Source organism: Castor canadensis, chromosome 15 (assembly GCF_047511655.1).
Source record: "Castor canadensis chromosome 15, mCasCan1.hap1v2, whole genome shotgun sequence".
Lineage (NCBI taxonomy): Eukaryota > Metazoa > Chordata > Mammalia > Rodentia > Castoridae > Castor > Castor canadensis.
The window spans coordinates 54,742,630-54,858,049 of record NC_133400.1 but is presented as its reverse complement, the minus strand read 5'-3'; the positions used below and the strand labels follow the sequence as shown (position 1 = coordinate 54,858,049).

The 115,420-nt window shown below is 36.5% G+C and overlaps 1 protein-coding gene and 1 non-coding gene across 5 annotated transcripts; both read left to right on the top strand.

The window, feature by feature from the left end:
* The first annotated feature begins 22,836 nt into the window (after positions 1–22,836).
* Positions 22,837–22,963, top strand: LOC141417763 (small nucleolar RNA SNORA40). The gene has a single exon (XR_012442395.1). It is a non-coding gene; the product is annotated as a small nucleolar RNA SNORA40 (small nucleolar RNA).
* A 3,155-nt stretch (positions 22,964–26,118) lies between these two features.
* Epc1 (enhancer of polycomb homolog 1) lies at positions 26,119–112,996 on the top strand. Of its 4 annotated transcripts, none has more exons than XM_020157314.2 (15): positions 26,119–26,403; positions 80,030–80,189; positions 92,416–92,561; positions 92,860–93,066; positions 93,704–93,852; positions 95,492–95,651; positions 97,958–98,134; positions 98,220–98,309; positions 98,396–98,544; positions 100,525–100,877; positions 107,896–108,014; positions 108,095–108,163; positions 108,942–109,083; positions 109,250–109,613; positions 111,620–112,996. In XM_020157314.2, the coding sequence occupies exons 1-15, from the start codon at positions 26,401–26,403 to the stop codon at positions 111,690–111,692; spliced, it is 2,361 nt and encodes a 786-aa protein (XP_020012903.1). In that variant the 5' UTR covers positions 26,119–26,400; the 3' UTR covers positions 111,693–112,996. The 4 variants fall into 4 exon arrangements, with proteins under 4 accessions (XP_020012903.1, XP_020012906.1, XP_020012901.1 ...); XM_020157312.2 differs by lacking the exon at positions 26,119–26,403 and adding an exon at positions 52,191–52,638; XM_020157313.2 differs by lacking the exons at positions 26,119–26,403; positions 108,095–108,163 and adding an exon at positions 52,192–52,638.
* The last annotated feature ends 2,424 nt before the right edge of the window (positions 112,997–115,420 follow it).

Genomic DNA, 115,420 nt, shown 5'->3' with positions numbered 1-115,420 from the left:
GGATGCAGTGAAACAGGAACTCTTATAAATTGCTGGTAGGAATGTAAATCAGTGTAACCATTATGGAAAGCAGATGGAGATCCCTTATACAACTGAAAATAGAACTTCCACATAATCCACTGATACCACTGCTGGGCACATAACCAAAGGAATGTAAGTCGGGATACAATAGAGGCATGTGCACACTGAAGTTTATTGCATCACTGTTCACAGTAACCAAGCTATGGAAACAACCCAGATGCTCTAAAACTGATGAATGGATTAAGAATACAAGATAGATAGATAGATATAGATATAAATATATATATATATATACAATGCAGTTTTATTCAGTCATAAGGAAGAATGAAACCACGTGGTTTAAAGGTAAATGGGTCCACAGACATCACCTTAAATGAAATAAGCCAGGCTCAGAAAGACAACATCCACATTTTCTCACATATTTGGAAGGTAAATCCAAAAGATAAACATATACAAAACCAAATATAATCATATACAAATTTATATGTAAAACATGTTTGTAATAGTGGAACTACTCTATGGAACTCAGGGGAGGAGGAAAAGGAAAAGAAAGATAGTCAACAATATCAAAATACATTACATCTGTGCAGGTAGAGGATATACCAATATGTATTGAAAGGTGTTGAATAATGGGGAGTGGAGGAAAAGGGATAAGGGAGAGTAATGGAAGGGGTTGAACTGACCAAAGTAAACTCCATTCACAGTGGGGATACTTGGTGAAACCCCCTTTGAACACTGACTTTGGAATTAACAATGAAAGACAGGACTGTAAAATAGGTACAGTATATGTGAGGGGGTACTTGTTACAAGGAGGAGGATGAGTGGAGGAGATGAAGGTGAGAGAATATGGTTAGTGGACTTCATATGCATATATGAAATAGAATGATGAAATCTCTTGCAATTGTTAAGTGGGGTGGGAAGAGGTTGGTTGGGGGGGAGATGTTGGAGGCAATGCTCTAACCAATGTACAATATAAGGCTATTCAAAATTATCGCAATGAATCCTACTGTACAATGAACATATCCTAATAAAAATGAGGGGGAAAGGAGGTAAATTTGTGGCAGTATAATTGAAGAAATTATTAGGAATAAAATTATTTTTTGTTTCCCCCCAAAAAAAAACTTTTGAACAAAAGTTCAAAAATTTTTCCAATAAAATAAAATTTCCTTAGTAGTTTTATATTTTAATGAAGAACCAGGAAGAAAACAGTTTTAAACTGTTTTCCTCTACAAAAATGATTTACAGAAAGCATAATGTAAAAGTATTAAATCCAAATTATATATGTGGCAGAATAAAACACGCTAAGACCTTTTGTTTAAATAACTAAACTTTAAGGTCCTATTTACAAGCCACCATTAAGGCAGATAAAACAGCCACTTGTGCTTTAAAAAGGTCAACTCTTCTTTTTCAGTACAAGCCAAAAAGTTAATTCCTGAATGCATGAATTTTAGTTAGATCTGATTGAAATAAGAACTTTAGATAACATTTTTGCAGAGACAACAGCTTTTACATATAAACATTATAATAGCAGTTTAAGAATCATCCTAAAGATGTTTATGTATACACCTACACATACACACACATAAAAAATGTTTTAAATTAAGTATGTCAAAAGTATTATTTAAGTGTGCAGAAAACAAAACAAAACAAAATCCTGAAAATTTGTCACAGTAATTAGTTGTTTTCTGGAATTCCAGGGGTAGAAGAAGTTTTGCCCAATGCTTGACACACTGATGTATAAAAATAACACATGTAAACAATTATATTAATTTACAATACTCTCAGACCTTTTGGCCATAGGTTAATTGTAATTTTTCTTAGAGGTAATAAGATGAACTTGTTTTTTTTATTATTCTTATGTACATTACAGTAGATTTCCTTAAATTTTATTCTATCCGTCTCTGACTTCACAATCTGGAGGGTTTTGCATTCAGACACTTGGCCTTTATTTTTTTTTTCTCTGTGGGCAAAAATGATATAAAGTGATAGCAGTCTGGTAGCCCTACCCAGCTAAAATGCAGACTCCTGCCTGCTTCCAGGCAAATGTGACACCTGAGTAACTGGGCCAATGTAGGGGGACACTGGGCATCCAGTGGGAGTCACTTCCCTTCTCTGTGCTTTGGCTTTCATTGCCCTAGGAGGAGTAGAAGCTGAGGCTTGAGAAGAAAGGTGGCACAATGGACACAGGTACCCTGCACTATGCCTGGAGGACCAGAGCCAAGGGGCCCCATCTGGGGTATATTCTAGGTGGCCTGGACCTCCATCCTGTACTCCTCCACTTCCTCCATCCCTCACTCTCCCATCCTCCCTGGCTCTTCTCCTTTTCCCCTTACATCCCACCACAACCCACAAAACCCGCAGTCCTGGAAAACTTTTTGCTTGTGATCTTTCCCTGTGGGACCTATAAGGTTTTCCAAAAGGCTTTCAGATGAAATAGAAAGACATGTTACACAAGATAAACATAAAACAAAGACAAAAGGAACAAATGGGAATTTTCTCTTCTCTCTCTTTGGGCCTCCTAGAGGCTGTTCTAACAGCCTGGAGAATTTCATCTAATTGGTTGTGAGATAAGTTAAATACGAGACTTGTGAATTGGCCCAGACTGTAACCAGCAGCACAAAAATGTCTGAGGAGAACAACAGGCTTTTCCTCTGGACAAACAGCTGAATGGCAAAGTCTAGAGCAATAGAGGCAAAGAATTACAGTAGAAAAGATCAAGTAAGTGTTTAGTTAGAGTGTTGCTCGAAATGACACTAAAAGGGAAAAAAGTGGATAGAATTTGAGAAGGAAAGATGCCAAAGAATTATCACTATGTCCCAAGAAATACCTGGCCCCTCAAATGGCCTGAAATCAGAATGAAAGTGAACTTTCCAAACCAATGAGAAGTAGGTCCCAGAGAATAGGATAGATAGAAGTACCTTTGTGGAGGGAGAGTCCCATGAGGAATATCCCCTCCCTAAACGGCCACCAAAGCTGTTAGGTCCCAGTGCTGTGGACACTGTGTCAGGTGTGACAGATTCCATAAAGGCCAGAGTAAAAAGCAGAAAAAAATCTTACTTTCCAAGGAAGAAAGCATCCTGATGCCACAGACAGCATCAACAGCATGAGGTGATTGGTGTGCATTTTTAAAAGCTTTTGTGAGGCAGGGGTTGTAGGAACATGGGTGGGGAATGGAACAGGTGCTCACTGATCTCTTTGACAGATGGTGGGTGGGTTTCCTGATTAGACCCACACATTGATTAGGGAGCAGTCTGACCTGGACATATGTTGTCAACGTCTCTGGGTACTGTGGTTTCTTAGAAAAGAACAAAGAAGTTACTAGCCAACACTGGACCAAAAAATATAAGCAAGGTTAGTCGCGAGCCTACACAAAATGAAATTCAGAAACAAAATGGAGTTACTTAGGTCCATTTGTTACCTTTACAGTAAGTACACAAAGTTTGTTATTCGCTGGGATCTAGACAGTAAACTTGTATTAGTGGAGCCTAAGACTGCATTAGTTAATGACTATTTAATAACTGCTTACACTGTTTGTGCCTGTTAGTTTTGAAATTTTCTAAAACTTCCTAGGCATCCTTCATATCAACTTCTACCACCAGTTCTTCCAAAACTTTCCATGCCGGTGAAATTGACTGCTGACTAAAGCATACAAGCCAACATTCACTACCTTTTATTCAACTTACTTTGGTCTACTAATGGTAGAGCATCGCTTCTTTCTTTTGGCAGCAGTGGGGTTTGAGCTCAGGTCTCATGCTTGCTTGTTCAGTGGTCTACCACCTGAGCCACGCCCCCAGTCATGAGTACCTCTTTTCTTTTGTAAATTTTTGGCAATCAGATAACAGATATTGCCCACTTATGAGCATTGATTTATTTTAGGTGAATCCCAGCACTCCCAGACTCCTAAATGAAGACACTCATTTGAGTCTTTTTCCAAAACTAGTCAATACATCAGGCTGGTAAATGAAACCTGGTGAAAGTAAAGCTCTATTTTGGTTGTTTTTGTTTTGTTTTGTACTGAATCTGAAGAAGTTTCACTTAAAAATTGTGTGTTTGTTTTTTGCAGTACTGAGATTTGAACTCAGGGCCTACACCTTGAGCCACTCCAGCAGCCCTTTTTTGTGATGGGTTTTTAAAGATACGGTCTCATGAACTGTTTGCCAGGCTAGCTTTGAACCACAATCATCCTGATCTCTGCCTCCTGAGTAGCTAAGATTACAGGCGTGACCCACTGGCACCAGGTTCACTTAAAAATTGTAAGACACATTCTGACATAAGTAGCAGGGACATCAATTATCCCTCAAAACCAATTTCCTTTGTTTTGATAACATTATTTACAGGGCCCATTATTTATATTTCCCTCATTTGTTCTGTAGATTCTCTTCAGCAGCATGGAATAATAGTTGTGCTTTGTTTTGTTTGCTTATCAAGGGCAGAATATATTAAATTAGTCAGTACTGAACAGGTTGCCAGGCAGAATAATTAAATGAGAAAAGTAAATTTCATAGAAATGTCTATAGTCTCATTTATGTTAGATAAAACAAAAGTATGAAATTTACTTTTCTAACTTATAGACTGGAATTTTGCTCAAGTAGTTGAATAGGTGCTCAAAATATCTTTCATATTCAAAATATTATTTTGAATATGAAAAATGAGACCTTATTTTGTAGCTGCAGACTTGTCAGGTCTTGGGGACATTAGTGTTGTAAAATGAATTTTTGATTTAAAAACCTGTATGAAAACTAGAATAAAGGTGACAGTAAAATCCTTTGTGGCAAAAGCAAGTGCAGAATCTCCAGTATTCCAGTGTTTCCATTAATGGATTTTTGGGGGAGTAGGGAGGGTTACTGGGGTTTGAACTCAGGACATTGCATTACTAGGCAAGTGCTCTACCACTTGAGCCATACCTCCAGCTCTTTTCAGATTAGTTTATTTTTCAGATAGGGTCTTGCACTTTTTGCCTGGTGTCAGCATCAGACTAAGATCCTGTTACCTCCTCTTTCCATCTAGCTGGGATTACTAGTGTGCACCACCACAACCAGCTTTTTGTTGAGACGGTTTCACTAACTTGTGCCAGGTCTTGCCTTGAACCTCCATCCTCCCATTTCCACTCCTTTGTAGTTAGGACCACAAGTGTAAGTCGCAAATGCCCAGCCTCTGTCAATAGATATTATTAATCGCCGTTTGCAAGAGTACCATAACTGTATCTCACCCTAAGAACAAGGAAAATAAATGCTAAGCAAAGTATTTTATTACAGACATTAGAATAAAGTAGGTGACCTATAAAACAACTCTGGATTCTAACTAAAGACTTCTCCACCATAGCTATTACAGCTATCGAACACAAGATGAGTCTGAACATGTTGCTTATCTATTTTACAGATGATGAAGCTGGGCCTTGGAAAACATCAGCAGCTTTTCTAAGCTCACCTCACCCTGATTTGGGTTTGTAATGCAGTTCCAAAGCCTATGTCCTTCTTGCTGTGTGTGATACATCTATGCTAGATTTGAAATCTGCTTGGGAAATGTGACATCCATATCTGCATTTGTCTGGGCAGTCTGCATTATGTTCAATAGGACCACCACTCACTTTCTCCTTTTGTCTTAATTCAATGGGTCTCTGTGCTCCTACCTCCTTAATTAAATCTTCTTAGGCTCTACAAACTATACAACCTACATGCAATCCATCTCTCCTGACCTTTTTTCCTTGTTCATTCCATTCCAGCTACTCTGACTTCCTTGTTCCTCAAACACAACAAATACACACTTGCCCCAGGGCCTTTGTACTTGCTTTTTCATCTGTCTGAAATATTCTTCCATTCACTTGCCTTCGCTCTCCTCCTTCATAGTGAACCCTTTCCAGATCAACTTACTAAAACTTGCAGTCTCTGCACCCAATCTCATTCTTTACCCTCTGTACTGTTTTGTTTTCTTCTATCTCATTCATTACCCAGTTAAGTTTTATGTTTACTTATTTAGTCTGATTCTCCCCAAAGGAGAGTAAACTTTATACGGTAAGGATTTTTCTCCTTGTTTATTAATGTGTCCCAAGTACCTAAAATAGCACATGAGTGCAGTAAGTACTCCTGTATGTTTCTGGAATAAATGAATAAATACATTGTTCTTCTCCTTCCTACTCTTCTAGATCAGATGCCATATTTGTTCATAAGGTATATTTTAGTTACCAAATTCTAGCTGTACATCTCATCCTACCATTTCTATAATTTCTGGAGATAAAAATGGAGGAGAAGGATTACAGTGCTTCAATAAGATTGCTGAAAAAATTGTAATTGTGTAATTTGAAAATAAAATTTGATTTATGCTCCCACTTTCCACAAAAATCAATGGTTTACCTATGTAACATGTAATGATGCAAATTCACAGGAAATAAGAGCTTTTTCTTGTCACTAGAGGGGCAGTACACTATGTCTATGTTGTAAAAACCAAATTTAAAAGAAAAAAGTTAGAAATTTAGTATACAAATGAGAAAGGTGTAAATAGCCAATTTACATAATTGACACACAATTTATAAGCAAGTATGGATAAATCTTCAACAAGTTAATGATGTAACTGAAAACAAGAGTACAGTATCATTGTCATGACAACTACATTGCAATATAGTAAAATGGTTATGACACTGTTAAACACAAAAGGCAGAATTGAACATCATATTTGTCATGTTTATAGGTTGGCATACAGATATGGACAGGAAAGAAACTCGAAAGTAGAGTATAACTTGTTGTGCTGAGTTCATTTGCATGTTAAAATTTAAAGCTCTGTTTTTTATTTATATATTTTTATTTATCTCTATCTTCTATTTTGGCATTTTGACATCCAAAGTCAATCCTCATCTGACCAGGTTTGTTTTTGTTGTTGTTATTGTTATTGCTTTAAACTGAGAAATGTTCATTTTCCTGTCTCTGTCACACAGTAATTTTTTCCCAGAGCATTAGGCTTTGCAGCTTTGAAACACAGGATAGCCCAGACTACCCCTTTTGAATCCCAGCTCAGCACTTTACTACCTGGGTGACCTTAGACAAGTTATTCAAATGGTTCAGATTCTTCCTTTCTTAGGTGGTCATGGTAATAATAATCCCCAGCTCAAGGGTTTAGTGCAAGGATTAACTTAATGTATGTAAACCACATACTATAGTACCTGGCACTGGGTAATAGTAGCTATTTCTAATTTATTTTCTGCCTCTCCTTCAATATTTACTTTAAAAGTCTCTTGATGAGATTAAGTGTCTTGCAAAAAATCCTTTTCTACCTTAACAAGAATCATAGTTTTGGACTGGAGGCATGGCTCAAGTGGTAGAGTTCCTGCCTAGCAAGCATGAGGCCCTGAGTTCAATCCCCAGTACCACCATTACTGACAGTTTAGGTGATCAAAACGCTGATCTTTGGGGCTGTCCAACCACAGAATACAATCAGCCAAATTGCATTTTCTCCAGGTAGCAGAGCAAAGAAGAGGATGGGGCCTGGGACGCACTATAGAAGGACAGTCCCCATCAGGTACCAGGAAATTTAGGCCAAGCATTTACTGAATACCTGTCCTGTTCCAGGTATCGTGCTAAATCTAAAAACAGAGTAGTAAATAAAACAGTCATTGCTTTCACAGGCTTAAAGGCAAAGAAAATCATCAAAAAATTCAGGTCCTGCTAAAAAGGAGCTCATAGTGTAGTGAACAGGAATTCTGATTGTGACCAGTCAGAAGATCACAGGTTTGTCCTACATAGGCTGTCTAGAGACATAGTCACACTTAGCAATAAGAAATATAGAGCAGCATTAATTAGTCTAGTAAACTCTCAGGTATGCAAGGACTCTCATTTGGAAAGTCCCTGCCACCAGGCAAGAGAATTTCAAAGGGGGTGAAAGAGATGTGACATACTCTAGAACCTCAGGTAATTCAACATGGCTAGGATCTAGAGTGGAGAAATGAAATTGGGAGTTAAACAGGAATGAGAACTTCAAAACACTAGCATACCATGTGCCAGGTAATGGACATGGACTATTACTGGATTTGGATCTTCTCTTGCCCGTTTCTGCCTATTTGTTTTTGCCAAACTTGAACTTCTGCTGGTGGGAAGAGAAGAGTTTTCTAGCTAACAGTTACTCCAAGAAGCCCAAACCTTACTCAAAAGGACCTATAATCAAAATTACCTGTGTCTTTGTACCTCAGGGTACAAAGAAGAAATAAAGTTTTTCTTCTCTCTTCTCTCCCCTTCCCTTCCCTCCCCTTCCCTTCTCTTCCCTCCCTTCCCTTCCTTTCTCATTTGCTCTCTTCCCCCACTGACTTTTATACATACTCCAAATCCTATAATAACTAAATAGCCCAGCATTTATTTACTTTTACGCCCCACGTCCAAAGAGAATGATAATATTGGAAGAAGAGACAGAAGGAGGAAGGGAAGGGGGAGAAAAGGTGAGAGGGAGGGAGGGAAGGAAAAGTGTCAATAATTCCATCAAAGGCAAGCATTCACTCCTGCTTCCATATGCCAAATAGGAAAAGAAATGGAGTATCTGACCAGTATTCAACTGCCTGTGCTTCTTGCAGGAAGTAACTCAAAGTGTCTGTCCAGTAGCAGTCTCACAGACTGCCAGGTACTGCTGTAAATGCTTTATGTACATTAAGTTACTTCATCCTTGCACTAAACACTTGAGCTGGGTTTTTTATTACCATGAGGGACTTTTCCATACACTCTCACCTTTTTTCCATAGACTCTGTGGATGGTTGAGGATACTGCAGCCAGTGCACCAGTGTTTCCCCAATTGGCCTGCACAGATGGATTTCTCCCAGGTTTTGATCACATGCTTATCTATGATCAACCACTATGCCACAACAGCTGTGTAAAAAGAAGGCTCTACAATGTTGCTAAACTAGTTCCCCATGGCAGCTTTCATAGTCAAATCTCAGGATCTTTGGGCCTAAGTAAAAAAGGCATGAGTATACTATAGTCCAACACCCAGTAACACCAAAAAAAAAAAAAAAAAAAATATATATATATATATATATATATATATATATATATATATATACTCCAAGGAATTATTAGGCTCTACTAAACATCTTGGTGTTCTTTTTAGAGAAAAATAGTGATAACATCTGACCTTTTCAGGGTAATGACTATTTACAAATTCTAGGATACATGTAATCCCATTATAAAGAATTACCTTGCAATATGTGTAGTGTAGAATTTCAATATATGAATGATACTCTTTGGTGTCTCTTAGAGAAGTCTTAGCAAGCTCTAAGGATAACGGGAATCCCTCAATAACAACTTATCCTTTATATAAGTCTTTTGTCTAAGTGGTGTTAGACCTCCTCAACATCACAATCAATATTGGCTTTTAGAAATGTTCTCTTAAGTCTAAAAGCCAGTTTTCTGTGCCAAGTCTCTCCAGCAAGGGATCAAAATGATGCCCAACTATCTGCTAATGGTAAAATAGATTTTTGGAAAGTTGTAGTGCATTCAAACAGTAGAATATTATACAGCAGAGAGTAGACTACAATTATGCAACAACATGAATGAATCTCACAAACAGAATATTGAATAAAAGAAGCCAAACAAGAAAATATAATTTTGTTTATATGAGATCCAAATGTGAACAAAACCAATGTATATAGTTAGAAAAGTCAAAAGAGTAGCTACTTACGGAAGAGTAGATGAATGAGTGCACAAATGGAGTTTCTAGGATTCTAACACTATTGTGTTTCTTGATTTGAGTCTTACTCATTTTGAAAAATTCCATCAGGCTGTACTGTGATAGGTTTTTGTTTTTGTTTTTTAAGACAGGTTCTCACGATGTTACCTAGGCTGACCTAAAATTCATACTCTTCCTGCCTCGCCCTCCTGAGTAGCTGCAATGAACAAGCATGTGCTGATATGCCAAGCTTGATTTGTTTTAAGTATGTATTTTCTATGTTAGTCAACTTGTCATAAAAAATACCTGGTATCACCAGGTGCCTAGTGGCTCATGGCTGTAATTCTAGCTATTGGGGAAGATTATAGTTCAAGGCCAGCCCAGGCAAATAGTTCACAAGACCCCATCTCCAAAATAAACAGAACAAAATGGACTGACGGTGTGGTTCAAATGGTAGAGCGCCTGTTTTGCAAGTGCAAAACCTTGAGTTCAAACCCAGTTCCACCAAAATAATTAAAAAGAAATCAATTTTAAAAGATGAAAAGTCTATTGATGCTCAGTTTCTCAGGTTTTAATTCATGGTCATTTGATCTCAATATTTCTGGGCTTGTAGGGAGATGGTACATCACAGCAGGAACTTACAGTGAAGGAAGTCCTTTCGCTTCATGGCCTGAATGAGAAAGAGGAAGGAGTGGGGTCCCAATATCCTCTTCAAGAGCACACTTCCAATAACTGGAAGGCCTCCCACTGGCTTTGTGTTGCTTTGGAGAAGGGAAAGAAGAAAAATAACATTTATTTATCTCTTCCTTTTTCACAGGATTTGAAGAAAGCTAAATCACATAAAAGTTCTGACTTATTAGGAAGCAATTTCAGCTAAAGTAATAAATACCTAACTATTCTCTAGATATACACTTAACAGAGGTATGCTGCTACTGAAAATATCCTTGGCAGCATTCCTCCATAATTAAGAGTTTCAGAGTTGGTGGTTTATTCCACTTATTTTCACCACATTATACCATTACCACTATTCACACCCAGCTCTTGCTCAACTGATTTAAAGAAACTTTCTTTTTTCCATTGCTAATGTCATCTTGGCAGCCTTTTCCCATTATAATTATTTGTAAACACTCCTTATTCTCAGCCCAATTAATAGAAATACTACAATATTCAACCATTCATTTTCATTTTTGATCCATATATTTCTTCCAAAATAAATCACAATTTGCCTCATCCCTAAAGCAAGTGATGTTCTCTCATTCTTGGGAGTTAAATAACTGAAAGAATGTGTCTAATAATCCTTATCAGAATTTTAGTCAAGGCTCTCATAAAACAATTCTTATGTTTACGCAATAAATGATATATCTGAATTTTCTTGAATAATTAACTTTACAATGGTTCATCACCTGTTCTTTTCCTAAGAGATTTCTGGGTCTTTCTTTGCTCATCCATTAATAATATCCGCAAGGAGTGTTTACAAATAATTATTATATAAGTAAAAAAGGCCAAAAAGATGACATGTTAGTAATGAGGGGGAAAGTAAGCTTCTTTAAGCTAGTTGACAAGAGCCTGGGTAGGAAGAGTTGTAAGGGTTAGTGGGATAAACTGTCAACCTTGAGCATGTCATTCCTCGTTCCAGAGGAATGCAGCTACAGAACATATTCACAGCTGCATTCCTCTGTATAGCCACACCCTAAGCACTCCACACACCATTTCACAAGCATTTTATTAAGGGAAGGGAACCCTTCGTGGTATGTGGCATGTATGTTTCCAAAGTCAATGGATTAATCTAGAATGGTCGTCAGAAGGAGAATTTTGCTTAAGAATCAGGACTTGTAATTCTTACCACTGGGAACACTTACTGTCTTTTTTCTTCCACGTTGTGATTCCTCCACCTCACTTAACAGTTTTCTAAAGTCCTTTACTCTAGGATCTTACTATGCTTTTTGCTTTCCTTCACCCACCTCAATTCCCCAAATCTGCAACTAGGAATTGCCAAACTTTCCAGCTAAAACCAAGGGGGGAAATCATGTCAAACTTGATACTTCTGTCATCAGTCATCATCTCCTTATCGTACTCATTTTTTCTAACTTCTAAACACTCCTTCATGGCATAATCCAGTGCCTTATAGTCTTCCTTCAGTTACTTCCTGCAATTGGCGCAGGAAATCTTTATTTTTTCCTTATAATGAGCTATAATGAATGTGGTAAATAGTTTTAAAACTGTCCAAATGGGAAACTTATGCTACAGAAAGTCATGTTGCTTACATGCTGTTCTGTGTTTATGCAATAGTTTATGTACTCATTGGAAATAACCTACAGACCTTCTTTTTTAAAATTTATTTAATTTTTGGCTGTACTGGGATTTGAACTCAGGGCTTTGAGCTTGCAAGGCAGGCACTTGAGCTACTCCTCAAGCCCTAACCTATAGGCCTTCTAATTCCCAATCTTGTGTCTGGAAAGAATCTAACAGATTTGTCTTATTATTATATTTGGTTTTAATATTGTCTTTAATTAGTAGTAAGTGATACTGTCCTTACATAAATAATAGAGCTTTAAAATAATATTTAAGGAAAATGTCACTAATTTAAAGACAATTTCAGTAAATAGCCATAAAGATGATATTAGGGTATGACAAAAAATTCTGATAACCAAATGACAAAATTTGGAAAGTATCACAGTTTGGGAAATACTATAAAGACTGGTATAAAGTGAAATTTCAGAGTGATTTCTTCTGTTCTCTGAATGGTACTGAATGAAACTTCCCTTGTCTCCTCATGACATAGGTCATAATGGCAAGAGCCAAACCCAGACATTCTGCTGCACCTTAATCCAGACCATAGCTGACGTCCCCTCCCCTTCCACTGGCTAGCAATTAGTTTTGAATGACCAGGGAATATGTGGACAGAGGCAAATCTGAGTAACAGTCTTTTAAGTCCTATAAAAACCATAAAACCTGCCCAGATAAAGAAACAGACTAGCTGGCCATGAAGAGAAAGAATAATAACCTTTGCTCTTGACATAGGTCATAAAAGAAAAAGCTTATTTGGTGGACAGAGAGGGAAGGCATGGGGGATGAAGACTACAAAGATCTATCCCTAAAGCCTTAACAACAGGGCATGATTTAGAAGAGGAAGCTCTTCCTTATGCTTAAGAACAATTTATGCTGGGCACCAGTGACTCACACCTGTGATCCTAATTACTTGGGAGACTAAGGATCACAGTTCAAGGCCAACCCTGGGCAAATAGTTTAAGAGACTCAATCTCCAAAATAAACAGAGCAGAATGGACAGGGGCTGTGGTTTAAGCAGTAGACTATCTGCTTTGCAAGAATGAAGCCCTGAGTTCAAATCACCATGCCACCAAAAAAATAAAATAAAAACCAACTTATAGCACTAGGAATTGGAGGGGAAAATATATTGACCTTAGGAAAATCTTTTGGGGATGAGGCAATACTGGGGTTTGAAGTGAGGAATTTGCTTATTAGGCAAGGGCTCTACAACTTGAGCCAAGCCTCCAGCTTTTTTTGCTCTGATTATTTTTGAGATAGGTTCTCATTTTTTGCCTGGTCTGGCCCAGACCTCAATCTTCCTATTTATGCTTCCCACAGTACATGGAATGACAGCCATGCACCACAGGGTCTCAAGTTTTTGCCCAGGTTGTCCTTGAACTGCAATCCTCTGGCTCTCTGCCTTCCAAATAGCTAGGATTATAGGAGTCAGTAACCAGTGCATGGCAGGAAAACCTTATAACTTACTTTTGTAATGTTGGGGCTCAAACCCAGTTCCTCACACATGCAGTCACTCCACTATCAAGCTATATCTCTAGACTCTTACAATATTTATAAGCTTCAATTTCTTCATCTTAAAATTAGAACAGCAAAAACTAACCTAACTCACACTGATCAATTGTAGATTGCATGTCATAATGAGTATAAAACACCAGGTCATACTGGGTGTTTAATAAATGTGACGTTACAACAAAGCCAAAGAACTCAGGTCAGTAAGCACATCTTACTATGTGGGTGAACATAGGTCAGTCTATTTATTTATGGCTCAAAACTTCCAAAATGTACATGAGCAAAATTATAAGAATTCACAACAATAAAATCTCAGAATTAGGAAAAATATAAATTAGAATAGAAAAATTAAGACCAAATGATAAAATACAATCTAGATATCCAGACCAATAAGTCCTATACAAGTACTAATGTGCTAAAGTACAAAATTAGCTTTGGGATTCCTGGCAACGAAAAAATGTGGAAAATATTCAGCAACAAGATATTCATTCATCTCCATGAAGGAAAAATACCAACTGCACACCGCAAACATATGTTTTTGAGGGTTGGACTTCAACTGTCCAACCTTTAGTCACCTCATCTTTAAAACAGGAAAAATACTGCCTAACTTTCAGGATAGCTATTGGGGATTAAATGGACTAATGAATAGGAAAAAAGTACTTTGTAACATTGATATGCTATGCAAATGTTACTTACTGTTTTATATAACTTAATTTACCCAACAGAGAGACTTTTTCATATTTTTGGGCCCTCATTTGAATTACTGAGCTAAGTTACTTTTACTATTGAAATATTGTCCATTCCAAAGCTACTATTTTTAAAATCTTGAATGTCCCCCCAAAGCCCATATGATAAAGACATAGGCCCCAAGGTGGTGGTATTGGGAGGTACTGGAACCTTTAACAAATGGGGCTAAGTGAGAGCTGTCTTTGTGTTACAGGAGGCATGCTCTCAAGGAGGCTGTAGGACCCTGGCACCTTCTGCTGCTGCTGTTTTTCACTTCCAGGCCATGAAGTGAGTGGCTGTGCTTTACCATCTGTTATGATGGGCCTGCCATAGTCCCAAAAGCAACAGGCCTACCAATCATGGACTGAAACCTCTTAAACTGTGAGCAAAAATGAACCTTTTCTCTTTATAAGTGCCCATTATCTCACACATCTGTTACAGTGACAGAAGGTCACTAACACACAGGCACTTACTGTAATAATTTGCATGTACTCAACTACAACTATTTCTTCATTCTGATAAAGACACTGGAGAACAAAGAGGTTAAGTAACCCTTCCAAGGCTGCTCAGCTGGTTGGTGGGAGTGCAAAGACTGACACGAAGGAAAATTGCTCCCTAAGTCCTCACTCTTTAACCATGCCTGTTTCCACATTCAACTAGTAATAAATTCCTTATGCTTATAGCACTATGCAAATATTTTAAAAATACTAATCTATAAATTCAATTTAAGCCAAACAATAAAACCAATAAGCTACTTGGGAGGCAGAGATCAGCCAACAAGCCAGGCATGGTGGCATGCACCTGTGATCCCTATGAAAGAGGCATAGGTAGGAGGATCATGGTACAAATCTGGCTGCAGGCAAAAATCTGAGACCCTGTCTAAAAAATAGCTAAAGTAAAAGGGACTGTGGGTGTGGCACAAGTGGTAGAGTGCCTGTTGTGCAAGCACAGAACCCTGAGTTCAAATCCCAGTACTGCCAGAAGAAAAAAAAATATTAAAGACATGTGACATTCAATACTGTTTCCTCATCACCAACTGTAGCATTAATTTAATACAATTAAGGTCAGGTTACTATCAGATACTATGAGATGACAATTCCCTACCACTTTTTTTTGCAGTACTGAGATTTGAACTCAGGGCCTACACATTGAGTCACTCCACCAGCCCTCTTTTATCAAGATAGTGTCTTGCGAACTACTTGCCCAGGCTGACTGTGAACCTCAAGCCTCCTGATCTCTGCCTCCTGAGAAGCTAGGATTACCAGCACGAGGCACTTAGCGCCAGGCCAACCTTCTTTTTTTTTTTTTTTTTTTTTTTGATTCAGGTATTGTAAAACCATTTGTTCATATAGTTGTTGAGATACTATGTGACCTTCACTTACTATAAAGGCATTATTTACATATTAAGTCTGCTTTGGTTCTTTTCTCATTAGCCTCCTGATTAAAGTAGAATTTCTCTGTCCTAACTCAATTATAAACACAAGCCTGAAATCTCAGGGAAGAACTTGGCTATAGGAGAGGTTATCCACATGATTCAGGATATGTTTATGCTATTTTTAAAGTTATTATTAAAATGAGAATGTAAAGATTTTAAATTCTCACAGACAGCTCACAGACACCAGTATTTCTAATTCAAGAAATCCACCACAGACTACTAAAAAATGAGGTACCTGGACATGTCTCTGAAAAAAAATTTTTTTCTTGTGGTTTTGGGGATCAAACCCAGGGCCTCAAACATGGTAGGCATGCACTGGGCTACATCCTCAGCCCTCTCTCAGAAATCTGATGGGCAACCTTATTCCCTTACATTGCCAAAGAGGAAATCAGGGAGCACTGCCCCCTGTTGGTAAGAGCAGAGTTTCCAAGTTCCTTCCTTTCCTATCATGTAACCCAGGGCTCTTTGGGGCTTCTTGAGGTAGCCAACCGGTCTCTGTCTTCTTTTGATACTGACCACTGGGAAAAAAAGAATGGAGTGGGAACTTGGTTATAGTAAATCTGATCTGATGGTACTGAGTGATCCATGTTGGCCCAAAAGACCTCAGAATGGTAGAGGGCTCTTCTGTGCTCTTTATTTTGTCTTGTCAAGAGCAAATTCCCAGCATCAGATACTGTGAGATGGCTATTTAAAGGTCCCAAGCATAAAAGAGTTGCAGCTCTAAATAAAACAGCTGGCTTAGCCCCATACATCAACTTCCCAGAGTGAAAGTTAGCCTAGAGACATTGCTGCAGTATTACTTCAAACAGAAAAGAATTCAGTCTGTTTCCTTGTAACTATACCTCAAATTATGATTTGCAAATTGAGGTTTGATGTACTGGTTTTTTAAATATATCTGACAGACTTAGCAACCTGACGTGAAAATACAGCTTAAGATATCTGTTAGTAAAAATAACATCTTAAGACTTCTGTGATGACACCGAATATGTTGCAGCAGAGAGACCAAGACGGAGTCCAGTGTGTAAGCTTCTGGCTTAAAATAAAGCACCATTGACACAGATCTTCACCAGTAATCCTGAGAGTGAAGTCTGGGCCCTAAAATAGAGTAAGGCTAACTCACTCTCAGGGTGACCGAAACCTGATCATATCCTCATCAACAGTGTACACTCACTCCTGGATAGGCAGTCTCCTTAAAGAATACTCAGTGATGACAAATTGTGCCCACTGACTTTTTCTTTTACTAGTGGAAAGCAATAAAAGTAGATGACAGCAAGCCAAAAATTAAGGTTGATAATAGCAAAACTTGTATCACATAATATGGAAAGATAGCAAATAGAGAATTACCACCAGGACTATAGGTTTGCTTTTTAAAAGTTTATCTGAGGGACCAGATGCCCTGATTTTCTCTACCACATGACCACATGTGTGTAAAGTGACTCATTTCCCTGATGCATCGAACATGTTGTCCACTTATTGAAATGTCGTGAAGGTTTTTGTTCGGTATGCTCATTTTAGATTTTTTGTGGTACTGGGGATCTATCCTGGGGCTTCACATGTGCTAAGCAAGTGCTCTACCACTGTGCTATAAGTTACTAGAAAATTACTACAAATTACTACAAAATATTGTAAATTATCTGGTCACACTACTTGTGTGACTATCTCATGTGATTTCATGCTCTGCCTCTTCTCCTCTGATACCTTGTCTCCCTCGTTCCCTAGGAATACCATATCTTCATTTTTGTCATTGGTTATCTATCCCTGTGTTCCAAGTGTTTCATGTTCCAGAGTTACTCAGTATCTACTCCTTAGTCATCAAATTAATTAATCCCAGGTGATCATCATAAACGAATAGGAAATAAGCAAGAAATTGTACTAATTTCATAGAAATTTGCCTGTACATATGCTATGATTTCACAAATAATCTGAATCTATAAAGTGGGACAGTTTTCTAATGCCCCTTGCAAAATTTCTGCCCTTAATCAAAGTACAGTACAATTGTCCCAATTATGTAAACACTCCTGTCTGAGTTATTTTTGAGGCTGCTATTACATATACTTGTTCAGTTACATAATGGGGAGCGCTGGGAGAGCTGACTTGGCACCCTTTATTCTGAAAGTTTGCCAACAGAAGAAGAAGTAGAGGGAAAGACTTTACAAAGAGATCCACTGAAACAAGGCTACAAGTAATTAGTATACTCTTTGTTACACGTTTCCCAATTTTCTACATGGTTGATAATAACTTTATATCACTTTTACCATTTGGAAGAAAATGAATACAACAGAAGAGAATAATTTGCAAAAAACCTGATTCACTTAAAATAAAATTATTTTATCAAAAAGGAAATCTGAAAGCTAGATTTGATATCAGATAATAATCTGATGATCATGAAGGTTGTTTGTATTACAGATGCATCAATAAAGTTTCTTCAATGATTGAAGATTAAACTGTGTGATGGTACATATCTGTAATCCCAGCTATACAGGAGGCAGAGGTAGGAGGGTAGTGATTTGAGGCCAACCTAAGCAAAAACACAAGACCCTATCTGAAAAATAAAGTAAAACAGAGCTGGGGGGCTGGCTCAAGTGGTATAGTGCTTGCAAGCACAAGGCCCTGAGTTCAAATTCCAGTACTACAAAAAATAAAAATCAAAGTTGAATTAAATCATCACTGGCAATCTAGTCTTTCAGAAATCGCTTCTCTTTCACTACTCATCCTTCAGGCAATATAAAGGCCTGTGCTCCCTAGGATGTGGCCCAGGAAGGTGTCCCAGCCAAGCAGGAAAGCCTTGTAAAAGCACATTTCTCTAAGGGATGCTGCTTCTCTGTACCACCTACTCTGAGCACCAGAATTTTGATCATAATTATCAGGGCTATTCAGTCTCAAACTCTACATTAAAATAATGCCAAAAGTATTCTTTTAGTACAATATAGAAAAAGGACAATAGGATTTGTTAAGAACAACTGACCAAATAAATATTAAGACTACAACAAACCACCTGTATAGATTCTGTCATTAACATCACTGCATCATCTTTCTCCCACTAAGGAATTATAAAAAGCCTTACCTGAATAAAGATAGGGAAATTATTTATGATTTAATCCTATTAAACTTCTTTTCCTTTGTCATCCTAGTCCGGAATTACTTGCTGACTCTCTTTCTGTTCCAATGATGATTCATATTCCATAACAATAAATGGTCTTTCTTATATGGAAGCTTTGATGATCTCTTGCAGAAATTCCTCAGACTTGATATTATTGTTCAATGCTCATACTTTAAGCAAGAGCCTTTACTGACTTTCTATTGCTGTAGCTGTTCTAATTCATCTTTTACTTCATAAATCCATGCAATGCTGAAATTTAAAGTAGTCAAGTCTGTCCATATGTGAGTCTTCTCATGACTACCTTCCTCTGGGTAGTAGTGTATGATAAGAATAGCATGGGGAGAAAAGTTTTGCATTTTATTTGTTAAACAACAAAAAGAACAAATTTTCTGTTGAGTACGAGGTGAAAACTCCCCCTTGTCATGTGATACTTCCTGTATCACGCTACAAGAAAGCCACCACCTTGAGTTTTGCTGGTTTAACCACTTCACGTACGTAAGTTCATAACAGATCAGCTACCACCCAGCCTAGAATTCTGATGAGCAATATAGGTATGAGAAATGTGAGTTACAGCTGACGTCATCCAAGATTTAGGGCTCATTTAGTGAAGTAAGATGGCTGCTGCTAAGGAAAGTATGTGTGTAACTGTAAAATAAAAATATTAAAAAAAATATTGAGGGAGTAAATTGTAATGTAAAATGAAATTCTAGACCACCAGGTGTCAGCAACATGATTACAGGGAAACATATAAATATATGAGCACGTTTTTTTTTTCATTTTTCTTTTATTATTCATATGTGCATACAAGGCTTGGGTCATTTCTCCCCCCTGCCCCCACCCCCTCCCTTACCACCCACTCTGCCCCCTCCCTCTCCCCGCCCAATACCCAGCAGAAACTATTTTGCCCTTATTTCTAATTTTGTTGTAGAGAGAGTATAAGCAATAATAGGAAGGACCAAGGGTTTTTGCTGGTTGAGATAAGGATAGCTATACAGGGCATTGACTCACATTGATTTCCTGTGCTTGGGTGTTACCTTCTAGGTTAATTCTTTTTGATCTAACCTTTTCTCTAGTACCTGTTCCCCTTTTCCTATTGGCCTCAGTTGCTTTAAGGTACCTGCTTTAGTTTCTCTGCGTTAAGGGCAACAAATGCTAGCTAGTTTTTTAGGTGTCTTACCTATCCTCACCCCTTACTTTATGAGCACATTTTTTGTAGGAGAAATTGGCAGTTGTCTTAATTACTTTACCCAATAGAGCACTTTAAAGAATTCTATCTGTCCAGCTCTTATACAATGTCTCTGTTCAGATCCCAACATTATCTGAAGTATTCTAAATTACTTTATTTTTTAAAATAAATTCCTTACATTTTCTTACTTAATATAAACAGAATTTTTTTTAAAAAATTGAGACAGGGTCTCCCTAAGTAGCCCAGACTGGCCTCAAACTCATGATCCTTCTGCCTTAACCTCTTAAGTGCTGGGATTAGAGGTATGTAACACTACACTTAGCCTAAATAGTGTTCTTTAACTAAGGATAACAAACATAAAATAAAATGCATTCATTGCAGTAATCTCAATGTATGATTCAACATTCTACATGAATGTGTATATTTACACATGTATTATGTGTATGCATGTAGACACATAACTACATACATATAAGTTACATGCATATATACATGTGTATATGAGATAAATACATATCTCATTTGCATTTGCAACCATATGTAACCACAACCCAGACTTACATCCAGAAGATTTCTTGTTTCCCATAAGGTCCCCTTGTTCCTTTTCTCAATCCAATGCTACACGGCAATTAGAAGGTAGCTGGGTAGCCTGAGCTGGATGTAGCTCAGCAGCAGAGTATTTGCCTAGCACCTAGAAGGCTCTGGCCTCAACCTCCCAGCACAGTGAAGAAAAAGAAAATTTTAAAGTAGCTGAGTTTTGCAGGGAAAATACTTTGGAGATTACTCACATTAATTTTACTAGGAATTGCATTTGGCTGTGATTAGATGCCACAAAAGAATGGTTTTTAACAAATGAGTTGTTTACGTTTTCTCTCATGTAAGAAAAAGTCTAGGGCTGGTGTGAGACTCCACAAAATATGGTTTGATTCTGTCTGTTCAGCTACCCTTAGCCATGACCTCTCCCCATCACCCCACTTGACTCCACCCAGGTGTGGTGACCAACCACTCTTCAAGCAGGAAGAAGGACAAAGGTAAGGAGCAAAAGGCAGGGCCTGCTGAGTCAACCCTCTTTAAATGCTTTCTTGGAAGTCCTACCAAATGACATTGTCTACATCTCATTTGTTAAAACTGTCATGCAACATAATTTTGGGTGGGGAACCCAAGTTAAAATTGACTTTTATTTAGAAGAAAGGAAAGAGGATGTTGGTTAGTCAGAGACCAGTCATGGCTATATCAATGGTCGCAAACGGCTCCATGAGTGATTTTTCTTGTTTGTAATGAGTAAATCTTGCAATGAATTGATGTACCCTAAAACTGTCCCACAATAGGTAATTAGTTCGGAAATTAATACTCGTGATCTCTGCTAAAGACATTTGGAAAAGAAAATAGTGAAGTATTACTTTAATATAAATTTTCAAACAAGTATTACTTCACTATTTTTAAGGAGGAAAATATGGAGAAAATAAAAAATTGGTAGGATTTTCCCAAGACCATACAAAACTTAATATTGTGTACATTAATTCATTAGGGCCCACAAATGGAAACCTTGCCATTTCTAATTATAATTGTCCATAATAACTGGGATTTGATTTAAGCTAAGAATTGTGTTTTCTAAACTATCTGAATGGAATAAAAGTCTACAGATCCAGAGTCCTTTATCCAAAATTACGAAAACCAAAACTGAACACTTTTTTGCCACTGTTTAATGGAAAAAGCTTACCTGAACTGATAAGAGGCTTCTTGTTATATTTACCCCACTTAATGTAATTGGTCATATATATTTTACTAAAAACAAAAATAGATTATTTAGGGCTACATCACATTGGTTTTTAAATTAACAATTACTCTGAACTCCAAAACATATCTCCCTTGACTTCACAGTTCTGTGGAGTAAAGATCTTATATACTAATTAGTTGATGTGTTTGCAAATTCTGGTTACTATCAGAGGTTATTCAAGGGATTATATATCATCAATTTGACCTAACTGCTTTTTAAATTTTTCTAAGTCTTAGGTCCAAGTAATTTAACATGTTATTTCTGCCTATGTACACATAGGATTTTAATTTGCAAAAAAAAAAATACCAAGTTGAAAAAACAGCTGTTTTTAATCTAATTAATTATATTAAATTCTAGATTCAACAATGCTTTGCATCATTTGTAAGAGTAAAAAATGTTGAGCTGTGAGCCAGGTGCCAGTGGCTCATGCCTAAAATCCTAGCTACTTGGGAGCCTGAGATGGGGAGGATCTCAGTTTGAGTCCAACCAAGGCAAAAACTTCAAGAGACCTCATCTCAATGGGGAAAAAAAGCTGGGTGGGGTCTTGCAGTTGTTATCTCATCAACAGTGGAAAGTACAAATAGGAGGATCTATTTCAGGCCAGCCTGAGAAAAAAGCAAGACCTTATCTCTAAAATATCCTGAGCAAAAAGGACTAGAGATGTGGCTTAAAGCAGTAGACCACTTGCAAACCACTAGCAAGTACAAAGTCTTGAGTTCAAATCCAGTACCACCAATTATAATAATTTCATTATAACTGGTGGTACTGGATTTGATATAATAAATTTATATTATTTATAAATAATTGAGCTGCATTTAAGTATTTATAAAATTGAGCTGCATCCAGTAATATAAAGTGTAAGCTTTTTAAATCAAAAACATCAAAGTCATCCTGTCTAGGGGTTGGTATCAGTGGAAGGGGGGAGACTATATGAAAAGGGACTACAAGGGCAAACATGGTGGAAATGTTGAGTGCTCATGTATGAAAATGGCAAAATGAGACCTGTTGAAACTATTCTAAGAATGGGGCAGGGGCATAAAGGAGAATGATGGAGAGGATGAATTTAACTAAGCTATATCATAAGCACTTTTGCAAATGTCACAACGTACACTCATATAACAATAATATGATAATAAAAAAAAAACACCAAAGTCAATAGCATTTGGGTGTGTTCTTTTGTTTAACTTGTGACCAAAGATGTATAGACAGGTACAAAACTAAATCCTCTTTCACAAGCTAGACTCATTGTTAATATGAGTTTTGATACATATAAGGAGGAATACTATGATACCTAAGACAATCTAAGGTAATGGTGGTGTTGATAACTATTATAAGTTTCGTTCTGATAATAAAGACTTGATAAGTGATCATGAGAGAAATACCAGCTATATCGAATCGATACAATTTTTGTGTTGTGATACAACACAAATAAGCTGGGTAAAATGCCATGGTACGCACCTATAATCCCAGCACTCAGAAAGCTGAGTCAGGAGGCCAGCCTGGGCCATATAGTAAGAGTGTGTCGCAAAAATCAAACAAACAAACAAAAAAAATGAAGTCAACAGTGCTGTTTAAAAGCAGTATTTTTTTTTTTTTTTTGGTACTAGGGTTTGAATTCAGGGCCTTGTGCTTGCAAGGCAAGTGCTCTACCACTTGAACCACATACCCAGAAAGTAGTAGTAAATTGAGATAAATAATTGCCTGGATTCCTCCTTTTCAAAATTTTACTAGCTATATATGTAGTCTGCAATATTTATTTCTTGTTTATATTAATTTATGACCAGAGTCATTGTTGTGGCTATAACTATGTGGATGAAATGTGGATTTTAGAAATACCGAACTCTGTGATGTAGAAACTGTGTAAATTCAAAATTAGCACTGACTTTTTTTCTCCATTGCACCACAGTTTCCTTGAGATTACCATCATCAGAAACTCCAAAATCTCAAATTACAAGACCCTGGTCTAGGTATGGAGCTCCTTGCTGTGGCTTGCAATCTTCCTCCCAATATCAGTCCTACCTGCATTTCTGACCTTATCGGGAACCATTTTCCCAATACACTGGCTACATTGGCCTTGTTTCCCTCCCTGGGATATGCAAACCTCCATTCTGCCTCAGGGCCTTAGGTTGTGTTGAGACTTCTCAGTCTGCTATTTCTCAGGTATTTTTCAAATTTGTCTCCTTCTCATCCTTCAAGTCTAGCATAAATGTCACTTGCTTAGAAACAACGTCCTTATCACCTTATTTATGTCTTTTCGCCCTGCTATTCTCTAGCACTGCACTCTGTTTTCTTTGATAGTGCTTACCATAATTTTCAATTACATATTTGCTTGTTATTTTTCTGTCTTCCTCTAGATTATAAACTACATGAAAAAAGAGACAAACTATCTGCTTGCTAGTTTATATATGTAGCACCAAGCGCTGTATATGGCATGTACTAAGTTCTCAAGAACTATTTGAATAAACAATTCCAGAATTATTTTTCCTATGTCTTTTTGTGATAATTTTTCTAAAACATTTCACTCTACATTTTACTTTCACCAAAAAAAAAGAAAAACCTAATCATGTGTATCATAAATATGGTGTCAAAAATGCAAAGAAAATTATCCCATAGTAAAAGTATGTAACTAGAAATATGCATATTGGGCAAAGTACACAGGATATTCTAATCTGTATATAATAAAAGTGTTTATATACATATATGAATGCTCATACCTAGATTTTTTTTCTTATTGTGGCCGTTCCTTATATGTAGCTGTATCTGTCATGAAGATTATCTACTTCAGTTGCAGCTAATGTAATACATGGAGCGCAGAGAAGGGGTCTAGACCAAATTCTATCTACATTGGCTTGGGTTCCATGTCTTTGGGTAACCTAGCTAGAGGTCTCTCTAAACACATTCTGATTTGCCATAGACAGGCCTTATCTATTCTAGTTGTCCTATAATTAGTAATATGCCCCTTTACACTCTCAAAGTGTCCTATTGTAGACAATAAATTATACAGCTATAATTTTTTAAGAATGTTACCTATTAAATGCCCTGCAGGAATACCAGACCAACTGTGTGTGTGTATGTGTGTGTGCGTGTGTGTGTGTGTGTGTTCGTGTGTGTAAGAGGTCTTCAAGAATGTGAGCAATTTTCTACCCCTTTCTTCATCCAATTTCTTTAATCCCTCTTTTATCCTTGGCTCCTTAGAAATTTAGCTGGCAAAGAATTTTATACCCAATGTGCTCAATTAACACAATCATAGTGTTGCATTCATCCACACTAACTTTTTGTTGTTTTTTTTTTAGGGGTACTGGGGTTTGAACCCAGGGAGGGCCTCCTGCAAGCAAGGCAAGCACTTCACTACTTGAGCCACACCTCAGCCTTTTCTTTTTTTTTTTTTTAAGTTTTAGACTGTCTTTATTTAAAAGCAAGGTTGAAACCACCCAATATTTGAGTCAGCCCACAACTAGAGAAAAAGCATCAAATTTCCCAGCCCAATTAATTTGAAAGCCTGCCAAGATAGGTGAAAGACCTTATAAATATGTAAAGAAGGAAGTTCAAATTACAGTCAAGTAAATCTCTGGTGATTGATGTTATTTTCAAACAATTAAAAAGACAAAACTAATTTTAAAAAGCAACACATTTCTAAGAACCCCCTTACCAAATGTTTGCCCCAAGTTCAGACTCAACAATGTACTTTTAGTACTGCATTTATTTTGGATTTTTACCACTTCCTGGAGGCCGGGGAGGAGACTCAGTGGGAGGATCCAAAAAAACTCAGTACCACAGCCATTTTGTTTGTAAGGCAGAGTGGTAGAATTCTGTCACCCAGTAAAGGCTTTTGAAACACAATTTTTAGGGGAGTGGAGAAGGGGCGGGAACTATGCCTGTTGTTTTTTTTAACGTAATCACTAAAATCATTATCTTGTTTTTTTTACTTTTTGTACAAATAGTCGTTATTATGGCTAACACAGCGTATTATTTTTCAAAGAATGAAAGCTAAAGCAGGCATGAATTTTGCAGGATGACTGGCTTCTTTGATGTCAAATTAAACATATTTTGATGTGGATAGTTTCTGAATTAGCCATATTTGTACCCAGATTCTATCCCGACCTTTTTTTTTGAAATGAGAAGATAATTTGCTTAAAGAAAAAACCTTCCATTCCGCCAAAATCCACACAATACAGACAGGAGTTGTTCCTTAAGATGTTCCAAGGGCCTTTTCCTGCGCTAACAGGCAGTGATGGGTGCCATTGTTTTGCAGTGTCACTTCGTGGCGAGCCTGGACTTTTGTCATCTGGGTGGCTGTGCTTTTAAAAGCCCGGTGTAAAATGGCACACACACTGCATTTTTTCCGAGCCGCGGGGGGCGGGGGGCGGGGGGCGGGGGATAGTGCAGACTGTAGGGACACTGGCCGCGCAGCCAATCAGCGCGCGCCTGCTGCCATCGCAAAGTTGTTAACCCCGGAGTCTGCTGGCTGCCGCTGCCTCCCCTGCTTTGAATCTTCTGAGGATATTTCTCCGATTTCCCCCAAACGCCCACGGATCCTGGGAGAAGCCACCCCATGCAGCCACCGACCATGGAAGAAAGTATTACTTTTTATTTACCAAATATTTTAAAGATGTTTGAAGATCCATATGCTGCCCGGAGGCTGTTTTTTCTAGACACACAAGTATCCAGCCTATATTGTTACAATTTTTTTTCAAGACCTGGCTGCTTCTTTGCCTACGCTAATGGTAAGTTTGTAATTTTAAATATTTATGCCATTAAATCTTTGAAGGGGCCACCGGAGGAAAAGGATTCTCATTGTGTTTCTTCTAACAAGACCAATCTTTATATTTTTCTTTAGCTTTGATCTCTCTGCACGTTCCATCTAATCTTATCTGGTTAATTTTTACCAAAAGAAAAAGAAATAGGTTTTTTGTTATCTCTCATTGTTAAAGCTAAATATGTTAATATAAATTATACTTTAATTGCTGTGAAGTGTAGGGGAACTCAGATATTTCAAGATGGACTTGTTTTGTGTCAGCAATGCCTCTTTATAAAAATTATGTATTGCCTAATTTGTCCAAGACTACATTATCACCAGGCAAACTATGGGTGTAGTTGTGTTTTGGTTTTTTTTTAATAGGCCTTTTGTGGTCTTCTTGATGGATTCTTTGAGTACAAACTACAGAAAGCTGCCCTTGGTATAATGAAGGTGGAGATTGACATAACCCGGTTTATATTAAGTTATGGCTGTTACTAAATAGTGGTTCTTTTATTTGCTGACCAGATCTAAACTTGTGGTCTATGGTATTATTTCTCTGAAGTTCTTCGTTAGTTAATCTTTGTAGATCTATCTTATTTTTCTACAAAAAGGTACATTTGGGAGACATTTTGTAATTTTTGGCATTTTTCTAATTTTTTTTTTCTTTTTGCACACGGTGGGAGATCTTTTTTGTTTTGCATTGATCTGTGTTGGTGGCGCTGTAGTGCTCCTCAACAATTTATGTCAGTTTCACTAAAAGAAAAAGGGAAGAAAAAAAAGAGGTGGGGCAAGATTTTATCTATTTCCTTATTCCTTTAATTTTCTGAAAAAAGATTCAATTTGGTCGGTAGAAATATTAGGTTGCATTATTTAAATGATTTCTGTGAACTGTGAACTATGGTGAGAGCAGACATGTCGTCACATCCAGTCCAGGGATCGTCAGGGACACAAGCATGCAGTTTGCAGTTGTGTTTTATCTGATCTTATTTATTATCTCAATGTCAGATTCTTCAGTAATATGCTGTTGGTTTACCCTTTCTCCTCTCCTCACTAGCGTTTTGTATTTTCCTCATATTACAGAATCGTATGTGTTGGTGCCACCTTTTCAATGTACCAAAACGTTTCAGTTTTAGTTCCCTCAACATTGTAAAAGTTGAATTTAATTTTGAACTGAGGGATTTCTTAAATAACTGATCTGAGTCTCTCCCGAAGGATTTTCCAGTACTTTACCATGTAGTAATACCTACATTTTGTTTATTTATTTTATATTGAAATGTTACCTCAATTGAATTTATGTGTATCCTTATTTTTTAAAAAGTAAATATTTTGGGATAAGATATTCTTTAAGAATATGTGCACAGCTTCTTTTAACCTTAAAAATATTGATGTCCATATATCTAAATGCAGGATTATATGTTTTTCCATCTTTGTTCTTATTGAGAGTTATCTGATTAGAGGATATGGGATTTAGGCCCAAAGCCTCCCAAGAACAAAAATGTGGTACGGTATGACACAGATCTTACTAGTCTCTGCAAACATTTTAGTTGTTTGTGATATGTCCTTAGTTCAAAAAGAAAGTGGGGGAAATCAGTAATTATGCCTTGAAACATATTTTTCCAAATAAAATAAAAACAACTGAAATAGTATCATAGACCACCTTCTCCATATGATTAAATAGGTGATTTCTTGAGCGTGAAAATTTTAGGAGTTATTCAGTATCTTTATTCACTTTGAGATATGTAGATATTCTTTTCCCTGTTTAATCATTTGACAGTTTGAAGTAAAAGAATGTGTGAAAATGACAAGAAGTACTCTTTATTTTCCTATTATCTTTTCCCTTGAACTTCAAAAATAACCATCCATTATTTTGTTTACACTATGCTGTAAAGATTTGAAAATGTTCACTGTAACATTATATCTTTGTAAAATTTAAATGCACTTCAAGATTGGTTTTTGACATTATAGATCATTTATAGAATGAAATACTGCAGGTGTAAATTACATTATCTAACCTGGTTATACTGGAGAGTTTAGTTCTCTGAAGTTGGTCTACTGAATAAAATACACTTTCCAACATGCATAAATTGCTAAAATATCCTATTACTTAGAATGGTGGTATTTTTCATTTTATTTAATCTTTGAAACTAAAAATATTTGTATAATATAGCCCCCTTTTATAAACAAACTGACACTATGAAGTCCATATGTAGCTATGCAATGCTCTTTGTTCTCCTACACCATTGACTATTACATCATTGATTATGAAGTAACCATTATTGTTGAATCTTCACTTTTTAAAATCACCCAAAGATACTGATATTAAAGAGAGTCTTCTGTCTGTGGCTCTTACATCACTGTATAAGTAAGACGGTTTAAAACCGAGGCAGAGACAATTCACTTTTTATGTTATTCTCCATTTTAAAATCCACCTTGTTCTTCATGTTAGCTCTTCACTCTTTGCACATTAATTCTGTTTTAATTGCTAATGTCTTATAGACATTTACTTCATAAGTTTGTTGTGATTTTGATTAGAAATGTAACAATGTGTGTTTTTAATCATTAAAAAAATCTTTATTAAATTTAATAGCTAGAGAAGTAACTCAAATTTTCATACTACATGGACAATAAAAGATTATTTTTTTTAACAATCCTGAATCAGTTCAGTCAACAATTACACATTCATCTCTATCTTGCACACTATTTTATCAGATAGTAGCAAGTAGAAAAATTATCTAGATTAAAACATCATATCTTTTTTTTATCCTGTCCATCCCTGTGATAGAGGGAGGGGTTAATAAGTAGTGAAATGGACAAAAAAAAAAAAAACAGGTTGCAGAAAGAAGAAAGAAATGATGCAAAAAACATGGAGAATCTTCAAATTAAATTCTAAACAATAAACCTCAGAAAAATGGACTTCAAATAATGGAGCTTAGTCAATAATATAAATAAACTGAAAATTATATTAAGACTTAATGTCATAAACCAATACAAATTCCTAATTGATAATTTTGTATTCATTAGTCCTGCCAGAGGAAATTTCAGGCTAGCCAAACCCAGTAGTTAATAGATAATGGTAAAATGAGGTAACAAAGGGAAGAAACATTTAGAGACATTAAGATGACCTAAGATGAAATGCTGAGAATATTAGGACCAGGATCAATCTTACCTTAGCTTGGAACAAACTTTTTCAGAAGAAGGAAATATATTTATCCTTGGAAACCGTGCTCAATACATATCTGAATTGTGTGTATTTCTAATTTTATCTACTTCTTGCACATATTTCCCACTGCTATTTCCTGGACATATTGCTGTTTTCCATAAGACTATGTAGATACACTACTGTCCCCAGCATGGTTTTACAAAAGAAGAGAAGAGGAAAATAAGCAAAATGGGAGTTAGTATTGTGTCTTTGTTTTTGTTATTTCCAAAATGATTCTTGAATGGAGAATCTAAAGGGAAAGTAAAACAAATACAATAATTTCATTCTGAAAAAGATAAGAACATACTTCACTATTGATTTGTTTGCCATTTGTTTTATTTGGGGGATTTTGTTCTAGATTCATGCCCACCTGCCATGTAGTATGATAAGATGCTGGGACACAATATTAAGAAGAAAAAGATGGGGACCCCTGGTATCCTGCAGTTCCTAACTTACAGTCCAATATAGTTCAAAGTTCTAAAGCTATATGAAATCTAAGGTTTTAGATGTGTGGGGTTTGACTGAGGGAGTCATTCTGGTAGTAGGAGTTTGGGCTTGCCTCTGTGACGTCCATTTGATGAAACCTTTTCTAAAATTTATTTTGTAGTTGTTGAAGATCAAACTCAGAACTTTGTGACCCTCACCCAAACTTTTTTTTAGAAAAAATGGCAGAGAAGCCTTATTTTGTACATTTTCCTCACATGGCTATGAAATAAAAACAAATATTTTATGAAGTTCATCTATTAGACACTTAGCTAAGGGTTAACTAGTTAGGTGTATCAGTTATAGAGCAGGAAAGTCAAATTAATGTCACTCCTATCTAGGATTGGAGAAGAAAGAACTATTTATGAAGCTCTGATATATGTGGTTTGAGCTTTGATATATGTGGTTTGAGATGACCTCAGGAACAAAGTCCCCCAATTATTTTGTTAGTCAAACCAACTAATTCCTACTAGCCAGATGTGTTGTATCATTTAGTTTGCCTTCAGACTAATCTAGAACTCTACTAATAGTGACATAAAAATATGGACATTTATTATTTCATCTGAACTAGTAATTAGGAGGAAAACCAGCTAACAATATTAGGAAGTTTCTAGGTAGATTCTGCTCTTTTATATTATGTAAGTGGTGTCTTTTCCTCACATTCACAAGACGGCTGCTGCAGATCCAAGTATCATATCCTGGTACCACAAATTTCAAAATTGGAAGCATTTCTCTTATTCATCTTTTTATAAAGGAAGAAACCCTTTCCTTGAAGCTTAGAGCTCATTGGTCAGGTTCATAAGGACACGCTCAATACCTAAACCAGTCACTGACAAGGAGATAGAAATGATCATGGTTGGCTTGACTAGGAAGAGTACTTAGAAGGGTGAACACCCACTGTGTACCTAGTGTTCAGTGTGGTTAGTTCTTAGTTGCTCTGTGTAAATACTCGAGCGATAAAACATTAACATCTATTTTCATAGTGATCTCACTAGTAACAGGTGAATTAATTTAAAAAAATAACAACAATTACAGTTTACTCTGTTCCAATCTCTATCCTATATACTATCTCTCCTAGCTCCCTAAATCCTCACACAAAGTTAGGGGATAGGACAGTTATACCTATTTTACAGACAAGGAAACAAAGAGAGATTGACACACCAGAAACATGGTCCACATTGTATAGGAAGTGAAAAAGCTAGAGTTTGACCTGGGAAGTCTGAAATCAGAGCTTGGATACCTGCCTCTTCTTCTCTATGTCACATTAGATATTTATAAATTTTTATTCTGTAAATTGGCATTCTTTTTTACATTAATACTTTTATTTTTGGAAACACTGGGATTTGAACTCAGGGCCTCACACTTGAAAGGCAGGCACTCTTACCGCTTGAGCCACTCCACCAGCTCACACGTATGTTAAATGCACTGTATGATGTTACTGTTGGATTCTCTAGTGAAATTACTCATTATTTTATAACTAGCATTCTTTTCACAGAATAAGTAATGGTCATCCTAATCTACATCTGAATTTTTTATGTTGAATTTGCATAAGGTATACTTGTATCACATCTCATTTCTTCAGGAACATCTGATGGCATTCTTTCAGAAGTTAATTTTTACAAATTGCGAACTAATGAAACCAACTTTTAAAATATTAAAGATTACCAATTCAATGAAGATTACAAATTCAATGAAGCCTTATTGAAGTAGGCTTACTTATTGAAGTAGTCATGATTCATAATGTTAGGTGCAAACAATATTTCTGGCTTCTGTTTCACAGTTTGCAAGTCCAATTTTATGTACTTAAGTATCTATCAACTTCAGGATATATGGGAGCTCTTCCCTCTGGGATTTTTTTTGGGGGATTCACAATACTCTAGATCAGGAAATCTCAAATTTTAGTGTGGGTTAGAGTCATCAGGAGGCTTATTAAACACAGATTGCCAGGTCCTACCCATAGAGTTTTTGGTTCCAAAGGTGTCTTTGTATCTCTAAGAAGTTCCCAAATGGCTTTCAAGCTGCTGCTCCTCTGGTACACAACCTTTGAGAACACTTCCCTAGACAGTCAGGTGATATCTGCCATGATAAATATTATGGGTATCACTTAATAAGTAGCAAACATAACAAATAAATACACACTGCAATATTAAATAGTTTGGGCAGGGAGCCTCATTGAAAGGGTGAGAGTTGAGCAAAAACTTGGAGGATTCTTCTTAAATTTCCACATGAATATCACAGTTAAGATCTATTTTCCAACAATTCATACATGTTTGTGTTTTCAACTTTAAAAAAAAGTCAAGGGGAGTATTCTGAACCATCTTTGGTCTGGCATGCCTCCAGGTTCTACAATCTTTTTCTTGCTCTAGTAAATTTTGTTAAATTGAAAAAAATTTTAAAAATTAAATTTCAAAAACAATCCATAATTTACAAGCTATTTTTAAAAATAAGTAAACATATAATTTAGGTTTGCTCAATAGTAAGTTCCATCTGAAAAGGACTTCTATCTGTACCATTTCAATGGTTTTCTTAAGATTTTTATCCCACCAACCATGAATGCCCCACATTCATGAATAGGACACCATTTCTGAGACTGAGAAAAGGAGGCTGTCATGCCAGTGACCTATATTTAGCTCTGAAACCCAGTCCACTGCCACAATCCACTGGAAACTCTCCATCCACCAAGCGAGAGGTCACAACCCTCAGTTGAAAAAACACTCTAATTTGCCAAAAAGTTAAGAGGATCTTTTCCAAGAGTTTAATTACTTCACTGCTCATTATCAAGCTGTGAGACTTAAGAAATTTTTAGTTATGAAGGCTTTGCTCATTTTCCAAGAAACAAATTGCCAATATGAATGATGAAAAAAACGAAATGCAGAAAATTCAGTGTCCTTACTTTCCTCGCAATCTGTCAGAAGCTTCAAGCTATCCTTCCATACCACTGGAGTTTTTGTCAGAAACTGATGAAGGACCCTCAAAAAGGCACAGGTAATGAGCTTGTTCTAGTGTGGTCTAAAATCAAAAAGAATTATTCAGTACCTTTTTATTAATAACTCAGATAATTTTAAATGGCCTAAAACTACAAAACTGTGTTGTCCAACACAGCAGTCACTTGCCACACTTGTACTTAAAGTTGAATTAACTTAAAATTCAAAGTTCAGTTTCTCAGTCACACTACCCACATTTCAAGTGGTCTGTAGCTACACCTGGTTAGTGGCTTCCATATTGGACAGCATGGATCTATGGAATATTTCATGATGCCAGAAAGTTCTATTGGACTGTCCTGGTCTAGAATGTTCCTGATAGATTCACACTCTTGTCCCAGTAGTTCTCAGTTTAGCTTGTATGTAAGCTTGTATGTATCTTTTTTTTTTTTTTTTGTGATCCTGGAGCTCAAATCCAGGGTTTCATGTGTGCTGGGCAAGAGCTCCACCTCTGAACTTCATCCCTAGCCCTCTGCCTGCATGTAGAATCATTCAGAAACTTAAAAATAAAATGCCTTTTTCCCAGTTTGATTGGTCTTAATAGAATCTAGGCATAAGTGTTTTCCAAAAGCTGTCCATGAGATTCTAATCTGCAGCTAACCTTGAGAATTGCCAAACTGTGGAAGCAGATTAATGGCTATTGAAGCATTAAGTAAAAAAATTGGGGAAAGGGGTTGGGTAGACTAGTGCTGCTACTTCTCATCTCCATCATTCAAGAGCTGCAGTGCATCTCCTAGAAGTGAGGAGGTCCAAAACTAAATAAAGGATAACCAATCAAACTAGTTCCGTGGAGTGAAGTAGTAAGTTGTTTGCCTAAGTAACACAAACTTTAGCTGGAAGCAAAACAATTCTAAAAATTTCTTTTGTTATAAGGTATTTAATTCCCTTGAGAGTGAATCTTGTATATTGAACAACTATTTTGAAGTTAATTTGAATTTTAAAGAGTGTTAAATTTAAATATTCAAAAGTAATTCCTTATTTTTTAAAATGTAGCTTTCAGATTTAATCATATTTATATCTTGCAAATTTTAGAAATCATGGCCCTTTAGATAATATAGCACACTTAAAACACCTCTCAATTTTTGTGGTACTAGGATTTGAATGCAGGGCTTACTCACTTTAGCCACACCCCCAGTCCTTTTGCTTTTAGTTTGTTTTTTGAGATGGGGGTCTTGCTAACATTGCCTGGACTGGCCCTGACCCACCATCCTCCTACCGCCTCCTCTCAAGCAGATGGGACCACACCCAACTTTATATTCTGAATTTATAAATTGACTATGTACAATTGCCTTCTTTGGCACTTAGGAAACATTTTCAAGAAGTTAAGAAAATCCTTCATACCCAAGAAATTTAATTTCTAAGTATGATGACTCTTTAGTTATCGTTACTGTTTCAGTATTACAAATAAACTTAATAGGAATAGGCTGACCTCTTACTCCATTGGGTCACACGTCCCTAAACAGTACAATTAACTTACGTGAAAAAGTACTTACTGTACTTTCTATTGTACATTCTATTTTTTTAGCATTTCAAGTATTTTATTTATTATCACATTATTGTTGGATTAGGGGTACATTGTGACAATATATCATAGTTAAATTTATGCCCTCTATCACTATCCTTTTTCCTCCCCTCCAATCATTACTGCATTCACCCTCCTCCCCTTGCAACTTACTCCCAGACAGGACCTGTTTTAGCTTCCTGTTCTCTGTTTTTGAGAAAAGGCATTTTGTTTGTTTAAGGTAGCTGTACAGGGAGTTTTCATGTATTGGAAACCTATGTCACAATGTATTATAGCTCAAATTGGTTCATCTTCTCTATTTTTCTCCTTTCAACTTTAGTAATCCTATGGTGATTTCAACAGGCTTAAAAATTCTATATTCATTATTGTATAGAAAGTACCTCAGCCATATTCACCTTCTTAACTTCCTTCTTATAAGTCTTCCTCGAGTTATAATACGCTTGTCTGTTGAGAGAGTAGTTATGGCCTCCCAAAGAATTTTAGGTGTTGCCTACCCCAATGCCTTCCCAGCCTGTTGAGGTTTCTGAATGAACAGAGGTTTCAAATGGAAACACACTGTATCCTTGTCTGAGATGTTGCTGGGATGAGCTGAGTCTGATTTATTTTCACTGGACTTTTGTTATTTAAAAGGTATTCTCAAAGCCTACTTAAGTTAGCTATTGAATCTACCTTTACCTATTTTCAAGTCAGATTAAAATTTATGATCCTCATACAAGTGACTATATCAACTGGCAGATTTGGATTTTGCACTTTTTAATCTTTTAGAATATAGAATTGTCTCTTCTTTTGGTGATATAGGGATTTGAACTCAGGGCATTGCACTTGCCCTACAAGCACTGTACTATGCCCCCAGTACTTTTTGCTTTAATTTTTCAGATAGGGTCTTGCAAACCCTATCAAACGTGGTCCTCCTGTCTCCACCTCCTGAGTGACTGGGATTACATGCCTGCACCACCGTGGCTTACCCCTATAACTCTCTTTTATTTCTAAACCTTTGAAGTTGGCAAAAGGCCACATTCCTTCACATCATGTCTTGTATGACCATCAGCCTTTGCAGATATTACACACACTCTGGATCTCTCACATGACTTTGACTGTGTGGTCACATTTTCAGAATGCTAGGAGAGTAAGTCAGCTGTGGCTGGTGTGTTTTGAGTTCCCAACTGCACCCTTTACTATTTGTGTAACATTGGGCCAATTAATTGTCCAGACCCTTAATTTCCTGAAACAAGGTAGTATTACTTACTTAAGTGCTATTGTGAGAATACAATTAGTTAATGCATCTACAGTGCCTACAGTAGTACTTGACTTGCCATAAGTACTGTATGCTCTAAATTTGTTTTTTCTTAGACACACCTGATTATTTCAAAAATAGACCTTACACAGTGTGGTGGTATGTTAGTCAGTTTTCCACCACAATGACAAATACCTAAGATAATTGACTTATAAAGAGAAGGGGTTTATTTTGTCTCACAGTTTTAGAGGCTGTAGTTCATGATCTGGAAGACCTGTTGCTTTAAGACTCTGACAGTATGCTGCATTATGACCAGGAAACAAAAAAGAATGAGGAGAGGATTAGGGGTCCCAGAATCCCCTTCAAATGACTTAAAGACCTCCACCACCAAAAGACTCTATCATCTCCTGATAGCACCACCCTGGGGACTAAATCTTTAACACATGGACTTTTGGGAAACACTTAAGATCCAAACTATAGCAGATGGGAATTAGAAAGATCACCTTAGGTCAGTGGCTCAGTGGCAGAGCACTTGCCTAGCATGTGTGAGGCCCAGGGTTCCGCCACAGCCCCACCCATCCCACCTCCCAAAAATCACACCATTCAGGTGTATGGATTTTGCAGTATTAAAGAGGCTCCCAACTCTATTAAAAGTCAATGAGTCAGACAGCCTTTCCAAGAGTTAACCTGTCTTTGTTTCTCTCATTAAATAAATCTTTATAGAACTTCTACCACATTAAAAAAAAATGTGCTGAGCTTTAAAGGATTAAAAAGAGAAGAGAAAAAGAGAACCCTCTGGGAGTAGGCACTGACTGCATAGAGAAGGCAGCTTTTTACTGGATCCTTGAAGAATGGGTAGATTCTCCACCTACAGAAACTGAAAGAACACATCATGGGTTAGAAAGAAAGAAAAGAAAAAGGCAGCATGAGCAAGGAGAGAAAAAACACAGGGCATTTGGAAATACAGTTAGAACTCCAAGGTATCAACTGTGATGTCCTAGCAGCACAGGGAGAGGGTGGAATGAGAAACCAAGCCAGGGAATCTGGAAATAAGTCACTGTCTGCAGAAAACCAGTTCGAATGCAAGTCAGGAAATGGTGTAGAGAGAGACAGGTGGGAGCCACATCTTTCTCATATGGACCTGTTAAAACTTTTGGCCTTATAGAGAAAAATTCCAGTGGTCTGGATTTCCAGCCAGGCTAGTTTTAATGGGAAGAATAAAGAGAGATAGAATGTTTTAAAATATGGGTCAATTTTGTAGACACTGGGCAGCAGGGGGCAGCATAAAAGCACTGAAGAGTTGAAAGAATGAATACAGGAGATTTGTTTCTGTAACATTTCTTGACAATTATTAGTTTATATTTGTTAGATGGATTACACTGATAACTTAGTATTCTTTTCCCAAAAACAAGTAGAAATTAACAGAGAAAAGAAGGAAAATAACAGCTGCACTCTGCTAGGCTGGCTAATGCAGAATGGCTGTGCTGTTTATTTGAAAGGAGAGAAATAGACAGTTGGCTGTGTTATTATTTCCTTTCAAATAAACAGGAACTCATAGTTTGATACAAATGTGTAAATTTCAGTTGGAAAACACACCCTTATATGATTATAAGACTTTGCATTTTAAAAGTACACTCATTCAGCTACAATGTGTTAAAGGAAGTAGTGAATGAGCATGGAAATTCTTAAAATAAAATTGTAGTTACATAATGGCTGAAATTTTAATATACATTTATTTTACATACTAAATATATGGAATTTTAAATTTGAGTGTTTGTGGTTATAAAATTTTGTGGACTTTAAATAAAATCTTTAATATCTAAATTCAAACTACACTAAATTTAATCAGATTTTTCTGGTGAAATTTGAATAATACTAACCTTTTTTAATGTTTTGAATCCTTAGTGATGTTAAAAGTAAAAATGGAAGCTTCCACACATCTTTTTTCTAAGCTCTGGAATTTACTATTGCAAACGCTGCATTAAACACATTTGAAGTCTCTTTCTCCTCTCTTGTCTTTTTTTTCCCTCTCTCTCTTTGACTTTCTTTGTGTGTCTTTCTGTCTCTCTGTGCCTCTCTCTGTCTCTCTGTGCCTCTGTGTGTGTGTGTGTCTGTCTCTGTCTGTCCCCACTCCTCTTTGTCTTTCTCTGTCTCTCTCTGCCTCTCTCTGCCTCTCTCTGTCTCTCTCTGCCTTTCTCTCTCTCTGTCTCTCTCTCTCTCTCTCTCTCTCTGGTATTAGATTCTACTTCATACACTGTTGCACACTTGGGAAAAACTTCTCTTTTTCTTTCTTGAGCCTCTCAGTATCCATCCTTTATCTTAGAAGCTGTGGTTACTGTGTGGATTGTACATTGTGTGCTACTTTTTGTTCCTATGTTTTAACTTACTATATAGACTCCTTTCCATGTGTATTGATACACCTCATCCTTGTCACTTTAAATGGCCAAATAAGTTGATGATTATTCCCAGATAACTGAATATTGATTTCCAATTTTATTAAGAAAACCTGAAATGATGAATAAACTTTTGACCTGAGCTAGTTGGCATGAAAATTAGTTTCCTATTGATATTTCATGAAAATAAATTACTTTGTAAACTTATGAAATATTACCTATATATTTTATTTCAATAAATAAATTTGTCATTCTGGGAATATGAAGATATGAAATTGTGCTTTTCAAACCAGAGTATAAAACAAAGTGTGTCCAATTTGTGTTTTTAGGAACTAACTTCATTTTCTTTTGTATCTCCTACGATTCACAATACAATTCTTGCATGGAGGTGGGGCTCAAACAAAACAAGCTTAGAAAAACTTATTAAAGTATTGTTAAACATAGTCGAGTTTTTTATGTAGATTTAAATGGACTCCATATGGCCATCATAATTCAAATTGTTAAATGGGCTATTATTGTTGTTTGGTTTCTAAACAATACTATTGTGCTAATTATTTTCTAAATGTATTACATGGAAATTCCCTGCACTTTTCCAGGGAGTGTATCAATCAGCCCTTCTAGATGATTTTTTTTTTAATCATTTTGGCCTTAGCCATTATTTTGAAGTTTGCATTTCTCCATATTAATTCTAAATCCTTATTTTCCAATTTTAATTACATATTTACAAGCCGTATGAATTCTTCAAATCATGTTTGACCACAGAGCTACTTACTAGTTATGCCTTTGTTGTGGGTTGGAGTATTTATTGTGTAATAGGCCTCAGTTTGATCCCCAGCACCTTACAAACAAAAACAAACAAAAAAAATTTTTGTTTAAGGGTCAGAGTTACTGACTAGTAATTAATATACCATAATCTCCTTGACTCAGTGGTTGAAATTATTCTTCCTGTATCTTCCAGAACTTTATTTTCTCTTAAGACTCCTCATAAGTACTACATAGTCAGGAAATCTAACTACATAAATCTATAGTCAGGAAATATTAAAGACGTAGTTTCCTTAGAAATCAATCTCAAAATAAATGATCTTTTCTTAGCTTTTAACATTTAAAACTTTTTATGTATATGATTTTTTTCATCTAACTATAGGAAAGTAGAGATAATCACAAAATTGAAAGTTAAAAGAGTTGGGAAGACTCATCAATAATTAGTTCATCTTTAAAGTGTGTGTGGTGGTGTACACTTGTAATCCCAGCTACTTGGGAGGCAGAGGAGGATCTCGGTCTGAGTACAGCTCAGACAAAGTAAGCTGGAGACCCTATCTGAAGCAAACTAAATGCAAAAAGAATGGGGATGTGGCTCAAATAGTTAAGGCCCTGAGTTCAATCCCCAGTACTGAGGGGAAAAAATCATATTGCTGGTTGGTGGCAGAGCCAGGATAGGAGCCTATGTCTTTTAAAATAAAATGCTATGAATAACTATTTCACATAGATAAGTTAGCCCAGTATTGTTGATGACTCAATTATTAAAACCTTTTTTTCTTTTTAAAAATTGTCTTTAAAACCAACATGAAGAGGCAGTACTATTATAAAATTAGACTCTGTTTCTAATAAAAATTGTTTTGGTTTTTATCTCCACTGAGAATTAAGAGAGAATTTTAAGAAAGACCACTGTACAGAGTCTAGTTCAAAATCAATGCTGAAGTCAAGTAGACTGTGAACTTTTAAATCATTTGAAGAAGCACAGATACTGGAACAACTCAGGACAACAAAGGCAGGCTGGTGGAGTGGCTCAAGTGGTAGGGCACCTGCCTAGCAAGCCTGAGGCCCTGAGTTTAAACCCCAGTACCACAAGGGGGAAACTAAACATGGGAAAGACCTATAACCATATCCTCCAAAGTGTGACATAAATATATGTGTGGCTATGTGTATGTGCATTAGTGTTTTTGTAAATGGAAGGAGAGAAGATAAGGTTTAAAAAATTATTCAAGAAGGGACACTTTTGCTGGGGCTGTAGCTCAGTGGTAGAGCAGTTGCCTAGCATGTGCAAGACCCTGGGTTCTAGGTTCTACACCTACCATGAGCGAGAGGAAGAGAGAGAGAGAGAAAGAGGGAGAGAGAGAGAAAGAGAACAATTCTTTATTCAGAATATTTTTTCTTTGTGTTTAAGGTCTGAGTTTTGAGAATTTTTGTTCAAGGGAAAGAAGGACTGAACAACTACTGTAAACCCAGTTTGGCATTTATGTTAAAATGAAGGTAATAAGGACCTGGTTTAGCCTACTCAGAGGCAACTGACTTTTCACCCTACACTTGGAACTATTCCTTCATCTTTCTTTGAGAAAAATGCTCACTTTTTTGTGAAGTATTAATGACAGGCATGGAAGATATCCTAAAAGATTTTATAGAGATTAAATGGGATAACACGTATGAAGCACCCAGCCCAAAATAAGATCTCAGTAAATGTAGCTATGTGGGTTGTTTATTCCTTATTCCAAATAAGCTTGGAGGTATGCATTATCTCCATTTTTCAGAAGAGGAAGCTGAAGTTCACAGAAGTTAAGAATTTTTTTCAAATTCACAGTGCTAGAAAAGAGTTGAGATTCATGCTCAAATATTTGCTCTTGGAGTCAGAACTTTCAACCATTATACTGCAGTATGTCTCTTAGCAATTTGTTGTTTTAAGGCTCCTGCATGTCATCTGCTAGCAACCTTCATTGCTACTTTAAAAATGAGAGAAATTGCTGGGCATGGTGACACAACTTTATTTCCAGCACTTGGGAGGCAAAGGCAGGAGGATCATGAGTTTGAGGTCATGATCCAAAGTGTGACATAGTGAGATCCTGTCTCAAAACAGAACAAGCAACAAAAAGTGACAGGTGGAGGAGGGAATGAGCCAAAAAAAAAGTTCAGGAAGCAAGTGCTTTTACTGGTTTTCTGTTTGAAACTGGGTGATGATAAGGAAGAAGATTCATGTTGAAAAAATTTTTATTAGCAAAAATTACAATACTGGACCAGGTGCCAGTGGTTTACACCTGTAATCCTTACTACTTAAGATGCAGAGATCAGAGGATTGTGGTTTGAGGTCAACATGGGCAAAAAGCAAGACCCCTGTCTCAGAAATACTTAACACACGGAAAAAAAGGGCTCAAGTGATAGAGCACCTGCCTAGCAAGCATGAGACCCTGAGTTCAAACCCCAGCACCTCTAAAAAATAATAATAATACTGGTAAGTTTATCACAAAATAAGACAAATTGGGCACAGATTTCCAGAACTTTACACTCTACTAGGCATTAAGACTGTTTAAAATCTGAGTAAAATGGGTGAGTTTGGGTCTTGTCTTAAAGATTTCCTTTGTAAAGAAATGTTCAGAGAACCATATTATAGTGGTTAAGTTTTCTTGATTAACTGCTTGTGTTGAATAGGTTATAAATTTTACGTTACAATAGGTTATTTGGGTGGAAAGGGATCTGTGCTGTTTCTGACCACTATGGTGAAATTTTTATTTTATTTTGTGGTATGGGATTGAACCTCAGACCTTGAACTACATCTCCAGCCCCATTATGGTAAAGTTGAATTAACTAATGTATTCTTCCTTATATTGTATGGTACTTTGGAATTTTCAGAGATTTTTTACCACACTATCTCATTTGTTCTTCATCATGGCCCAACAGGGAAGAGAACAAATATTCTTCAAACTGCATGTGAGATACATGCACAGAAATTAAATAATTTCTATAGTGTCATTGTGTTAGTCAGCTTTGCACCACTGTGACAAAATGCTTGAGAAAATCAATTCAAAGAAAGAAAGATTTGTTTCAGCTCACAGTTTCAGAGGTTTCAGTCCATGGTCACTTGGCTCCATTGCTTCTGTGTGGTCATGGCAGAGAACGTGTAGTGCAGGAAAGCTGCACACATCATGGCAACTGGGAACACAGAGAGGAAAGAGAGAGAGAGAGAGAGAGAGAGAGAGACTGCTTACTTTTAAAAAATAAAAAAGCCTTCTGCCACCCCCCACCCCAAAACCCATTAAGCTGTGAATCCACAAATCGATTCATCCATGTATGAGGTCAGAGCCCTCATGATCTAATCACCTCCCAAAGTTCCCACCTCTGAACACTGCTGCATCAGAGACCAAGACTTCAACACATGAGCTTTTGGGAGGACATTTAAGGTTCAAACCATAACAGTTACACTGCTTGTAAGTGGTTGATATTAGGTTAGGATCAACATCCTCAAACATGAAGCCTATCTTCCTTTCAGTACATTGGACTGTGTCTCACTACACTGAGTGACTGCTTTGAATTCAAGCTGTTACTTACCATTTGGCTGCTTTGTTCAAAGCACTCACCCTGAGGCAAACAATAGAAACCTGTGCAGAGAGGTCCTCACCCCCTGTGGAGCTTGCTTAACCCAATTTCAAGATTGAACAATCACTGGACAGCCATTTAGTTAATGATGAATCACCTGGCAGTGAATCAAAAAAAGCAACTCCTTGTAGACTTACACACATGAAAGATGCAAAACTACTAAGTGGAAACAAACAAAAAACTCTCTAGACCATGAAGGTAACATGAAATATTTTGTAGGTTTTTGTTTTCAGTTGAAGACATCTTTGTTTCCTTAGCTAAGAGTTGTGAAGCCTTTACAAACAATAACATGTTTTGCACCATACATACAAAAAGTAAAGCTCAGGGTTAGTGTGACACAGTGGCAGAACACTTGCCAAGTATGTATGATGCCTGGGTTCTGTCCCCCATGCTATAAGAAAATAAATAAATAAAGCACAGAAAAGTAAATAGAGGAATACAGCACAAATATCCTTTAAAAGTTACTTATGTTTTTTGAGCATGACTTTTGATTATTTCATTGAATCTTTGCAACAACCAAAGATTCTGTTATGATTCTTACTTTATGGGTGAGGAAACTACAGCTCCAAGAGCTTAATTTAGAGTAAAATATTTTGGAATCTAGGTTCTTTGTATTCTTTTTGGTAAAGAAATTTAGGAGATGACACACCACTAAACATTTCTAGATAACTGGGTTTTAAATACAATATTGCCAAAGTGTAGCAATGTGTTCAGTTCTAGTACCTGTCAGGATTCTGCAGTTTTATGTTTAAATGTCATTTCACAGTGTTTTTTAAGTAGGACAAAAATCTTAATCAATAGTAATAAACATAACATTTTACATTTATAAGATCTTTAAGCTTTTTCAAAGTTTACCTGTCAGATTTCAACATGATTAGACAGTTTTCTATTTCCTTGACTTATCTTGACTAGAATTTCCCAAAGTTGGTCCTATAGAACTAAGGGTGATAATTGATTGTACATAAAAAAGGTTTCATGCTCAGATAAATTTGAAAAATACTGTGCCAAGCATCAGTAAATGGGTTTCCTTTCTGCAGGACATCTCTGAGCCCATACATGGTGAGGCTATACGTATCTTATAGGGGAGATAAAATATGCAGTATTTCTCTAATTTACTAGTTTTATGTACAGATTTGTTTTTGCAGTGTTGAGCATGGAACCCAGGACCTTGTATATAGTAGGCAAGTGCCCTACCTCTGATCCACACTCCTTTCTTTTTAATTTTATATATAACCCCTTACATCACTCATCTCAGAGAATCAGGGTTAGCATTTTATGAAGCACACTATTGGAAAATGTTAAGTGAATGCCTGGGAAGAAATAGTCATTACTGAAGGCCAGGTTTTTGCCAGCTCCTCAGAGGGGCCATAGCAATTGCCAACCCTCACTGACACACACAGTACTCATCGCCAAAGAACAGCAGGTACTTATTACGTTGCTTACCCCGTGACGTTTTAAGGCCTTCTTCTCTTAATGTTATATTAAGATTACATGTGTTTTTTATAACAACAAAGTCAGTATGTACTAAAAGTTCCTTAAGAGGATACTGCTTAAATAAACTATGGTAATTTCTGTCAGAATGTACTCTTAGCCTGGACACGTTAGTGCACACCTGTAAACCTAGCACTCAAGAAGCTGTGACAGGAGGATCATGAGTTTGAGGCCAGCCTGGGCTACATAGCAAGACTGTTTCAGAAAAAAAAAAAAACCTCTTAGAAGAATGTTTAATGCAACCTTCTCAAATGATATTGAGAAATAAAGGCAAGAATTAAATATAAAGTATTGTCATAGTATTGTAAACAAGGAAACAAAAAAGTAAAAACTAACAAAGCAAGCCAGAAAAGATTGTTAGAACTGAAAACATCAAAATGTAACCTTATTTGGAATAAATAAATTAGAACCAAAATATATTATCACATCCAAGCACTCACAGTATTTATTGCTTATCTTGGTTTCTGGCTTATGAGTCTCATGTTTAGGAAACAATTCTTAAGAAATCTTAAACTCTGGATAAAGTTTATACCTTTGTCAGTAATTCATGTAGGCAAGACAGGTAGGTCTTTGGTGTATTAGCTTCACCAGCCTTTAAGTATGGAAGCTATGTTTTACCTGATGTTGTGAAGACATGAATCATTGGGTTGTATTCTCTTTTGATATGAGAGGTGCAGATGAGGAAGCTCCTCTGTGCTGGCTAGATCCTGAAACAGCCCTGATCCTTGGCCTTGAGGTGGTCTTACTCCTCTGAGCAAGCAGCTACATTATCCTAGAAGGGTACTGGGAAATTGCTCCAAATTCTTGTTGGCTTTGGCCTGTGGGTAAGTGATTAATTAACATGCCTCAGGCACCGCACAGACCAAGGGGTCTGCGCACAGCATCCTGTAGAAATCGTGCTTGCTGTGGTGTCTGATGACCTTCTCCTTTCCTCTTGTTCTCTTTGTTGATCTTCTTGAATGAAGACCTCACTTGACTGTCTCCAGGCTTCCTCCAGCCTGGCCCTCATCTAGTCTTTTCCTGGCTCTTCTTCCTCTGCCGTCTCTTGGATGTTGGTGCTCCCTGGGGCTCCATTCTCCATGCCCTTTTCCTCTCACTCTGTGAGTCATTTTTCACACCTGTAATCTTACTCTATGGTTCTGGGATCATCACTTTCTCCTCTCTCCTCTGGCCAGGAGGAGAGACTTGAATCAGAGTTCTTATCTAAGTAATTGGCACAGTGATACTCAAAGGATTAGTGAAAATAAATATTGTGAAAGGAAACATTTTATTTCATTAAAGTTAACTTGTGTGTTGATCGGAGAGATGATCCTGTCCCCAAATTTCAGAAAGAAACTAGAAATAATAAGTTTTTACTTTATTATCAGCTTTTTCTCTTGTTCTTTTAAATTTTCTTCCTTTACTCCTCATGTGTCATTTATATCATATTGATTTGAATATGTGTTGCTTACTAAAACTAATGCATAAATTGATTAAGTTGTATCTACTGTAAGGCACCTATAGGTTGTTCTCTGAATCAAGAGCTCTCTCTGTCTCTCTCTGTTTCTCTCTCTCTCTCTCTCTCTCTCTCTCGTTCTCTCCTCTCTCTTGCTCTCTCTCTCTTCCTTCCTCCTTTTGCGCCTCAGAACCTTGTACTAGTACCTGAGCTACATGCAATAGTCAGAAAGTGCCAGTTGGTGAGTTTAATAGGTTAAGAACAATTTAACAAAACTCAATTTAGATAAGTACTACCAAATATTTTTTAATGTACTTTTTGTTGACACGGGGGGGTTGAACTCAGGGCCTCGTGCTTGCTAGGCAGGCACTTTACCACTTGAGCCACTCTGCCAACCCTTTTTTGTGGTGGGTATTTTTGAGATAGAGCCTTGTGAATTATTTCCCTGGGCTGGCTTGGAACCATGATCCACCTTATCTCTACTTCCATTCAGCTAAGATTAAAGGTATAAGCCACCAGCATCTGGCTTAAATGTACTTCTTAATTCTTAAAATGTTACTTTTTATAAGATGGGCTTTTATTCTCCTGGCAAGTTATGGTTAGGATGTATGACTTACTTAGAAGTAAGAGACTACTAGTTTGTCCATTAAGTACAAATTGTTACTGTTCAGTTCCAAATGGTTTCCTATCTGTGCTTCTTCAACTGCATCTGTTGGTATCCTCATTAAAACACTGTCACAGTGGTCTCAATTCCCTGCCTTTGTGATGGGGAAAGATCAGAGGATTTATAGGAATAAAAGGAAGTAAGTCTTAAAAATGGTCAAACTTAATCACCTTTTGGAGGGCTAGAGGTTGTTCTAAATTTTGGCAAAATCCTTGCTGTGCTCAGAGTAGATTTCCTACAACTTTAGGATTTTCATTACACAATAAGTTACACTGTGCATTCTTATTTTAAAAGAAAAATCCCAATGTCACTGAAGCCATTTTGTGGATTTTTAAGAATTCTAGTTCATTCTCAGACAGTTCCATTTGTTTGAGTCATATCTTTTCCTTCGTTCCTTCTACCCTTCCTTCCTTCCTTATGTCCTTCCTTCCTTCCTTCCTCACTTTTTCTTTTCTTTCATTTATGTGTGTTTGGTTAAAGTTCATATTGGAGATACAATTAAATTAAAATAGCATTGATTCTATACTGCTACAATTTGCTAGGATTGATAACTTGCTAATTATTATTTTAAATAAGAAATAGGTTGTTTCTATATCTGTCCTCAATGATTGTATTGTGTATCAAATGCACTTCCCAAACATTATGTACAGATTCTATGCATAAATCATTCTCTAGAGAAATCAGTTGTGCAAACTTTGTGTCTGTGACAGCCTATTAAATATATTATAAATGCAATTGCAATAATTTCCCTCCCAACATTTTCTATGTGAACAAAATCAACATTTCATCAAGGACTTCAAGTCTATGTTTTGTTATGTTATGTTAAAAGAATTGTTTGTTGTCATTTCTTTTTCTGGTAATATTGCAGTTTGAACATAGGGGACTCGCACTTACTAGGCAGGCTCTCTATCACTTGAGCCAAACCCCCAACCTATTTTTGCTCTAGTTATTTTAGAGATAGGGTCTCAAGCTCCTTGCCTGGTCAGCTTCAGACCATGATCCTACCTATGCCTTTTGCATAACTGGGATTGCAGGTGTGTGCCACCAGACCCCGCTTGTTGGTTGAGATGAGGTCTTGCAAATTTCTGCCTGGGCTGATCACAGACTAAGGTTCTCCCAGTCTCCACCTCTGGAGTAGCTCAGATTATAAGCATGAACCACTGTGCCTGGCCTTGCTGTCATTTCTTTTCTTTCTTTTTTGGCAGCACTGGGGTTTAAACTTAGGACTTCACACTTGCTAGGCAGGTGCTCTTACCACTTGAGCCACTCTGCCAGCCCTTTTATTATGATGGGTTTTTTTCAAGAAAGGATCTCAAGAAATATTTGCCAGGACTGGCTTCAAACTGCAATCCTCCTGATCTCTGCCTCCTGAGCAGCTAGGATTATAGGTGTGAGCCTCCAACCACTGTCGTTTCTTTACATAGCTTATTATGAAAATATAAAACAGAAAGTGAAAGAAAATGATTGACTCAAGTGAAATGTATTAATTCAGTGTTACTACTTTAGCATAATTCGCTCAAAGACAGTACTCTATCACTTTTTAATGTTGAGATCATTGTGCATTCACACATTCTAAAGATATTAATTTCACATTTCCTAATTAAATATAAACACAGTATCTCACTTGTGAGGGTATGTGTATCGTGTCTTATTATTGTTTCTCTAGCACAAACTGCTTTGCCTGGCTCTGAATAAGTATCTGTTGAGCCTTAAGGAACAAGGAATCTGGACTCCTGCTATCAAAACTGGTGTTATGATGTTTAATCTTGTTGTCCCATCACAGAGCATTTAACTCACTGCATCACTACCATTCTTGCCTTCATTCCTCTGTGTCACAGGAAGATGGTCCTAAAGTTACTCCATTTGCACGATTCTTTGCTTTTAATACCCATGTGCCCACATCTCTCCCACCTTCAAAAACAACAAAACCCTTTGCCCATCTGTGTCTCTATCTCTCTTCTCCCTTCTTTACCAAGCATCTTGAAAAATCTCCCCTTCCTCATTTCATGCCCTGTCCTGCACTTCACTTTAATCTGGTTTCCAAGGCTGCTCTTTCGAACTAGATACCAAGGACTGGTTCTAATCTTAGCATTGCCTGTCAACTAGCTGCATGACCATAGACAGGTCATACAGCCTCTCTAAACCCAACAGGTCATACATAGGGCTACCATGTAAATAAGTGAGAAAACACAAATTACTTCTTCATTTCCTGGCATGTAGTAAGTTTTTGATAAATGGTAGATGGTAGATCTTTTTATTACTGATTGAAAGTGTAATTCAGAGGTGAGAAGGATTCATGGGGGTTTACTCCTAACTGCTCATTAATTGTTCACATTCGTCCAGAGAAACCAAGTGGTCAGTGTTTCACGGAGGAGATAATATTTGAATAGGATTTCGAAGGATAATAACAATAGCTTACATCTCTTGTATGTTCCCTGTGGGCCAGGGACCATTCTAAAAGATCTTTATGGATTGTTCTGTTTAATCTGCAAGACATTCCTATAACATAGGATTTCAGTAACTAGTACACAATCTGGACCTGGACAAGAAGACAGAACAGAATGAATAAGAACCTGGAGGCAGGAAAGACGTGATGATTTCAGAAGCCGTCAGAAGTCAGAAGCTGACTTACCTGCCAGTGCAAAGAGCTTGTCTAAGGAGTAATAAGAAATGATGTTGGACACAGTGAGGCAAAATTGCAGGTCTTCACTACCAAACCAGAACTGAATTTGGCTTTCCTAGAAACAACATAAAGAGCAATTGTAGACCTATGACTTGGGGAAGGGAAGATACAGAATGGAAGTAGGACTTTAGGCACATTTGTTGGGTGACATGCACTATGAAGCCCTGCTAAGGACACAGCTTGAACTATGTTCTCAATATCAAAAATCACATTTCAGGAGGATAATATTTTAAGTAATTATTATTACCACTAAAACACATCTCTTTACTTTATACTCCTATTCTATCCACTCAGATTCTTAGTTCTATTTACCAGTTTTGTTTTATTGATTGTTGTTGAAGTCTTCTGCTGAACTCTGGCCAAATAAACCTCCTCATCATCATTCACTCTTGGCAGTTGGTCCTCCCTCCGTCTTGTTCATAGAGTAGTACTCTTTCATGGATACTTTTTATTTTACTATTTCATTCCTATTGCCACCTTTTAAGGCCAAGTCCCATGCTATCTTCTTTATGATGTCTGATCAACCCAGCTAGAACTGACTGTGCTCTTTTTCTGGTTTTGTTTTTTCAGACATGGTCTCACTATATAGCTGAGGCTGGCCTTGAACTTGCCATCTCCTGCCTCAGCCTCTCCAGTGGCTTGTGTTACAGGCATGCTTCACTACTTCCAGCCCTGACTACTCACTTTTCTGATTTCCCACAGTACTGCATTTCAGTATACTACCTTGTCATTTGGTTATCTGGCCATGTTTTGGTATCCCCCCCAGTGGTAGCAGGGTATTGCTGAGCTATTCAATCTTTGTGACGTGATTTAAAGGTACTTTAAAGTACTTCAGATCCCTTCTCAAACACAAATTTCCTTTTGAGGAAAGGTTAGTATATTCAGTGTTAGACTGATATACATTTTTCCAACACTGAGAATTTCAAGTCACTTTTGTTGGGGATACCTCAAAAGAAAGGGAACTTGAAGTTGAGACTAGAAAAGAAAGCTAAAGACAATGCAAGATTAGCCATTTTTGAAAGGAAACTTTGAGAAGGAAAAAGGAAAGTGAGGGGCATAAAATCTGAGTCTGTTCTGCTATACTTCTGTCCCTTAGGATGAGAGAAGCAGAGTGGATATTGGAAGGGCTTGGGACTCCAGCCTTTGGGTCCTTGGGAATCCCGAAGGACATGAGAGTTGGAAATCCAGGGCATTGAGGAGCTGGGTGGAGAACTAATGAGAAAACACATGTCCTTTATCAGGCATATTATCTCCAAAGAGACATGCCAGTTTTGTAATTATATCTTTGAACTTGCCATAGAGGATGATTTTAGAATTTCTAGAGAACAGGAATTTATTTGTATAGTGGCCATTATTATGATCATAGGATTTGGTAACAATTTTCCATAGGCTGTTTAATGAAGGTTTAAAAAATTCATTTCCTTGGCTTGCTCGTGACTTAAGACCATGTTCTCGCTTATAAAATCTTCAGTTGTTCAATTACAAATTCTACTACCAAGATTTTCAGGAATCTAATATCGTAGGCTGGAGAGGAATACTACAATAATGTTTAGCCAGTATTTTCAGAACTGTTAAACCTGGCTAAATGGGTGTCATATTCCACAGGACAGTTGGCAATTCTTGAGGTTCCCAGAATGACATGCCCTCTCGTGGCTCCAAGTCCTGCCTAAGAGACTTTCTCCATTTTTTGCAGTTAACCAATTCTTATCCTACATAAGTTTGCTTAGACATCTCCTCCAAAAAGCTGTCCCTGGATACATCTTTAGAGCCACTGCCCTGAGTTGGGGGCCACTCCTGTCTTCCCCTAATAGCATGGGTTTTCATCCTAATGCCTCACCAGGAGGCAATCGGAATTCACAGGTCCTTCTCATTGCCTGAGCTGTGACTGAGTCCTGTGGGTGCTAAATAATCAGCCACATACTTTTAGACAATTATCAGGGCTTAATACAAATTTGTTCATTGAGTGAATAAGTGCATGGTCTCCAGACAGGTGAAAAGTCCTCTGCCTCACAGTTGTCAGTATTGGAGCTTTAGGATAATTTTGGGAAACTGCAGTCTATATTTTCCTTGTCTTCTCCCCACCTGGTGGAGTGTAGCAAAGTGTGTTAGAATTTCCCAAAGTGTGCTCTTGTAGAACTAAAGGTCATATTAATGGTACACAGAAACAAACCTGGAAGATGGCAGTTTGCCTTTGTGCCCTAAGCTAATAACAGTTCATAGCAAACCCAGTATTTAAGAATGGTGATTATTTTTACTATGTAACCCTCAGGAACAAAAGCAGACTTACAAAATATTTTTTTTTAATTTTGGTGATCATTTGAAATTTTGCTGCCAAACTTACTAAACCCACAACAATCCTTCTAATTTTTTTAAATATCCCGTTGATCTTTGGATACCTATTTTCACTTGTAATACAACCAAATGTTAACAACCTATTATATCTATATAAATATATAATATATATATATATATATTATAAGAGTATAATAATTCAGCTTTTTTTTTCCGTTTCTGCTTTGACTGGAAGACTACATAGATCTTTATATGATTCAAATTCATAGTTTTCCTGAGAACAAATGATAAGAATAAATGAAGCTATAGCTATATTGAAGCATTTTCTTCCAACAGAAACAAAATCATGAACTAGATATAAAGAACTGCCTCTAAAATTTTGAAGACTGTGCTTTCAATGCTTTTCCTAAAGGTTACTATGTGTGCTATGACTATTCCCTTTGCTTCAGTTACAATAAAAGTGAATACAATGTAGGATTAGAAAAAAGAAGGAAAAACAACAACTTTGGAGCTGAATGTATAAATATCCTATTAAGCCGAATGGGTGGGAAAATAATGACTTCATGCCGAACCTAGTAAGTATTATAAACCTAGGTTCCTTTAGCACAAACATAATGGCTAGCAAAAGTTTACCACAGTCTCATTTTTGTCCCTCATTTGGTTTATTTTTGTTTCAAAGCCCGGCGTTACCAGGTCTCTAAGCGTCCCCACGCCCGCGCTGCATGTGCCGGGGTGACGATGACAGGCGCCCGCGCCCGGCTCCGGAGCCCCAGCACCGCCGCTCGGCACCGCACGGCCCGGCCGCCCTGCCTGCGCCAGAGCCGGCGCGGCGGACAGGCGCGGGCGCGAGCCACGAGCGGGATCCCCGGCGCCCGAGCGCCCCGCCGCCCCCGGCCGCGGAGGGCGGAGGGCGGGGGCCGCGAGCCGAGCTGCGGGCGCGGGGAGCGAGGCCGGCGGGCGCCGGGGGTTGGCGGGACGCGCGCTCCGTGCCGGCGCCCGCCTCGAGCCCGCGCTCCCCCCCCCGCCGCGTGCCCGCGCCGCTGCGCGATGCAGTGTGGGGAATGGCTGGGGTTGGCTGAAGAGCGCACAGTGGAGTTTTAATGTCCGCCATGTTGGCCATGGCGTATTGAAGAGAGCGAGCGAGAGAGGAGCGGAGCGGCACAGCCTCCCACCCTCCCGGCTGCTGTTAGTGCCCGAACGGCGGGCTCTGCGCTCCGCCCCTCAAGTCCCCGGCAGCGGCAGGCGAGTGGGGACCGAACCCCCGGTTCTCCATGATCCCGCTGGCCGGGGCCGTTTCCCCAAAGCGGAGAGGTATCTGCTGCGCCTGAGATGAGTAAACTGTCGTTTCGGGCGCGGGCGCTAGACGCCTCGAAGCCGCTGCCGGTGTTCCGCTGTGAGGATCTGCCCGACCTGCACGAATACGCCTCGATAAACCGGGCCGTGCCGCAGATGCCCACCGGAATGGAGAAGGAAGAGGAGTCGGTACGTGTTAACTCCCCTGTCCGACCCGCCGCCAGGCCCCGCTCCCTCTGCTGCCTGCGGCGGCGGCGGAGCAGCCGACCCACACAAAATGGCCGCCATCTTCTCTCCGCCGCCGACCGTCGGTCGCCGGCCGGGTCTTTATCCCGCCTCCTCGGGCCTCGACCCCCGGCCGCCGCGGCCCGGCGGAGCCTCCTCTAAGGCCACCCGCCGACCCTGGCTACTTGTACCAGGGTCCCGCGGAGTTCGGGGGCCCGAAAGGCACAAAGGGGTCACGTGACGAAGCCGCCGGCAGCCATTTTGTGGTCGTAGTTCTTGGGTTGGGCCTTGTGCATCCGGAGAGGGGAACGGCTGGGCGGCGGTGGGGGTGCGGCGAGCCGGGCGCCGGAGACCCGCCTGCAGGTCCCTCCGCGGGCCGCTGGGTGGCGCTCCGGGGCCGCTGCGGCCCGGGCGCGCAGTTGTGTGCACCGTCGGGGACGTGGGCTTCCCCGTGGGGCTCGGCGCCGCGCTCACGTGGAGCTCCGGGGCCCGTCTTGACAGCTCGGCGCGCTCGGCGAAACTTCCCGGCCACACGGGACCGGCCCGCAGCCCTCGTCCCGGGACGTTTGCATCCATCCCCAAAGCTGCGTAGTCGGAGGATGTGCTAAGCGACTGTCCCCGACTTTTTCCTTAAAATCCATGAGGATGTGTTGCACATTTGTCTGGAGTCTATGGCTCTTTTAAAACCTGCAGCTTTTTGTTCTTGTTGCTCGTTCCTGTTTATCTGCAACATAAATTTAAGTGGTCCTGCTTTCTGATCTCAAAAGAGGGGGGAGAGAAAGACCCAGTTGAATGTTACACATCCAGATTTGGAGAGGGGGGCTGAAGTTAGGCGAATTCCTTCACGGATGCCCCAACGTTGAGATACGCAAATTGGGTGGGCTTTTCGGCATTTACTGCTTGTTTGCAGCTAATAGTTTGGTAGTTTGTCAGAGCTGCAACCTTGCAGTGGAAGTGAGCTCCAGACGCAGGGGTGGTAGGATGTTCCTCTCCTGTCCCCCAGATCCTTGACAGTGTAACCTGACTTCTAATCCTAAGGAATTGCATGCCTTGGTTTTCAGGTACAGCCAATTAAACAGGGCGCAGTGTGTTGACAGTTGAAGGAAGTCGAGCATTCACGCGGACTTGGGCTGCAGTGTTGTGGAAAATTGTACTGTAATACTTCTGTTGGTATTGTAAGAATTTCCTATGCTCTGTAATGTTTTTGGAAATAAAACTCTTTAAACCGCTTGGGTTGTTTAACCTTAAAGTTAAAAAATAGCTTTGACAGTGGAATGTTTCTTTTGAGAGTAGTGTCCTCAGTCTAATTTACAGATAAACCAAGTGTCTGTCGTTGAGATTATCTAGAGAAGTACTGACTTTCCAACGCACTACCTACAAGAACAGTGCCTTTCATTTTTGCTTGTATCAACTTAGAGTAGAATGGTGCCATTTGTTTTATTTTTAAATAAGTGATTTGTTTTTTAAAATTAAAGTACTGTGACTGCAGAATCTTGTCTTTTTTTGGGGGGGGGGTTTTCCAGATAATGCTTTCAAGTTGGGGTGTTGGTGTTGCCATACCTCTAGAAATTATAGTTCTTATTTTCAGCTGAGAAAAGGGAACGTGTTGATTAAGCAAGACAGCACCACAGCGTACTTTAGAAATTTAGCTAACTCTTGCTTCTGTGAATACTTTGGATAGGCCCAAAAGCTACGACCTCAAAGGAGAGCTGAGCTCAACTGCAGGATCAATGCCTGTTAAATGTGAAAGATTTTTGGTTCGCTGAAATTTTGACGTTTTATAGAGCAATAGCTATCATTAGGTTGTAGCATTTGCAGTCCCTACTTTTGAGGAATATAGAATTTTCTCCTCCTTCAGACTAATTTTTCCGTTATCTATTTAGTTTTTCACCTTACAGCCAACCAAAACTAGGTATGACCAGTGAAGCACAGATCTCAAGGATAGGTACTGCATCTAAGAATGCAGAAAATTCCTGGTAAAGAAGCTGGTCTCCAGTCCTGTGGTTCATCCTGCTAGTGGTAGGCCATATAAACGACAATATGCTGTACAATATTAAGGTGTATACCAAACGTGAAGCTGATTATGAGTTAACCTCAGGAAGAGAAACCAATAATTTGTTGGAGCATTTTGTGCTTACAAAAAGGAATAAACCTTTCGCTTTTTGACACATTGGTGTACTGTAACCTTGAACCTGAACCTGAACCTGAATTGACCTGCTAGCTTAGAAAAAATATATAATCTTATTTTTGTTATGAATCATAGGGTAAATTTAGGTGACGGCAGTTTCTTATACACCACCCTATTAAGCATTTCATGATGAAAATATATCTGAAAAATTATGTGAAATATACCTACTTTTAGATATACATAATTAGTTTTGTTTTGTTTACCTGGTAAACTTGATAGAAATGTGAGTCTTGTGGTGGTTTGTTTTTTTGAGACAGGGTCTCACTATGTAGCCCAGGCTGGCCTGGAACTCATGATCCTCCAGCCTCAGCCTCTCAGGTGCTCTACAGGCATGCACCACCACACTCTCTGAGAAATCTCTTTTAACATTGTATTCCCACTCAGCCAGTATTAATAAAAGCAGAACACATTTGGCCTGATTAGGCATGCTTCTTAATTTTTAAGAAACAACTTTAAGTAGAAGCCCCTGCCCGCTGCTGCACACCCCCCCCCCAGGAAAAATACTTGCAGGTGAAAAGTGTTCCTCAACTTTATAACTTAGTTTCTATCATTGTAGTAGGTTGAAAAATAACTCCAGATTATAATTAATTGAAGGACTTGACTGAATCATGTTATTAAATGTTTGAATTTGTAGAATGTAACAAATTGCTGTATCAAAGGATAACAATTGATGAAAGCTTTTAGAGTCACAGATGTAGATTTTAAATCACAAAAACAATACACTATCAGCTTTATCAGTTAAATGAGTCCCTTTGGAGGTTAAAGATAGAAGTTTAAACAAGTGGGAGAGAAGTGGATGTCCCATTGTAGTAATTTATCATTTCTAATTTTAGATTATTACCTTTCAAATCTTAAGGGCTTGTGGAGTGGCTCAAGGAGTAAGAGCACCTGTCTAGCAAGTATGAGGCCCTGAGTTCAAACTCCACATCACCAAAAAAAAAAAAAAAATCTTAAATTTAGTACCACAGCTTCACATGTAATTGAAAGGGTACCTTACTAAAGAGATTAGTAGTATGAGATGTTTTTGTCAAAATGTAAACATCACTTTAGAGTAGATCATAAAAAGTTGTTTTTAAAGTAGTGTTTAGCAAATTGGAGCTTTGTAGTAGTTTAACTTTTTCGTTGGGTTGTGTAAGGGGGCATGTCTTCATTTATGTGGAGTTGAAACTTAACTATTACTTTCATGGTTTTTGCCAGGATATTTGATATAATTAAGATGTGATGTCATATTGATGTTAGCTGCATGGCCACTTAAGACTGTTAGAAGTAGGGTCTAATTACCATTACCCAACTGCTTGATTTTACAGGGCTCAAAATTTGACAAAAAAATCCTCTTGTACTCCTACCTTTTCTCCTCATTACTGGCCCAGTGTAGAGTATTATTAAAGCCAAACTAAGGACTTTATAAAGTAGGGAGGAGTTTGTTTTAATATAGGGGGAAATAGAAATACTGTATATTCCTAATGTGGTTTTTAAAAAAACCTTCCATTTAAACTATTTTTTATAAGATAACCTAGTTTTTCAGTTCATGGCGTGGCTCAAGAGGTAGAGTGCCTGCTTTGCAAGTCTGTAGCCCTGAGTTCAAACCTCAGTCCCATCAAAAAACGTGTACAATCTCCATTGTAGTAGAAGCAGTGTTTAATACAGAAACTACATACAGTTTAGATTAGAAAGGAATTGAGAATATTGGGTTTTTTTTTTTTGCATTAGCAAAGAGTCCAAATAAAATCAGAGATAATTAAGTAATAAATTCAGATTTTAACTTTCTACCCTGTTTAAGATATTTTTGAGTAGAAGTTTCTAAGCGGGCGAGGGGGGAGGTTCTGAGGGTGACATGGAAATGATTCTGGAAGTTGGTGAATTCCCACAATATGCATGTAAAGTTTTGTAGTATGTTTTTCTAGATTAATGCTTGTTATCAGTTCCTCTAGATATTGGTAATGGGTCAGGGCAGAAAGCCCCAGGGTTAAGATTTTTTGTCTCAGAAATAATCAGAAGAAGCTATTTTGGTTTTACCTCAGAGTGGCAGTTACTTAAGTCTTAGCAGAGGAGAATAATTAAAATATTTAAAGGGTGTAGCAACCTAGGAAGAGACTGAGGATTCTCAATTACAAAAGGGCGCCCTTGAAAACATTAGTGCCTAGGTGCCTAAATTGTTAGCATTAATTTTTGTTTTAGTGTATAGTTTGATATTTAAATACTTAGATTACTGTATGTCCAGACTTTGTTTTTCATATAAAACTAATAAAACCGATGGGATTATATATCTAAAGGTAGTTTGTGCTTACTTTGTAATGAGCTATGGACTTTTTACTAAATTACATTTTCCGTTAATTAATAGAACTTAATTAAAAGTACCATTTAAATACAGAGCAAACGAGATGAAAAGCTGTGTGTAAAAATGTATCAATGAGCTGGTGATGTAGATCAGTGGTTGAGTGTATGCCTAGCATGCACAAGCTGTGGGTTCAACCCCCAGTACCACAAAAAAAAAAAGTTTTGTCAAGCTAGGCAAGATTAAATATACCCATCACCCCTAGTATTTTATTAAAAACAGACTGGTTTCAGTTTTATGCCTTGCATTCTGCCATGTGGTTTTTTACGAATAGTAATGGTAAAGAAACATAAGGAAACCATGTACACACACACACAAACACAGAGGTGTTATTTTTAAGCATTTTACTATGTAGAGAGTTCTGTTTGCTTATATAAAAATGTGGATTCTGGCTATATTTCCAGACAAGTTAAGGGTATTTAATTGTTAGTAGTTAAAAAACAGGCTAGCATTTTAAAGGGAACAATAATATTATAGGGTAATAGTTTATGATTTTACTTCTTAGAATTAGAGAACCCACAAAGAAATGAGAATTTTTCATTGTAACTTGGGAATTAAAGGAATTGTGAGTCACTAGGTACGAAAGTATGAAATAGTTTTAGGGATTATAGAATATTTTACTTTTAAAAAGCAAACTTGAACCATTGGAATGTGACTTAATATAATAAATTTCTGGTAGGAATAAATCAAATGATGGGGAAATCAGTAGAAAAGGATTCAGTAATTTAAACTTGATAGAATTGCTTTCAGTAAATCTACTTGATACTGTGTTGCCTTTAGCATGTTTATAAATTGTACCAAATTGTTGCTGGTCAAGTTTCTTAAAGCCTATGATTATAAATAATGACTTTGAGCTATTACCATGTTTTAAACATAGTAGCTACCCAACTTTGTATCTTTAAGTACAATAAGTAAATTTTTCAGCCCTGCTGCTGTAAATAAATGAAAAATAAAGGAAACTTTGTGACCTTTGTAAATGTATGCCACATTATCTGTATTACAGCTTTGATAAATACAGAAATAATGAATTCTTTGACAGATGTAATGAAGGTTAGTTTTTTAAAGTTTGGGACCACTTTGGATATGCCTTGTGGCATAGCTTGCTGAATTTAATTAAAGCAAATTGTTTTGATTGAGTTTTCTTCAATATTAGCAAGCACTGACTGAATAAGTAGGATGTGGCCGTAAGAGTAAATTCAGAGACAAGGATAACCCAAACTTTAACATGTCCTGTGGGTGATTTAATATAGGTTCTAATCTTCTTATGTATTGGGATAGATTATTTTGATAATTTAGAATCTCAAATGGCAGATGTATATCCTCTGGGAAAATGTGCCTCGACTTTGTGGTCTTTAACAAGTCACTTAACCTCACTAAATGAATTTAGACTTTTCATGTATTAACTGTCTTCTGACATACCTTACAAGGTAACTTTGAGGAGGGAATAAGAAAGTATATGTAAAAATGTTGGACAGATGTTTTTATTGCCAAACACCTTTAGAATGACCTTTTTAATGGTGCTCAAAAAAGACTTAACACTTATATAGTTCCTTATATTTGGGATTGTCTGCTATAAAAATGTGTTCTCCCTCCTTAAAGAGTTGTATGATGTAGTTGTACAAAACTGCATCTTTCAATTTAGGTAATTATTAATTAAGAAAAACATCAAATTGGGAGTTACTAGACCTAGGTCCTGGTCCAGCCTCTGGTGCTGTATCATTGTACATGTGTGCTTCCACAACCCATGTTTCTTAATTGTACAATGAAAAAGAGATCTTGTGATAGCTTCCTGTTGTAATGACTGTATTGTGCTGCCACTAATTTAAATGTTTCCAAATTATTTTTTGTGTTCATTGAATAGTCATTAAATCTTGAGACTTCATTTCCCCATCATACAAGGTAGATTGCAAAGAAGTACAGGTAGTCCAGGTAGTCTAGGTCCATGGGTGATTAATTGATTTCCTGTTTAGTTTCAGAATACTCATGTTCTAATGCAAAGCTCTGAAAGATTTAAAGGATATAGATGGATGCATTAATCACAGAATACTTTCATTGTTATGAGAATTTGAGATTAGAGGCAGAATTCTGTTGGGATTACAAATTCATGCTTTACCTCTAAGGTAAATAGTGTCTGCAACAAAATATAAATATGGCTTTCTTGAAGTCTGAAGCAAAAAATTTGATCACTGTTGTAATAAATAATTAGAGATATTTGAGGTAAGGTGCATTGTACAAAGACAGAAAATACAGACAAGTCCATTTTTATTCATCTCTGTAGCAAAAATTGTTTATTTGCTATGAACCTGATACTGTTAGAATACCTGTGAATTCCAGAGTGAACAAACAGGGATTGTTTCTTGGGTATTGCATTTTAGACTGTGGGCTTTAGTGAAGATAGGAATTTTTGTCTGCTTTGTTCACTGATGTGTTTTTAGAACCTGAAATAGTGCCCAGTAAGGGATTTATATGTTTGACTGAATTCTTTTTTTTTTTTTTTAAATACATTGTACTTTATTTTTTTTTTCTTTTATTATTCATATGTGCATACAAGGCTTGGTTCATTTCTCCCCCCTGCCCCCACCCCCTCCCTTACCACCCACTCCACCCCCTCCCGCTCCCTCCCCTCAATACCCAGCAGAAACTATTTTCCCCTTATCTCTAATTTTGTTGTAGAGACAGTATAAGCATTAATAAGAAGGAACAAGGGGTTTTGCTGGTTGAGATAAGGATAGCATTACAGGGCATTGACTCACATTGATTTCCTGTGCGTGGGTGTTACCTTCTAGGTTAATTCTTTTTGATCTCACCTTTTCTCTAGTACCTGTTCCCCTTTTCCTATTGGCCTCAGTTGCTTTTAAGGTATCTGCTTTAGTTTCTCTGCATTAAGGGCAACAAATGCTAGCTAGTTTTTTAGGTGTCTTACCTATCCTCACCCCTCCCTTGTGTGCTCTCGCGTTTATCATGTGCTCATAGTCCAATCCACTTGTTGTGTTTGCCCATGATCTAATGTCCACATATGAGGGAGAACATACGATTTTTGGTCTTTTGGGCCAGGCTAACCTCACTCAGAATGATGTTCTCCAGTTCCATCCATTTACCAGCGAATGATAACATTTCATTCTTCTTCATGGCTGCATAAAATTCCATTGTGTATAGATACCACATTTTCTTAATCCATTCGTCTGTGCTGGGGCATCTTGGCTGTTTCCATAACTTGGCTATTGTGAATAGTGCCGCAATAAACATGGATGTGCAGGTGTTGACTGAATTCTTTTGAGGGAATACAGACAAAAACCAAAAGAAATATATAAAAGTACAATTTTAACATGGTTTTTTTAATGGCAGAAGAACAAGAAATACAGATTGCAGGTAGAGTGGGAAAGATAATTTCCTTTGTAAAGATGGTCAATTCACATTTAATATGAGACCTGAATGGTGGAAATAAGCTACCCCTGTGAAGATCTGCATAAAGAACATTCCAGGCAGGAGAGCCTGAGGAAGGAACAAAAAAAGAAGGCTAGTATGACCAGAACAGAGAGGTTGGTTAGGTATTCAGGCATCCAGATCAGTTAAAGTATAATAGGTTACCATAAGGAAGTTGGATTGCTTTAAAATGAAGTGAGCCATTAGTTTCAGGTAAAGGAATGGCATGAGCTAACTTTTTTTTTTTTTTTTTTTTTGAAGATCATTTTGAATACCACATGGAGAATTGAGTCTTGTTGGGCAAGAGTGTGAGCTAATGGTGGCTTTAAGAAGTAGAGATAAAAGAGAAATGGATGGATTCGAAGTACATTTTGGAGGTAGAACCAACAGAACCCACTGATGGACTTGACTGTATTAGATGGAGTGAAAAGAATAAGGATGAACTTCTGAGTAGTAACTTGAGCAGCTATGTAAGTGATTGGACCACTTACTGAGGGAAAAGTAAGGAGGGAGGATATAAAAAAGATAAGCTCAATAAATTTGAAAAATCTCTCATCCAGATGTAATTGGATACATGAGAATGTAATACATTAGAGCAATTCATCCTCTAAGTGTATAAAAGTCATGGATTGGTACTATTAATTTGGTAGACTTTAGCATCTAGTTGATATTTTAAGCTGTGGTGGACACTGGGGCTCAGAGGAAGAACTATTAGGTGGGAAGAAAATGAGGATAAAAATGTCTCAAGAAAGGCATTAGTTAGCTATGTCCATTGAGAAGATTGTATGGGAAAATGATTGTTTAGTTTGACTAGATGTGTGCCCTTGGCTTATTTTAGTGGAGTAGTAGGAAGGAAAGCCCAGTGAGATGAAAAGTGAGGACATAGCAAGTGTCGGTGATTCTTCACAATAACTCTTTTATAAAAGTGAGCAGAAAAAATAGGACAGAAGCTGGAAGGGACTGTGAGATCTATATACATTTTCTTTTTAAAAATTCATTGCAAAATTCTAGCAGATAAAAGGAAAATAAAGCTGAGCCCTGAATTGCTCCAGATCCCTGCCTTGGGAATTTTCAGAATGCAGCACCAGGAGGGGAGATTCCCAAACACAGCCTGGGAGACTATATTTAAGGAGCGACAATTCAGCGTCTTGGCAGATCACAGAGCTGTACAGAAAGAACTCAAGGTTCCCCTTGAGTCTTCTGCCTGAAAGTTGGCCTGATCCTATAGGGAAACTAACAAGTTTGGGGAATGTTACATCCCCCTGGCCAGAAAGGAAAGGCCTTGTAATACTCGGTAAAGTAAAGCTCTCAAAAGGATTATTATCCTGGGTAGGGCCAAATTAGTTCTAGTCTAAATATTGTTCTGAATTTTCCCTAGCATAGATTGAACACTAGGTTCAAGAGAATCAATACAAAATTAAAGCAACTTACTTGTGTTCCAGAACGAAGACCAAAAATGTCTGAAGGAATACCAAAAGATCGTGTGTTTTGAGCTGGTGGAGTGGCTCAAGTGGTAGAGCGCCTACCTAGCAAGCATGAAACCTGGAGTTCAACCCCAAAAATTACCAGACATGCAAAAAGCTGGAAAATGTGACAAATACCAAAAAAAAAAAAAAAAGTCAACAGAAAAAAATAGATATTAAAAAGGCAATCAAATTTGTAGGTAAAAATGTTAAAGCAGTTAGGAATAAAAATAATTTACTGAAACTAGTAAAACAGTGATTTCATTGAAAAGGATGAAATAATCACATCCCTGCCTTAGGGCTGGAGGTGTGACTCAAGTGGTAGACCACAAGCCCTGAGTTCAAACCCTAGTACTATGGCCAGTGGGTGTGGGGTGAGGAGAAGTATCCCCATTCCCCTTATTCAAGGACTTTGCTTCTAATGACTATTTCTTGTCTCTCCTAAATAAGTTTTATGGAGAGATGGGTTGCTAATTAGAGATGGAATACTACTACTTTTCTTTAAGTAAGGAAGGCAACTATATGAGAAAAAAATGCACATTGGTTGGTGAAGTGATGAGGTAGTTTATCCTTTGATTCTGTTTCTCTATGAAGTATGAGGTGAGCTCATCACCTGAGAGTAAGGGGAAACCTTGAGAGACGAAGGTAGGTAGGTATGGGAAAGCTGACTTACTAGAAAAATGTAGTAGCATTGATTCATTAGCTGAAGGCTCAATATTTGTGATCATTTTAAAAATGACACCAGTCAGCTCACTTGGGCAGCCGAATGAAAATCGAGGATTCAGCTTGATTTCTAGATAGGGTTTATCTAGGGTTGAGGTTTGCCAAGCAAGTACAAAAGAGGAAGACAGGAATGAAGAAATCAAAAATATTTGTGAGGCAAATTATTGTGCTGGACCACGGTATCTAAACTGGATTAGCAAAAGATGACACCAGGAAGTTGGTAACAGTAGAAGACTGTTACAGAAACTCATTGGAACAGAAGACTGGGGAAATTCTTTGTTAGAAAAGGAGTGCTTGCATTGGTGAAACCAAGTCAGGGGTGGTGGTTAAGGATTAGGATGCTTGAATTTAGGTTTCGTAGGTAGTACGATTGATCATGAAGACAAGGTCTAGACTATAACTACAGGAATGGTGGCAATAGAGGAAAAGATCAGTGTGAGTGTGAAGGTCATGACAATTATCTGTGTAGGTATTGTCACTATGAAAAATACCGCAAGTGTGGTATTAGAGACGATGACTGTCACAACTGGGATACAAAGTGATAGTATGAACTTCTGAGAGGTTGTGGGGGGGGTTGTTTCTTTTTGTTTTCAAAGACTAATGAAAAAATGCTATATAGCTGACAATGGAAAGCAATGAAAATGAATGCTTACCCCATCTGTAAGTATGTTGGATATGGGAAAATTAATAGCTATAGTAAGTACTGTTTGGGACACACTAACAGACTAGCTACAGCAGGAACATTGGAAGTGATATCTTTATTCTAGAGAACAGAATAGAGGAATGTGACATGGTGGAGAAGACTGGAAAATTGGGTCAGGCTAGAGGATGGTGCTCTCAGAAATTGTGATGAGCCAGGGTGATCGTGTTAAGTCTCCAGCACTGTGGTATGAATGCAAAGAATGATGGGATTTATCCAGCTCAAATGAGGAAACCATTCCAAATGCCCTCCTGCTAGATACTTAGAATTGTAAGGAACCATGCTGTAGCTACAGATGGCATGGTATCCTGAAAGGACAGCTCCACTGGGTAGAAATTGGTTGACCCTTGAACTTCACTCCTGCTGCACACTTATATAAATACCTTTTTTGTTTGTTTTTGAGTTTTACAAGAAATAGCCAACAACTTGTATACCTTTACAAAGAAGAATAGTGCTCAGGAGATGGGCCGTTAAAGGTTGTAACAGACCATCTGAGACCTCTCCTTTCTCTATAGTGGTTCTCAACAGGATCTGCACTATTCTCGCCCATCTTGGAAACACTCTGGAAATAATGTGGGGGCACTTTTGAATGTAACAGTTATTGGAGGGTACCATTGGCAGTTAATAGGACATGGCCTAGAAATTATGTGTTCTCACCATGCAAAAATCAGTCACACAAAACTAAGAATTGCTAGTATCTGGCAGGACATTCCAGTAGATAAAATTCCCATATATAAATTATCCTAATGTAGAACCTTATTCCGTTTTTACTTGTGAATTTTTTGTATAGTTTTGATATACACTAAAATTTTCCAGGAATACAACTAACTGTTACATTCATTGATTCTCTGTTTTAAGTTTCTGTGGTTACTTCATTTTGTCTTCCTGGGGAAACGCCCCCCAGCATTTGCAAGTTAAAATACATCTTTTATCATAAATTACTTCCCTTTTAATTCTTATTGTATAGTTGGGTCCTTGGATTGATTATTCAAACAAAGTGTATATAAGAAAGATAATGACAGAATTTGAAAAGAAAAAATCCTGGGTCTGGTAAGGTTGAGAGTAGCTAATTGCACTGAGTTTAAAACATGAACTTTAGGCATAGTACCTTACATATAGTAAGTGCTCAGTTCTTTTTAACATACTATTTTAGTTTTGTTTTTTAGTCCTTGAAAGATAGAACTGTGTTTTTAAAGTAGGTTAAATTTTTAAACAAATTTTTACTGTAACATGATACTGGCTATGAAGTAGTGAGTAGACACTGGTTTTTATATATAAAACCTAGTTTTATTTATGATTTAGTGTGAGATAATAAGGTATCCAAAACCATGGTCTTAACAAGACAAGAAAGTCAATACAAATAGATTGTTTTCTCAAATAGCGGTATCCCATAGAATGCCTGTGATGTATAAAATATGTTTTTGAGGGACTTGTGGGCTGCCAAGGAAAAAAGTTTTCCATACTTTTTGATAAGTTCTGTACATTTTAGTGATTTTCCAATTCTTAAGACTGCTCTGTCAAATTAATGCACTTAAATTGAAGAATTCCTGTTTAAAGTTTAGAGCACTCTTCATCTACAAATGCTTTAACAAGTCTCCCTTTTACTTGTCAAAGTTGCAATCCCCTCAAAGTTTTGAATATGATCTTTCTAAAATGGTGGTTGGTTATTATTTGATAGTTAAAATTATTTGATACTTAAAATCCTCAAACTGTCCTTTTTTCTTATAGACCAAAATACACCACCAACAACTCCTTAGTAGGATGGGGGACAGTGTGTGATCTGAGATTTGTAACCATGTCCAAACCTTTTCCCTTTTCCCCCTTAAGCCTGTTACTATTTACTGCTACATAACAAATTATCCCCAAGTTTCACAGCATTTCAGAGATTCTGAGGACTGGGAATTTAAGAGTGGCTTTTCTTGATGATACTGGCCCAGAATCTGTCACAGCAGCACAGTATAGCTCTTGGGTATAGCTCTTGAGTTGGAGCTTTCTAAAGCTTTGACTGGATCTAGAAAATTCACTTCAACCTGATTCATATGGTTGTTAGCAAGCCTCAATCCCTTGGTGACTTAAGTCCCCACTTCTTACGGACTTCTCCCTTAGCTGTCTCATTGTCCTCACAACATGACAGCTGACTTCCCCCAGAATGAGAGGGAAGGGAGAGAAAGAAAGAGGGGAGAGGGAGACAGAGAAAGGTCCCAGCCTTTTATGTCCTAATTTCAGAATTTATGCACTTATTACTTATTGTCATATGCTATTTGTCACATTCATAATCAACCCTGGTAAAACATAGGAAGGGACTACACAAGACTGTGAGGTCAGGAGGTAGAGATACTGGCTACTAAAGGCTCACATCCCTCCCACATGCAAATCATTCTTACCTTACTCAAAAGCCCCCCAAAATCTCATCCCACTGAAGTCCAGAATCTCTCTTAAATCAAGTTCAGGTACAATTGAGGCTTTTTGGATAAATTTCCTTAAGTTCAGCTTCTCATGTGCAATTCCTCTTGACCTGTAAAGCTAAAGAGATATGTTATCTGCTCCCCAACAGTATATAATACTGGATCAAACTTAGATAACCACTATAAAACATTTGTGTTGGAGGAGGGCAGTGAGAGATTGCAGGCACAAGGAAGTCCCTGCTGGTCCATGGCAATTCTGAAATCCAGCCAGACAGTATTGCAGGTTCCTTGGTCAAGTCTCAAGTACTGGGTATAATTTACCAGTTGATCCCACCTTTGCCATTTGGGCAGTTCTGCCTTCTGACTCACCTCCTTGTCATGAAAGGTACATGTTTGCAACTGAGTGCTTTTGTTAGCTTGCTTTCTGCCAAAACTTTGGCCTCTGAAAGCCTCTTTTCATTTCTACTATCTCTTGTCTCCTTCAGTTCAGCAAGCAGTGTTTCTATGTATATATTTCTTTTTAAAACTCTGAGTATTCTGCAGTTTTTATTGAAACTTACCCATTAGTTGAAATTATGTGCATAAGTAAATTTATGTACTTCTTCGAGCTCCAGGTGAGAAACAACACAAGATAATCTATGAAGCACATGGGTCTCTTTAGCAGGCTTTTTGTCTGACTGAATTGTACTGTGAGGCACCATCATTGGTCTTTCTGTGGTCTTACCAAAAGATTTTACAAAGTCAGGTGGGATAGTACTTCCCAGCTTCTTGGTAGGCAGAGGTAGGAGGATCATGGTTTGAGGCCATCCCAGACAAAGTTAGGGAGGCACTATCTGAAAAACAAACTAAAAAACAAAAGAACTGGGGGTGTAGCACAAATGGTAGAGCAGGAAACCCTGAGTTCTATCTCCAGGATGGATGGATGGATGGATAGATAGATAGGCAGACAGGCAGATAGATTGTTTTCACAGTTACTCCCTCAGTTTAGTTTTTGGACCATGTATTTCAGTAGTGTCTTGGATTTGATCTTAGGTGAGAATTCATTTTAAGTTTAGCATTTTTTGTAATCTAGAGATTGCAAGTTTTCAAAACCACCAAGTTCTGACTTCTCTTTCCTTAAGAATTCTTGACTTAATTTTGTTTTTTACTTTAAGTAGAAGAAAAACAAAGCAACACTTTTAACTCTGGGTGAGAATCTTATTAGTTCCATCACCCAGTTAGTTAGGTAAAGTTTCTACTGTTTACATAACTAAAGGTAACAGTATAATGAAATTTTCTGCCTCTTCCTCATGGGACATGCCTTCTTCCAGTTTCCAATTTTCTAACCTAACCTGTAGCAATATGACAACACTAGGAGGCGTCATCACTAATGGACTTTGAAGTCTGTGGATTGGTTTGAAAGGAATTCCAATATTTTAGGGTTTTTTTCATTGTGGTAGTGGAGACTCTCAGGACTAACGTACATGTTTGTAACCTATTACTACATAACTACCCACAATTTAGCAGTGTAAAACAAACATCAGTATGCTTCTCTCGGTTTCTGAGGGTCAGGAAATCCAGGAACAGCTTTACTGGGTAGTTCTGGCTCAGCTACAGAAAAGCTGTTCAGGGTTGCCAACCCTGCCTGCTTCAGACTTCTTTCAGCCTCACTCACGTTATTGGCTAGACACTTTTCGTTCTTCATCACACAGGTCTCTCCATTGACTACCTGCATGTCCTCACAAGCCCCAAGTCTTTTTTTTTTTTTTTTTTTTTTTTGCCAGAACAAGTTAACCCAAGAGAGTAAGAGTATGCTCAAAAGCTACATAACAGTCTCTTTCTTGTAACCTAACCTTCAAAGTGATGCTATTGGTCATAGACCAACCACGGTACTGTGTGGTAGGCAGACTATCTGAAGGTCTGAACACCAAGAAGCAAGTATCCTTGGATTTCATCTTTAGAGGCTGTCTTCCACAAACACTGCTCAGTGAACTGAACTGCTTGTATTTACTATCCAGTTTTATGAAGCCTTTCTCTTTCCAAACCCTAATGTAGTTCCTGAACTCTAGAAGACAAATTATATAATTGGTCAATATACTGCACACCCTTTGAAAGCAAAAGCATTAGTATATCTTTAAAGGCTTAATATTGTGGTAGCACAAGTGTTTCTTGAGTTAATGGTTAAATAGCTCTGGAAAAATTTAGATTCTCTGATAACTTTGTGTTCTAAAGTGATTTTGTTTTCCTGCCTTTTGAGTGTTTGGAGTGAGGCTAATGAAGTAGGATTTAAGCTATTGCTTTTAGGAAGTACACGAAAAATTGTAATAAGTCAAAATTTTAAGCCAGAGAAACCCAGAAGTGTATTTTGTGAAATTCTGTGCTAAAAGTCCAGTTTTGTATTGTGTTGACATTTGAGGTGACTTACACATCAAATAGTTAGAAACTTACATTTTCAAAGTATAATGGCAAATACTGTGGTGTCTACAAACATGTTTTTTTCTTCAGGGGGCTTATAATTCACATGGTAAATAAGAAAATCTGAGGTTGGTTTTTTTAGTCCCTGTTTTTATAAAGATCAGAAATAATTGTTTTTGTTTTGGATAGTTTATATGTTACCACTCAGTCTGATAAAACTATGTAAGTTCCAGAAAAGTCATTTGAAGTAAATACAAGTAAAATAAATCATGTAAAATTAAATTCTTTTACTATAAATTTTTTTAACATTAAAATTTCTTCTCTGATCTGAAAGTTTTAAAAATGAATATTTAGATTGCAAATACCTTCTTGTTATATACCTTGAACTTTCCTTTTCATCTACCATAGTGGCATCTTGGAGAATTGTATAATTTTTTTTCCTTTTGCAAATTTTTTCTTTGTAATGCAATTTCTCTAAAATAAAAGTGTTGTTTTTTTTTTTTTTCTGCCTACCAATAAATATTCCTTGATTAATTTGTCTTGGGTTTTTCTTTTTTGTTTGTTTTGTTTTGTCTTAGTTTGTTTGTTTGAGACAAGGTCTCACTATTAACCCAGGCTGGCCTAGAAGTCTGGATCCTCTTGTCAATCTCCTGAGTGTTGGGATTACAGGGGTGCACCACTATACCTATCTTCTCTTGGGTGTTTCTGTACACTGATTTAAAAGTATCTATTGAGGGTTTTTGTCTTTCATTTTAATTCTTATACTGTCATTTTGTACAGTAGACATGACTTCAGAAATTTCTTATAATTTTGTAGTGATGAAACAAGCATTTTAATTTTCACTAAACAACCTGTCTGCCCTTGGGAAATAATGCAGGGTCATCTAACGTTTAACTACTACTAAATGAAGAAGAATGAAACTCGTGCCTAATATGTTTTTTAAAAGGATTTCTGCGACTTATTGAAGATGTTGTGACGTAAATTCTGTTCCTTTGTTAGCCATAACAAATTGGTGTTGGCCTACCCTTCCACTCAGTTTAATGTATTCAAATATACTATGCATTCCAATGGAGAAGATAAAAAACTAGGATTAAAGTTTATATAGGCTAGCAAAAGTTTAAAATATCCTGCGTAAAAATTTCAGTGTAAGTTATTTTGAGAAATATGCTAAATATTTCAAGTGTTACTATTCCTATTACCACATCTCTAATTCAGGGTATGATGTTTCTTTTCTACATTGGGTTAAAGTTTCCTTACTAGTCTCCCAGGACTACAGTTGCTGCCTCCCCAATATTCTTAACACAGCCAGTTCACAATTGTTTGAAAACAAAAATCTCTTCATTCCTGTGAAAAAACCTGTTCCCCTTGTATTCAAAGTGGCATGTATACTGGGCTTTATGTGACCTGGCCTCTACCTCTTTTAGTTCCTTAAAGCCTTCAAGTTCCCTTTATCTGAGGGATCAGTTCTTGTTTATCCCCATATGTTGAAACATCATTCCACTATGGGTTCATGTAATCTTTCAGTGATCCTTCAGATCCCAGCTCAAGGTCACTTCCTTAGTTGTCCATTCATTATGACAAGTCTATTACAGGCAATTATAAGCACCTCTTTCATAGCAATTGCTACTCTAAACTTCCATTGTATTTAAGTGGTTATTTGATTATAGTCTTTTAGTACCTCTAGCATTAGAGTTTAATGCCTTCATTATTTGTGGAATGAATGAATGGAGTGGCCTATTTTAATTTATTCATGTTTCTAGTTCAGTATATCTCAGAGTTAGAGATTAGGAGCATTACTCCTATTATACTTTAGAATTACATGAAGATAATAATTCTACCTTGTGGTTACTCTGATGAGACCAGTCTCTTAATTGCTGGGCCTCACACTCTCACTTTTATCCCTTGTAAAGGGAACTTGAACTAGTCAATCTGTAAGCTTGCCTCTGACTTGAATATTTAATGAGTTTAAGGGTTCCCTTACTTAGACAGGACAGGGAAGGTTGAACTATAAATATAGAATTCCCCCCACCCCAGTCTTAATGGATTTGTAACAAAGATATAGCTAGCACTGCATTCCCTTTGGGTTGACCTGAGGGCTCTGTTCTACATGACCTCACTCCAGGATCCAAGCCTACAGAGAGCCTCCATCCTGAACATGGCTGTCGTAGAGGAATAAAAGCTCTCAAAGATCTTCTGTCTTGAACCAGCCATTAAAATTATCTGTCAACAAAAGGTCACATACATCAATAAATCTTTATTCTATGGAAAATTTCTTGTACTTCTGAGCCTCTGAAAGTTGGAGGATGGACTGTATCAGTTATCAGTTTGCTGCCTCACAGATTCAATATTTGTGCTGTGATAAAATATATGATTTATTTGAGCCTTTTACCTTTGTTGTGAGCATGGACTTAAACTTTCTCAGTAAAAGATGTGAGTGAACATTGAAAAAAAAAAAAAAAACAGAAGGTCACATAGCTCTGCTTAACCATAGAGGGACCAGGAGGTACAATCCTAACATGTGACCAAAAGGCAGAAACAAAAATATTGGGCAGGCAATACCAACAGCATATCAATCCTTCTGTTTTACTAAAGATTCTGCTTGCTTTTCTGAAATTTCTTGTTATTGTTTACTTTTGGGGGAAGTACTTCAGTTTGAACTCAGCCTTGTACTTGCTAGGCAGGCCATCTACCACTTGAGCCACACTTCCAGCCCATCAGCTTACTTTTCTCACTGACAAAATACTCCCTTCTGCAACGAAACCAGCCCCAAAGTCCCAGTTAATTACAGCATCAAACATGAAGTCTTAGGATATCCAGGTGATGCACACTAATCTGTATATTAAGGGTGGGTGTGTTTGCTCTTGAGCTAGAGATCTGTGAGTGAAAATGTTATCTGCAGTCCAGGCATGGTGAACCACACTTGTAATCCCAGCTATTCCCTAAACTGCTCTTGGATAAAAACACCAGATCCTATCCAAAAAATAACTAAAGTAAAAAGGTCTGGAGGTGTGGTTCAAGTAATAGAGCACCTGTCTAGCAAGCATGAGGCCCTAAGCTTAAGCCTCAGTACTACCGAAGTAAGAAAAACAAAAGTTCACCTGTAACTTCCTTCTCCCTACCCCAGTGTACATTGGAATAACAGGGATAAGATGACCACAATAAATGCTCCCATTTTCCAAATCTATAACAATTCAGAAATCCCATCAGGCTGACTTTTGGCCCACCTTTGTTGTGGCTAAAGGGAAATAGTCTCATTTAGGCACTAAATCTGCCCCTTGAAGAGGTTCTCGTGTTCATAGATTATTGTGGCTTTTGACATAGATATCTAGTAGATTCTTTTCTTTTCCATCCTCTTCCTTAGCCTCATCTAAAGTACACTTTGGAAAATGTGCCCTCCTTGAGAGCTAAAACACTTAAGTCTGCTTCCCTGAAAACTTAGAGAGTAAATGAGCATACCTTTAAATGAGTCAGATTTGTTTGTAATCCAGGCTCTTGATGTTTGCTGGTTTGTTGGCAGCACAACTTTGCAAGTGTGCTTCTACTTCACTGGCTTCTAATGAGTTTCCATTCCGGAAGCTCATGTGCCAGTATTCTTTACCAAGTGTATGTCTTCTAAATGCTGCTACCATGAACCTACTCTTCCTGGAGGAGATACACATTAGGGTTTCTGTCACTGTCTGCCCTCCCTCCTTTCTTGTAATACCACATATAGAACAACCAAACCACAATTTTAATGTTCTGATTAAATATGGTACTGCTTTTCAAGTTACTGTAAATGACTTTTTATCCAATAATTTATACTGTATGATATCAATTGTCATCTAGCTTCATAAAATTTGCTTGCTTATTTCCTGACCTTCAAATCAATGGCATACATAAGTTATGCTAGGGCTGAATTATACTATGATAGCAAGCACCTTCAAAGAAATAGTACAAAAGTTTATTTCTTGTTTGTGTCACATTTTGAATCATCATCATAGGTCAGCTGGGGAACCAGGCTGCTGCAACAGTCAGCATCTCAAACATGGTGACGGGTGGGAAAGTGCTTTGAAAGACTTCACGTCTTTCTCCAGCAGTTAAGTGCTATGGTCCAGATATAACCTAAGTCACTTTGACTTACAGTTCATGGAGCAGAATTAGTCACCTAGTCTCACCCACCCTCTGGAGGACTGGAAAGTGCAGTTGTGCCAGAAATATTCGAGGAAGAACACTTTTGGTATTCATCTTTGGGGCAAAGATTTTATTCTACAGCTTCTTGTGGTTTTGGCAGTGTGCTAACTGTCCTTGTTTTTAGAGAACTTTTGTGAAGAGAGATTAGAGGTGTATATTATTAAGTGGGCCATGTTTTATCTTTTAATCTATCCTCTCCCTATTAAAAAGTAAAGTTTGGATTCTAATCATGGTTTGTGGTTAGATTTCTTTCTTTCTTTTTTTTTTTTTTTTTTTGAGGTACTGGTATTTGAATTCAGGGCTTCACACTTCATAGGGAAGGCACTCTGCCACTTAAACCATGACCCCAGCTCTTTTTGCTAGTTTATTTTTTTCAGATAGGGTCTCTGTTTTTCCCTTTTTGCCAGGGCCTCAAGCTATGATCCTCCTAAGCACCACAATGTCCAGCTCTTTGTTTAGATTTTAATATAAATTTGGTCACATCATTTATATAGTAGAAGGCATGCTGTGGTTGGTAGTTCCTAATTAAGTATGCTAGTCCTCTGCCACCATTTACTATTGGGAAGTTAATTTGCCTTTATCAGGTTAAAATTGGCACACTCTGCTTCAGTTTGCCTCTTTGAATCAAATGAAATTGTGATTATTTTTTCCTTGTTTAGATTTAGAAGACTCAACTTTTCATTCTGGTCAAATTTAATACAGCTCCTAAGATTATCCAAACTTAGCATGGCTTACTTAATATTTTTGTGAGAAACTGTTTTAAATATCATCTGGAAGCTGTATTTACTTGAGGTATTTTATCTCTTTGCTGCAAAATATAGGAAGAATTTTTTTTTGATGCTTATTTTACGAACCTAAGGCCTTTCTCAAGAAGAAATATAATTGCCCTTTTATGGCTATAAAAAAGATAATTTAAGTATATCAAAATTAGACTTAAAACTACTGTAGGCATGCTCAAGCTTTGCAACCATTGCTTCCTCCTCAAATTAATTGTTAATGTATTTTGTCTTCTTTCCATGGGAAAGAGATTACCAGATTTATTTCAGGTAGCAATCATATTAAAAATGTTCCTGTGAATTATCTCTTATCCATTGTGGGATGAGGTGTATGATCTAAATAATAATTTGAAATGAATTGCTGCCACTAACATGTTGAGGAAAGTTGTGAGAACAGAGACTTCCTTACAACACTGATGCACTTTTTTTTTTTCTTGTGTGTTTTAAACTATGTAGAGATCTCATTCTCATAAAAGTTGAAGTGACTGACTGTAGTTTCTGTAGGCTAATAACTGAATTTTTCATAGAAAGTCCTTAAATTCTGTAGTGGGATTTGGTCAACTTCAGAGGTTAACAGCTGACAATAACAGTCTGCCAGTAAAAATTAAGTGGAAATTTAGAATATTTTCTTTTTTAAGATTAGTAGGAAACAAAGAATAAATTTGGAATTAGTCTTATTCTTTATTGGCTCATGTATACTTTTAATAAAATTATTACTACTTTAGGGCATTTATTGTAATTTGCCATGTAGAATGACAAATGCACCAGGATTTTATGGACATAGCTTTTAATCCTCAAAGCAACTTTTTTACAAGTTAGGTGGCATTTTCTGCCCTTCACCAGTTTAAAAAAAAAGACTTCAATTGATTTTAATTTTCAAAGAGCAAATAAATTTGTATGAGATACTGTGTTTTTATTTCATTTCTCCTTATGACAATTACCTGGTTATACTAAAAGGGAAATTGAGGTTCAGAGAATTCATCGCACAGCTAGAAAATGGCAAGATTGGGATTGCAATCCACATTTCTGATGATTGTGTGCTGTTAAATTTGGATAGCTAAAATATGCCTTCCCATTTGATACAGAAAATTCTAATGAAATCAGAAACTCATATTCTCATGCACCATGTTTTATATTTTAAAAAGTATTATGGTACCAAATATAAAAATAATTCGAAATTAAAGGGTGAGTTTTAGCAAATGAAGAAAAGATAACATAATTAAACAAAGTTTTAAAACCTATCGGAGCTCCTTTTATAACTATACAGAAAGATATTACTAGTACAAATATCGGAAGTGATACTGGAGGCCTTACGGTTCTGTTGAAACCAAGGGGCTCTGTGATAGTTAAGGAAAAAAATTATGTAAGATTATTTTTAGTTTTAGTCTGAATTTAATAATGAATACACCATATAAACTACCACTTTTTCCCATTCAAGCCATTTTATAGTGTTCAACAGTTATTTTAAATATGTACAAATCTTAGTACTCAGTGCGAACTGAATCTCATAACCTAAACAGATCTATACCAGAAATCTGAAACTTTTTCAGTAAAGAATTAGATAGTAAGTATTGTCGGCTTTGTAGATTTTACAGTCTCTGCCACTAAGGCTCAGTTTTCTTTTTGTAGGACAATAGCAGCCATAGACAATATATAAATGATTGGACCTGACTATGTTCCAAAGAAATTATTTACAAAAATGCGTGGTGGGCAGGATTTGACTCCCCAGGCTATGGTTTGCCAACCTCTAATTTGTATCATTGTCCATAAAAGGTAATTCCACTTTTAAGAGTTCCTTAAAAATAAAAAAAATCTCATTGTGAGTTCAATAGTGAAAGGAATCACGAAGTTGTTTTCAGAAATTGATAAATTCTGTTGTAGGAGAGAATGGTTTTAGCATATCACAACATTATGACTTTATTTTAATGCTTATACTTTTTACTGCTTTAAATTATTAAAGAGTGGGCCCCACCAAACATTTCAGTAGATCACATTCACAGTGATCAAATGAATAATTAAGAAATACTCAATTACTTATTGGAAGATCATAGTGGTTTTTGGCATAACTTTGCATTTTCTGAAATTATTGAAGTATAGAAATCCTCACATAATAATTTCTCTGGAACTACTTTTCAGAAGACAGTATCCTGAAACCAGATAGGGAGATTAAGAGTCAGAAACTTTCACATAAAGATCATGTAGTTACTTGACAACAGTTCTGAAAGTAGTCCTTGCATCTCTTGCCTACTACCTTTTTCCCCTTTCTTTTTGTGCTTTAAAAAAAAACCCAAGTATTTGGAAATACCTTCAATTATAGAAAAGTTTCTAAAAAAGAAATAGTATGTAGAGCACAACTGTTTTTAACACTCCCCTATTTGCTCTATTCTCTTCTCTTTCTTCCCTTCTTTTTCCTGTGCATACTTTCCCTGCCTCTGTTCTCCCTATTCACCCATTCCCACACATGTGTGCAAATGTACATTCATTCTTTTTTGCCCTCAAACTATTTACAACATCATGGCCTTTTGCCCCAAAATACTTCAGTGGCTGCTTAAACTTTGATAATGTAGAAACTTTTGAAGAATACAATCCTTGTGCTTTTTTAAATAGAATGGTCTCCTGTTAGCTTTGTCTCATGTCTTCTCAATTAGATTCAAATTTTGTATTCATAGATAGAATATTCTGCACCTCACTGATAATGTTCATTTTGGCCATTTAGTGGTCCAGGCATGGTCCAATTTCTCCACTGTATAGTTACTCTTTTCCCCTTACAACAAACAAGCAATCTGTAGGATTTTTTTTTTCTTTTTCCATTTTTTTGGGAAGTAGTTTGGGAGGAGGGTCAATATAGAGAAATGTTAAGAGTTCTTACTTTGGAGTTGTCATTGGGTTTGAATCCAAGTATGTGAACCTAACCAAGTTTGATGATTTTGAAATGAGGATGATATTTGCTACATCTTAAGATTGCTGTGAGATTTAAATAAAAAACTGCAAGCCTTTGTGGTAGTATAGGCCTGCAATCCCAGCCCTCGTGAAGTGATTAAGCATGCTGTCCTAAACACAGAATATACTACTGTAGGAGTATAAATGAGGGAAAAATCTTGTGTATGGAGGGGCAGAAAAAAAATAATTTTAAGCTAGACTTTGAAGTACACTGGGAATTTTCTGTGGTGGGGTGGGGATATGAAGAGTGGTGATACTAGCAGAAATATCATCTGAGCAAAGGCACAGAACAGATGCTTGTGACAAATTTGCAAGACCTGCCCTTTGAGATAGGTTTTATCTACAAATAACTGATGTGTTGTAACCCTTATTTAATAAAAAGTGATATTTTCTCCTCAAATATTAGCCATATACCTTGTTTAGAGCCAGTCAGCTCTTTTGTGTTAACTACCCACACATTTCACTGATCATAAAAGGCCACATGAAAGGGAAAAATGAGGAGTAAAAAAAAATGAATTTCTTGGCCAGAGAAAAAGAGAGGCAAAAATAGGTATAAGAAAATATACATATATTAGATTTGTATATTAAAGAATTCTTTATGTAGTTTTATTTATGCTCCCTGTTACATCAGGCTGGTTTACATTTATGCCTATTATTTTTTTAAAAACTAGAGTTGAAGTTGGTGTTTTGGTAATTAACTGTGAAAGTGTAACTGAGTCTAATTACTATAATTACTATAAATATTTTATAAGGAAACTTTATCCCCCCAAGGTGTCATGAACAAGTGCTCTTCAAATAGCTATGCCCTCTTCATAGGTGGATTGTTCACCTAACTCTTATTCCTGCAGGTATTAGCTTTTTCCACTAGTAAAAGTAATACTGTCCCTGAAATCTGTTTCCTATTGATATTTCCCACAACACATTGTATTTTCTTCCTAGCACTTCCAGTTTTTATGCTGCAGTTATTTTTAAGACTGTTATTAACCATCTGTCCTCTTACTGTAGGGTAAGCATGTAGAGCATGTCTATTTTATTTACCATATGTCCTCAATGCCAAGCACATAGTTGGTGCACTCAGAAAATCTATTTAGTCACTTAATGAACAAACTTAAGTCCAAGCATTCTGCCCCACATCTCTAGCTCTTGTTTTATACCCATACTACCTAAATTATATTCTAAAGCTTTGAATGAACTATTAATGAATAACTTCTGAAAAGATGATTTTGTGGTTCTAGGTTTGTAATTCTATCCTTCCTCATTGAGAACCATGATTGGCATTAGCATGTTAACAGTTCTCAAAAGTCCTAAAGTTAAAAAATCAGTTTTCAAGCCGAGTATTTCCTGTACTTTTTTTATACTATCAGAACTATTGATTACCTATTGATGATTTGAAATTAGTATTCCAGAGGACACAGTTTGGGAACGTTAGCCTATATGGTATAACAAGTAGATTGCTCAGAAATTTCAGTGATAGATACTGTCTTCAGGAAACATCTGAACTTTTTACTATATAAGTGTAATTTAGAGTTGCATAATCTTAGGTATTTGGTTGAGGCATTCAATAAATACTGAATCATCATAGTTGTTTTTTTTTAACTTGGCTTACCATTCTTCCTACTCAAAGCAAAATTAATCACATTTTCACTTAAAATGTTATGTTTTCCTAAATAGATGTATATAGTTTGGAGGTTTTGACCCACTGCGGGGGGAAAAAAATGGACCCCTGTGTTATGCAAAAAATAAGTTGGAGTGTAAACAAACTGTAAAAATAGGGTAAAAAAAGTACAAAGATTACGTTTTCTTTATAAACTTGAGGTTGGAGAATGGGTTACTACTGTAAGTATTATCTGACCTACTAAAAACATATTTACATATTCTGTTCTCACTTGGATCAGAGAGCAGACATCAAACAAGTGAAACCAAGTCAACAAATTTTTAAATGCTGTATTCCAGAGGTATCACCAGAGTAAGACAGGACAGATTTCCAAAAGATAAACTTTTCTAACCCTCCCCCACCACATACACATACAAAAATTAGTTTCTGCAATTAAATAGGACTCATTAGGCAGGCTGAAGGTTTAGAATCAAAGATAAAATTGAGCTATATAATAGCGAATATTTGTTTCCATACCTTGATTTATACCTATGGAGTTTATATCTGTTGTTAAACATGACAAAACCACAAATAAAATTATTAGTCAATTTGACTAACAGAACTTAACTGGATTGGGGGACATGGCTCAAATGGTAGAGTGGATCTGCCTAGCAAGCTCAAGGCCCTGAGTTCAAACCAAAAAAATGAATAATAAAAATAAAAAGATAACAATGCAAGTACTCAAGTATCAGAAAAAGAAAAGCAGCACTTTGTAAAATGGAGTAGAGGAACAACATTTGAGGGAAGAAAAATTTAACCATTATTTGTAAAGAAATTAATGTAAAATAGCCACTCATCTCAAAAAGGACTGGAGGCGTGGCTCAAGTTGTAGGACACACCTGCCTAGCATGCATGAGGCCCTGAATTCAAACCCCACTACCGTGACCACCACCCAAAAAAAGAAAAAGAAAATGAAGTTAATAGGCCCTGAATTCAAACCCCAGTACTGCTTGAAGGAGGGCGGGGAGAGTAATATAAAATAAAAAAATAGATGAAGATTTTTTTTAAGTAATTGCTCCAAGGAATAGAAGTTGTAACATCATCTGGACCCTTTGAGCACTTCTGTTTGTAGTGCTGTACTGATACCTTTGCAAGCCCACAAAGATATCTTGTACATAATAATTCAAAGGTGATTTTTGCATCATTTGAGGAAAGGGGTATACATTTAGATTGTTTCTAGGGTTTTTCCCCCTATCAATTTATATATTATTGAATACATTACAGTGCATCTGTATAATAAGGTATAATGCAGCTGTTACAAAGAGTGTAGTAGAAGTATCAGTATGGAAATATCTCCAACATATATCAAATGAGCCAAAGATAGGAATAAAACTATATGGTCAATAGTAAGGTTCTGTGTAAATTTCAATTTATAATATATCTTAGCAATTCATCTTTCCATTTATAATATATCTTCAACTTTTATATACATTTCAATTTATACTATATCTTATAAATGTATATCTATATACATTTCAATTTATAACATATCTTTTCATACTGTTAAAATTTTTTCATCCATGATCTTATATATCTATATATAATAAAATATATACCAAAATTCATTGTTGATAGGGCTAGATGAGAACAAGCCTATCATGGCAGGTAGGGGTATAACAAACTGGTACAAACTTTTCTGGGTAGTAACTAAAAGTTTATTTTGTGCATCTATTACACTAAACACACACTTACCTTTCTTAAATCCCCAAATATTCTGGAAAGTAGATTGATTTTTCTCTTACTGGAGGATGTAGACTTAGATGACTGAAGTTTCTTGCCAAGAGTCACAGACAGTTGATAGTTGGAGTCAAGTTCTAATTTTACTCATAATTTGATTTCTTCAAATAATAAATTCAGATGTTTTAACTCTTCCTATCTCATCTGAAAAATGCAAGCTTTAACAGTTTTAATCAGTTTTTTTAATCTCCTTGTGTAACTGGATTTTGGTGTATTTTTTGAAATAAGGTGTGGAAAGTTGAAATATTCAGTGTTTCTAACAAAATCTTATTTCTACTTTAAAATGTTTTTATCATTAGTTGTATTGTTAACACCATGCTTTGAAGACCTTCTACTAAGATCCCTCTATTTTAAAAACAAATGAGCACAAACCTCTTTGTAAGGCTATACATTCTTCTGTTCACTGCTTTTTTAATACATAAACTTACATATTTTCCTTCTTTTTAGGAACATCATCTTCAGCGGGCTATTTCCGCACAGCAGGTATATGGCGAGAAGAGGGATAATATGGTTATACCAGTCCCAGAAGCAGAAAGTAATATTGCTTATTATGAATCTATATATCCTGGGGAATTTAAGATGCCAAAGCAGCTCATTCACATACAGCGTAAGTAACAATTCTTCTAATGATGGCATTTCCTATTTTGATCATCTTACATAACTTGACAAATATGTATTTTATGACCGGCATCATCTTGAGAATTATTAGAACTCTTTCTCTATCAGAATGGTGTTAGCACTTGTGCATGGAAGCAATGCTAGGAATCTTTCTGTATAGCTATCCTTATCTCAACTAGCAAAACCGCTTTGTCTTTCTTATTATTGCTTATGTCGTCTCTTCAACAAAATTGGAGAAAAGGGCAGAACAGGTTCTGCCTGGAAGTGAGGGGGGTGGGGGGAAGAGGGAGGGAGTGGGGGGGGAAAGGGGGAGAAATGGTCCAAACAATGTATGCACATATGAATAAATGAATAAAGACAAAAAAAGAACAACAAAAAAAAAAGAATGGTGTTAGATATACTGTCTGACAAAAAGGATAGCATTTATCTTTGTATATTTTTTATTTCGTTCCAGCATGGAATCTTGTGCTGCTTTAAACAAATAGGATAAAGGGAAAAAGGGGAGAGGGAATAAGAAGGGGTCATAGAGGGGGTGAACATGATCAAAGTACATTATATGCATGTATGGAAATAAAACGATGAAACTCATTTCTTTGTACAGCTCGTATATGCTAATAAAAAAAGAATCCAGGCACTAGAAACAAATAAGTAAAATAACTTTGGTTAGAATGCTAGAAAAAAAATAGCCCCAGAAAAGAAGCAGTTTTCTTCCTGTTTAGAATTATTAATGTTAATAGTCTCAAAAAAACTTGATGAAATTGGGAGTCTGCAAACTTTTCCTGTAAAGGGTCAGACAAATATTTTAGGTTTGTCGGTTATTGAGTCTGTGTCACAAATACTCATTTCTGCTGCTGTAGTGCAAAAGCTGCTATAAAGAATACATAAACAAGTTAAGGTCTCTGTGCTCCAATAAAACTTTATTGATAAAAAAAAATAATGGCCCAGAGTTGACCCATGGGCCATAGTTTGCCAATCCCTGATCTGTGTTACTACTAGTAGAGAAAGATGCTAGTTTTAAAATTTTTAGTGTTCTGCCAGAAATGGTGGCATATAGTCCCAGCCCTTGAAAGGCTGAAGCAGGAAGATTGCAAATTCAAGGTCAAACAGGCTACATAGGGAGACCTGTCTCAAAAAAAATACATACATATAATGTTCTAATGATCTTTTGATAGCTACCACATTTGGTGATAGCTGAGAGCTTATAGACTTAATATATCTTATTGTATATCTTCATTTCCTCAGCCTTAAGTAGTTGATAACTTTAAAACAAGTAGTTGGAAGGTCATTGAAGGTAAAATTCCTACAGCTTTCATTGTTGTTTGGTTGACATTTATTATCAGGAAGTTTTTGTAGGGATCCATCTAAACATTTTTCAAAAAGCACAATGTAAACCTCTTTTGCTTCTATTGATCCTTCTAAGCACATTGAGAAACAAGCTTTAACTAATTCCTAACTCATTAATTAGTTTTCTGGCTCATTTAACCAGTTTAACTCACTTATGATCCAGTTTTTTTCTATCCTGGGTTATAAACAATAATTTTAGTTTCTTAAATGTGGAAACCAAAAGTAGACTAGTATACATTTAGGCTCTTATTATTTTATTGGCATTCTGAGTTTTTTTTAACTTGTGGTTTGTGGGAAGGGTCTTTAATTCTAACTTGTACCTGATTATGTCTTCATTTTACTAAGAGTTTCTTTTGAAGGGAACCAAATAAATGGCATGTGTTTATTTGCACACTCATTTAATTATAGTTATGGCACAGACACAGGATATTGTGGCACATGCGTGTAGTCTCAGCTCCTCAGGAGGCTGAGGAGAGAGATTGCTTGAGCCCAGGAGTTTGTAGCCAGCATGAGCAGCATAGCAAGACCCCGTCCTAAAACAACAAAAATGAAAAATTTAAAGCAAAAAAAAATACTGACTATATAATTGTGAATTATTTCAGGGCTGTGAGATGTAACTTAGTGATAGGCTCCAGGATCAATCTGCAGCATCAAAAGAGAGAGGGAGAGAGAGATTCTGAACAAATTTGGTAGATATTTGGACCTAAAAAGCTACTCACGGAAAATCATATGTTTGTGGATGTAAATGTTAAGATCTAGCCCCCCACCCCCATATTTGCTAATTATATCCACATTCTATCTCGCTGCCATGGTTACCTTATTTTACAAAAAAATGTTTTAGGTTAAAGCAAGACTGAGTAGGATTAAATTACATTAATCAGTTTACATTGACATTACTGTCAGAAAAAAAAATTGCACTTTTTTGGGAGGGAGGGTGATGATTATACCAGTTATATTTGTATCTCTATATGTGTTTTAAGTTCTGTCAGTTTTTCATATATGTGGCCTTGTATAACTACCACCACAGTGAATGTACTCAACTGCACTATTCATCCCTACTCATCCCTAACTCCTGGCAGCCACTAATCCATTTTCCATCTGTATAGTTACAGTTGGTTCACAAATGTTGCAGTATAGAATCATGCAGTATGTGTCCTTTTCAGACTGGCTTTTTTTTTTTAATTCAGCATAATATCCCAGAAATCCAGACATTTGTTTTATTATCAGTAGTTCATTCTTGTTGCAGATTAGTATTGCCTGATATGTATGTACCACAGTTTTTGTTTAGCCATTACCCATTAAAAGACATTTGGGTAGTTTCTAGTTTTAGACTTCTACAAATAGAGCCACTGTAAGCGTTCATGTTTAAGTTTTTATGTGAGCGTAAGTTTTTGCTTTGTTTTGTTTTGGCATTTTTTGGCTATACTGGGGCTTGAAGTCAGGGACTCACACTTGGTAGGCAGGCACTCTTACCACCTGAGCCATTCTGCCAGGCCTTTTTGTATTGGGTATTTTTGGGGGGATAGAATCTTGTGAACTCTTTCAAACCCCAATCCTCCTGATCTCTGCCTCCTGAGTAGCTGGGGTTACAGGAATGAGCCACTGGTGCCCAGCAAGCATGTTTTTAATTCTTTGTGATTAGTACTGAGAGTAGTTTTTTTTGTTTGGTCAGGATCTGCTACACTATCTTCCAGATTAGATGAATGATTGTTCTCATTATGACCAGCCGTGTGTAATATAGTCTAACATTTGAGGTTATCATTTTTTTATTGCAGCTCTTCCCATAGAAGAGCTAATTCCCATTTTATTGCTGATTTGCATTTCCCTAAATGGCTGATAAGTGTGTACACACACACACACACACACACACACACACACACAGTCTTTGGTAAAATGATCACATGATCAGTTTTCATAGTATGTGAGTCTTCCAAATCACGAACACATTTTGACTCCAGATATTTAGGTCCTTTTTCTTTGATTGACACTTTATACATGTTTTGGTAGATTTATACCTGGAGCATTTGAAAAGATACTGCCTTTTTAACTTTGATTTCAACTTTTTTCTTGTCAGTATATAGAAATGCAGTTGAATTATGCATTGATCTTATCTTATATCCTGAGGCCTTACTAAAATTACTTACTAATTTTAGGAGGTGTTTGTATTTGAGATTTTCTATGCAGACATTCATGTTGTAGTTTGCAGATAGAGGCAGGTTTTTTTTTTCTTCATGCCTTTAGTTTCTTTTTCTTGCCTTATAATAGTGCTTATAACTTTAGTACTGTTTCAAAATAAGAGTGGTGGGAGAGATAGCTTCTTTGCCTATTTCAGTCTTTCATCACCAAGAATAATACTAGCTCTAGATTTTTTGTGGGTGTGTGTGGTTTCTTATGAGATTTAAGATGGTCTTCTCTAGGCCTAGTGTACTGAGAATTTTTATCATGAATGGATGTTGAATTTTGTCAAATACTTTTTCTACAGTAATTGCTATCCATATATATTTATGTTAACTTCCTCCTGTTAATACAGTAGGTTACAACTGGGAGTATATCTAACTTTTCTGTGGTGTATTATTTTTTTCATACATTGTTAGATAAGATTTTTATTGAGGACTTTAAAGTTCATGAGCAATGTTAGTAACATCCAGCTCATGAGAAATATTAGTAGCATCTCTTGTGATCCTGTGCCTTGTCTGATTTGGGCATCAATAATACTGCTTCATAAAATTAGTTGGGAAATGTTCATAAAACTAGTTGGGAAAGAAATTGCATAAAATTGATGTTAATTCTTTAAAAATTGACTTTGGCTTTTAATATGCTATAATAAGTGAGAAAAACTAAAATGTAAATTTTTTAGACATAAAATTGAATCTCGACTACTAAGTGATCTAGTAAGTTGTTTGTGAAAAATATATTGTCTTGAATTCTTTAGGAACTCTCTGTAGTTACATGTATAGTGTATACATACAGTTCTTTAGGAACCAAATATATTTGTATATAATACATATATAATTCTTTAGGAACTTTATACGCGCACATATGAATGAATGGTTCATTTCAATTTCCCTAATTTCTAATTAGTAAGCACCTAACCTAATGTTAAGCAGACTTTTTCCTTAAGTTCTTAACTGGATAATTATTATCCCCTAAAAGACCACAACCAAGTATGTTTGGAAGTTTGCATATTATATTTCCTTCCCACCCCCAGAGTCATAATGCATATTACTACTGTGTGTTGTAAGCACTGGTAGTCTTACGATGTTAAATTTATTTAGCATATTTAACCCGCCATTTTCCAAATCTATTCATTAAATGTTATCTATTAACATTTCATTACACATTAGGTTGGAGAATTCCACCATGTACTATTTTTGTCCTTACTTGCCTTAGGAAAGAAGTATTAATTTTCTCTCTTTAATCCTAATCAGAGCTCTATGGGAAGAAACCTGTATTAAAACGATTATTCCCTTAAGTTCTGGATTGTAGGTGCACCTAAACTGTATCACCATTAACCATCTCCCAGTCCAGGGATCTCAATGTTGTTTCTCTTTTGACTGATAATCTAGATGGCTTCTAGATCATACACTAGGGCTCTTCCTTTCTAGCACAGAGCAGTTCGGCTAAATAGGAACAGTTCTTTTTTCTCCCTCTTTCCCTTGTACTTGGGTTTCTAGGCTTTCCTGTCAGTGCTCACCAGGAATCCTTTTTAAAGGATAGTCAAAATGTATATTTTATATACATATTTGTGTACTGATGTCTATGTATATATATTTTAGTTCTGTCCTCTGAAGGACCAAGAAGCAAAAATGTACAGTAGGAATAAGCAGACTTAGCACTTATTCTCTAACCCATTCCCCACTAAATGGAATCAGAAATACTTAGGAAAATAGCTGATCCAGGACTTGGGCAGGGTAGGTGCAAGATGACTCTGGAATATCTTGTTATACCAGATAGTAAACCCTCAAAAAACCAGAAGAAGCTGGGCACTGGTGGCTCATGCCTATAATCCCAACTACTCAGGAGACAGAGATCAGGAGAATCACCATTCCAAGCCAGCCTGGGCAAATAGTTTGTGAGACCCTATTTCAAAAAAAACCCATCTCAGAAAAGAGCTGATGGAATGGTGTAAGTGGTAGAGTGCCTGTCTAGCAAGTGTGAGACCCTGAGTTCAAACCCCAGTACCACCACCAAAAAAAAAAAAAACAGAGCCTTCACAAAGACAAACATTTCCACTGGCTAATCCTGGGATAGTTAAAACAATAAAACAAGAACAAAAATAAATTATAAATCATTGAAGAAGTAGGACTTCATAAACCCATGATGATGATAAATAGGTAAAAGGGGAGGAAGAGCAATCTCATGCTTACAGTAGAATGCCAATATCTGAATGATACAATGTGGAAATGATATATAGTTGAAAAATCAGTTTTTGCAGTTATCAAGATTGAATCACACAAGGATCATGCATAGTTTAAAGCTCTCCCCATAAGTTGTTTATTAGTTATAAGGGAAAAGAAAAACATCAGTTACAGTGCAGTTGTTGGGCAGTGACTCCCATCATCTTGACTGGTGATCAAAATAATCACCTATGATAAATAGATAAATACTGTGTGCCTCCAGGTGTGATATTCCAAAGACTGAAAAAGTTTAGCTGCAGTATTCTACTCAAGAATGCATCATCTAATTATGATGGGGAGAAAATCAAATAGATACAAAGTGAAAAATGTGTTTTGTTTTTTGTAGTACTAAGGATTAGACCCATGCCATGTGCAGGCTTGTCAAGGACTCTACCACTGAGCTACTTCCCCAGTCCAGCAAGGAATGGGCTAATGATGATGATGATGTTTGAGGTCTGGGGAGAAAGACAGATATTTCAAAAAATATCAGTCTTGCCAGGCAAGGGTGGCTCACAAATTTAATCCCAGGTACATGAGAGGCAGGAATCATGCCTCAAGGCCAGTCCAGGTAAAAAGTTAGGGAGACCGCCCCCCCATCTGAACAAAAAAATGCTGTGCATGATGGCCTGTATTTCTGCTATTTGGGAGGCATAAGTAGGATAATCATAATCCAGGCCAGCCCAAGGGGGTTAAAAACAAACACGACACCCCACCTGAAAAATAATGAAAGCAAAAAGGGCTGGGAAGCATGGCTCACATGGTAGAACTCCTGCCTAATAAGTGTAAAGCCGTAAGTTCAAACCCCAAACCCCAGTGCCATCAAAAAAACTAGTCTTAATAAACAAAGATAGTGGAAATGCTTTACATTAGAGGATAATAAAAAGACAAGTAAAATATTACCTTATTCTAGACTGATCCTGGACTGGAGATATTATAAAATATTGGCTCAGCTGACAAAATTGGAATAAAGGCAGGAGGTTATGAGTATAAAATATAAAGTTGATGCCTTTATAATTGGTGGTTTTGTAAAGAAAAATAACCCTCTGAAGTATTTAGCAGGTAAGGTCCATTACTAATGGAATTTACTCTCTGATGGCTTAGAAAATGAAAAACTGAATGTGTTTGGGTAATGAGAGCTTGCACAAAATGTGCGAATGATAAAGACAGAATAAAACTCTAATAGTAGAATATAGATAAAAAGTGGATGTGCAGGTCCTCATACTGTTTTCACAACTTACATAACTTTGAGCTTTTAAATAAAAAAGGCTTTTTTTCTTAATAGATACTTTAAAAGTATAACTTACTTTTTCATTAGATCCCAGAACAGGTATTTTATCTTTATGCCCTGATTCTGAAAAATTACATGTACTCTTTTTGTCTCTCTCCACATCCCTTGCAACCCTAATTCTCTAGTAGTGCTTTCTGGCTGATAACTCTGTAGTCTCAACCACAGAGCTTGATATGTAAAGGATCTCATGGGGAACTCAAATCTAGGATTGTCTGTTTTCTCTCCTAAGTGCATTCTAGAAGTGACTCCAAACTATAGGCCTTTACCATAAAGAGACTGGGGAATTTAATGATCTACCTAGCCTGTGAAACCTTTGATTTTTAGATTTAAGACAAGGTTGTCAAGTAACTACCACCTGTAGTAAATATATTACAAAAGTATTTCTTGTTGCAAATACATCATTTAATTAATGCTTATGTCAAAACTGGTCTGAGAAATTCATCTTCAGCCTTGGATAATGTAACTTCCTTTTAGTCAGAGTCTATATTCTGTTCTTTATCCATTTTGTTATTTCTTGAACCCAAATATCCTGTCACTCTTTGCTGCTTATACTTTTAAAATGATACTTGGAGTTACAAATACCTACCTATGCACTCTTTAGTTTGAGCCATCTCTATTACTAGACTCTAGACACAGTCCCTACTTATCGGTGATTTCAGTACCCACGATCAACCAAGATATGAAAATATTAAGTGGGAAATATCAGAAATAAAAGTACTGTAAGTTTTAAACTACAGCCCATTCGCCTAAGACATGAATCATCCCTTGTTCGGCATGTCCACACTGTGTACACTACCCACTTGTTGGTTACCCATAGTCATCAAAGTTATCAGATCGACTCATGGCATTGCAGTGCTTGTCTTTAAGCTTACTATTTTACTTAAAAAGGCCCCACAGAATAGTATTAGTGATGTTCACAATTCAGATATGCCAAAGAGAAGCTGTAAAGTACTTCCTGTGGTAAAAAGTGTAAAAGTTCTCAACATAAGGAAGAATAAACTGCTGTCAAGGTTGCTAAGATGAATAGTAAGAATAAATATTCTATCTGTGAAATAGTGAAGAAAGAAGAAATTTATGCTAGTTTTGCTGTTGCACTTTACATTGCAAGAGTTAGGACCACTATGCATATTAAGTGCAAGATGATGGTAAAGTCATGAAATCATAGGGTTTGGCAATGCCCACAGTTTCAGTCATATATTAGGGGCTATCTTCCAGAAGTTAGGAGGGGACTGCTGTTCTGTGGTTTGTACCACTTTGTATTTCCTTTAGAAAAACAAAGTAATCAGTTTTTATGTGCTATTGTGTTCTTTTCACTTGGACTTATTTATATGTTTTTCCTAATCTCTGTATCACATACAATACTGAGGGTTGTTGAAGTTGTTGTTGTTTTTCCAGCAATACTGGAACTGAACTCAGGACCTTGTGCTTGCTAGGAAAGAATTCTGCCACTTGAGTCATGCCTCTATCTCTTTTTGCTTTAGTTATTTTTCAGATAGAGTCTCGTGCTTTTGCCCACGGCCACTGTGCCTCCCCTGTTGCTGGTATTACAGACATGTACCCCCCACTGCCTGGCTTGCTGTTAAGATGGGGTTTTGTCAGATTTTTGCCTGTGCTGGCCTAGAACCAAGATCCTTCAGATCTCCTCCAAGTAGCTTGGATTACATGCATCTGCCACTGCACCCAACCCAATACTAAGGGAGTTTTGTGTGTGCATCTTATTTTTTGTGGTCCTGGGTCTAACCCAGGACCTTGTACATACTAGGCAAGCATTCCACTACTAAACTACATCCTCAGTTCAGTAATATATGTTGCTATACGCATATGTGAGTTTATCCCCTATCAGTATCTTAGAGTCAGCTTCTACAGTATGATAGCTGTTGAACAGTAATTGGCTAGTTAGGTCTCATTTAGTTGTCAGAACTTAATTAGAATAGGCAATTCATTTTCTTGTTTCAATAGACTGCTTTCTGCTTTAAACACATTCAGTAACATGGTCTGGAAAGTCTGAACCAATACTCCTATTTCTAGGATTGTTATCAGCTTGGATCGAGCTGTCAGTTGGAAACTGCAGGTTCAGCTGATGATGCTAAATTGTATATTAAGGTTTGGTCACATGAAAATCCTGTGTGTTAGCTTTGCCCTAGCATTTTAATACTCCATATCTGAACAGATATCCCCATAGTTAAGATTCAGATATTTGCACTGATGAAAAGAAAATCCTGTCCCTGATTCATGTGATAGGGGTCTTCCTTTCCAGTCTTGCTTCAGTTCACTGTCGCTGATGATATAATGTACAGCAGAAGTATGTTAAGTGTATTTTGATGTAATGGTGATGTTAGGCAAGCTAACTTTGCTTTTATGAATAATTAAGTCTTGTGATTGTGATTTGCTCTAAAGAAAAATAAATTTTATAGTGGAGCATACCAAACTATAATATATAATTGAGATCCTAAAAATATACAAAATAAAACCTAAAGATTCCTGTCTGTTTGGCTTTCTGGATAATCTGGGTCAGCCTTCTTTAATAGAATTTACTGCAGTGGTGGAAATTTTCTGTAATCTGCTCTCTGGTATAGCACTAGCCACTAGCCAAATGTAGGTTTCTGGCACTTGACATGTGGCTGATGTGACTGAGAAACTGAATTTTAAATTTTGCCTAATTGATGCAAATTTAACCAGAAGGACTAGTTGACAACACAGATCTGGATTAATTTGGTTAGAAACAAAAGAGTCAAATGTTTTTAATCTACCTGAGTTTCGGTCTACTACAGGATTTCCAAAACCCTATTTATGTAGCAGTGATTTAAAAAAATGAAATTATGAAAAATCATATTCTTGCAAGTAACATGGGTGCAGAGATGCTAACATCTAGAGGTTTTCATAAGATCTGAATATCCACTTATTTTAATTAGAAATGTTATGGAAATAATATAGGGTAAAATGGGAAAGAAAACAGTGAAGTAACACAATTCTACAAATATTTATTGGAATCATCTGGTTTGGTTACTATGTTACACTTGCAATAAGAATGGCAGATACTTGGCAGCCAAATACTTTTCCTCTTCGATCACAAACTTCAGTAATGGATGAGTAGTCTGCTTTTTTCCCCCACTTAAGTAGAAGTGTGTAACATTAGAATATTCAGTTGAGTACTCTGAGCATAGGTGGCATACAAGAGGAAACGTGTTAACTCTGTATCCACTATCTATCCACTTAGAGGTACAAAATTAAATAGAAAAACATGTGCCTCCACAAGAGGATAAATCATATTTTCATAGGGGCACTTTAATAGGATCCATACCTGTTTAACAAATAGATTATGAAGTATACACAAAAAATAGTAGGAAAAAAACGGAGTTATCTGCAGCAGAACTTTTTTTATTGTTTATACATTTATTCATATGTGTATACACATATCTCTTCCCCCTGCTCACCTCCCCCTTCCCCTCCCTCTTCCTCTCCCCCTACCCCCTCGCTTCCAGGCAGAACTTGTTCTGCCCTCTTCTCCAATTTTATTGAAGAGAAAACCTAAGAGGTAAAAAGAAAGACATAGCATTTTTGCTAACTTGAAATAAAGATAGCTATACAGAGAGATTCCTAGCATTGCTTCCATACACAAGTGTATTACAACCCAAATTGGTTCATCTCTACCCGACCTCTTCACTACTTCCCGGTCACCTTCCCATAGTGACCTCTTGTCAGTTTAAGATTTTTTATTAGCTCCTCTACAGTGGCACATCAAACACTTTCAAATTTTGGGTTTCATACCTTTCTCTGTTCCTCCTATATGCGTTCTCCCCTTAGCATGTGACCTCTGTCCAATAATATTACTGCAGTTATTTTAGACCTAAAGTCTACATATGAGGTCTTCTGAGCCTGGCTAGCTTTGCTTAAGATGATGTTCTCCAGTTCCATCTATTTACTTGCAAATGACAAGATTTCATTCTTCTTCATGGCTGAGTAAAATTTGATTGTGTATAAATACCACATGTTCTTAATCCATTCACCGGTGGTGGGCATTTTGGTTGTTTCCATAACTTAGCTATTGTGAATAGTGTGCAGCAGAATTTTTTAACCTTCATGCCACAACCTTTTGGGTATCATGTTTAAGAATACCTGTAATTACGTAAAAAAGCCATTTATCTAGGGAAAGGGCCTATAGTTTTCTGGGGGGTAAAAAGGGAAATGGATTAGGTCTACTTGCCAAGTGAGGGATGATCGAGATAGGATTCTAAGGAGTGATGGCAGGCTGGGTATTAAAAAGACTAACCTGGTATTTTCCTTTTTTGGTGGACAAGCCGAAAAAGCTAATGTAAAGGCCTAAAAAAGTCATGAAATAGTATGCTGTATGACACACATGAAATTGGATATTACTGGCCGTAGTGTCTTAGTGATACCTGGTAAAAAAGGCCTTGCCTTCTAAGCACTTGGAATCCAAGCATAGTAGGAGTCAAGCCAAAGAAAAGGAAAAAAAAAGACAGGAGACAAGTTTTGGTATTTTCCTTATGTCATTATCAACCTAGCTTAATTCTGATAAACTTGTGAGTGACATTTTATAGTAGAGTATAGAGCAATAGTTCATGACAGCATACCTGAATACCTAAGAAAGAAACCTCACATTTCCATCACCATGGGAAAGAAATGCATTCACTGAGTGATAGTTAATCAATGTTGTTGGTGACTTTTAATGTGTGGGCTTTAACTACCAGTCCCTAAGCTTTTGATAGAATGGCTAAATTATTTATGAAATAGGACTTAAATAGCCTAGAAAAAAAACTCATGTAAAGGCCTTATCTTTTTATATTACTTCAAACCACATGGAATTGCTGATGTGATTTTTGAGCTACGAAAGTGGCACTTTCACATGGTTCAACCAGTACATTTAATAATCCTTTATGTTCACACCAATGTGCTCTTAATTTATTTGTTATTAAGAGTGGGTGAAGGGGGTCTCTGCCATTGTTTCTTACTGCTTTTACTTACAGTCATAGTAAAGATAATCTTTTCTCTAACCTTAAATGTGGAAGACATATCAGTAAGCTTAGAGTACTTGTAACTCTAAAAACAAAATCCAAAAATTTTTATTTCTTTAGGAAATCTAGATCTTGCTTTTATCCAGACATCTGTGCGTGATTTTTGTCAGTGAATTTACACAATAAATGATTGCTTATGGTTTTTTCTGTCAGCTTTTAGTTTGGATGCTGAACAGCCTGATTATGATTTGGATTCTGAAGATGAAGTATTTGTGAATAAACTGAAGAAGAAAATGGACATCTGCCCATTGCAATTTGAGGAGATGATTGACCGACTAGAAAAAGGCAGTGGTCAGCAGGTACAACTTCATTTATGAATAATAAGTGGGCATGTGTACATATTCTATACAAACGTGTATTATATGGAACTGCATATTGAGGGGGGCTAAACAAGCTGGTTTTGTAGTTAAAATGAAAGAATTCACATCTTCTCTCTTCACATGAAGAATCTTAAGCAATATGTTTAAATTTCTTTGTGCCTCAGTTTCCCCAGAAATAAAGATTATAAACACCATAGAATTTTTTGTGAAAAGTAAGTAAAATAATGTGTGTAAAGCACCCTATTATATGAAAGTGACATAATGGTTTTACATTCAGCCAGTCAGTCTGCAGGAAGCCAAACTACTGCTAAAAGAAGATGATGAATTAATTAGAGAAGTTTATGAATACTGGATTAAAAAGAGAAAAAACTGTCGAGGGCCATCTCTTATCCCTTCAGTAAAACAGGAGAAGCGAGATGGTTCCAGCACAAATGATCCTTATGTGGCTTTTAGAAGACGCACTGAAAAAATGCAAACTCGAAAAGTAAGTGAAATTGTGAATATTTTTGAAATTATTTATAAGAAAAGTTATTTATGGTCATTAATATCTTAATTCTATAATTTGTGTTTAAATAGGACTTTGTTTAAAATTATAATTGAAAAATATTAAGTCAACCTTGAGAGTTATAGTGGAGCTGTTAAGGATATAGTGTAATGTTAATCCACTTGAAAATTATATACAAAATTGATTTCTTGGTGATCTGTGCTCCCTTCCAGTCTTTAAATTTTAACTTAACCCTTCAGCATCAGTAACTCTGCTCACAAAATAACTAGTTAGAAGTGCTTATTTTTTTTTCATGTTTGAAGATAAATATTTTATTTACCAGTAATACCCACCAATCACAAGCAAGAAATGTCAGTGAGTTCTAATAGAAAATAGTATTTCCCTGGCAACCATGTCTATGTAACATGCAAGAGAGCCATAAAGGCTACGGTATCTTAAAATTTTAATGCTCAGCCTCAAGTCTGAGCCCTCTTCCCCGTGAAGTCCAGAGCATTCTTTTCAGCTCAGTCTGAAGCCTTGTTACTATGTTCTTCATGAAGGGTCTAACATTAACCTTCAACTTAATGAGTGTTTAGAAGTGCTTATTGATGTTAAATAAGCAACCTTATATTTTCAGAATCGCAAAAATGATGAAGCCTCTTATGAAAAAATGCTTAAGCTGCGGCGAGACCTAAGTCGGGCTGTAACTATTCTAGAGATGATAAAAAGAAGAGAAAAGAGTAAAAGGGAGCTATTGCACTTAACACTGGAAATTATGGAAAAGAGGTAATATATTTTAATAGCATTAAGAAGTGTGGTACCAGTAACATTTTATATATTGAACTAATTAATTTCCTAAGCAATTATCTATAATTAAAGAAATATTTTGTTTTAGTAATAATTAAAGGTCATTTAAGTATGTAGTATGGTATTACTTTGTGTAATTTTTTACATGCATTCCAGTCTTTATTATACACAGCTCTGTGACAGAGAGCACATTTGTCAGTTACAAAGTTTTAATTTTATTCAAGTACTGATTCTTGAATAAAAGATTTTCTCCACTCACCTACCCCAGCCCCAAGACCCATAATCTTAACACTCAGATCTGTTTGTTGAGGTGCACAATGAAAACTTCAAGACTCGCCACCCTACTTCTCAGTCCCTGTCCCCATCCCCAAAGAAAATCACTGTTAAATTTCTTGTGATTCCTTTCAGAAAAAAGTTTCATAGCATGGATAATACTAATTAGCAGGAGGTTTCTTGGTACCATTTTAGGCTTTCATTTCAACTTCACCAAATCTATCACCAAAATTACAGTTAAAATTCCAACTTTTGACTGGATTTAGTGGTTGTATGCCTATAATCCCAACTCCTCAGGAGGCAGAAGCAGTAGAATTAGGAATTCAAAGCCAGCTCTGGGCAAAGTTAGGGAGCTTCTATCTCAGAAATAAAATACACAAAAAAGTGCTGGTGGAGTGACTTAAGAAATAGAGCATATTACATATATGCGAAGAGAAAGCTATGAACCAAAAATGTAGAAGGAGGAAACAAAAGGAATCACTTAATCTGTTTGTTTTATTGGTATTGGAGTTTGAATTTAGGGCCTTGAGCCCTGCTTGACCCATGCCCCTAGCCCTTTAGTTATTGCTTTAGTTATTTTATAGCTAGGGTCTTCTGCTTTTGCCTAGGGCTCACCTCAGACCTTGATCTTCTGTCCACATAGCTGGTTACAGGTGTGAGCCACCACCACCACACCTACCTTGTTCTTTGAGATAGGGTCTCACTCACTTTTTGCCCTGGTTGACCTCGAACCACAGTCCTCCTATTTGCTTCCCAAGTAACTGTAATTATGTGCATAAGCCACCATATTCAGGTCTATTAATTTTAATAGACATTCCACAGATAGTTGTGATTTATCTGTAATCTTACCTAAGTCTATTGATGTTTATATCAGTTATTAATAGTCGTAAGGATAAGTATTTAAAAACTGTGTAAACTGAGCATAGTGGCATATGCCTATAATCTCAATACTCAAGAGGCTGAGGCAGAGGAATTGCAAGTTTTAGACCTGTGTAGGATACATAGCAAAATCCAATCCTTAAAAAAAAACTAGATTTAGGCATAATTAACATAAAAGTTGTACATTTTTCTATGTTGATCAAAAGATATGAACTTGATGTTATAAAATGAGTAAGTTCTGGAACCTAAAGTCCAGCATAGTTAATAGTAGTGTGTTCTCCACATGATGTTTGCTAAAAGAGCAGATCTTAAGTAATCTCACCATACACACTCACACACAAGGAACTGGTAGCTGATAGATATGTTAGTTGGCTTGATCGTGGTAATCATTTTGCAATATGTATATATATGTTTATCCTAATATCACATTGTTCTCTTGAAATACATTTCTTTTTTCTAATTTCAGGTATAATTTGGGTGACTACAATGGAGAGATCATGTCTGAGGTTATGGCACAAAGACAGCCAATGAAACCTACTTACACCATCCCTATCATCCCTATCACTAACAGCAGTCAGTTTAAACATCAGGAAGTGATGGATGCGAAGGAGTTTAAAGTTAATAAGGTGATTAGAATGCTTGTGATAGTAGCATCTGATTATGAGGTGGTGTTTTATCATTAGAATGAAAGTAAGGAGAAAAACACATATAAACTCCCATAACTTTCATGATTATGGCATATTATGAAGCAAAGTGGAATCCCATAATTAAAACTTTATTTTTGTTTCTGTTATTTTCTTTAAAAGGGAAGATTTTGTTACTGTATCTGATAAGAGTATTTTACTACTATAGGAAGATTATAAAGTGTTGAAATAATTTAAACTAAATATGTGGCTTTGGAGAGAGGAACATGAAAACCTTCCTAATGTGATTTTATCTTTTATGAACACATCCATGTGTAAGTGGAATGAAAAGTGAGAGCTAACTCGGGTATCTCTTTAATATTACATAATTTATAACATAATATGTATTATTTTTACATATTAATATAATGTATTATAGATGGTAGTTTAGAAATGGAAATATTTTGACAAATTAGTACTTAACCAAATAGTCTGCAATTTGTGAGGAAGACTGGGGAAAATAAAGGAAAGCAGTCAAGTGCACCTTCTTGAAAAATATGCATCTAGGAAAAAAGTATTTTATGGCTTTTTTTGTATGAAACTTAGTGTAAAACGTAAAACTTGCCAGTCTAGTTCCGGAACAAGTTTTTCGTCAATTTTGTTATCTCCCCTGTGTTTTTTAATATGTTTCTGCAGTTCTTTTGTTTTGGTGAGGACACATGCCTTTAAACTCATGTATACAATTTGCCATACCAGTTAGCATAATGATTTTCATAGCCTGGACTTTTTTTCCTGCCACATAGAACAATGCCAGGAATCATTTTATGAGAAAGCATGGATGTTTTAAATTTTAAAAGTATTGGGGAGATTGGTCAGGAGAATAAAAGAATTAAATCTAGGTGGAGGGTTATACTCAAATGTTTCCTTTTATTCATATAAATATACATGACCCACATCCACATTTACATTTTATAATTAATTTAAATTTTCTATTAATTTAAATTTATAATTTACTGATCCTAAATATGCTATTTAAATTTAATAGGATCTTTCCCAATTTTAGCATTTTAAGTCTTTGGTCTCCCTGTCCCATCCCTATGTGGCTTTAGAGATCATTTAAATTACCCTTCAGTTATCTTATTCTGTATTATCTCTTCTGTATGTGCTAGAAATGTGAGCCCTCACACCTGAACGTGCTTTAAATTCTTCCAAATTAAGACAGTCTTTAATGGAATTGATTCTATTATCTTGATCATTTTTATTATAAATTAAAGTAATTGGATCTTAAACTTTATTGAATAAGATAAAGCTTTTGAATTGTAAGAAAGTTGGAGTTAATAATGCTATCTGAAGCAACATTCTAGCTGACCACTGATAATAAGTTTTAAGTAACTTTTTGCATTGCCATAGACACCTTTTGATTCAAGTATTTCCTATCAATACAGTGGTAGAAATTGTAGAAAGATACCTTATAGTTTAATAATTTTCCCAAAAAACTGTAATGCCATAAACTACGTAAGACCTAACATGACCAAGATAACTTGCCATGATCTGTTTCTTCCTAACAAATATAATTTAGGTTCTTAATCTTCTTAACTAATGCCTACTGATCAAATTCATACTTCTCCTAGCCTTTGCCATCATTTGACATACATATTTCTAATGCATGCTGTGTTCATCAACTCTGTCACTCTTACATCTGAATTTTATCATGGGTTTTTCCCTGTTTAATGATTTCATGGTCTCATCCTCTGAAACTGGAAAATCTACACTCCATCATTGTTCAGCTAGCAAATCCTTACTGTTTATTTTTATGACCTCTTAGAATTAGGGCTTTATTTCTTGCTTGTTAATAACTGTCTATAGTTTGCTTTGTGCATATGAAATTGTTTTCATACTCTTTTTTTTCCTATACTGATTTGTTATTCTTGAGAGTAAGGAGTGGACATTCTTTTTTTATTCCCTCCTAGAATTTGCATAAGAAACTAAGAAACATTATAGGTCCCAGTGGTGCATACTAATTTGTTGTAATACTTCAGAAGGTGGAGAATTTCTGTTCTCTCCTTTTACTTTAATTGAAACAATAGTTTACAGAACTGTTTTAGATAATAAGAAATAGTCACACTTTCAGAGACCAGCTTCTCTAAGACTGTACAGCATAGCCAGATATATTAGTCGTGTGTCTCTTAGGAATATGAGGGCCTTCGTTATAATAGTAAACTTCTTTACAAATTTCCCAAAAAATTGCAAGTTTGTAAAACATGGTTTTAGTGTATAATTAATTTTATTATAATGAACCTTTGTTGCAGCAAGATAAAGCTGATCTTATCCGACCTAAACGGAAATATGAAAAGAAGCCTAAAGTCTTACCATCGCCTGCTGCTGCTACTCCTCAACAGATGAGTCCTGCTGCACTGCCAGTCTTCAATGCTAAAGATTTAAATCAGTATGACTTTCCCAGCTCAGATGAAGAACCTCTCTCCCAGGTAAATAAGACAAGACTTCTGCAAATATAGGGGAGGAATTATAGGAGGCACATGTTTGACCTATTTCATTTACTGTATTTTAAAGGTTTTGTCTGGCTCTTCAGAAGCTGAGGAAGAAAATGACCCTGATGGTCCTTTTGCTTTCCGTAGGAAAGCTGGCTGTCAGTACTATGCTGTAAGTTTCAGACTCTTTGTAAATAACAAATGGCAAACTGTTTGTCTTAAACTGACAAAATAATTTGGATTTTTTTTTTTTCAAAGCCTCACTTAGACCAAACTGGCAATTGGCCTTGGACTAGTCCTAAAGATGGAGGATTAGGGGATGTGCGATATAGATACTGCTTAACTACTCTCACTGTACCCCAAAGGTGTATTGGATTTGCACGACGACGGGTTGGGCGCGGTGGAAGGTAAATCATTTCTGTATTCCTAGCATAGGGATATTTTTGACATTAGGTTAATCAGACTTAAAGTTTAAAGTTAGGCAGTCCTTCTGAGCAGTCTGTTAGTTCCTACTTCATCTTTTTTATTATTATTATTATTATCATATTATTGTTGTACTGGGGGTACATTGTGACATTTACAGAAGTTCTTAAAATAAACCCCCTCCATCATTCTCTTTTATCCCTCCTATTCATGGGATAGTTTCAACATGTCTCATTTTTACATTTACATACATGAGTACGTAATATTTCTATCACATTCACCCTCCTACACCTTCTCCTTATATTTCGCTCTCTCCCCACTGGTACCAACCCCCCAAATAGGATCTGTTTTGGCTTCCTGTTCTCAGTTTTTGAAAAAAAATTGTTTTAAGATAGCTATGCAGGGTATTTTCATTGTGACATTTCCATGTATATATGTATTATAACCTGAATTAGTTCATCCCCTCTGTTTTTCTCCTTTCCACCTTAGTCCCCTTTTTATGATGATTTCATCTGGTTTAAAAATTCTATATCCATACTTGTGTAGAAAGCACATCAATCATATTCACCTTCTTAACTTTCTTCTCTTCTTCCATCTCCTGTGACCTCCCCTTAGCATGACCTGTTTTTCATAATATTGCTTGTATTTGTATTGGGCCTATACTTCACATATAAGAGAAAACACGCAGCCTTTGGCTGTCTGAACCTAGCTAACGTTACTTAGGATGATGTTTTCCAGTTCCATCCATTTACCTGCAAGTGACAAAATTTCTTTCTTCTTTTTGGCTGAATAAAATTCCATCATATATAAGTACCACATTTTCTTAACCCATTCCTCAGTTGTGGAGCATCTTGGCTGTTTTCATAGCTTAGTTATGGTGAATAATGCAACAGTAAACACAGACGTGCATCTACCTGACTTAAATTCCTTCGGGTATATCCCCTAGGAATGGTATTGCTGGGTCATATGGCAGGTCTATTTTCAGTTTTTTGAGGAGCTTCCATACTGTTTTCCATAATGGCTTTACTAATTTACATTCCCACCTACGGTATGTGAGGGTTCCTTTTTCCCTACATCCTAGCCAACATTTGCTGTGTTCTTGATGATAAACATTCTAACAGGAGTGAGGAAGTTCCTACTTAATCTTCCTAATTTCTTTGCTGAAATATTTTTGCCACTCTTCTACTTGGTTCTTATAGTATCATAGCTCACATAATGGTATATAATTCTAATGGTTCCCAAATGGACTTTTCTCCTTGGTACTGAAAACCTCAGGTATCAGGGGATAGAATTGTAAGAAAAGGGAGTAGATAGGCTGGAGATGTGTGGCTCAAGTTACAGAGTGCCTGCCTAGCAAGCTCACAGACCTGAGTTCAATCCCAGGACTACCAAAAGAAAGACAATAGATGAAGACATGTAAATCTTGTTTGCACACATTGTATTAGGTTAAAAGAGGGCAAATTTAGTTAAAGTATATTACATTTATGTATGAGAATAGCATAGTGAAACTGTTTTGTACAATTATATGCTTAATTTTTAAAAGAGGGGAAAAACTACAAAAAATGTTGAGTTCTAAAAGAAGGATTAAGTAGGTCAAGAACATTACCTAAGATAATGGTTGTTTTCAGTGAAAAGAATCCACGTAAGAGCCAGTCTTGACCCATCCCAATTTGTCAGGATATGATCAAACTCCTTCATACTCTTAAGTGCCTTCGGTGAGAGGTGTTTGTATTGAGGAACACATAAATCTTTGAAAAACATTTTTTGGGGGAGGCATGGGGAACCTTTATCAGAAATTGAGATTTGGGCCTAAAAGAGCTATGTACTGAAATAGACACCTTTACAGCTTTTAAATCATTGTACTTTTATTCAGCTTTTTGGGAGCTGGGGGAGAAAAGGAAAATCTTTTATATAATCTTTGTCTATCACTTTTAAATGCACATTTTGTATGTTTTTTTTCATAGGGTCTTACTGGACAGAGCTCACTCAGACTATGACAGTATGTTTCGCCACCTGGATTTGGAAATGCTTTCCTCACCACAACATTCTCCAGTCAATCAGTTTGCCAATACCTCAGAAACAAATACCTCGGACAAACCTTTCTCGAAAGACCTCAGTCAGATACTAGTCAATATCAAATCATGTAGATGGCGGCATTTTAGGCCTCGGACACCATCCCTACATGACAGTGACAATGACGAACTCTCCAGTAGAAAGTTATATAGGAGTATAAATCGAATAGGAACAGCACAACCTGGGACCCAGACATGCAGTACCTCTACGCAAAGTAAAAGTAGCAGTGGTTCAGCACACTTTGGTATGTTTGTTTGCGGTATATGGCTCTATAAAATTGTTGGGTTTGTCCCCTTTTTTTTTTCTGGGTACTGGGGATTGAACTCAGAGTCTTTTGCACTCTACCACTTGAGCAAAATCCCTCAGCCTTTTTGTTTTCATTGTGGTTTTGAAAGTAGTATAACTTTGCCTGGGCTGGCCTCAAACTGGTGATCCTTCTGCATGCTCTTCTCAAGTCGCCAGGATTAAAGACATGCACCACCACCACCCTAGGTGGCCTATTTCTTTGAGTATGAAATCTGTTACATCCATGGCTAAAAGTACAGAGTATTTGTTTGAATCTTATTCAGTAATACTGTTGCTATAGGAGTTTGTATATGTGTCTTCATATAAACATATCCATAAAGAAAGGTGATTGTTACTTTTTATTTAGCATGTGACATGTGTTACCTGGAAGCAGTTGGTAACTTATAAGATCCAATCAATTTTAAATAATAGGAAAAGAAAATTAACCTTAAATTTTACCATTTTATATTTAAACAGTTATCTGGTCTGCTTAAAAGTCAATAGGTATGCATAGCTTACATGCTGGCACAAAAATTCAGAATAATTTATGAAAGAAACTGAAATTTCAGAGAAAAAATATAAAATTAAAGGATTAATATTTTTAGAAACTTCTGTCTACTTTATTATTATGTCTACACTGTGGAATTATGTAATACAAGTGCTCCCTACTTCAAATATTCCAATCTTAGCTTTCTGTTTTAAAGCATAAGCCTGCATTATTTGAGGCACACCAACCACTTCACTTAAAATTATGTTACTACAGATTTTTTTAAGGTAGTTTACATTCAGACTCTGAAGATACTATAAAGTTAATTATTCTGTTTCCTAATCACCTGTTAAGGTTACAATTAAACTGTTTTGTAAATAGGAAAAGTACTGTTAATTTATAGGCCCCCAGAAAAGTGCTCCATAAACTAATTTGCTTTGTGGTTATAAAATAAAAAAAAATATTCTTATGAAATGGAAGCCATTCAGTTCATGAGAAAAATATCACATTGCAGAATCAATTGGAACATAAGCAGTTTTCTGAGGCCTAACAGATTATATATAATTCCATTAATTTTACTATCTTTATCACCAAAAATCAGCTTCTCTCTGCTGTATAGTCTTACAAATCAAAATGAAGAACTTTCTTATATGAAGGCTTACATACAGTATGAAAGTGGAGATTTTAAAAGTAAAATTTATGTAATTTTTCCTGAAAATTAAGCTTTTTACTCTGTATAAAATTCTTTGAAACTTCTTGAAGAAAATAGCCATGTTCCATCAATCCACATCATCTCTGTCCCTAAAAACGAGAACCTGAGGTGTGTAACTATCCGAAGGATTTTATTATGACCTTTTATATAAATTATTTTACTATGGTACTTAAATAGGTAAATCAGTATCATTGCAAAACTTCCTTAGTTTGTTTGTGGGAGATCGTTAAAAGGTGAACATTGCCAGAAGCTAGCTTAAAAAATAAATAAATAAATAAACTTTAACTTTGTCATTTTTCTACTTAATCATTTCCTTCCCTATGTATATATATGTATTTTACATATATATAAGCCAATTTTAAAAAATAAGATGGGTTTATGGTTTTTGGGTCTTTTTTTTTTTTTTTTTTTTTTTGTAGAACATAATTGTTTATAATGTCATCTTAAATTTTGCTAGACAATCCTATACTTAATAGATGCCTAGGTCCGGGGCATAGCTCAAGTGGTAGAGTACCCGCCTAACAAGCTCAAGGCCCTGAGTGCCCAGTACTGCAAAAAAAAAAACCTACAGATTACTATAGAGTAACATTATTTATTCTTTCATATTTTTTAATATTCTAGCAACCTAAAGCTATGCACAGTGTGGTCATATCATCTGTGCATTTAACTTAAATGAATTCATCTTAACAGGCCCCCTAGGGGGGAGATAGCTATTCACATGTTATTGAGGATTCTAAGACCTTTTGTCCTAAAAGAATGTGTTTTCTAGAAAGAACCTAGAATGGGAGAAGTGAACCTACTCACTGTTCTTCCATACTGTCCTTGTCTGCTTTTCCACTTCTCTGTAGGTTAAGCTTCTGAACTCATTACAATTGTAGCTTTAAAAATAAATTTTATTTTTCATGCAGCATGACCCCCCAGATATAAACCAGACTTTTTCATCTGATACTTACACCAAAGAACTCCTGACTTGGTCTGGTGTGGTGCTATATTGAGATTACTGAATAAGGAAAAGAGCTTTCATCAGGGCACTATCAAAAAGAATTTCCAAGACTTTGTTTTAATCATATTGACTTGACCATTATATCAGATACAAGTCACCCAAATACATGGGTTGTAACTTAACTATATCTTAATTATTCAACTACTGTTATAAATATTAAAATTTATAATTACAAGTGACACAGGACTACCCTCTGACCTGATCCCTTTTCTGAATAATAATCCATGGGGTCTTATTCACTCATTTTTAAATAGGAAACTCTAAATATGGATTTCTGGAGTAGCTTGTTTCAGCTGCTCAGAACCTTACTTGCCTGCTTTCTCTGTCTTAGCCATTTTGCAGAGTTGTGTAACCACATGGTATCCTAATAAGTCCAATGTTAAGTAGCTTCCTTAGGCAGGTATCATTGAGTGCTTGGTCCTCTGCATACTGTGCAGCAGAACAATGCTGAGGAACTCAGTTATTGATGTACATTTAGAACTTAAAAGACTGAGCTAAATTGTTTATTTTTAATGGTCATTGTTAATATGAGATTTGGTCAGTTTCCAAACATAGTTTTCTAAGTTTTTAAATCTATAATAGTGCCTTTGAAAATGTAATGTTTGTTCAGTGACTGAGTATCCAATTTGTGTGTTTGAGTTGGAAGGATATAAAATAACAGAATTAATGCATTTTCATAATTAGAAAGGATTCTTATGTAATCGTATTTATATAATTCAGAAAGACCAAAAACAAAATGATTTTTAACGCACAATGATAGTGAATTTGAATTTCTAGTTCCCTATAAATTTCATCAGCATTATAAGCCATTTTTCTAAACTCACATATCTGTACTAAAGATTTGATTATTTTCATAAGTAAATAGAATATCTGTGGCTACAATTAGTATGTTTAACTAATTGTTAAGTATGCTTAAGTATATGTGACTCTAGTTTGTGATACAAATTTTTAATCTTACTGTAGAAAAGGAACTCTAGATTTGAGCACTGAATATTTTAGCTATTAATATTTCATGAATTTCAGGACCTTTAATCTGTACTCAGATGTTTCATTCTGAATTTTCTCACTGTGGAGAGTGAATTTATCGTATAGCATCTGTAGCAGAGTCTGGAGTGTCACTTATAATAAAATACACTGGTAGTTCTACAGTTGTGTAACAGTATGCAAGAATAAAGTATACCTTTTGATAATTTAGAATCTGTCTTCCCTAGCTATATGAAATGGCTTATTTCTTTCTGAACACGTGTCTCCCTCATCACCCCACACCCATGAAGTATTTCAGTTGATCTACAGAGCAGCAACCTGAACTATAGGCTATTTCAGGTACTGGTGTATCACACCATGGTTTCACTGTATTAGTGGATTCATAAAGTCAGGTTCTTTCATACAAATTCATAACCCAGAGAGGTGCTTAGTTAGAAGTTACCAGAACAAAGGTAGTTTCTAGCTTCTACCTAAATATTTCAGATGAGAGAAAATTCAACAACTTTATAGATCAAATTATCCTATATTTGGGGGTCTTGGTTAGACAGTTTGTCCATACACTGAACCAAAAACTGCCTCCTTAAATTTAAACATACAGTTTCATGTTTTATGCATGGAAGCATTCTGAGTAAGTGTGCTTGCTTTCCAACATCATACTGTCCTTCAAATACTTAACATCCTGTCATGCTTCCCTCTCTAGTCCCAGTTTCTAGTTAAATGTTCTCAGCTTTTAATTGTGTCATACATGATTCTTCTCCCCCACATAAAATTTTGTTCATTAGGTGCTCTGTATGTGAGGATTTTAAAAGCAGTTGACTCATCCTGGTAGTACATTAAAAAAGAGTTTATTATTTCTTCGAAATAGGAAACTTAAAATTTTTGTCTATTTCTTTTTAAATTTAGAACTCATTGATTTGGTTTTGTTACTGCTTTCCTTCCTGCTACTCAATATCTGTGTGACCTCAGGCAAAACTTTGTTCATATCTCCTAATCACAGTTTTTTTTGCTTCTATTAAGTGTTCTGATTCTAGATTTGATCATTGGTTTGTAGTAACTATCTTGCCCATTTTTGTGTGAATTGCAAATTTGTCTACCGCACTTTATCTGGACATAGATATACAACTAAAATCATTTCTACCTTGATAATGTTGATTTATATAAATTTTGAGAGATATGGCCATTTTTATCTTTTCCATTTAACATTTGGTTAGAGTTTTGAGTTATTATGGTGCCATGACCTTGAATGCTTTTGGGTTTTCTATAATAATAATAATAATATAAAACCCAGTTCAGATTGTATCTGTCCAAACTTATTACCTTACCTTTGTAGGTAATGATCCTATTCATACACACATCCTTTTGAATTGGAATTTTATTTCTTGTAAGAAATAAGAAATCTTAGCATCTCATAGCTTAATACTCAAATAAGTTAATCTCTTTCACAATTAGATGAAGATAGTAAGTCACAAAAAGTTAAATAACTTGACTGAAGAATACTCTGATAAGGGCTGACAGAATGGTTCAAGTGGTAGAGCTCCTGCCTAGCAAGTGTGAGGCCCTGAGTTCAACCCCCAGTGTCACCAGAAAAAACAGACAGAGAATACTCTGAAAGTCATTAGAGCTCAGGACTTAACATGCCAAGTTCTCTTGGCCCCTAGACTTATGATTTTTATTACCTCCACTACCAGCTTCTATGTAGCTGTTTGTTACATAGATCATTTACCAAAAACATTCAGGTAAAATTTCATAACTAGACAGGCAGCATCACAATAGCTAACAAATAGACTAAATGTGTAGTCTAAAATATTTAATGATTAATGGTTTAAATATTGGTTGTGTTTTTATTTCTCAATCTATGTTAGAAAAAAGCTAGCAATTGTTAAAAAGTGAAATTCACCAGACTTTCAGAAACTAAGATTAATTTAAATGGGGCAAAGATATTCAGAACTTTTTTCAAAATTGATTTCTAAGAATTCTTTCATATATAAATGGAGTCTTGATCATACGTCTTCAGTGAATTACTGTTTTTCTGTATGTGTAATGACCAAATCTTCCCAAAAGCTCCATTTTTAAAAATATGTACTGAACATTCTCCACTAGAACACTCAGGGCTGAGGCAGCACACTCAACACTGTAGAAATTAAAGTATAAATCTCAAAAATATATTGGTAAAAATATTTAATAAATGACAGATCCTTACATTTTAAGCATGTGGTTTTTAAAATTTTTTTTAACATAAGGGTAAATACTATGTTAACTATGAGCATTCTTTCAGGGCAACATTAATTTTTGTAAATTTTCTTCAAGCTTTGACCCAACACATTCTAATTCATGGAAATGGCCATGTTGACAGAAAGTTGCTTTTATGTCAATATTTCGGGATCATCTAGTTATTAATAAGTCTTCCCTGTAGATTTCAGGTCTGTGGATTGTAAGCATAGTAGGAAAAGGAACTCAAATCAAAGGACAGATACCAGTTTAACATAGATTTGTAATACACACACAAAATAAGAAAATCATTAGAAGAATTTTTTTTTCAACAAGAAATTACGCTTTTTGCTCTTGTAGTCTGGGTATGCACTCAGAATTTAACAAGGTTCGTGAATATTATTCCATGGCTTTCTGATCCATTTAAAACATGGGGGAATTTGATACCTAATCATTTATATTTGTACCAGGCAGAAAAAGTATTCTGTGGGGCAGTAAAGGATTCTTCATGAGTGAAAATTAGAAAACTTGATGAAGTGATAAAATTCTAAGTAGATTGCAGCAGTTAACAAAAATTAGATGGCAGTATTTTGAAAACATCAAACTAGATTAAGGAAATTTGCATGATTTATAGATTCCCTGGTACCCAGGGATGCATGATAACTTTTTTGTTTGTTTTGTTTTAAAATAATTCTTACTCAGACATCACAGGCTTCTTAAAGAAGTCTTTAAAGTCAGATGTATTGTGATTATATGTGCTTTTTTTTTTTCCTTTTTTTAATTGGCAGAAAAGAAAAAGGTTTCCTTTTTAAAAACTGCACACACTTTTTTGGGGGGGTAATAAATGAACATTTTTTTGTTTGTTTTTTTTAGAACTGAGCTCTCCATAGACAAACATAAGTAGCATAACACAGTGTCTTTCCTCAGACATCATTCTGTACAGTAAATCAACATAAACAACTCCGTTCTTATTGACTGGATTTTTTCCAGGTGGGTTAATTGGGTGGGGAAAATTAACCTTAACATTGGAGCCTCTTTTCTTCCTGTTAAACTTAAAAGATGGGTTCTTTTTAAAAAGAAAAAAAGGTAATAAACTTACTTTCATAGAGAGGAAATCTTTTTAATGACTAAAATATATAGAAGTAAGTATTTATACACAGCTATTAAGAATGGTCTGAATGCATTGGGAAGGTAATATGGATATAAAATATAAACCAAATAGTAGTTGCCAGATTTCTTCTCAAGCTCAGTGAAAAGTTGAATTCCAAGTCTATGAATATAAAAAGCTGATACTACTTTTCTACAGTGTCTAGCACAAGTGCCACAGCTTTGGTGTTGAAACTTGGGAAGTGAGCAGTTCTCTTTCCTAGGTTTAATTCAGGAAGCTTAATTTTCTTTTTCATTAAATTCCAGCCACTCTTGTTAAATTTTCATTTGGAAGTGATCTTTATCAGGATCATGAGCCTTTACCAAATGCTTTAATTTTGCACAAAATAAAAATTTAAATGCTGGATTGTTTTACTGTTGTAAGTATATGTGATGTCTGTGCATTTTTATAAAGTGTTTCCTTATTTTATGTTCAGCATTTACAGCCGAACAATACCAGCAACATCAACAGCAACTGGCACTAATGCAGAAACAGCAGCTTGCACAAATTCAGCAACAGCAAGCAAATAGTAATTCCTCCACCAACACTTCACAGGTGAGGGATTTGTCTGTCTTATGATTATCCCTCATTGTTTCCCACCAGAGTTCATCTCTAATTACCAACTGTTGTCATAGAACCTTGCATCTAACCAGCAGAAAAGTGGCTTTCGCCTGAATATACAGGGTTTAGAAAGAACATTACAGGTGAGTATGGAAGTTATTGCCTCTGCTCCCTATTTTAAAAAAATAAAATAAAAAAGTATACTTAAATGACATATAGATGCTGTTTGACCTATAGTTTATTAAGTTACCTCCTTAATATATAACCCCACACAGTTCATTATCGTAGTCAGTTTAATTATTTAAATTTTTAATTATACCAAAACAACCTCTTCTCTTAGAAGATATTGGTCTTAAACCTAAAGCATGATAAATATTTGCCAGGCAGACACATTTTGGGGTTAAAGACAAATTCCATTCTCTAGGTATCTTGTAGAAACATTCATTTTTAAAAAGTCAAGGGGTTTCTCAATTTTTAGTTTAAATTATGAGGTTATTTTACTACCTTCATTTCTTAAAGGGTAGTTAATTTTATCTTTGGGTATGTGGGGAACAAGTAGGTGGAAAACTTTTGCATACTTATGTATTTCACTGTATGTATTTGCAAATCACTGAAATGCAAATCACTGAGCAGCATATTTCTTCTCCAACATTTGTGTTGGAGGTTTTATTTACTGTCTACACATTCTAAAGGGCTTGTTTTGGTGGTTGACTTGCACATATATATATTAACACTTTCATAATCCTTGAGCTAGACAGTTACTTCAATCCTCCAGTTTATGACTGCAAAAGAAATGAAGAGATTTCAGTGGTTTGCCATTTTCATTTATATTCAAGCTGATTTTGGTATACCTGTATAGCTTTGATATTAATTTTAGACTAAGTTAGTACTGATTAGATTTCTTTTTTATTTTCTTTTTAGGGTTTTGTTTCCAAGACTTTGGATTCTGCTAGTGCTCAATTTGCTGCTTCTGCTTTGATGACATCAGAACAACTGATGGGATTCAAGATGAAGGATGATGTGGTGCTTGGGATTGGGGTGAATGGCGTCCTTCCAGCCTCAGGTAAAGATAAAGACATTTATACTGCTTAAACTATATTTAGATATAATCAAATGATATATATGTATATATTATATGTAAATAACATACATATAAATATATTTTTATGTATTATAATAGGAACCACAAATTGCACAATATTTAGATGCTTCTTTCTTTTTCTCTCCAGGAGTATACAAGGGCTTACACCTCAGTAGTACTACACCAACAGCACTTGTACATACAAGTCCATCAACAGCAGGTTCAACTTTGTTACAGCCTTCAAACATTACACAGACTTCAAGTTCCCACAGTGCACTGAGTCATCAAGTAACTGCTGCCAATTCTGCAACAACTCAGGTTCTGTTTGGGAACAACATTCGATTAACTGTACCTTCATCAGTTCCCACTGTAAACTCTATTACCCCAATAAATGCACGACATATACCTAGGACTTTAAGTGCTGTTCCATCATCTGCCTTAAAGCTGGCTGCCGCAGCAAACTGTCAAGTTTCCAAGGTCCCATCTTCATCCTCTGTAGATTCAGTTCCAAGGTGAGTAGTTTTAAGCCTAAAAATGTTTGAAAAATATGATAACTTAAACTACTGGCATGGCTATTTCTCTGTGTTTCTCTTCTTTTAGTTTTAAATATTAAAAGTGTGCAGATGAGAATTGGTACCTTATTTATTCAAGCAGGTAAATGTTGTGATTCAATATTAGTTGAATTCAACATTAGTTGAGAATTTCAGCCAGTTCACTGGTTTGATGTAGTGCATACTAAATACATGATTTGGACATACAGTAGCTTAGAACTTCTCATTTTTCTCCTGCCTTTGGATGGTAGGAGTTCTTTAGAATATTTCTTGTTCAATATTTCTTCCACAGCTTCTGTGTGAAGAAGAATTGATAGAATCCACCATCATGAATATGCCAAATTGCACTTTAATTATGTAAATAATATAAAGACTTACAGTATTCATGTCAGGTCAACTTTTAATTAACTTCTTGGGTTTCAATAGACTGTTTAGGATTTTGCTTAGGCTCTATTATGTTTTAAATAAAAATCCACTGTTCACAAGGTAGTAGGAGAGAAACAGAAAAAGATATGTGCCTTTTCAGTGTAGGTAGAAATAAGCTTAAAAGTATAAAAAGTTAATAATGTTGAAATACTTCACATAATAAAAAAAATTCCAGAGGTATCTTAAACATTATATGTTCTCAAAATAATTGTATAAAGTATGTCTATAATTTCAATATAAGGAGAAATCTTTTCACACCAGGGAAATTCTGGGAATGCCCTACAAAACATCAGATTTGACCAGTATTTGTTTTGACAAAGAAGAGAAAGGAGAAAAAGGAGGCAGGTGGAGTGGGCAAAATGGAAATACAAAATAGGGAAGATACAAGGGTTAGTGGTTAATAAATTGGGTTTCCTAGAAAGGTTGGTAGAAAATTGAAATGACAGGAAAATGGCAGAGTGTGGGGCACCGTGAATCCCAGACCAATGTTTAGACTTCCACAGACAGTAGTGGTGCAGAGGAAGGAGTAGCACTGTGTAGCCTTAAGTGTTTCCAAGCCCATGTTTCCCTGTCTGCTTTTCTAAACTTAAGTAGGAATCATTTTCTGCTCACTACCAGTACAGTTTTATTGGATCTAGTCCTAGCTAACCAGTCAACTATAGCTCTGACTTATATGTATATAGCATCATGAATTTTATTGCTGTAGAATTGTATAATCATGAAACATTTGCAGTATATGGAATCTTTTGTATCCCTGTCCCTTTGTTTCAAAGATGAGGAAATACAGCTGGTTATGGTGGTGTACATCTATAATCCCAGCACTTAGAGGCTGAGGCAGGAGGATAATGAGTTCCAGGCCAGCCTAGGTTATAGCAAGTTCAAGGCCAGACTGGGTTCCACAGTGTGATTCTGAGAAAAAAAAATAGAGAAGAATTAACAGACTTTTTCAGGGACATTCAACCCTCATAAAAACTAGAACCAGGGTGGTCCAATTACTAGCACAGTTCTTGTCCCACTTATCTGAATTTATTTGGACCCTGACTTAACGTCCTGACATGAACCTTTATCATATTTATTCCTATTTTCAACTCTTATAAAAGGTTTAATATAGGAGGAAACTGAAACTGCAATTGCCAAACTGTAGGACTTTTTTTTTTTTTTTTTTTTTTTGCTGGTACTAGGGCTTAAACTCAGGGCGTTATGCTTGCTAGGCTTGCTAGGTAGATGCTCTTAGAACTTGAGTCACTTCACCAGCCCCTAGGAAATTTGTTTTTTTTTAAACACCTAAGTCACTTGAGTGTTACATAGTTTTACTGGTAATATAGTTGACAGTGGAATTTATACTTGACCTCAGCCTGATATCTTACTGTATATTCTTGATAATAAACTATAAGGTTTCATATTTCTGTACTTATTCTCGTGTCCTAAATGAGTCAGGTTTCTTCCTGTCATTAAAAATAATTAAACTTTTCATTGTAAAGGTAGTCTTCATTTGCTATATCTGTATGTTATACATAAGTAATTGAAGTTTTTTCCAACAGAGAAAATCATGAATCAGAAAAGCCAGCACTGAACAACATAGCAGACAATACAGTAGCGATGGAGGTGACGTAGCTTCCTCAGGAGTGGAATGCAGCCTGGGGACATGATTAGGTGCTATGCATCAGTAGCATTGAATGCAAGGGATGACGGAATGCAGCACATGCGTTTCTATGGCAGCTGTGGGGACTTGACAGCAATGCTCATCTCTCATGCTTCAATTTTTCTTTTCTTACTGTTAATAGGAAAAAAATCAACATCTGTAAATTAAGAATACAGCAATTATCTGTACAGTACTGCATATTTGTAATACCCTTGTATATATGTTACTTGAATACAGAAATGTTCATTTGTGATGCTTTGCACTTGGGGGTGGGGGGTGGGGGTAATAAATTGCAACAAAGAGTGTGAGATGTGAGATTGTATAGAGATGAAGTGTCATCACATCATGTGCATGGTGCGGAACCTGCTGTTTTATCTATTTATTGTGCCGTGTTTACAGTTTTTTGTACACTGTACCTTCATTGGTTCCTGTGCTGTAGTAAATGTGTTAGGTAGCTGTGGACTCCTTGGTATTTTGTAAATGGTATAACATAACTTGGTTCCCCTCTGGGTCCTTGAGTTTTCTGTGTATCATGTGAAAAAAATGGTGACATACATACAGAATTTTACAAAAAAAAACAAAAAAGGCATCAGTTTTTTAAACATGGGGAATGTACTGTTAAATGGGGATCTTCCTGGTCTACTACTATTAGGACGAGTAACAAGCTAAAAATGAAGTCTCTTGAATCCTCCCATCCCCACCTGCCCACCAAGCTGTGGGTGGTTTCTGGTACTTAAAGCACTAATGTTATGTTGCTGCTCTGCAAACAGCCCAGTAGTCCCATTTCCTTCCACACCAAAAAGTGTTAAATCAAGTATGCAAATGGAGTCCTTACAACTGGAGTTTATGTTGTCTTGCCCTTTTTTTAGCACAAAAAAAAAAACTGTACTTTTTTATTGTCGAATTGTTTAAAAGACTTCATTCTTTACTTGTTCTTATAAAAAAGGATATAAGGGAGAAGAATGCAGTAATTGCTGTACGTGTATCATCATTCCAGTATCTAAAAACAGCCAGCCAGCTTTTTTCCTTTTAAGATTCTCCAGAAGGCTGCAAGGCCAGAACCACAAATATCGGGTGCCTTCCTTTGGAAATATTTGACCTCTCTTCTGTGAAGAGAATGGTACTTAACAGACTACTACTAGTGCTTTGTCAGTACCGAAGTCTGAATGCCCAGTCCAATGGCATACATTATCCTTAAGGTTTTTAATCCCACCTGGAAAAATTGTGATAGAATTCTCACAAAATAAACCCAGGGCATTACATGTTGACAAATTAATGTGTAGTGGTCTTTTGCTTTTATTTTCAACCCAAGAACTTTTGTGCTATTTTAATTATAATTATTCCATAAGGGGGGGTGATAACTTCATGTTCATCTCAACAATTATTTATTACATGACTAATGACTACTATATGCCTGGAACCGTTTTAGGTCCTATAGCAATGAGGGAAATAAGAACCTGCTCTCATGGAACTTATGATCTCATTGGAGAGAAAAGTTAATAAAATTTTAAATGTATTGTGATTTGTGTTAGGAAGAAAAGTAAAGCAAGTAAGGGGAAAGACAGTGCCAGGGTGGGCAAGAGGTTACAGTTTCTGGTAGGGAGCCAAGGGAGGGCTTATAGGTGATTATATTTGATAAGATACTAGGAATAAGGAAAAGCATTCCAGGTGGGGAGAAAAGGCACAGAGGTCCTGAGATGGAGTGTACTTCAGTGCTGAAGGAGCAGCAGTGTGTGTAGAGCACAGGGGACAAAGAGTGGGTTAGCAATGAGGAGCAGCTTGTGGAGGCCTGATGGATTATGACAAGCACTCAGGCTTGTCCTGTGCTTGAGACAATTTATGGACTGGGGCATGGCTCAAGTGGTAGATCGCCTGCCTCACATCTCCAAGGCACTGAGTTCAAACCTCAGTACTGCAAAAAAAAAAAAAAGTTTGGAATAGAAGAGCAAAGGGCCCTGATGAGGCTCATTCTGGTTTCAGTATCCAAACCAGAATACAGGGAGAGCCCAGTTAGGAAACTAACCACAATAATTCAAGTGACAAGTGGCTGGATTTTATTGATATTTTTAGAGGGGCCTATTAAAATTTGCTTACTGAATAAAGATGTATGGTACATGAGAAGAGTTAAGGATAACCATAAGGTATTGGGCCTAAGCAATTGATTGCAGTTAAAAGCACTGTGGGCGGCGTAGATTTGGGGGAATATCCCAAGTTTGGTTTTGGATGGTTTAGATATCTACTACAAGTTTGAGGCCAGGGATATTGGTGAGATCACCAAGAGAGTGGGGTTAAATCAAATACAGCTGCCAGTGATGGAGTGTTTTAGGGTTAATCTTACCCTTATGGAATTCCCTGCCTCAAAAGGGATCAGAGTCAATATGAAAAACTTTTGTCTTACTGTACATTTTAAAGGGAAAACAGTTATCTATCATTTCTAGTGGCTAATCAGTGTGGCTAAAAACTTAAAACTCTAAACTGCTGGTTTAAATGTACTTGAAGATAATTGAGACTAGAATTAAAATTTCTGAAGTACACCCCACAGACAGAATGAGGCCCAGGTCCCCAAAGTGTACTTTTTTGTGTCTGCAGTCCACAGTCAAATTCATAAACGGATTGGGAAAGAAGAAAATGAGTCCTCATCAAGCACCCCCAGTGAGGAACTTGAAATGAGTCTGCCCGGGGGTGGTTGGGCAGATGGTGAAAATCCATGTAGTGTTCTCTTACCAGACTAATTCTGAGATGTAGAAAGAACACAAGCTAATATGCATATTTTAAGATAAGATTTCCTCAAAACTGAATTTTTGGTTTCTGAACCATTTTTCCATATATTTTGCTACCGATGTAATAACTAGAAGTAAAGGACAAGATGCAAAAAGAAGCAATGTTAACACTAAGACCATAGGGAAAGTGAGAAATAGGTCATCAGGGAATCTCGATGGCTAGTCTTACAATTACCACTTACTAATGTAACAGACATTATGGGTAATCTTTTATCTTCACAAATGATCCATTTCAGACCTAGGATTATCACCAAATTACAAGTGAGAGTCACTCAAGGTCATTTGGCAGTCCAGAATTGGAACTCAAACCTGTTAGACTCCAGAGGTGCCATTGTTTGCCTAGCACTGTTTTGTGGATAAATAGATGAACATTGCTTCCTTAGAAACCACCCTTACCATTGTGTTCCAAAGAATCTGGTGCTAATTCCTTACCCTGGCATTGTTATCTTCTGTCCATTTCATGAGCTGAAACCCAAAACACCACCCAAACCATAGTTTGAGGGGTTTTGTTTGTTTCTGTTTGTTTTTTTGTTGTTGTTGGTACTAGGGTTTTTGAACTCGGCCTTGGTAGGCAAACCTCGTTACCACTTAAGCCACACCTGTAGTCATTTTTTGCTTTAGGATATTTTTTTTCAGGTAGGATCTCACTCTCTACCTGGAGTTGGCCAGAATGCAATCATCCTATCTATGCCTCCTGTTTGGCTTTAATGACAGGCGTGCACTTATACCGCATCTGGCTTGTTTTGTTGAAAGGGGGTCTTGAACGACGACCCTCCCATTCTCTGCCTCCAGAGTAGTTGGAATTACAGGTGTGAGCCACCACAACGAGCCGACTGGTTTTATGCCTGGATACAAATTTCTTATTTCAAAAAGGACTAGGTAAACTTCTCCAATCTCCAGATTTGCAAGGTTTTTTTTTT

Coding starts and splice junctions, on each gene's coding strand:
- Epc1 (XM_020157312.2), top strand. CDS start 52,486: ATGAGTAAACTGTCGTTTCGGGCGCGGGCGCTAGACGCCTCGAAGCCG. Junction 80,190..92,415: donor GCAGCTCATTCACATACAGC/GTAAGTAACAAT, acceptor TTTTTCTGTCAG/CTTTTAGTTTGGATGCTGAA. Junction 100,878..107,895: donor CAGTGGTTCAGCACACTTTG/GTATGTTTGTTT, acceptor TTTTATGTTCAG/CATTTACAGCCGAACAATAC.